The sequence below is a fragment of the Callithrix jacchus genome, chromosome 2 (assembly GCF_049354715.1).
Source record: "Callithrix jacchus isolate 240 chromosome 2, calJac240_pri, whole genome shotgun sequence".
NCBI classification, from domain to species: Eukaryota; Metazoa; Chordata; class Mammalia; order Primates; family Cebidae; genus Callithrix; species Callithrix jacchus.
The window spans coordinates 180,065,654-180,209,832 of NC_133503.1; the positions used below are offsets into that span (position 1 = coordinate 180,065,654).

Sequence of the window (144,179 nt, forward strand, 5' to 3'; positions counted from 1 at the left end):
TATGTTAACTTATCTAAGAATTACTCTGATTGCTAAAATAAAAATTACCAATGATTACTTCTGTGTTTTTAATCTGAAACTTAAAATACAGTGATGACATACTTTATAGTTGATTGGATGTGCTTTTATATATTCTATAACTATTTTATAGTAGAAATGTTAAATGACTATTCATAAAAAGTTAGTGTGTACCCTACCCATTTACATGTAGAATAAAAGTGATAACACTATTTATGATATTCTTTGAAATAATTTTGCCCCTGATGATATACAGCAGATGGACTTACAGAAAAAGGTGAGTGCTCACATGAAGACAAAATTGTGATCATTTTTGACATACTTTTTTAGGGACAGATGATACTAGGGCAACCTTAAATTTCTCTTTGTGTTGCACAGCATATAAAAATCTATAATTTAAAGAATTTAACACACTTAGATTCACCTCAGTGAATAATTAAACATTCTATTAGGTCATCAGTTGATTCTGAACATATCTTAATGAGGAAAACTGGTAATTTGTCACAAACATTATGGTACACCAGATTTTGTTTTTCATAATAATGATTAATTAAACGAAGGTTGTCTTGGGTGAAATAGTATGTAATTCAAGAAAAAAAACATTTATGTTAATAGAAAAAATATTATGCCTGTGTCTATAATGTATGAGGCAAGAGTCAAAGTTAGAAGATCCTGGTTTTTAGATATGATTTATACTAACATGCATTGACATTTAGGTGTAATAATGATGTTAACAAGAATTAAACATTAAATCTAATTTTATCAATTCATCATATATACATTGTTTTCAATATTATTCCTAAATAATGTACTATCACAAAGATACTTTTGTAACCATGCAAGTAAATACATATAAATGGTAACTTTTAAAATATTAAATATGGACAATAAATTAAAGCAGATATGAATGATAACTTTTTAAATGTTAAATATGGACAATAAACTAAAGCAGAAGGTATCCTGCTGCTTTGCCCTGCTGTAGTGGTCTTATAATGCATGCATTTTTCAAATTATTTCACATGGTCAATTTCACAAATGTTTATTATTTGCAAACATACTGATGGTGTGCATTTCATTTTTCCTTTAAGATAAATGAATATTATTAGGTAATAAACACATATTTCAAATAGTGAGAGTCTATTTTTTCTGGGACAAATAGAAAAATGAGGGCAGTTACTTTCATGTCAATTACAGATCATTTCATATACTGGCTGTGCTCTCCACAAATCATTTTATTTTCCACTTATTTTATACATTTTTCAAAATATCACTTCACTTTTAATGTTTTTTGTTAGCTAATTTCATCCTTGAATAATCTAGCCAATCAATATTCCTTAAACCTGCACCATAGAATAAAAAAGATACTAATTTATAATCAAAGAAACAAATCAAATAATTATTTACACATATCTGACGGATATGTGTTTCAATTATATGCAAAAGAAACCACTTCAGTATTTAGTGGCTTTTATGCAACAATGATTTTAAAACTTTTAAGAGTTATGGATGGATAGGAAGTTCTGGTCTGAGACAACTCTGTGAGTTAGTTGTCTAAGATAGCTATGGTGCATGTCTCAGACCTTAGTTGGAATAAATGGAACAACATCGATTGCTATACCTCTATCTCTCTGCTTTCCTTCATGCTCTCTTTTCAAGTGATAGTTTATTCTCATTTTTTGACATGTCTTCAAGCACCTCACTGAGCAAAAAAAAAAAAAAAAAAAAAAAAAAAAGACAAATAAATAAAGCTGAACGACCAACTTCAGATTTAAGAAACAAGGAGATAGTACATTTTTGTCTTGACAGAGGAAATGATAAAATTACATTTAAAGTGAATATTCATGCTAGCATGGGAGGAATTTTTGGCATTTTTCTCAATTTATCAACAGGTCTCTGGACATTAATTGGTTCACTCTAGTGGATACTATCTGTCCCTTAGATACTTCTTTAATGACAAAAGCAATCTTTCCCTTGGCTACCAGAGAACTTATATCAAAAAGCTCAAAAGTTAGCCCCTTCCTAGGAATTGTCTTCATACTAACTGAGTGCCTCTGCTAATATATCTTTTAGTGAAAGTTGCACAAGTAATCTTTGGATGCTGGGCATAAAAGCTCGGCCTCATTGTGATAGCCTGGGTCAACTTTGAAGGTTTACCTCTCTTCATTAGAGTTCAAATTTTCTCTGCTTAAAGAGGCATTTTTTAGACCTCCAAAGGCCTGTTTCTAAGAGCATTTACAATAGACACCATGCAAGCAATTTCCTCAGAGTATGTTTTGTAGAACTCAGTCTAAGACACTAACCCATTAAAAAATGTTCATCTTTATCCAAGAACCACCAAATTCTTTTCCAGTTTGGACACTGGGTTTACAATTCAGTATCTCACAAACTGCATCAGGTCCAGATACAGAAGAAGTTCATTGGCTGTAGGTCCTCAAGACCACTGTTGCTTATTCCAGATAAATAAATGAAAAAAACAGGTTATTTACCCCATAGACCCAACATATGAAGTGAAGCAAAAAAGAAAATAATCAATATGGATACTTGTATTCAAAACAGGAGAATATGAAGCAGTTACAAATTCAAGCTGGATATTTGATCTGTTTCCTGGTAATTGTTTTCCAGTTTATTGTTCTCTTGGTTTTTTAACTTTACCCTTTGATGAAACCTTCTGTCCACTGTAATCACCTTCACTTTTTATACAAATGGACCATGATTGAAGTTAGTAACAGCAATGCAACTTTATCAATCAGATCCCATTTTGCAATTGAAATATTCTCAATTATTTCATCCAAGTGGTGGTTACATACCTATACAACTATAGAAAATAAATAGTGAGTTTTCTATTAACCTCGAATCCACTCCCTGTTTCAAAAGACACATCCAAATATTTTTGTAAAACCGAGTTCACTCTAGCTTAGATCACATGACTAATAGCTACAGGGCAATCCCTTTAAAAGTCTTAAAAGATGTCTGAAATCTTGTCATTTTTCTAGTCTTTCTTAACAGATTTCTGTTATTTTTTCAGGGTGCATTTGGTACACCTGGTTTCTGATATCAAAACCAATAATTTATGCTTTTGTTAAGGTGGAATTCCTACTTGTAGCTATCAATTTATATATTGGTTTCTATTTGTTGTGAAATAAGTGACCTGAAAATCTATTGGCTTATAGTATTTCTCAAGACACTTACGGTTATCTGAGCAGTTCTTCTCATTTAGTCATAGTATTTAGTTCTCATTTAGTTTACAGTATTTCTCAAGACACAGTTATCTGAGCAGTTCTTCTCATTTAGTCATCTGCCAACAATATAGCATTGGTTCACTGGTATGTCTGGAACCTGAGATGAGATGCCTGTGGATGGCTGTCTTATTCTTTATATGGTTACCTAGAAGAAAGCTCCTGGTTTATTTGTATGGTGGCTCAGGACTTACAGTAGCCAGAAATGACAAGTTACGGTGCAAAAGCATGTTTCAAGCCTTCACTTTCCTCACATCTGCTAATGCTGCTAATGGTTCATTCCCCTATGCAAATTACAGGGCAAATCCCAGATTCAAATGGTGGGGAGATAGATCCCACCTCCTGAAGAAAGAAGTAGTAAGTTCACATTCTAACATTTTGTGTATGCAGGAATGGGAGAAACTTTGACCATCTTTTCTATCTACAAAATATGAAGACTTTCCCTTCAGTAGTATTAAATTCTGTATTCCTAATAACAGCATATCCATTTATCAATCAGAAGTTATTTTCTCTTTGCTTACAAGCAGAAAGTATGATGAGATTCTAATGCACTCTTTATTTTAGGAGCTAGAGCCATATTCTGCATGAGCAACATTTAATTCATGATTTGATTTCAAATCTCTCCTCATATTGTATGCCTTATTTCTTTTAATGGCTTCACAATCCTTCAAGGTATTTAGGCTGGAAACTTTCAAGCTATCATTGTGTACCTCATTTAATTTAAGTAATCAGTTCCTAGATAATGCTGATCTAACTCTGCAATATTCCTTTCATTACCCCTTTTCTTCATATTCCCAATGCAAATGCTGTTTTCAGGACTTTGTTATCTCAATACCAGAACTAACAGAACCTCAGCTCTTCTTAAATCTCTCCTGGAGAAAGTGCCATCAAAATCTTTCTAGAGGAACAATATTCAAAGACCTGGGAAAATTTCCAAAGACACATTTAACAATTCAGCAAATATTTTACAACTTCATGCTGATATTCAAGGTCACTAAAAACCAACACAATCTTTTTTTTTTTTTTTTTTTTTTTTTGTTTGTTTTTTTTTTACCTTGCTCTCGATGTTTTGGCTAAATATATCATGGTGATTGCCTCTACTTTCCCCATGCTTCTACATAATTCGTTTCATTTCCATTTCAGCCCTCAACAAACAAATCCAATTTCTGGAAATTGACCTTTTCAGATTTTAAAAATCCCATTGTATTCCCACCACCATCGTAACTGCTATCACAAACAGATGGAAATTACTTCTCCCTCTGAACTTAAAGAGCTATTTAGGACCTTTCTTGAGACATTAGAATTCTCAAGCTAATAATAAAAATACATTTTTGCTTGTCTGGTTGTTCTATGAGGACAGAAATAATGTCTACATCTTTTATATATTCAAAAGTATCTTGTACAGCGCCTTTAAAGATGAACTTAACAAATAATGGCAGGACAGGATTGTTTCATCTACGGAACATTAGATTTTGAAATAAATGTAATGAACTTCATAGCATAATAAAAATAATTTTATGTTTAATTTCTACTGCATTTTTCTAAGTATACTCAGTACTTCTTTTGTCAACTAAATTAGTATACTTACAAGCAACTATAAGCTCTGAAAATTCTTACTCTCAAAATTTATTCTGTGTTTCACACAGCCTTATTCAAACACCTTCAGAATCATCTTTCAAATTATGTAAAATCTCTAAACATGACATCAAGCACATTTCTTGATTAATATCAGACTAACTATATCTACTTATCTCTTTCACATTCTCCATATACCTACCAAAGAAACATTACATGTTTTTGCCTTATTTCTAATATAACGTATTTCCCAGAACACTGCCGGTTGAAATGTGGCATTGTATAGAAACATATATGGTGCATATCATTTTCAAATGTAAAAATATGCTAAGATAATGGCTTTTTTGTTATGCATCATTATATTGCTACGAGTTAAGTACAGAATTTCTATCTTAACAGCATTAAAATAATAATGGTTCAGATTCTGTTAGGATTCTTTAGGGAGCCAAGTATTTCAACATGGTATTCTGTAAATCTAGACTTTGCAATTTGGACTATTTAAACTAAACTTTTTCCATATTATCTAAGAAACTTAAATTTATATTTAATATTCAGCTTACTGATTCTGCAATATTATTACTATGCTTAAAAATACCTATGAATGCTGCTCTTTTCATATACTGCTCTCATACTATCAACCAATAAGGAAAGTGTAATTTTATATTATATAAAATTATTTTATTTAAATACATATCTTTGACATGATAAAAAATCAATCAAACAAAAAAATCACTGTAGTAGAATCAGTTGTTTTATAATATATGCCCAACATTCCTATATTTTATTAAGTAATTACCCCACATAGGTTTCAGAAAATTCTCAGTATATCTGTCTTAAATTATAACTTCTGCTCCACGGTCTTTTATCTTTTTCTAACACTTTGATTATACGTATATCAATCCATTTACTTTTTTTCATATATCTTTTATAGTACTTTTTAAAAATATTTACTTCATAGAAAGTTTTACTCATCTGGATTCTGGCTCAGGAATCCTTTTATAATATGACCAATTTCATGCTCAATCTATTGTGTTTTTAATAGCCATTATTCCATTTCCAATTCTGGTATTTGTATTTGGTTTTTTATTATTTCTGTTCTATGGTAAAATTTTCTCTTCATTCTTTACATTGGGGAACATAGTACTCCCTTTTATTTTTAAATACACATGTGATAACTCTAAAATATTATACATCTTGGATTCTGTTTCTAGTATCTACTTTTTACTTTTTCTCTTGGTCTTCTTTATTTTATGACTAGACATTAATGTTTTAATGTTTACTGTATGAGTCAGGGATCTCTTAAGCAGCAGAGCCAATGAGGTATCTATTTATCTCTCTATCTATGGAGGCAGAGGGAAATAGAGAGAGAAAGGATGGGAGAAGAGAGAGACAAAGGAAGGCGAGAGACTGAGACAAATTTTGAGAAATTTGTTTACCCAATTGTGAGAACTCACAAGTGTGAAATCTGTAAGGTAAGCCTGTAGGCTGGAAATTCAAGTAACAGTTGGTGTTTGCTCTTATGGACTCAGATGAATGAATAAAGTCTACCCACGTTATTCCAACTCATTTGTTTCAAGTCAACTAATTGTAAATGTTAATCACATCTAAAAGTACATTCACAGCAATATGTAGTTGACTAGTATTTGACCAAACAACTGGGCACCATAGTATAGCCAAGTTGGCACATAAAATTAATCATCAGAATTATGAATAAAAAACTATAAAGGATTTCAATGATGCTTTATAATTTTGCAGAGAGAGAGAACGTTATTCTCTGATAGGAATGAAAAATGAGAGCAGACCACATTAATACTGACCTAAGGCATGAGAGTAATCTTTGGAGAGTCTTTAGTACTCTCTGGCTTGATTTTCTGGTATCTTTACACCTATAAGGTATAGAAATAGAAAATATTAATATTGGTTTTAAAATTGAATTTCTTCTTTTTGGCAAGTACTGAATTCCACTTTTTTTCTCTCAGCAATTTGTTCCCTTTTGGTGGAAATTACCAAAAAAGCCCTGTTGCCAGGTTTTAGGGTGCCGGGGAGCACTCAGCTCCCCTGAGAGGATGTTTTTCCAGGCTCTTGGTCTCTCACACACCCAAAAATGGGAGAGGGGACCACGGGGCAGTGGGCTCACAAGTAAATATCAGACCCTAAAGAGTTTCTGCAGCAAGTGATGTTTTTAGGCAGAGAGAAAGAGAGAGAGAAAAAGATGAGAGAGAGAAAGCTTTTACAGGATTGTGGAAGGGGACCCAAGTATGGAATCCAAAGAGGTGTGGAAGAAGGGGACTTTTAACCTGGGAGGCATTCCCCCTTCTCCAAGCCCCCTGGCCAATGAAAGGAGTTTCTTTAAACTTTCACTGGAGTGATTGATCTTTGATTCTTCCCAACCATGTGAAGATTAAAACAAAGACCTTTAAGACCCAAGATGGGGGTGGCAAGGTTATGGAGCTGGGAAGTTCTTGCCTTTGAAATTACGACCGCTATGGACATGGGAGGATAATACATTCCCTCAGGCCTTGTCTCTCTTTTTATATTCTTTCTTCTTGACTTTCAACATGTTTTCTGGTACTATATAAAATATTGCCAAACGGCTCAAGAAGAAAATGGACTAATTCCCCTGCTCATATCTTGGTACTTTCGTTTTCTTTGGGACTTTGGCCCTGAACATATTTTTTTTTTACCTTGGTAGTCACAAATGCCAAAATTTTGTTTTCACATTCCAGTGAAGATCAATGAAATCTCTTCTAACTTCTCAACTTTTGCATATCTCAGCTTCTCACTATATATGCAAAACAGTGATATCCTAAGAAGAAAATAAAAACAGCGGTGTATCAGAATATTGACTCCTTCTTACTAGGTTCCTTTCTGTCTTAGATACGGGATCATAATGACTTGATTGCCACCGGAGCATTCTGAGGAACTTATTTTTCAGTGATGTTACTATTATCATCGTTCTCATTATTTTATCTAGCTTTTCTATGCATTCTGGATAGGACTTCTGTTAAGCCAAAATTACTCCATCATAGCCGAAATTGGAAATCTCTGTGAGTTTTTTGCCACACAAATCAAAGTCGGGGACTACTTCAAGAGGAAGCAAATGGTAAATAGTTCCAATTGAAGCTGAAATGTTAACAAGCTGACCAAAGAATATCCATTAAAAAGTGTCATGGAGGTCATGGTCTTTAAAAAAAACTGATGATGAATTTAAAATGTTGTGGGCCAAAGCCACTTTAAAGTGTTTTGTTGAATATTAAACATTAACTCTTGAATATTTGGAATGTATTTTGCATTCCAGTGACGAAATGAGAGCACGTGCAGAGAATGAGGGTGGCTCTTGTGGACATAAGTACATAAGCAGTTTCTTTGCCTTTCTCTTCTTTACTAATTTCCCCTTAGGGCTTGGTGAGTGATTTAATCTAATAAATGTGTTTGAAAGAGAAAATAAACATGAGCTAACCAATATACAATGCATTTCAGCTGACTACAGTAATTGTAAGGCTACATTGACTATACATGCAGCCCGATTTTGGATAACTGAAAATTTAAAGTGATGTGGGTCTTTGAACCAATAAAGTAAAGTTGTATAGACCACTGTCCTCAGTGTGAGCTGCACCTGGAGTTAAGGTCTTACATAGTCTTCTATTCTGCTTACTCTTTGGTCTTATTTCTCAATTGGTACAGGCTTGAATAAAGACAAGTGCTGCTATTTATTTCTCCTCCTTCAAATTTCAATAACTACATTGGAGATGGTGGCCTGTTAACTCAGGATAGCCAAAAGACTACAGCATTATTTTATGCTGAGAACCAAAAAACCCTGAGAACCAATAAAATCAGATGTGTCTATAGAAATTCCTTCTGTCCTAGAGTGAGTGAAAATATTTTTAAAAAGCATAGTATATTCCGTATTCCCATTAGAATAATTGCCCCTTGATGTAAATGTACTACATCCATTTTTTGAGATAAATTGAAGTATGCTAAATTAACTTGGTTAGGAGTTATAGAAGGGAAGCAGTAGGCTGTATATTGCTTAAGACCTTGTTTGTAAAGCATGAAAATTATGTGAAATTCTAAAACACAACAATCTAAAACTCAGGTTACAGACAATTGTTATTTTCTGATTCAGAGTTTTGAAATTTAGCAATACCATTACGTTTATAAATTCCAGAATGAATTCAAGCAGCCTAATGTGTTTTGGGCATGGCACGTATTATACAGACAGTGTTTTATTATTTTGCACAAGAAACCACTGCAGCTGTCACGTTACTCCAGAACCTGCTCTCCTTTTTAAAGAATTCACGTTCTTTAACCAGACACCATGTTATTTCTACCTCAGGGATACATTGCTCAGAGTCTATGAACGCTTTCTATAAATTTCCCCTATAATAGCAATATTGCCTAAATAACAACAAATGCCAAAAGCACTTTGTAGCTCATGTTCAGTGTTGTTTGGCTAGGTTCCTCAGGCTGTTGACACCACTCTACTGTAATCTATTCAGCCGGAATGATCTTTTTGAATTTACAATCCATCAAGGGTCATGAATCATACTAAACTCCAGCATATGCCACATTTCTAAATGTGCTAGTCCTTGATCTTTTCATGACTCTAAAGCAGTCAGCACTTACCAGCATGGTGGTTTTGCCCAAACCTTTCTCTCTGAAAATATTGATTTAGTTGAATATCTGCCAAGCTCTCTTTTCTCTCTCATTTATCATCTTCTTGGAGTCTCTACCCACATAGTATATAGAAAGATGTCTTCAGTTCTAAAAATGGCACAGAATTATAAAGAAATAATAATGTTAGTAACCTAAATATGTGTTTGTTCATTATATATGCAATAATTTTGGTGCCTAATATAATTACTTGCATGTTAAGTTTTTACTAAATATTTATAGAATAAATTATTAAACAGGCCATCATTAATAAAATATAACATGACCACAATGTGTTTTACTTATTGGTCATAATCAGATAAGGGGAAGAAGATCAAGAAATTACTAGATGATGAACATGAGAAAGGAAAAAATACATTGTAATATGTATTTTCTCTGAAACTCACACATTAAAAAATATATTTAAAACTCTATATTGTTGCATCCAAACTTTGTTTGGTTTCTGTTTTGTTTCTGTGCATTTAAGCACTGATTTTGAGAAGTTTATAAAATGAACTTAGAAAACTTGTTTTTCATCTTAACCACTATTTTATTCTTGATTTTTCCATATGATTTATATTTGAAATATAATTTATGCTTATGAAATATCCATGACAGCAACAAGTTATCTTTGCTAAGAAAGTTAATGGGGTTATTTGTAAATTCACAGAAAGAAAACAGACTACAAATATGAAATTTAAAAAAATGTATTCCTCTCTATACTAAAATATAAAACACACATTTTTCATGAATATTCTTGCACAGATAGTAGGAGTAACAGGGTGTCCATTTAATATAAGCTTTAAATTAATATGAAAGAACATTAGACCCTGAAACACGTGGCCAGTAAAGTTATTCTGATAAATAAAGAGAAGGTGATCAGATGATTTACTCTATATGATCTGCGGGAAAAGGGTTTGGTCCATCAAGAGCTTTATTTTGTTTAACCTACTTTGGTCTAACCCTAGAGTTATGTCAGTACCTCTGATGAAAATTAGGCCAAAAATAGACAAATTAAACTAAATATAAAGATCCAGCACAAAAATTTAGCAGTTTATGAGGGGCTTAAATATACATAGGTCCAAAGGTCATTAACTCTGAAACAGATTTTTTTTTTAATTTTTCATTTGGCAGGGACAGCACTTCTATTTCATATTCTGGGGTAAGAGTGTCTAACAAACAAAAGACACTTTGCCTCTTCATACTGAGTGTTTTATTCTTCCATCGGAGATCATACTTTATGCAACTCTTTGAATTAATCAAGGAAACATTATTGCTACTGGTGCCTAAGTAAGAGCCTTTCGTTGCTCTAAAAGCAATAACTGTTGCTCATAAATGCAGTTTCTTTATGTAAGTAATTTTACCTCCATTGGCTCTATGAATACTTGTGACTAGATCTGCTGCTTGGACATCTAGTTTGCTTCTGATTCATTGCATGAGTAATAACTCAGGCTTTCTAAGCCAGTGGGTAACTAAATTGAATGTATTTTTCTCACTGAATAAATAAGCATAGTATTTTATGCTTTCTCATCATTTATTGCTTTCTTATCCTTGTTTAAATGTATACTAATGTAACTACATTTTTCAAAAACTTTAATTTTCTCCTCAAAGATAAAGAAATGGGTTTGTGAAACTACATAGTGCTTGGAAACTAAATATAATGAATGAATTAAATGTCATAAACATAATCATTAGATGCAGCTTCATAAATAAAGTAACTTCAATTCCAAAATATTTGTATTATTAAATTCATTACTGAGTTTAAATCTAATGCATGATATTAAATACTCTGTTGAGTGGCATCCTTGCTTAAATGGTAATTCATGTTTGATTTTCAAATACAGAAGAATACATTCTAAGAAGATTATACTAATTTTTACATCCACATACATGAATAAGAATGTTTTTTAGTATTAATCTATTATTAAATTTTGTCAAATTATCGTTTATCAATAAAAATAAAATTAACAATATAATAATTGGAATATATTAAACCATCAGTGACTAACAATATTTTTGGACATTTTTCTGTATCTTCTGTCATTACTTGTTCAGATACTATTTTTGTTAATTTGTAGAAATTGTTTTTACTTTAGGAATGCCAATCTCTTATTATAATTATTGCAGATATTTGCTTTCAATCTCATATTTGTACATACCTATGATGTCTACAAATATACACAAACATAAAAATTTATATAGTAAAATCTGTCCATTTTTGTATTTACATCTGTATTGTTTTATTGATTCAAACTCTTTTACCAAACAAGTCACTGTAAATATACAGCATATTTGCATTTTTAAATATCCTCAAGAAATATCTTCAGGATATTTTCTCCTTTTTTACTCTTTATTTTCAGGGTTTCCTGGGAAATTCTTGAAAATTATTCTTCTCTTATAGAATCAAAATAAACTGATCAATATTCATAATAATTTTTTCCAGCTTTATTGACATATTTGAAAAAAATCTGCACATAATTAATGCATAAAATTGATGAGATTGAATGTATGTGTACACTTGTATTACTGTCATCATAATCTAGATGGTAAACCTGTTCATCAATGCCAAAAGTTTCTTATGCTTCTTTGCTTCATGTTTGTGTGTGTGTCTGTGTGCATGTGTGTGCGCGTGTGTGTGTGTTAAGAGGATTTAACATAAGATCTATCTTCTTAAATCCTACAATACTTACTAGAAGAACTATTGTGTACAATAGATGTCTAAAACTTATTCACCTTGTAGAAGTGTAATTTTATTTTATAGCAAAAAGTATTTTTAATTTCAGTTTTTATTCTAGATACAGAGAGTACATGTGCAGGATTGTTACATAGATGTTGCATCCAGGCAGTAAGCATAATACCCAATAGTTTTTCATCCCCATTCCTTCTATCACCCAGCCCCCAGTAGTCTGTAGTGTCTATTTTTCCCATGCTTATGCTCATATGTGCTCAATGTTTAGCTCCCACTTATAAGTGAGAAAATGTGGTATGTGGTTTTCTGTTTCTACATCAATTCACTTAGAATTATGGCTTCCAGCTCCATCCATGTTGTTGCAAAGGACAACATTTTATTCTTTTTTATAGCTTTGTAGTATTTCATAGCATATATATATATACCACATTTTTTTATCCTGTCCAACATTGATGGACATAGGTTCATATGAAACCAAGAAAGAGCATGAATAGTCAAAGGAATCCTAAGAAAAAAGAACCTAGTCAAATGCTTTACAGTTACCTGACTTCAAACTTTACTACAGAGCTACAGTAACCAGAACAGCATGGTACTGGTACAAAAATGGAAAAATAGGCCAAAAGGACAAAATAGAAAACTCAGAAACAAAGCTGCACACCTACAATCCTCTTATGCTTGACTAGACTGACAAAAACAAGCACTGGAGAAAGAACTTTCTTTTTTTTTTTAATTTAATTTAATTTTATTATTTTTTTTGCGACAGAGTTTCGCTCTTGTTACCCAGGCTGGAGTGCAATGGTGCAATCTTGGCTCACCGCAACCTCCGCCTCCTGGGATCAGGCAATTCTCCTGCCTCAGCCTCCTGAGTAGCTGGGATTACAGGCACGCGCCTTTCTATTCAATAAATGATTCTAATATAACTGGATAGCCATATGCAGGAGAATGAAATCAGACCCCTACCTTTCACCATATACAAAAATTAACTGAAGATGGATTAAAGGTTTAAATGTATCAATAAAAAATTAAAGTATAAAAATCCTGGGAGAAAACCTAGAAAATCAGCTTCTCGACATCAGCCTCAGCAAATAATTTTTGGCTAAGTCTCCCAAAAAGAAAACTTCCACAAAAACAAAAATTGGCAAGTGAGACCCAATCAACCAAAATAAATTTTGTACAGAAAAAAAAGCACACACACACATCCCAAAACCATCAAAAGAGGAAATAGACAACCTATATAACATGATAAAATATTTGCAAACTATGAATCCAACTAAGGTCTGCTATCTGGAATCTCTAAGGTACTTAAACAAACCAACATGCAAGAAAAAAAAAACGTCAAAATACGGGCAAAGAACACAAGAGGCCTTTCTCAAAAGAAAACATAAAAGTAGCCAAAAAACATATAAAAAAGTTCCATGTCAGTAATCGTCAGAGAAATGCAAGTTGAAACCACAATGATATAGCATCTAACACCATTAAGAATGACTGTTACTAAAAGTTACAAAACAACAGGTACTGGTGAGGCTGCATACAAAAAGGGGAACAATTATGCACTTTTGGTGGAAATGTAAATTCATTCAACTACTATAAAAAATAGTTACATTTCTCAAAGACCGTGAAACAGCTACCATTCAATCCAGTAATCCCACTATTGGGCATATACCATATACCCCAAGGATAATAGAACATTCTACCAAAAGACACATGCACTCATATATTCATCATTACACTATTAAAAATAGCTTAGGATTGTAACTTTTATATCCACTGAACAAAACATATATCTCCTTCTTTCCCCATTCCCTAGTAACTACAATTCAATTGCCAACTTCTATACATTTGACAATTTGATATGCTTCATGTAAGAAGAATAATGCAGTAGTTGTCCATCTGTGACTGGATTGTTTCATGTAACATAACATCTTCTAAGTTCATCCATGTTGTTGCAAAGAGCACCATTTCTTTCATTTTTGAGGCTGAATCATATTTCGTTCTATATGTACACCAAATTTTATTTCACCTTCCTATGTGCATTTGGGTCATTTCCATATCTTGAATACTATTGAGAAAAATGCTTCGCTGAACATAGGAGTGTGGATATTACTTTCAGATTCTAATTTTAATGCTTTTATACATATACAACCAGAAATCGGACTGCTAGATCATATGGTCATTCTATTTTTAATTTCTGTTGTGGAACTTCCATGCTATTTTCCATACTAGCTGCACTATTTTACATTTTCATCAACAGTGTAAAAGAGTTTTGATTTATCCACAGTGTAGCCAATATATATGAATTATTGATGTTTTAATAATAGCCATCCTAATAGGTGTGAGATAATTCATTGATATCTTGCTTTATATTTCCTTGATGATTAATGATGCTGATATTTCTATATACCTGTTGGCTATTTGTATATCTTCTTTAGAGACATGTCTAGTTAAGTCCTATGACCATTTTTAACAGTTTATTTATTTATTTTTGTTTATTTGCTGTTGAGTTATAGTAGTCTCATATATTTTGGAAATCAACTCTTTTGGATATGTGGTTGCAAATATTTCTCCTGTTTTATTCAGTAAAATAATTTTTAAAAAATTCTATTTACTAATATATTTTATTAGTTTGTAATTTCAAGAGTTGGTAGATTTACTCATATTAATTTCTATTAAGAATCTCAGGCCATGCACAGTGGCCCCCAGCACTTTGGGAGGCAGAGGCTGGCAGACTGCTTGAGCCCAGGATTCTGAGACCAGCCCGGCCAAAATGACAAAACCCCAAATCCATGAAAATATAAAAATTAGTACTGGGGAGGCTGAGGCAAAAGAATAACTTGAACTTGGGAGGTGGAGATTGCTGTGAGCTGAGATTGTGCCACTGCACTCCAGCTTGGTGACAGAGTGACAAAAAAAAAAAAAAAAAATTAGTTGGGCATGGTAGCACATGCCTCTCAGCTACCCTGGAAGCTGAGGTGGGAGTATCACTTGAGCCGGAGAAGTCAAGGCTGCAGTGAGCCTTGACGGCACCACTGTACTCCAGCCTGGGTGACAGAGTGAGACTTTGTCTCAAAAGATAGAAAAGAAAGAAAGAGAGAGAGACAAGGGAAGGAAGGAAGGAAGGAAGGAAGGAAGGAAGGAAGGAAGGAAGGAAGGAAGGAAGGAAGGAAGGAAGGAAGGAAGGAAGGAAGGAAGGGAGAGAGAGAAAGAAAAGAGAGAGAGAGAAAGAAAGAAAAGAAAGAAAGCCTGTAATCCCAGCACTTTGGGAGGCCGAGGCGGGTGGATCACGAGGTCAAGAGATCGAGACCATCCTGGTCAACATGGTGAAACCCCATCTCTACTCAAAATATTAAAAAAAAATTAGCTGGGCATGGTGGTGTGTGCCTGTAATCCCAGCTACTCGGGAGGCTGAGGCAGGAGAATTGCCTGAACCCAGGAGGTGGAGGTTGCAGTGAGCTGAGATCGTGCCATTGCACTCCAGCCTGGGTAATGAGAGCGAAACTCCATCTCAAAAAAAAAAAAAAAAAAAAAAAAAAAGAAAGAAAGAAAGAAAGAAAGAAAATGTTAATCTCCTGTAAGACACAAAGGTCTAGATTGGACAACTGGGAAGAAATTTAGGAACTTTTGAGATACTTTCCACTCGTTTTACTACCAAACAGATAAATAAGCAATCATGTGTCTCTCCAAGATGTCCATTCTTGCCTGGTACGTCATAATGTTATGTCTCAAAGTTGGGTAGCCTTAGAAGCCACTGTAGAGTGAGGACAAAACTGATCCAAAGGATCCCAGTCCAATGCCCTATTGTTTTTATGGGGCTTCAGGATAGAAGAAGAGCGAGATGAAGGTGAAGATTGTGATTTATGCATTCTCTGTTTAGGGTTTCTGAATCAATAGTAATAAAAGTAAAATGTGCAATGTATTTCTATTTTAATTTATAATTTGGGGGTATCCTCAGACAATTTTCTCTACAATTTTTGAATAGTGTTTTTTCATGTGTCTGTTTAAGAGATGTCTTTTTAAAATTTAAGTCTGTAAAACTTTAACAAATTTTAGCAAAGTTTTGATTAAAGTTTAATAATTCCTGGGTTTTTCTTCATCATTAATTTTTTTTACTTCAGTAATATTTATTGACACATCTTGTATGTCAGAAATAATAATAAGCAGAAAAATGTGGCACTAATATCAAAAGAAGCAGTGAGGTTAACAAATAAGACAATAAGAAACTGTACTCTAAGTCTGGAGTCCCCTGCCCCAGACCACAAAGCGGTACCTGTCCATAGCCTGTTAGGAACCAGGCCACACAGCAGGAGGTGAGCGGAGGGTGAGCAAGTCAAGCTGTATCCATATTTACAACCACTCCCAGTCCCTCACATTAACTACCTGAGCTCCGGCTCCTGTCAGGTAAGCAGAGGCACTGGATTCTCATAGGAGTGTGAACCCTATTGTGAACTGCTCATGTGAGGGACACAGGTAGTGGTCTCCTTACGAAAATTTAATGCCTGATGATCTGAGGTGAAAAAGTCTGATCCTAAAACAATCACCCCCAATTCTCCCAGCAGTGGAAAAATTGTCTTCCAGGAAACCTGTCTCTGGTGCCAAAAAGGCTGGGACCATTGATATAAGTAATCAGATCCAAGGGTCTTTTGCTGCAGACAGTTACTGTTTTCTTTTCTGTTGTTTGCTTGTTTTACTTTGTTTAATGCTTAATTTATCAACTGTAAACACATTTACTCTAAACAATAAAAAGTCTACACATGACTAATTTTTTACTTCTCTAAGAATAGTTTTCATAAGTAATTTACATTTTCTTATACTAATTTTACTATTTTAACAAATCATCTTGTCAAAACACCTACATACTTCAAGTAACATAAAATACAGTAAATTATGGAATGAGTATAGAATTGTATTTCTACTCCTACACTATTTGAAGTCATTTCATCATATATTTTATTCATTTGCTTGTTATCTTTATACTTTTTTCACACTTCTCAAATAGTGAGTAATAATTGCAGAGATAGAAAAAAATCCCAGTCTGTCAGGCGTGGTTCATGGCTTGTCAATCAACTTACTTCCAGTTCAAACATGAGTCCTCATTGTTTCTTCTAAGTTCTCTCAGTCTCCATTAGAACATTGTCGTAGGCCACTTTTTACGGTAGAGTTCATTTTTTTTTACATCAAAAGAGCATTGACACCTCATGCATTTCTTTGTAACCTGAAGCTGCTGCTGCTGCTGCTTCTTCTTCTTCTTCTTCTTCTTCTTCTTCTTCTTCTTCTTCTTCTTCTTCTTCTTCTTCTTCTTCTTCTTCTTCCTCTTCTTCTTCTTTTGAAAGAAGGAAAGCAAAGAGAAAGGGGAGAGAGAACAGGAGTCTTGCTCTATTTCCCAGGCTGGAATGCAATCCAAAAATAGGTATCAAAAACCTTCTTTATGCCGATAATCATGCTTAACAGCGGAGACTGGAAGGAATAAGGAAAGAAAATAACAAACAAACAGCCAACAAATATTTCATTTAACCCTGTGAAATGCGATGCAAATGCTGAAGAGTCATTTACTTCCAATTATGTGGTCACTTTCAAAATAGGTGTAATGTGATACTGAGAAAAATGTGTGTTCTGTGTACCTGGGGTGAAGAATTCTATAAATATTCACTGAATTTACTTGTTCCAGTTCTGAGTTCAAATCATAGATGTCCCTGTTAATTTTCTATCTCATTGATCCATCTAATATTAACAATGTGGTGTCAAAGTCTCCTGCTATTATTGTGCGGGAGTCCAAGTCTCTTTATAAGTCATTAAGAACTTGTCTTATGTATCTGGGTGTTCCTATATTGGGTGCATATATATTTATGATCATTGACTCCGGTTGTTGCATTGATCCTTTTACCATTATGTATTGTCCTTCTTTGTTTCTTTAAGTCTTTGTTACTATTAAAGTCTATTTTGTCAGAGACAAAGTTACAACTCCTGTTGTTGTTGTTGTTGTTTTCCTCTCCATTTGTTTGATAAATCTTCCACCAACCCTTTGCGTTGAGTCTTTGTGTGTCCTTGCTTATGAGATGGATCTGGATACAGCGTACTGATGGGTTTTGACTTTTTATTCAATTTGCCTGTCTATGTCTTTGATTGGGTCATTTAATCCATTTAAATTTAGGATTAATATTGATATTTGTGAGTTTAATATTGTCATTTAATGCTCGCTGGCTATTTTGCCCATTACTTGATATAGATTCTTCATTATGGAGACACTCTTCACCTTTTTGTAAGGTTTTGGGATGACTGATACTGGTTGTTCCTTTCTGTGTATAGTGCTTCTTTCAGAAGCTCTTGTAAAGCAGGCCTGGTGGTGATGAAATCTCTGAGGACTTGCTTGTTCATGAAAAATTTTACTTTTCCTTCATTTATGAAGCTAAGTTTGGCTGGATATGAGATTCTGGGTTTAAAATCTTTTCTTTGAGGATATTGAATACTGACCCCCACTCTCTTCTAGTTTGTAGTGTTTCTGCTGAGAGATCTGCTGTGAGTCTGATAGGCTTCCCTTTACGGGTAACCTGACCTTTCTCTCTAGCTGCCCTTAGAATTTTCTCCATTATTTCAACCCTGGTGAATCTAATGATTATGTGTCTTGGGGTTGCTCTACTTAAGGAATATCTTTGTGGTGTTCTCTGTATTACCTAGAGTTGAGTATTGTCCTGTGTTACTAGGTTAGGAAAGTTTTTCTGAATAATATCCTGAAGAATATTTTCCAGCTTGGATTGATTCTCTTCATGAAATTCAGGTACACCTATCAAACTTAAATTAGGTCTTTTCACACAGTCCTGTATTTCTTGGAGACTTTTCTCATTCATTTTTACACTTTCTTCTCTAATCTTGTCTTCTCACTTCATTTTAAGTTGGTCTTCAACCTCTGATATCCTTTCTTCTGCTTGATTAATTCTACTGTTAAAACCTATGCATACTTCTCGGAGTTCTCATATTCTATTATTCAGTTCCATTAATTAACTTATATTCCTCTCTAAATTGTCTATTCTCACTAGGATTTTGTCAACCCTTTTTTCAGGGTTCTTAGTTTCTTAACATTGGACTAGAACATGTTATTTTAACTCACAGAAGTTTCTTATTATCCACCTTCTGAAACTTAATTCTGTTAATGGAATGCACTCATTCTCCATGAGACCTCATTCCCTTGTTGATGAGGAAATGTGATCCCCTGTAAAGGGAGAGGCGTTCTGATTTTGGGTATTCTCAGACTTTTTACGCTGGTTTCTTCCCATCATTGTAAATTTATCATTACCAACTTTTAAATTAGGACTCTGAGTGGATGTCCAACTTGTCGATTTCCAGCACCAGAATCTGAGCAATGCAATGTGCTGGTCAAAACAGCGGCATTAAGATTCATGGTGCTTTTCTGCATGGGAATCTCTGGTCTGGCTTCCTTCTTGAGTCCCTTTTTCAATCAGCTGAATAGGTGACTCTGCCTTGCTGAAGCTCCAAATGTTGACCAAAAGGGGACCTAGTCCCATTTCCTCTGCACCAAGGACTACTGCACCGGGGCACCAGCAAAACTGCTGCACTAGCCACAAGAGTCACACTGGCAACCTGTGGAGCTCCTCTGCTGGGAATCTCCTGGCCTGTGAGCAACAAAAATTCATCCAAAAGTGTGTCGTCCTCTCATTCTCTGCACTTTCACTGGGAGCTACAATCCTGAGCTGCTAGTAGTCAGCCTTCTTGGATCTCTCTCACCTGAAGCTTTTTTTGTGTATCCCCATGTTGCCCAGGTTTAATTTTCTTAATTTCACACGTTGCACTAATTTCCAGAAATACCATGCTTTCCTAGGTGTGTCACATATTACATTTTGGTAGGTGATCCCAAGCTTATGTCACCTTGGAAACCAGACTTGGTGAAAGGAACAGTCGGTTACCTCTCTGACAATAGATCAAGTTGCTATCTTCCAACGGATTTGGGAAGCACTTTTAAACTGACTATCTTATTAAGAAATGGAACTGATAAGCCTTTCTGTTTCTCATAATATTATACTTTATTATTTAGGATGTTTTGGCTTATTCACAGTTCCCAGTGTTTAGCCTTCTTTATTTTTTTCTTGGAAAACAGTTCACAAAATTTAGATTTTATACTGACAAATGCTTAACGTTGTGAGATAATCAGAATCACGAATAAACCTGTAAAATCTAATATAGGCCGGGTGTGGTGGCTGTCACCTATAATTCCAGCACTTTGGATGGCCAAGGGGGACAAATTATCTGAGGTCAGGAGTTCAAGACCAGCCTGGCCACCATGGTGAAACCCCGTTTCTATTTTAAAAATACAAAATTAGCCAGGCATATAAGTGAACATCTGTAATCCCAGCTACTCAGGAAGTGGAAACAGGAGTAACACTTGAATGCAGCAGGGAGAAGTTGCAGTGAACCAGAATTATGCCGTTGCATTCCAGCCTGGGTGACAGAGCAAGACTCTGTCTCAAAAAGCAAACATTTAATAAAATTATTGTTTTAAATAAATTCACTAATAAAGATATATACTACTACTACTAATGTCAACTGTCTTAGTTTTTATACATTTTTCATTTGAAGCTTTTTATGTGAACATACTGATGGGATTTTACAGTATTAACATATGCTAGATATTTCTAATTTTTATTCTATCATGCTGTCCATTATCACTGCCTAGTCAATGGCTTTTCTATTAACATTAGCCTCTTTAACATTTAGGTACATCTCTCTTATTCTTGAAAGCATCTTTGATTTCTGGAGCAAGGTGTTCCAGTAGTGTCTTTATATCTGCTTGAGTACAGTATAGATGCTTGTGAAAGTCCTTGAATTTTATAAAACCACCACAAATGATTCCAGGGCTTATGAGGAAAATGACATTGGCAAAACCTGTGCAGTCATATAAACAAAGCATAGAAACAAAAATAATAATAAGTTTCTTAGAAAATAACTTGGGCAGACCATGCAAGCAGCTCAGGTTTGCCTGAAGGTTGCCCAAGGAAATATTAAACTTATGCAAAAGCAATTGAGGTGAAAGTCTGGCTTGTACAAGGCACTGAATCAATGCAGAAAGTATGGAGCTCAGAACACAAGAGCAAATGAAATCTGCTACCAGCCTAGAACTTTGTATGGATGTGATTCTGGCTCTCCAGAGTGAGTACATTGCACACATAGACTCATTTTCCATTTCTCTAAAGTGGAGCTGAAAAGACTGCTGTGTATAATGCACCCAAGCAAAATGCTTCCTGTGTTTTTTTCTCCTTTTTCTTGTTGTTGAGGGTTTAATTTTTCTCATGCTATTTTGGATCTTCAGAAAATTCAGATATGAATATAAAACACAAATTTTAAATTATAATTTCCCTTCATTAATATTATAAGCAATAATCATTACCAGAAGTATCTTAATACAGAAGAAAAAAAAATATGCTAACATCCTGAAATCAGCTACTCTAAAATAGTTTATGTATTTATTTTTCAATTTGGAAAGAGTATTAAAAATAAAAACTGAAAGCTTATATTTGACGTTTTAAAGGCTAGGAGCTTAGAAAAATGGTTTGAAAGAACACATCTTAAAATGCTGCCATTAATATTTTAACAAAGCACAAAAGGTTTTTTGTTTTTGTTTTTTTGGTTTTGAGTTTACAGTTCACAGCGATACTTCCAATTCTTGTATTTCCAAATGTGTTACTCTTTTACAAATAAAAGCTAGTTAATTTTCTCTATATCATGCTTATTTAGTTTTTAGTTGTTATCTAAATTACTATTATATCTTTTTCTCTTTCATAACTCTCAAAGTTCCTATTAACCAAGCAAAATATCTGTAAGATAGAGAATAAGATCATAAATAATTCTGATAGGCTTGCGAGCATATATGTATGAATGTTCTCTTTTTAAACTAAAGCTAGCTACTTTTAGAAATAAATGCTTATGTAAAATGGAAATGTAAGCTTGTTATCTATTACGACCATTGATTTTGGCAAATGTATACTAAAATTCTTCAAAGGGCTGATGCATTTTTCTCCTTAATAAGAGGTTTAACATCCACATATCAAAATCTCATTAACTTTGTCAATATGACCATGGGTACATCAGTAACAGAGAAACTTTTCTAGAATTTTCTCCTTTGAGTAACATCTTTTATTTTTCTCATTTACGATAGAGTTTATTTTTTATGATTAAATTCATTAAATTAAATAAAGGAATCCAGGAAGTGCTTTTGGCAAAACAAACAACAACCCTTTTATGAGTGGCAGTACCAATATTTGTTAAATGTTAAATTTAATTTCTCAAATATAATTTTTTAATTAATGCTGGAGTTATAAAATGTTAAAATCTCTTCTTATAATTTATAGATATTAAAAATAAATATATTTTTAAATATTTAAATTCTTCAAATACAGTAAAACATTCAAATAAAAGTTTTTAAATCCATGAATAAAATTAATTGAATAATTTTGTCTGTAATACTGCAGGCTTACAGTCTTTTGAAGGACTATTGATACTATATTATTGATAACATTGCAATTAATAACAATTTATCACTGTCCAAAATCAGTACTTATATAGATAACATGAACTCAAAAAAGTCCAAGGCATACATGATATAGTCATTTGTGTGGGAAGCATTATCGTATAATGGTGTGGACATTGGCTTGCAATTGAAAATACCCAGTTTTAATCCAGGTTTGTAACTTAGTATCTCTTTGGGTATGGAAAAGTAAATTATTTATTTACAACAGTGGTAGGAAGAACAACACTCACAAGTTACTTCATCTATAAAACAGAAATAATTATAAGAATACTAACTTAAAAGGTTATTGGAAATAACACATGTACATAATAAACATAAAATGCCTAATAGAGATACCTTGTGCTTTACCTATTGTTACTATGTTAAAAAGAATGGGCAAGACAAGAATGGTTAGAATTTAGCATGAAATGATAGAACATTTTTTCATCTTTTTCTTTAAATCATATTTTAAAACCTGAAAGTAAAGTTTAGAAGAATACTGTAGGATTGCCTATCATGAGATAGAAAGAAAAATCTCCTCTGCTATCTTGATAATAAACTTGAAATAGTTTAATCCACTGGAGATTATTTTAGCTATATAAAGGTTTATCATGCAATAAATCCACTCTTGCTGCTCTGTAGCAATTTGGATGGGGGCAGTATAACTTAAAATAGGTACTCTGCCAATATAGATGACTTTTAAACTTTGTCTTAATATTTTCTAAGATATTTTTCAGATTTTCAGATATTTTTACATTATTGGAAATTCATTTCAGAATTCATTCATATATCTCACGTCTCACACATTTCAGAAAATCTGAAATTTGTATTGATGGAAAAAAAAAACTGTTCTTAGTGAAAAACATCAATCAGCCTTATCTCTATAGGGATCCTCCAAACTCAGGGAGAATTGATAAGTGTTTTTGACTTCGTGATAGACCTGAAAATTGTCACCTAAAATTTTTTTAAAAGCAACACAGTGGGCCAGTGTTGCCAATCTGTTGTATTTAAGCTCGAATTTTCTCAGCACAGTTATTTTTCCAAGTCTGTATGAAAATGCCTTCAGAGAACATCATTTAATTGTGTGCTATGTTCATTGTACTATTTTACTTCAAAATTTTTATACTTAAAACATCCTATGTTTTCTATGAAATTATCATTGAAGATATTACCAATAATGTTGTTCAATGTTTTCTTAAGATTTCATTTTTTTTCAGAGCAGTTTAAGATTCACAACAAAATTAGGATCAGACAGAAATTTCCCATGTAGCCTCTGACCTCATACTTGTATAGCTTGCTCTGATGAGGGATTATGAACATCTCTCACCAGAAGGCATATTTGTTACCATTGATGAACCTACATCACCTACATTGATGAACCTATAATTGATGGACATCCATTGACATATCATAATTATCCAAAGACCATAGTTTACATTAGCATTCACTCTCAATGTTGTACATCCTAGGGGTTTTGACACATGTGTAACGTACATACTCATTTGCAGTATCATGTATAGATGTCATTATAGTAATATATAGAGTCTACACAATGTCTTTAAACTATTTGCTTTGCCTTTTCACCCCTCTCACCTCTCCATCATTTGTTGGCAACCAGCACTCTTCTGCTGGCTTCACAGTTTTGTCTTTTCCAGAATGCTATATAGCTGGAATCTTGTAATATATGAAAGGTTTAGATTGACTTATTTCACTTAGTAATGTGCATTTAAGTTTCCTTCCTGTATTTTCATGTCTTGATAACTCATTTCTTTACTGTTGAATAATATTCCATTTTCTAGATGTACTGCAGTTTTTTTATCCATTCATCCACTGAAGTACATTTTGATTGCTTACAAGCTTTGTTAATTATGAATAAAGCTGCCATAAACATCTGTGTGCAGGTTTGTGTGGAAGTTTCCAGTTCCTTCCGGTAAATATCAAGGACTGTGATTGCTGGATTGTATGGTAAGAGGATGTTTAGTCTTGTAAGAAGTTGCCAAACTGCCTTCTTAAGTGCCATTTTGCATTCCTACCAGCAGTGAATGACAGTTCCTGTTTCTCAACATCACTGTCAGCATTTGGTGCTTTCAGTGTTCTAGATTTTGACCATGCCAATAGATGTATAATAGTATCTTGTTGTTTTTACTTGCCTTTCCTTTATGACATATGATATGGAGCATCTTCTTATATGCTAATTTTCCATTCATGTTTCTTCTTTGATGAAGTGTCTGTTAAGGTTATTGAGCTATTTAATCATTTTTCTTATTATTGAGTTTTAAGAGTTCTTTGCAAATTTTAAATAACTGCCCTTTGTCAGATATATCTTTGCAAACATATTCTTGCAGTCTGTGGAATGTCTTTTCATTCTCTTGACTTTGTTTTTTTGCAGAGTAGAAGTTTTCAATTTTAATGACAGCTGGCTTATTAATGATTGATTTCTTTCATGGATCATGGTTCTGGTGTTCTTCCTAAAATGTCATTGTCATGTTGGTGGCCATCTAGACTTTCTCCTATGTTATCTCTTGGTTTTATAGTTTTGCCTTTTACATTTGGTCCTTTAATTCATGTTGTGTTAATTTTTGTGAAGGGTGTAAGATCTGTGTCTAGACTCGCTTTTATTGCATGTCTAGTTATTCTGGTACCACTTGCTGAAAAGACTATCTTTGCTACATTATATTACCATTGCTTTTTTGTCAAAGATCAGTTGACTATATTTATGCACGCCTATTTGTTGGTTACCTATTCTGTTCCATTGATCTATTTGTCTTCTTTTTGCCAATACCAGACTGTCATGATTACTCTACCCTCAGTAAGTATTATCCAATATATACCTATAATTGGGTATAGACAATCCTTTGGTTTATTCATATCAATCAATATTGTTTTGGCTATTCTGTGTCTCCTGTCCCTCCATATAAACTTTGGAATTAGTTCACTAGTGTCTGCAAAATAAATTACTGGAATGTGATTGGAATTTTATTGACTCTGTAGACAAAATTGGGAAGAACTGACATATTTTCAATATTCATTCTTCTTATTCATGCACATGGGAGTTTTCCATTTATTTGTCTCTTTTCTGTTTAACTCATCAGAATTTTATACTTTTCTGTATAAAGCTTGTGCATATATTGTTTAATTTATACTGAGTATTAGATTTTGGGAGGAGCTAATGTATATTTAATGTTATTGCTGTGTTGTTTTTAATTTCAAATTTAATTATTTGTGGCTGGTTTATAAGAAATCAATTGACATTTGTACATTAGCCTTGTAATCAGAAATCTTGCTATAATTGTTTGCCAGTTCCAGGAGTTATTTGTTGTAGTTGTTGATTCCTTTGGATTTTTTACATAGATAATCTTGCCATCTGTAAACAAAAATAGACCTATTTTTTCCCCAATGTGTACACCTTTTGTTTGTTTTTCTTACTGCATTAGCTAGAACTTCCAGTATGATATTGAAAAGCTGTGGTGAGAAGAAGATAGCCTTGCTTTTCTCTGAATCATAGTAGGAGAACTGCAAGTTTCTCAACATTAAGAACAGAGTTAGCTACAGGGATTCTGTAAATATTCTGTTTCAGACTGAGGAAGTTCTCTATTTCAAGTTTATTGAGAATGATCGGAATTGGGTGTTGTATTTTATGAAGTGCTTTTTCTGCATATAGTGATATGATCATAATTTTGCAAAAATTCATGAAGATAATATGCTACACATTTCCTCCTGAGAAACTAGTGTGTTTTGAAGTATCTATAAAAGTTGCAAACCATATTATATATTACATTTTGCCATGTTTGACAGGTGTGTTAAAGATGATGATTAATTACAACAGGAATATTAACCTGGATGATTTTAAAGTTTGTTCTTGTTATAGTTTATGTTTTCTTCTCATAATTTTACAAGTTTCTATAAGTTTCTTTTGAAAAACTGTAAGATTCAAAAACAGGTAAATGGGACTTTTTAAGATAATCTAGTAATTTTACATTATCAAAAATCCATATTTGATTAATTTTTCTTTCTTTTTTTTTTTTTTTTTAAGGCTGATTCTCTCTCTGTCGCCAGGCTGGAGTGCAGCGGTGTGATCTCTGCTCACTGAAGCCTCCCACTCCCTGATTCAAGCAATTCTCCTGCCTCAGCCTCTCCAGTAGGTGAGATTACAGGCATGTGCCTCCACGCCCAGCTACTTTTTGTATTTTTAATAAAGACAGGGTTTCACCACATTGGCCAGGATGGTCTTGATCTCCTGACTTCATGATCTGCTCACCTTGACTTCCCAAAGTGCTGAGATTATAGGTGTGAGCCACAGCACCAGGCCTCTACTTTTTCTATTTTTATTATGCTGTATCAATAATCATATGAAAAGGTATAAGAATTTATAACTTTATGATCTATTCCAAAAATCGATTGTAAGGCAAGGAGGTTAACAGAAACTTTCAAGAAACAATATTTTCCAATATTATTGCTAGACAAGATTATTCAATTATCTTTTATTTTACAATTTCTATTTGATAATTTTTCTTAATGTCAATAGCAGTCATAACTCTGAGAACCTGAAATTGTAAGCCACTAAATAAATATCTTATTAATTAAATAAAGTTTTACATACCTACTGAAAGCTACCACAATTTATAGACTGATTTTGTTTAAATGTTTTATTTGAAGACTTATATTCTCTTCTTTGCATAATGTAAGCATAAATATAATTTCTTTAGTCAGTTGTGAGATCATAAAATTTCTTCCCAGAAATATTTTTATGACTAATAGCTTCCCATTTATGTGCTCAGAAATCTTATTTTATGCATTTAGCCTCTTTTTTATATCAACTTTTAATATGGTCTTACCTATTTTAAAATAATGAATTCAATTATTTTTCAACATGTATACTCCTCTTTATACCTTTGTCATTGTTTTCTGTTTGAATGCATTTCTTACCTACTACCATTAAACCTCCATTTCTCTTACTGTAATTCCACTAAAATTAATGGTAACAATATTAATTGTTAAAACTAATTTAAAATTTTAAGATAAAATTATAGTTGCCTGTTTAATAGTTTGACATTCAATAAAAGATAAAAATAACATAGTACATATTTGCATTTTTGAGTATATGTGAATGTACAATACTTGTATGACTTTGTGGATATGAGCCTGTGTGTGTGTGTGTGTGTGTGTGTTTGTGTAGGAGAAGGGGAAGGAGAAAAGGAGATGTTAAATGTAATTTTGTAACCTTTTACAGTAAGTTCTTTTTTAAACATTCAAGTGAATATATATGCTTGGAAGTAGTTTGGCTGGGAGCTGTTTGAATTTGAAACTCAACCTTATGCGTATGAAAATCACACGTTGTTTGAGACAAGCTAGGAAAAGTCTAAATAGTAGACAGAGATAACTGTTGAGAGAACTGGAATCCTGAGACTTAATCAAGCATGCCATCCACATTGGAAATTAGTCATCCAAAAGGAAAATTATAAGACAGTATTTTCATGGTTAAAAAATAAATAGAAAGCTTTAAGAATGCAGTGACACTTCAATTGAATGTTCTCCATAATCTATGGCTCTGCTTCACGGATGTGTTTTCCTTTCAATCATCCTCCTTAGCCACCTCTTTTGAGCACATTGATCATGTTAAATTAGTTTTTGGTGTCCTGATAAATTCAATTAGCTAGTATTTTGTTGATGATTTTTGCCTCAATGTACATCAAGAATATTGTTCTGAAATGTGTGTGTGTGTTTGTGTGTGTCTGCAAGCTTTTGATATCATGATGAATCTGGGACTCAGTGAATGAGTTGTGGAGGAGTCCCTCCTCCTCCGTTTGGAGTAGTTCTGTAGAAATGGTACCAGCTCTTCTTTGTACATCTGGTAGAATTCAGCTGTGAATCCATCTGGTTCGGGCTCTTTTGTTGTTGGTGGTGGTGGTAGGCTATTTATTACTGATTCTATTTCAGAGCTTATTATTGGTCATTTCAGGGATTCAAATTCTGCCTGGTTTAGTCTTGGGAGGGTGTATGTTTCTAGGAACTTATTCTTTATCCTATATTTTCTTGTTTCTGTTCATAGACATGGTCTCATTAGGTAGTCTGATTTTTTTTTAAATCTCTATGGTCAGTGGCAACATTCCCTTTGTCACTTCTATTTGTGTTTATTTGGATCTTCTTCTGTATTAGTCTAGGTCTTACTAATTTATTTTCAAAATAACAACTCCTGGATTTGCTGGTCTTTTGAATCTTTTTTCTTATCTCAATCTCCTTCAGCTTAACTTTGATTTTATTTCTTATCTTCTACTAGCTTTGGAGTGAGTTTGCTCTTACTTCTCTAGCTGCTATATTTGTGAGGTCAGGTTGTTAATTTGAAATCTCTCTAACATTTTGCTGTGTGTAGTTAGTGGTAAACATTTCTTTCTCAATACTGCCTTAGTTGTGTCCCAGAAATTCTGTCATGTTGTATCTGTGTTCTCCTTAGTTTCAAATAACTTCTTGGCTTCTGCCTTATTTTCATTATTTAGCCAAAAGTCATTAAGAAGCTGGTTAGTTGATATTCATGTAATTCTATAATTTTGAGCAAAATTCTTTGTCTTGTTTTCTTTTTTAACTTTTTTTTTTTGTGGTGTGAGCCAAGAGATTTGTTTGCTATATTTTTGGTTCCTTTGCATTTGATGAGGATTGTTTTATATTCCATTATGTGGACAATTTTACAGTATGTGCTATGCGGCCATGAGAAGAATGTATGTTCTATTGTTCTGGTTGAAGAGTTCTACAGATATCTATCAAGTCCATTGGTAACAGTGTTGAGTTCAGATCCTCAATATCTTTGTTAATTTTCTGCTTCTTGTTGAATGTAACCTTATACCATTATCTAATGTCCTTCTTTTTCTTTTTTGATCTTTGTTGATTTAAAGTCTCTTTCATCTGAAATTAAGATTGCAACCCCTGCTTTTTCTGTTTTCCATTAGTTCGGCATATTTTGTTCTGTTCCCTTATTATGAGCCTGTGAGTGTTATTGCATGGGAGATGGGCCTCTTGAAAACAACATACCTTTGCTCTTTGTCCAGCTTGCCACTCCGTGCCTTTGAACTGGGGCATTCAGCCCATCTACATTCAAGATTAGTATTAATATGTTTGGATCTGATTCCATTGTTGTGTTGTTAGCTGGCTACTATGCAGACTTTTGTATGGTTGATTTATAGTGTCATTGATCTTTGTACTTAAGTGTGTTTTTGTAGTGGCTGGTGATGGGCTTTCCTTTCCAGAGTTAGTGTTTCTTTCAGGAACTCTTGAAAGGCAGGTCTCACGGCAATAAATTCCCTCAGCATTTGCTTGCCTGAAAAGGAACTTTTTTCTCCTTCACTTAAGAAGTATAATTTAGCCAGTTATACAATTCTTCCTTGAAATGATTTTCTTTAAGAATGTTGATTATATATCCCCAGTCTCTTCTGATTTATAAGGTTTCTTTTGAGGGATTCACTGTTAGTCTGATGGACTTCCCTTTGTAGGCAACCTGTCCTTTCCCTCTAGCTGCCTTTAACGTTTTTGCTTTCATTTCAACCTCGGAAAATCTGCTAATTATGTGTCTTGGAGATGACCTTCTTGTGAAGTATCTTGTGAGGGTTCTTTGCAATTCCTGAATTTGGATGTTGGCCTCTCTAGCTAGGTTAAGAAAGTTCTCATGAATAATATCTCATGAAAATATGTTTGCTTTCATTCTTCTGAGATGTCAGTGAGGTTTAGATTTTAGATTTAGCTTTAAATTTTAGTTTTAGATTTGGTCTCTTTACATGATGCCATATATCTTGGCAGTTTTGTTCATTATTTTTTATTTTTTTCTTTATTCTTGTCTGTTTTATTTCTGAAAGCTAGTTTTCAAGCTCTGAGATTCTTTTCTCATCTTGATCTATTCCACATTTAATATTTGCAATTGCACTGTAAAATTCTAGTGGTGTTATCTTTCTTCACACAGGTCTATCAGACCTGTATCACTCTTTTTTTATACTGGCTATTTTGTCTGTTAGGACTCATATCATTTTATTGTGATTTTTGCCTCCCTTAAATTAGGTTTCAGTGTTCTCCTGAATCTCAATGCTCTTTGCTCATATCCATATTCTGTATTTTATTCCTGTCTATTCAGCCACCTTATTAAGAACCCTGGCTGGACAACTAGTATAGTTTTATGAAGGAAATAAGGCACTCTCACTTTTTGAGTTGTCAGAGTTCTTGCACTTGCTCTTTCTTATCTTTGTGGGCTGATGTTCCTTCAATCTTTGAAGTTGCTATTCTTTGGATGGGCTTTTTACAAATTCTCTTTTATCCTACTTGTTGACCTTGTATATGGAGCACTGGTGAGTACAACAATATGTGTACCTTCTGCATGCTTTCCTGCAGGCAACCATGGCCTCTCAGGGTGGGAGTGAGTTTGTTGTGCTCTGTGCTTAGTTTTGCACCATGAGCAGTGTTGGTACAGGGATGGAGAACCAGTGGGAGTGTGGCTGGCAGGCTCTGTGCTCATCAATACTCTGATGGCAATGGAGGTGCAGTGGGAGTCAAGGGGTGGGGTGCAGTCATGCCATCAGCAGTGGCATGGCAGGGTGTACTTGCACATGCGTGCTGGTAGGGTAAGGGAGAGAAAGTCAACTTGCATACACTGACATGAGCAAATTTATATGGGAGTTGTCGTGGATTAATGCATGCAAGCCAAGTGGGCAAAGTGGCACAGGGTGGCTGCAGAGGGATGAGGGTGATGGCAGGCTGGTGTCCAAGGGGACTGCTCTGCTAGTGCTCTCTGCTAGTCACATGAGGTCTGCCAACATATGAGCTATGATGTGGCACCGAGGAGGTATCCCTCCAGGTACCTGAGGATGCACTGCAAGCAGGTGTTGCCAGTCTGGGGCTTCAGGACACTCCAGCCTACAGACGAGTGCTCATTTTGGACTGGCCTCATCTCAAGGACAAGTACTTGAGTTTTCCTTCCCATGTGTACCATTTATTTAGTCTGAGAAGTGTTCAGTTTGGATTGGCCTCATCTCATGGGCAAGATCACTCTCAAGAGTTCAGGTCCAACACTTTCATTATGGGTAGTCTCCTATGGGAGCAAGTCGTGCCTATGGTGATAGGAGTCCCTGGCTGTGTTCCACTACATACACTCCCACATCAAACTTTCTGGGCTCTGCACTGGCTGGAATTCTGCTCTTACAAGTTGTCTTAGTATCTCTCATTTCAAATTCAAGTGTTCTTGGTGGTCTTGGGGGTTCTCCCCCTTTGATCCAGCATCTGTGTCTTCTCTCCATCCACTCTAAATGCCTTACCTCTGAAGATCTGCTAGAAGTGTGCCAGTCATCCGAGTGTCCTGGTCCCTTGGTGGCATATGTTCATCCTCACAGTATGTAGTCAGTCATCTTGCCACTGTAATCAAAACTAAAAATATTTAAATGTGACTATTATTAACCCCGGTATTCTAGCTTTCAAAAATGACTGATTTATTATAGCCAATTCGTCAAAAATTGATAATTAAACCTTATAGATTTTCAGAGAAAAGTGTATTTGTTATTCTTTTCCTTTTTTAGTAATTGACTTTTGCTTCCCATGTTTAATTTGTGGCATTTATTCAGTTACACTACAGCAAATTGCTATTAAATGCTTTTACATTTTATGAAAATTGCAATAATTGGTCAAGTAAATAAAACAAGGAGGCCAATTAATAAAGCCCTAAAAACATTTGTTGCATTCATATACTAATTTGAAATTATAAATTTTATTTTTTTCATGAAAATTACCATTTAAATATTTTTAAAATTTTCACCATTATACAAATTTTAACATGTAATTTTATTTTATTTAGTCTCGTCATGATTTATTCAATTAAAAAACAGGTGTGCATATTTGAAAGATATGAATAAAATGCTATTTTCTAATAAGAAAAAATAATACTGCTCCTCAAATCCCAAATTAACATTATTTTTATCTTTGTATTGAGTATTTTATTGAGTTCTAATATTTATCTGAATAATATTTAATATACCAGGAATATGTCCTCAAATGTAAGCAGTGTACTAGTTTCAATTGACCATCCTTAAATGGTATTCAAAACACAAAGTGTTTTTTTCCAGAAATGTAAAGAATATTATATTTCTGATCTTGTTTACCATGTCATTCAGCTTCAAAAGTTATAAATTTAGTTTATTTATTTGTTTTTTGGTCTTCAATGTAATCAAGAAAAATATTCCATTTAACATGGTGTAAAACCATTGCTTATAGTAACCAAGTTGTTATCCCAATATTCACTGTAAGCTACAAATAGCTCTGTAAAGAGGCCTACCTTATTTACTTAAGTATTTTAATATGTTACTTTTCTCAGAAAATGTTCTTTCACAAAATTTGTTTTTGATACATATACTCTGTGAGCATGGAAAGTTCTGTAACAAATAGTGTCTTGTCATATGATGTGTATTGATGTAAGCTTATAACATCTACACTAATAAAATTTCCATTGACATTAATAGATGAGCTCCTTATTGGCAGGGTGACTATGAAATAATTTCATCTCCATGAAGGGCAAAGAACAGAAATAAAGAAAACATGGTCACAAGCCCACAAAAACTTCCACTAAGTACTTGGTTACCTATAGCTACAAATGGTCTCAAAATCTAGTTACTATGTTTATCTGAGTTTCTCTCTCATTCAAATCATTAATCTTTTTAACCAAATAAATACACAAATTCTCTGGCCAAATAGCAGTAAGAGTTTTGTTATTACTATTACGTTTTATTTTGTTTTATTTTTGAAAAATGCAGTTCTGTTTACTAATTCATTGTCTAAAAGAAAAAAAAACACATTGAGAAGAAACTTTAATAATACATTTTATCATTTAAAAATTATTATTTTTTTTTTCTAACCATGAATGCAGCATCAGTTTATCTTGGAAATGTCTCCCTTTGGCCTGGAAATAACGATGTGAACACTCTCTTTTGCAAGGCAAGAATGTACTCATTTTAGCAAGAGCCAGTCTATTAGACCATGCTGATGACACCGAAAAAAACCATAAATGTATCCCTCCATGTTACTCCTCACCAAAGACCTTGGCTGTTTCAGGAATGCAATAGTACAAATTTGCCGAGAAGGGCAAGGGTTTCACAGCTACATCTCTTTGTAATGAAATCTTATTGAATAAGAAATTCTTTGAATGAATTGGGTCACAGTGATCAAGGTGAATGAAAGCGAAGGAAAAATGTAGTGCCTGAGAAATAATGCCATGAAGGTGAGAGAGGAGGGAGTCATTAAGTACCTCACTACAGTTGGATGAGCAATGAATAGTGATTATTTGGTCACAGAATGGCCACGCATAGCTCACAGAGCTGTTAGCTACGTATTAAGAAAAAAAAAATGAGTCTCTGCAAACTGTGTGCCCATGTGTGAATCGGAGATACTGAAAAGTAAGACTTGGAGCTAAGCAGTTTTTGATATAAAGCCACCTTCACCAAGTGTGACTTGGGAGTGACCTGCTTTATGTTTTGTAAGCCAGCGTGGTTTGAATAAATGAGTAGCGTATTGTACTATATCTTGAGCCCCACCGTTAGAGACTGATGAGAGCAGAGAGCCGGCTTCTCCTGCAGTGGTTAGTAGAGCCATTTCTTCAAAACGCCTCATACCAGAAAGATGCACCAGGCTGCTGCCTTGAAAAACTTAGTGAGCTGATCCAGAAGGCAGAATCAAGCATCAGGTAGGTCAAAAGGATTATCAGGAGCTGTTTCTGTATGACATGAAAAGTCTGTCTCATCTTCTGTTTCCCATGTACAACTGCAAAACTGTATAAAAACTGAGGGTCTTTCAAATACAGATTTTTAAACTCAAGAAAACATTGAATTTTCAGATAGGAAATACAGTATCTCTTTTGAAAGGAAGGTGTCACTACTTTTTAGACAAAATTTGTGAGATCCAGAATCACAGAACTTAAATATTCATTAATCCAAAATATATAGAACATATACTCTGTGCCAAGAAATATAAATGTGGTTAAATTCAAAAAATTAAAAAAAAATTATATTTGTAGGAAGAAATAAAAAAATTATAAGTCACTTTGATTTTCTGTGAATTTACTATTCACAATCTTTCAATAGCATGTGATTTTAAAAGCTATTATTAACACATCCAGTCTGGTGTTCCAAATAAAGTAGACAAAAACATGCAATTATTTCCACCATAGGCTGCCACTGTAATACTGCTTTTTGTAGAAGAAATTTAACAATGCATATCAAAAGTCTCAAAAATGATTGTGGAATCAGAATCTAAGAATTACTCTTAAAGTAATAATTAAGTGTATGGACAATTATTTACATCTTTATCATTTAAGACATAATAAATGCCTAATAAAAGTTACTGTATAAACTGTTTTGGCAAAAACGTTATAATAATACATATACTAAAATTATATTTGATATTGGCATATGATGGTACATACTAAATTATATCACACAAGTTAAAACACATCATAAAAGAGAAAAGATAATATGATCACATCTACATAAGTTAGTGATTTTAATTTTATTTCTCTTGATATGTTTATTTAAATAACTATATAATTAAAAGTTTGATTGTGTATTAAACATAATTATTCTTAACATCTATCTACAGAGAAAAAGGTATGAATAATGACAAAGTCTCGGAAGGGGATATGATAAATTCCATTGTGTTTGCTAGTGATGTTTAGTGTCCTTAGCATCCAGGCTCTGAAGTCAGGAGTGGTGCAGCAGGTGTGCTGGACAGACAAAGCATAATTGTCACTGAAAAAGAGAAAAAATAATTTTACGATAGAGCTCTAAAGTCAAAATCTTCAAACTAAACATAGTTAATGTACATAATTTTAAAACACATAATTAAATTTTAGCAGCTGTTGTCAAGGAAATAACATTATGCAAGTATTGTGTGGACACTAAACCTTTTCATAAATCTTAAAACATAAAGCGCTTAAAGTGAAACTTGAGTAATTTTTACAAATATAAAATAAAGTGTGTAAGTGAAAAGGTAATCAAATTTGACACTTAAAAATTCCAAACATATTAATTAGTTCTACAAACTAAGAGAAAATAACCATTGTTGAAAATTCAAGCAGAATACATATGAAACTGAAATCAGAGGAATATTCTAATAGTAAAGATTTCAATAATTTGAGTTATATAATAGAAATCAAAATATTTGGTGATACAAAAATGAAGTTTTTATAAGGAAAGAAGGTACCACAATAATTGGTTAGACCCTAGTGCAGTTAGGGGAATAAAAGAAAAATGCACGCATGAAATGAAGAGACATATACAGAAAGTTTCTATAATTCATTTAAAAACACTCAAATAGAACGAAAAAAGAATAACATAATCTGCTTCTCAAGCTATCAAACTTCCAAAAGGAGCATAAACATATAAACAGCAATATTCATTTGAAGTCATGGAGAAGCAAAACAAAAGTGAAAAATATAGATACACACACATATATATGTGTGTATGTATTTATGTGTGTGCATGTGTGTGTATATCACATATATTTTATAGATATATATATTTTATATACAATATATGATACACACGCACAAATATATATATATAAATATATATATATACACATAACACCAATCTAACTGTTTGCAGAAATGTATCATCCAGTGAAGAACTGACTTTTGTGTTACTGGTAGAAACATGAATTGCTGCAACCATTTTGGGAAAACAAAAACAAAAATGCACCACAGCCTTGAAATTCTATTAAAGTAAAAACAAAAACAAACAACAAGGCAGACTAGCTCAGGCCAAAACATTCTACTCTAAGGACTGTATCCTATAGAAATGGAAGTACCAAGTGCTAGGATTAAAATAAATAATAAAAACATTACCTTAATGGAAGCAGGTGGGCAACCCACGGTACAAACATTTACTGAAGGTTGAAAAGATACAGCTTTTAGGTGGAAAAAAAGAAAATTACCTCCCCAAATCAGATCTACAGAGAGATTTTTCTAAATAATATAAAATTATAGCTAGATCACTATACATTATATGTATCGAAATCTCACCAGGCAACCCATAAATATATGTGATTATTTGTAAATTAAAAAATTAAAGCAACAGAAATCTAACTAGAGAAGAATATATCCTAACATTATTTAATGTTAATATTTGAACTGAACCCCTTTACCAAATATCTTAAACTTCTACTGAAATAGTATATTGACAAAACTTCAGTCTTTCATTGGTAACTGGGTATATATCCGTATCCACTGTTCTGCAGTGTTGGCCTGTAGACCACTACACAGCCATTGAAAAATGATGGTTCTTGCCTTATAGACGCATTTCCCAAAGCCTGAGTAAAGGGAATATATTGTGTACCCTCTGGGATTTATTTAGAAATAAGTGAGTAGATTCAACATAATAAATCAACTTCAGCATTCTCGTATCCTCAAACCGGAGGATACTTCCTTCTGTGATACTCTTAGGATGTTCTAGTACCTGAATTTTAATGGAGATTACTTTTGGGTTTAAATTTCAATCAACTGATTATTGTAGCTGCTGCCAGCTGCTAGGTTATAGAGTGAACCCATTTTTTTTTTGTTTATTTAGCATTTTTCTGTCAATATTTTCAGCCTGATCCAACATTACATTCCTTTCACCCTAAGCAGGCACCCATAAGATTGTTTCTCTTGATTATTCTCAGACTTCTGTTAATAATTTGGTCATTATTGGCATGTATGATACCATCTCATGAATTACAATACCTGACTTCCTTTGTGGGTCTCCCAGAAATGTGAGCCTAGTCATGTCTTGAGAGAGTGAGACTGAGGGGTAGTTCTTAATGCGAATCAGCATTGCCATACAAATCAACAGTTTGATCGAGGCTATTATAGGACCATTAAGCAAAGGATTTGTCATTAAAATATGATGCAGATTTTAGAAAGCAACATTTTTTGAGAAGAGTATATCCATCTGACATGACTTATCCAGAGTAAAAGAAACAAACAATACATAGATTATTTAGTAAAACTACCATGTAACAAATGCACAGAAAAGTGTATGCAACTCAACAAACAAATTCAAACAGTGACTAACTCTGAGAGCAAGAACATGTGTGCAACCACAGAGAGTTCTTCGGGTAGCTTCAACGACACAGATAATGGTTTTCTTCCTTTATTTATATTCTAAGTGTGTAGATATTCACTGTAGTAATAGAATGCATCATGGCTATTTAATTTAGCTTTACACATAAAAATAATAATCTGTATGCATCACTATTCAATTTGAGAAATAAACATGCAAACATATGAAATATGTCTCTCTTTTTCATCTATGATTTAATGAGCAATCTGTAATAAATATCTCATAGAAGACACACACCAAATGAAACTGATTTTTTCTTTATTTTGACTTGTCCAAATTGTTGCAAAACACTTTCTCATTGTAAAACAAATCAAATAAGTAAAATGTAAGGTAAAATTATATGACTACTAGAAATAAAGCAGATCTAATTATTTAATTTCTGGAAGAATAAGTTAGATATGTAAGAAAACGCGAATAACATGTACCCGATTGGTTAGGTATTATGGTTAGGGCAAAGAAAAGTAAACAAGCATAACTCCAGTCTAATCAGGAATAAAGCACCAGACAACGCTCAACAGACGAGCATTCTACAAAGCACCTGACCAATCTGTTTCAAAACTGTCAAAGTGAACAAAAGTGAGAAAAATCTGAGAAACTATCAAGAGGAGAGGAGCCTAATGAGACAGGACAACTCAAAAAAATGTCATACCCTAGAGAGAATCCTGGAGCAGAAAAGGACTAAAGGTAAAAACCAAAGAAACCTGAATAAAATGTGGTTAGTCAATAATAAATGTTAACTTTTGTTCATTAATTAGAATGAATATACCATGATGATGTAAGATGTTAATAATAGAGGAAAAAAGGTAAGGAATTGAGTATATTAGAATAGTCTGTACTTGCTTCACAGTTATTCTGTAAATCAAAAACAATTCTAAAAAATAAAATTTACTTAAAATTTTTATTAAGAAGTAACTCAAAACATTGTCATGGAAGTAATATGGTCATTCGGCTATATGATTCAAGTGATTAAAATTTCAATATGCCTATATAGCTTTAGGAGAAAATATACCCAATGTTATCATTTAATGCATTTTGTTTAATATTAGTAAAAATTGTTATTTCTAAGAAAACTATTACCCATAGAATTTTAAGAGATGAATTAATAAAATTCCAGGACTACTAATTTTTGTTGAAAATACTATTTAGAATACGAAGTTTTTTCAGGGGGGGAATAAATATATATATATATATATATTTATTTATTATATATATATAGTAAATGTGGTAGAGGAATGGACCAGTAGGTGCTATTTATGTTTTTACCTACTCAATTCAACATAAATTGACTATTTTTAATTCAGCAATTCAACATAAGTAGGAGAATAATTAGAACATTTCTTCTAATCAGAAATCTTATACAGATTACAATATTTACAGTAAAATTAGAGGCATCTTAAACACATTAGTAACAGCATAAAGATATTTTCAGATTATAATATCATTATTAACATCTTTGAAACAATTAGTAAGTTATTTAATGTGCTAAAGTATTTCTTCACTATCCATCAGCAAATAACATTGTCTTCTGTGGTGAACATCCAAAATATTAAACCTAGTATAAAATATTAATGTTTAAAGAGAAGGAATATAACTATTGATTTTTATAAAGATGAAATCATTACTGTGTTATTTCATATAATGTAGTAATAATGAATATCAAGATATTCAACTCAATTTTTTATTAACTCTCCACTTCTTATTAAAATAGAATTTTTTATTCAAAGATTTTATCATATTTATTCTGGTGTCTTAAATGTCCCTGAGTCCATTAGAAAACTCTCTTTTTTAATTTGCTCAAAAGGAACATCATCCTGTGTCCTTGAAGTAAAAATCACACTGCTGTTGCATCCTGATAACTATGGTTTGGGCTTGTACTGGGGCAATGATATGTAAATGATGTGTTGTTTCAAAGTGTCTGCAAAGCATTTTGGAGAAAGATAAGCTGGAAGTCAAAGGTTAAATATGAAATTGAACCGAATGATCTCAGAGAAAACTGAAGCGCTGACAACCCAATCCTTGGGTTGACCTCAGCAACCTAGGCAGCCTGCAGCCCTATAATGATCTAAGCAAATTAAAAAGAGATAAAAATGTGCTGACATTTTAGCAATAAGCTCTTAAGCAAAATCATATGAAGTAGTGCATCTTATAAAAGAATCCTGAGATATATAATATCTTTATATGTGGGTTAAACTCATGGATATTCCCTGCATTTGCCTGTGGATTAGGTAACCGATGTTTTAAATCATTGCCAGATAAAACAATAGTTGTCCATGTGTTAGTGTATGTTTTTGTGGGGATCTCTCTATGTATCTTACACAAATACGTATTATACTCAGATATGCAATTTCTTAGATAATAAGAAAAATTCTCTATAAAGTAAAAAGTTATGAAAAAATAATATGTAATTGTGTATATACGTGCATATTAACAAGGGTACACGTCATTTCCCAAAACCTGAATAATCATAGCAGAATTTCTAAAACTAGATTTCTAATGATTAAAAATATGTACTCCTGGCTTCCAGGGAATTTACATTTATTTGCATGAAGTCAATTGACAAACAAACAGTTACTTACAAGGTGCACTTAGGACATCATAGACCACTGTATGAAGGTAATCCATATATGGAAAATAGTCTGGAAGCTGAATTACACCCTACTTCCTGGTTCTTTTACCTCCAGATAAGGGAACATGAAGGAGGCACAGTGTAATGTTACACAAATTATATCAAACCTGGCATATGGAGAAGTGTTCCAGAACCCCTTGAAACAAAAGAATTAATATATAAACGGAAGGACATACTTTAGCACACTTTAACTATTTATGGTGAATCCTTTCCCACCATCTATAGAAGCCTATGCATATAAAGTGGTATTTTTCTGAGAGTAGAAGAAAACTGCACTATCAGCTGAGAAAATAAAGATGTTAAGAATAGAACTTGTTAAAAAAAAAAAAAAAGGAAGAAAGAAAACAGAAAATGTGAGGCGTGTGAGATCTTTGGGTCCAAAGGAATGGATGAAACAGAGGGCATACTGAATTCACTGTAATAGTACTGAGATTTTGCTGAGAGTGAATACAAGCACAATTGAATCCTCTGCGTTTCCTAATTGAGCTATGATTTGGGAGAGAAATTAATTATTTGTACCTATAGCTTAGATGGATTGATGCATTTCTCATTTGTAACATTTTCAAAAACTTATAGTTATGTTAAAATAAATTGTTTCCAATTTTGCTGATTCTATACAATTTATACAATTCAAATTAAATATGTGGATATTCTATGTCCTTTTTGGAGCTTTTGTCTTTGATATTTCTTTCATACTGCAACTCCTCTCTAACGGGAATATAACAATTTTCTGCTGTTCTCCAAGGTGGCTGTTTCCACTATTTATCAATTGAGTCCTTAATTCAAAATCTTACAAATGGCCAACAGGTGTATGAAAAAATGCTCAATATCTCTAATCGGCAATGCAATGAAAATTAAAACTACAATGAGATATCACCTCAAATCTGTTAGGGTCACAATTTTTTTTTATTATTATACTTTAAGTTCTGGGATACATGGGCAGATGATGTTACATAGGTATACACATGCTATGGTGGTTTGCTGCATCCATTCCCCCATCACCTACATTAGGTATTTCTCCTAATGTTATCCTTCCCAATCCTCCAACCCTCTGCTGTCCCTCCCCAGCCCCTACATTCCCCCAACAGTCCCCAGTGTGTCATGTTCCCCTCCCTGTGTCCATGTGTTCTCATTGTTAAATACTCACTTATGAGTGAGAATATGAGGTGTTTGGTTTTCTGTTCTTGTGTCTGTTTGCTTAGTATGATGGTTTCCAGCTTCATCCATGTTCCTGCAAAGGACATGAACTCATCCTTTTTTATAGCTGCATAGTATTTCATGATATATATGCATCACATTTTCTTTATTCAGTCTATTCATGATGGGCATCTGGGTTGTTTCCAAGTCTTTGCTATTGTACACAATGCCACAATGAACATACCTGTGCATGTGTCTTTATAATAGAATAATTTATAATACTTTGGGTATATACTCAGTAATAGGATTTCTGGGTCAAATGGTATTTCTAGTTCTAGATCCTTGAGGAATTGCCACACCATCTTCCACCATAGTTGAACTAACTTTCTCTCCCACAAACAATGTAAAAGTGTTCCTACTTTTTCACATCGTCTCCAGCATCTGTTGTCTCCAGATTTTTTAATGATCACCATTCTAACTGGTGTGAGATGGTGTCTCAATGTGGTTTTGATTTGCATTTCTCTAATGACTGGTAATGATAAGTACATTTTCATACGTTTGGTGGCTGCATAAATGTCTTCTTTTGAAAATTGTCTTTTCATATCTTTTGCCCACTTTTAGTTGGAGTTGTTTTTTTTCTTCTTGTAAATTTATTTTAGTTGTTTCTAGATTCTGGATATTAACCCTTTGTCTGATGAGTAAATTGCAAATATTTTTTCCCATTTTGTTGGTTGCCAGTTCACTCTAATGATTGTTTCTTTCGCTATGTGGTAGCTTTTAAATTTAATTAGATCACATTTGTCTATTTTAGCTGTTGTTGCCATTGCTTTTGGTGTTTTAGTCATGGAGTCCCTGCCTATGCCTATGTCTTGAATGGTTTTGCCTAGGTTTTCTTCTAGAGTTTTTATGTTAGTTCTTATGGTTAAGTCTTTAATCCATCTGGAGTTAATTTTGCATAAGGTGTCAGGAAGGGGTCTAGTTTCTGCTTTCTGCACATGGCTAGCCAGTTTCTCCAATACCATTTATTAAACAGGGAATCCTTTCCCCATTGATTGTTTTTGTCAGGTTTGTCAAAGATCAGATGGTTGTAGATATATGGCATTACTTATGAGGCCTCTGCTCTCTGTTCTGTTCTATATCTCTCTTTTGGTACCAGTACTATGCTGTTTTGATTACTATAGCCTTGTAGTGTAGTTTGAAGTCATGTAGGATGATGCCTCCAGCTTTGTGCTTTTTGCTTAGGAGTGTCTTGGCTATGTGGGATCTTTTCTGGTTTCACATTAAGTTTAAGGCAGTTTTTCCAGTTCTGAGAAGAAGGTCAATGGTAGCTTGATGGGGTTAGCATAGAATCTCTAAATTACTTTGGGTGGTACGGCCATTTTCACGATAGTGATTCTTCCTAACCATGAGCATGGAATGTTTTTGTATCTGTTTTTGTCCTGTCTTATTTCGTTGAGCAGTGGTTTGTAGTTCTCCTTGAAGAGGTCCTTCATGTTTCTTGTTATTTGTATCCTTAGGTATCTTAATCCCTTTTAGCAATTGTGAAAGGGAGTTTGCTCATGATTTGGTTCTCTGTTTGTCTGTTATTGATGCACAGGAATGCTTGTGATTTTTGCACATTGATTTTTGTATCCTGACACTTTGCTGAAGTTGCTCATCAGCTTAAGGAGATTTGGGGCATAGACAATGGGGTCTTCTAAATATACAATCATGTCTTCTGCCAATAGATACAGTTTGATTTCCTCTTTTCCTAATTGAATACCCTTTATTTCTTTTTCTTGCTTGATTGTTCTGGCTAGAATTACCACTACTATGTTGAATAGGAGTGGTGAGAGAGGGCACCCTTGTCTAGTGCCAGTTTTCAGAAGGAATGCTTCCATTTTTTGTCCTTTCAGTATGATACTGGCTTTGGGTTTGTCATAAATAACTTTTATTATTTTGAGATAGGTTCCACTGATGCCTACTTTATTGAGCATTTTTAGCATAAAGAGCTGTTGAATTTTGTCGAAGGCCTTCCCTGCATCTATTGAGATAATCATGTCAGTTTTGTCTGTGGTTCTGTTTATATGATGAATTATATTTATAGATTTGGGTATGTTGAACACACCTTGCATCCCTGGTATGAAGCCTATTTTATCATGATGGATAAGCTATTTGATGTGCTGTTGCATTTAGGTTTCCAGTTTTATTGAAGATTTTCACATAAATATTCATCATCAATATTGGCCTGAAATTTTCTTTTTTAGTTGCGTCTCTGCCAGGTTTCTGTATCAGGATGATATTGGTCTCATAAAATGAGTTAGGAAATATTCCCTCTTTTTGTATTGTTTGGAATAGTTTCAGAAGAAATGAAGCCATCTCCTCTTTGTACAACTGGTAGAATTTGGCTGTGAACCCATCTGGACCAGGACTTTTTTGTGTTGGTAGGCTATTAATTGCTGCCTCAACTTCAGACATTGTTATTGGTCTATTTAGGGATTCAGCTTCTTCCTGCTTTAGTCTTGGGAGTGTATAAGTGTTCAGGAATTTATCCATTTCTTCCAGATTTACTGATTTATGTGAACAGAGTTGTTTGTAGGAATCTCTGATGGTAGTTTGTATTTCTGAGAAGTCAGTGGTGATCTCCCCTTTATCATTTTTTATTGCATCTATTCTATTCTTCTCTCTTTTCTCTTTTATTAGTCTGGCTAGCAGTCTTATTTTGTCAATCTTATCTAAAAAACCAGCTCCTGGATTCATTGATTTTTTGAAAGGTTTTTGGTGTCTGTCTCCTTCAGTTCTGCTCTGATCTTAGTTATTTCTTGTCTTCTGCTAGTTTTGAATTTGTTTGATCTTGCTTCTCTAGTTCTTTTAATTATGACAGTAGAATATTGATTTTAGATCTTTCCTCACTTCTCATGTGGGCACTGAGTGCTATATATTTCCCTCTGGACACTGCTTTAAATATGTCCCAGAGATTCTGGTACATTGTGTCTTCATTCTCATTGGTTTCCAAGAACATCTTTATTTCTGCCTTCCTTTCATTATTTATCCCATAGTTATTCATGAGCAGGTTATTTAGTTTCCATTTAATTGTGCAGTTTTGGGTGAGTTTCTTAATCCTGAGTTCTAATTTGATTGCACTGTGATCTTAGAGACTGTTATGATATCCAATCTTTTGCATTTGCTAAGGAGTGGTTTACTTCCAATTAGGTGGTCAGTTTTAGAGTACATGAGATGTGGTGCTGAGAAGAATGTATATTTCTGTGGATTTGGGATGGATAGTTCTGTAGGTGTCTCTTGTGTCCCCATGGTCCAGATCTGAGTACAAGTCTTGGATATCCTTTTTAATGTTCTGTCTTTTTGATCTGTCTAATATTCACACTAGAGTGTTAAAGTCTCCCATTGTTATTGTGTTGGAGTCTAAGTTCTTTGTAGGTTATTAAAAACTTGCTTTAAGTATCTGGGTGCTACTGTATTGAGTGCATATATATTTAGGATAGTTAGCTTTTCTTTCTGCATTGATCCCTTTACCATTATATAATGCCCCGCTTTGTTTCTTTTGACTTTTATTGGTTTAAAGTCCATTTTATCAGAAACTTGGATTGCAACTCTTGCTTTATTTTTGCTCTCCATTTGCTTGGTAAACCTTCCTCCATCTCTTTATTTTGAGTCTGTGGGTGTCTTTGCATGTGAGATGGGTCTCCTGAACACAGAACACTGATGGCTCTCGACTCTTTATCCAATTTGCCAGTCTGTGTCTTTTGATTGGAACATTTAGCCCATTTACATTTAAGTTGAATATTGTTATATGTAAATCCTATCCTGCCATTTTGATACTAGATGGTTGTTTTGCCGGTTAGTTGATGATTTTCTTTATTGTGTCAATTGTCTTTACCATTTGGTATGTTTTTGCAGTAGCTGGTACTGGTTGTTCCTTTCCATGTTTAGTGCTTCCTTCAGGAACTCTTATAAGGCAGACCTCGTGGTGAGAAAATCTCTCAGCAATTGCTTGTCTGTAAAGGATCTTATTTCTCATTCACTTATGAAGCTTAGTTTGGCTGGATATGATATTCTGGGTTGAAAGTTCTTTTCCTTAAGGATGTTGACTACTGGCCCCCATTCTCTTCCAGACTTAGGGTTTCTGTGGAGAGATCCACTGTGAGTCTGATGGGCTTCCATTTGTGGGAAACTCAACCTTTCTCTCTGGCTGCCCTTAGCATTCTTTCTTTCATTTCAACCCTGGTGAATCTGATGATTATGTGCCTTGGCGTTGCTCTTCCTGAGGCATATCTTTGCGGTGTTCTCTTTATTTCCAGGATTTGATTATTAGTCTGCCTTGCTTGGTTGGGAAAGTTCTCTTGGATAATATCCTGAAGAGTGTTTTCCAGCTTGGATTCATTCTCTCCATCATATTCAGGTACACCGTTCAAGAGTAGATTGGGTCTTTTCACATAATCCCATATTGCTTGGAGGCTTTGTTCATTTTTTTTCACTCTTTTTCTCTAATCTTGCCTTCTTGCTTTATTTCATTGAGTTGATCTTCAATCTCTGATATCCTTTCTTCTGATTGATCGATTTGGCTATTGAAACTTGTGTATGGTGTGTTTTTCAGCTCCATCAAGTCGTTTATGTTCTTCTCTAAGCTGGTTATTTTAGTGAGTATTTTAGCTAACCTTCTTCCAAGGTTCTTAGTTTTTTTGCATTGTGTTGGAACATGCCTTTAGCTCAGAGAAGTTTGTTATTACGCACCTTCTGAAGCCTGCTTCTTTCAATTCATCAAACTCATTCTCCATCTAGTTGTGTTCCCTTGCTGGTGAGAAGTTGTGATCCCTTGGAGGAGGAGAGGCATTCTGGTTTTTGGTGATTTCAGCCTTTTTGCACAGGTTTTGTCTCATCCTAGTGGATTTATCTACCTTTGGTCTTTGAAGTTGGTGGCTTTCAGATGGAGTCTCTGAGTAGACATTTTTTCTGTTGATGTTGAAGCTATTTTTGTTTTATTGTTTTCCTTCTATCAGTCAGGCCCCTCTCCTGCAGGACTGCTGGAGGTCCACTCCAGACTCTGCTTGCCTGGGAGTCACCAAGGGAGATGCAGAACAGCAAGGATTACTGCCTGTTCCTTCCTCTGGTAGCTTCACCCCAGAGGGGTACCCACCAGATGTCAGCCAGTGCTCTCCTGTACGAGACATCTCTTTGGCTATACGGGGGTCAGGGAGCCTCTTGAGGAGGCAGTCTGACCCTTATCAGAGCTCAAGTGCTGCGCTGAGAGCTCTTCAGAGGTGTTGGGCAGGGATGTTTAAGTTAGCTGCAGCAGATCTCACAACCGCCACTTTTCCCAAATACTCTGTCCTGGGAAGGTGGGGTTTATTTATAAGTCCCTGACAGGCTGCTGCCTTTTTTCAGATATACCTTGCCCAGCAAGGAGAAAGTCTAGTCACAGTTTGCCTGCAGAGGCGTTGCTGAGCTACTGCTGCCTCTGCCCAGCTGCTGTGTAAACTTCCTTGTGCTTTTGTTTACACAGGCAAGGTTAGAACTTCCTTGGTAAAGGTGGATGCCCCTCCCCCCAGAGAGCTCCACTCTTCCAGGTCAAGCTCAAACCGCTGTGCTGGCTGCAAAAATCTCAAGCCAGTGAGTTTCAGTTTGCTGGTCTTTGTGGGGGTGGGACCCACTGAACTAGATCACTTGGCTCCCTGCCTTCAGGCCCCTTTTTTTCAGGGGAATGCGTAGTTCTGTCTCACAGGTGTTCCAGCTGCCAGTTAAAACAGGCTCCCAGTTTTGTGCTGGAAACCTGTGGAGCTGGTGTAGTTGCCCTTGAAGGAAATCTCCTGGTCTGTGGCTGTAAAGACCATTGGAAAAGTGCAGTATCTGAGCCAGAATGCTGGAGTGTCTGGAAATTAGACATTTAGAGGTTTATATAGATATATACACTTAAATACAGAAATGGATTCGTATAAATATAAATAAATGTACATGATGTATATGAAAGAGAAAGAAAAATGTCAGAAATAAAATGGAGAGAATTGTTAGTACGCCAAGAAAAGGATATGCTTTTTACCCTGTCTTCCCTACCATATGGTACCTTTGCCCTTTCCTTTTCATAAGATGGAGTTTCAGTCTTGTTGCCCAGGCTGGACTGCCATAGTATGAGCTCCACTCACCACGACATCTGCCTCCCAGTTTCAACCGATTCTCCTGCCTTAACCTCCTGAGTAGCTGGGATTACAGACATGTGCCACCACACCTGGCTATTTTGTATTTTTAGTAGAGACAGGGTTTCTCCATGTTGGTCAGGTTGGTCTCGAACACCTGACCTTGGGTGATCCACTCAACTCAGCTTCCCAAAGTGCTGGGATTACAGGTGTGAACCACCACTCCCAGCTAATTTGTTTCTGTTTAATAAGATGTTTTATAAAGGGAATGGAGTGAACAAGCATTACAACATTGCAACAGAGAATTGAAGCAGGGGAGAAACCTGTAGTGTGAATATTTGGGGCAAGGTTGTGAGTCCTCCATGAGCTTTGAGTATACTTGGGTTTGCATCACTTTGCTACAAAAGTTGATTGCTAGAGAGGAATTTCCAGCAGCATGGAACATTAGGGCTGGGCCACCTACCAAGGCAGCTGAGAGGCAGTTTGGAAAAATGTACCAGAAAGCATCTCTCACGTCAGGGAACTAGAAAGTGTTGAAGCTTCTTTAGGATTCCTGTAGAACCCACTCATAGGAAGGATGTAAGTGCCCCAAAGTAAATAGCAGGCATCTATACATTTAGCCTGTAGCTAATCTCGAAGGCCAAAACTCAACTGGAGAAAAGGAAACCAAAAGACAATGGCAAAATGTTAGAAGAAGATTTAGCAACACACACACACACACACACACACACACACACACACACACCTGTATTTGTTGAGGTTCTCCAGAGGTACAGAACCAATAGAATATATGTATATACAAAAGGGAGTTTATTAGGGAGAATAGTCTCACATGGTTGCAAGACAAAGTCTCACAATAGACCATCTGCAAGCTGAAGAAAGAGAGAAGCCAGTAGTATTGAGACCAAATCTGAAAGCCTGAAAACCAGGAAAACTGACAGTGCAGCCTTCAGTCTGTGGTAGAAGGCCAGAGAGCCCGGGGGAAAGCACTCATGTAAGTCCCAAGGTCCAAAGGCCAAAGAGTCTGGAGTCTGATGTCCAAGGTCAGCAGGAGCAAAAGCAAGCATCAGGCACAGAAAGAAGAAAGAGACAGCCAGAAGACTTAGCAAAGTGATCCCACCTTTCTCCACCTGCTTGTTCTAGCAATGCTGGCAGCTGATTGGATGCCATCCACCAACACTGAGGTTGAGTCTTCCCCTCCCAGTACACCAACTCAAATGTCAATGTCCTCTGGCAACATCCTCATAAACATACCCAGAAAAAATGTGTTACAGGCCATCTGGATATCTACAGTTCAATGAAGTTGACACCTAATATTATTCATCACAAAACCCATGTGTCATGCACATACATACACATCACCACAAAAAAAAAAAAAAAAAAAAACTAGGTATATTATCTAAAGTTCAACTGAGTGGAGAAAAACTGAGCGTAAGTAATTGCTTCTTTTAGGTAGCAAATGGAATTAGAATTTATGAGTAATCATTATGTCTCCACATTTTAAAATCTGTTCAAACTCTGAAGAGCTGGTTTATAGAAGTTGTGATGAATGGAGATGAAATGAGACCACTTCATCATCTTTTCTAAATACAGACAAAACCAGCTCACTGTGCAAACCACAATAGCTAAGCAATCCCCCGCTCCACTAATGAGACTGCTGCTCATTTACCCATTATAGCTTTAGTTTATCTTTATTTCGTAGCGGCAGTGTTCTTAGAAACTCTGTCATTGCTCTTTGTAAACTTACTAGTTAACTGGTTGTGTCTCCATAGAGAGTGAGAAAACGTCTAGGTTTTATGTAGTATTTCTACATCATTCTTTGCCATACAATTCAGTGAGAGCCACTGTTTTCACACTCTTGCTTCAACCACTCATGTCTCCTGAAATCCATGTCTCCCCAGCCTCCTAGTAAACTTGAAATACCTCACTTCTAATAATTACATTTCACAAAGTTGGTTAGTCAAATAACGTTTGGAATAAATAAGTGGATAGTGAGGTAGGAGAAAACAAGAAGCCCAAAGATTTCATGTGCCAGATTGGAAAAAATCAGTTTCTGACTTAAAAATAAAGTCAATTATTTTCTGAGAGTTGTTTATTGTTCAATTACTTGGAAGTTCTGAAGAATTTTAGATTGTGTTGGTTATGGAACTGGAGGTAGGGAGTACTGGAGTCAGTTTGTTTAAGAGAGTTGAGGAGAAGAGTTGCGGGCTGACATATTGCAAGAGTCACAGTGGGAAATGTTTAGTCTTTTAGGATCTTTCACAGTAGATAAGCTACAAGGCTAAACTGTACCTATTGCTATCAGTGTCTCTCTCTGGCCCTTTCTAAAGCAGCGCTTGAGGTATGATGGCTTGGTTTTCTTTTGACTTCTTTCTTGCTTTTAGTTGATGATCTTCTAAAGGCAAAGTGAGTAACACAAATAAACACTGCTATAAAGCTGTCCCATAATTTATCTCTTGTCTGTAACCCTAGCAGGAAGTCATTCTTGTGATCATTTCTTCCATGTTGGGACACAACCATCTTCTGTCTCCTTAAATGTCTCTGATATTTTATTGTTTGTTTGTTTGTTTGTTTGTTTTGTGCTCAACAAGCGTCTCTGTTATGACATCCTCAGAGCCAGAGTCGGCAGTAGAAGCCGGCTAAGGATGTCTTCTTTTCTCATTGTCAACTCTTAAAAGTTAAAATTTTGAGTAAATATTTATTAAAAAGTTTAATCTCTCTGTTTCTTTTCTTTCTTTTTTTAGTACAGATTTAGAAAATTACATAAACTTCAGAAATGTTGGTGTCCGTTGATTCCCAAATCTTTAAAAGCTTGATATATGATTTTCTATTTTGTTTATAATGTTGAGTGGGGATTTGTAGACTTTTTCTTGAGCTCCTGCTGCAAAGAAAATAGAACATAATCTAGATGCTCCGTTCATCCTGTTAGTTATAGAACCATTATGCCTTAGTTACATCATATACCTTTTTAAAACTATGTAAATACTTTAAAAACTCTGATTTCTTTGAAATAGTATAATCAGATACATTCTCTATTTATTATATACATAGTTAAATACTCTATCTTCTCACAAACACACAAACACACACAAAACTGCTTATGTAAAGGTAAAAGAAATATTTCAATAATGTACTCAATAATAAATATTAAAGTAAATATCTAAATACAATTGCAAAAAAAAAGCAAAACCAAAATGTGATTATACTAGTCATATTATCCCTGTACACCACAATCAAATAAAATAGGTTAGTTTTAAAGCAGATACACACAGTCCAAGCAACTCAGTTTTTCCAATTTTACTAATATTGGATTTCAGGAACATAGTTTGATATTACAAAGCTGCATACTTTGATTAGTAATTTATAAAGCAAAAACGTTAGTTTTTACCTCTTGAACATACAGTTACAGAAACATGACTCATTTCTAGTTTCAATTCAATACTATAATTTATCCTTTGCCAAAGATTTCTCATTTGTTTCTCAGCGGTGTAAGGTATTCATTTTAATTTAGAAGTTGTTGAGGGCCTAATTATTTTTCTTCTTCTCTTTTGTAAAGCATAAAATATCACCTAAATATCCTAGGCAACATAGCAAAACCTCATCTCTACAAAAAAAAAAAAAAAAAAATTAAAAATTAGTGAGGCATGGGCGCATGCTGCTAGTCCCAGCTACTCAGGAGGCTGAGATGGAAGAGTTGCCTGAGCCAGGAAGGCCAAGGCTGCAGTGAGCTGTGATCCCTGCTGCACTCCAGCCTGGGTGATAGAGTGATACCCTGTCTCTCAGAAAAATTATTTGAAAATTGCCTTGAAAATTTGAGTTGAAAATGTTGGTATCTTAACAGGTATGAAATATAAATAGTGGCAGTATGTTGAAACATTTCAAAGAAACTCAGAAATATCACTTTCATTTTTTAATACATGAACTCTAAATATAATCTTGTCATATAGTTATTTGCACCTATATAAATAGCGTAATAAATGATGTTAAGAAACTGTAATCAAATGAAAACAAAATAAAACCTTTGAATTGTATTAATTAGCAGTAATTAATCAAAAAGGACAGTAGACTCTTTAAAAGTATACCTTTATCTGTATCAAATAAAAAATATCACCTCCAAAATATTGAAGATTTTTAAGGACATTAATTATAATGCATTCAAATAGTTCAATAGTTTAAGTTGACCAGATTTATTGCACAGTTTACACAATGGTTTAAAAATTCCCCAAGAATTAAATGCCAAAATATAAAGCCACAAAATTGGTAACATTAATTTTATGTCATACTTCATTCCAAGAGAAAATGGTCTGGTCTCAAGGATAGTTGTTTACAACTTATCCCTTTAATAATAATGTACAAATTTTTGATTTGTGTTTATTTATTTTTAAATGCTAACTTTGTATAGATTCTAGCTTCTGACCTAAATAATTTCCTTCACATAATAAACTTTTATATTAAATAATCCTTTAATTTTCTTTGATTCAGTCAATTATAATAATTTTTCTGGGAGATAGTAGAGTACAACATGCATGAAAATCTTACAGTTAAATGGGATCAAATCAGACAGTATAGATTTTCTAGACCATAAAATCTATAAAAATCAGAAGCAATGGATTTAACTCCCAAACTGTTCATTTAAAGATCTAACTCTTTGTGTCTGACATTAAAACAAATGTTAAATAAACATAACAAAGGCTTTTTTTAGGAACAGTGTTATACTTCTTATAGTACTTAATGTAGTAATCTTCTACTGGTAGTTGGATTATTCTTTTAATCACCGCATATTAACATTTAAATCATATACTTAATTGGTCCTATTTAGCTTTGTTTCATCTTATTAGTTACAAGATGATACTTAGTGAATAACCTAAACCATGGTTTAAATTTATTTTTACAAAATCACTTGAGACATTATAGTTTTACTTGTGTAAAGTACATTAAAAGAGACATTTTCTATGTGACCTATTTGGAAATTATTTTGTTAGAAAAATAATCATGTAAGTTCCAGATAGAGACATTGTACTCTTCAAATTGTGAGAGTAGTAACAGACAGCAATATTCTAAATTACACTTCTATACACATTTCCTATTTGACAATCCTACAGCCATTAAATTAGCTAATCATCTTTCTGGGGTGAGAATTTCATGCTTCAAATATGGGTTGATTAAAGATTAGTGTTCCTGGTAGTTGGTCACCTGCTTCATCATTAGACTTGAAGAGCTGAGGCTCCCAGGATAAGTAAACACTGCAAAGCATTCTGAACATTTAAATGCATGGTTTGTTTTTCTGTGCTCCCTGTGTTTGAGATTGCTCAAGATGTTTATGTGTTTTTTTCCCATTTGCATCATTCTCATATACTTTACTTAGAACAGATAGAAAAAATATAATCAAAGCTATTTTTGACTAAATTTTCATTTAAAATTAGACTTTAGAATAGAGGTGTTTTTTTTACTTGTACTTTCAATAGTAAATATATTTTAAAATTGTGTTTACAAGTTGGATAATCAAATATATTGCACTTCAGGTATAAACAAATTACTTTTCTTGAAATTAACTTGAGAAATCTTCTACTTGCACTTTTTTCTTATTAACTATTAAAAAACAAAAACAAAACTTACAAATCTTTGAAAGCCATACACTAAAGCCTTTAGGAAAGAATGTACCAAGCATAACTATTTTTTTTCCTATTACTGACTTTTGTATAGTTATATAATTTTACAATTTTCTTAAGAAATCAGATCATAATTGCATGCATTTGGGGTGTATAACTTGCTATTTTGATACACAAATACATTGTGCAGTGATTATCATAACCTAATAAACATACCTATCATCTCACATAGTTACCTTTTTTGTGTGGGCAATGAGAATACTTAAGATCTAACCTTAACAAATTACAAATATGCAATATGCTATTATTAACTATAATCATCAGGCCGACATTAGGTCTCCAGTACATATTTATCTTATGCTGAATATCTGTACCTTTTGTCCAACATCTTTGTTTCCCCCCAAGCCCTCCGTCTCTGGCAACTGTCATTCTATTCTTCTTTATTATGAGTTCAACTTTTTCTTTAAGATTCCACATAAGTGAGATTATGCAATATATGTCTTTCTGTGTCTGGCTTATTTCACTTGACATAATCTCCTCAAGTTTCAGCCATGTGCTTGCAAATGGTAGGGTTTTCATCTTTTTATGGCTCAATGGTATTTCATAGTGTAAGTATATCAATAATTTCTTTATCTACTCATCTGTTGATAGATATTTAGGTTGTTTCTGTATCTTGGCTATTTAAATAATGCTCCCACAGGAATTCATATGTCCCTACAAGATGTGGTTCAATTTTCCTTTGCATACACACCTAAAAGTAAGATAGCTGTATCATATGGAAAATCTATTTTTAACCTTTTGGGGAATACCCATACTGTTTTCCATCATGGCAGTTTCACCGTACAGTCAGCCTGTGAAAGACTTTCCTTTTCTTTCATTCTTAGCAACACTTATCTTTTAAGTTTTGCAAAACAGCCATTCTAACAGGTGCTAGGTAGTATTTCATTGTGGTTTTAGTTTGCATTTCCCTGATGATTTGTAAAGTTGAGTATTATTTCATATACCTGATGGGCATGTGTATGTCTTTGGGACAATGTCTATTAAGATTTTTTGCCCCAGATTAATTTCAGATATTAAATTACTTACTGGACATATGGTTTATAAATATTTTTCCCATTTCTCAGATTGTCTATTCATTTTGTTGATTTTTGTTTTATTGCCGGTGTTTTTTAGGTCAAATCTAAAATATCATTGCTAAGGCCAATGTCAAGGAGATTATCTCCTACATTTTCATCTAGGAGTATTATGGTTTCAGATTTTATATTTAAGTCTTTAATCCATTTTAAATTGTTTTTTATGTATGATGTAAGAGAAGGGTTTGATTTCATTTTTTTTCTTTTTGCATGTGGATATCCAGTTTTGCCAACCTATTTATTAAAGAGTCCATCACTTCCCCATTGTGTATTTTTGGTTCATTTGTTTAAAAATTAATTATTAACCACATGTGTGTGGGTCTATTTCTGACTCTCCATTTTCTTCAGTTGTTCCAAGTGAACTTTATAGTGATGCACAGTAACGTTAAAAAAGAGAAATATCCCTAGTATATAATCTAACATTATGTCTCAAGAAACTGGAGAAAGAGGAATAAACAAAGCCCAATGTTAGTAGAAGAAAAACGTTAACAATGATCCAAGCAGGAATAAAAAATGTAGAGTCTAGAAAAAACAAAGAAATAGTGACTAGATAGTAAATGGAGTAGAGACTAGAAAAAAAAAATCAAATAAATAAAGAAATGGTTTTTAAAAAGATAAAATTGAGAAAAGTTTTAATTTTTATTAAAAATAAAATTAAAGAAATCTCAAATTAACAAAATTAGAGAATAAAGAGGAAACAGTATGCCTGACACCACATGTATTAGTCTGTTTTCATGCAGCTGAAAAAGACATACCAGAGACTGGTAAGAAAATAGAGGTTAAATGGATTTATACTTCCACATGGCTGTGAGGCTTCATAATTGTGGTACAAGGCAAGAAGGAACAAATCAGATCTAACACAGATGGCTGCAGCAAAAAGAAAGAGATAACTCGTGCAGGGAAAATTCTCTTTATAAAACCATCATATCGTGTGAGAGTTATTCACTGTATTGAGAACAGCAGGGGAAAGACTTGCTCCCATGATTCTATTACCAGGCTCTTCCCACATGTGAAAATTAAAGACGAGATTTGGGTGGGGACACAGCCATATCATATCACCAAAAATATGCAAAAATAAGAGACTACTGTAAACAATTATAGGCCACCAAATTGGATAACTTAAAAAAATTGGATACGTTCGTAGAAACATACAACCTGAATAATGAAAATCTGGGCAGAGCAACAACAAGTAGGGAGAGTGAATCACTAATAAAAATCCTACATCAAAGTAAAGTGTAGGACCTAATACTTTCATGGTTAAATTCTATGAAACCTTTAAAGAAGAAAGAATGAAAATCCTCTCAAACTTTTCAAAAAAAAAAAATAAGAAGAAATGTTTCCATACTGATTTTATGAGGTCTTCATTTCCCTGATACCAAAGCTTGACTAAGACACTAGAAGAAAAGAAAATTAGATAGCAATTTTCTTTTAAATGTATGTGTAAAAATTCTCAAGAAAATACTAGCAATCTGAATTTAGCAGCACATTAAAAGGATCACATCATGATTAAATGGGATTTAATGCTGGAATAAAAAAATGATTCAATGTATGCAAATCTATAAATGTAATGAACCACATTGACAGAACCAAATGATCATCTAAACAGATGCAGAATAGGCATTTGAGAAAACTCTAAACACTTTTGGGATAAGAAACTCCCAACTATAAATCATATAAGGAATGTACTTCATTAAAATAAAAGTTACATATGACAAAACATCAGGACTGTTCACAATAATGCAGATATAAAAACAACCTAAACATCTTACCATATATTAAAAAATAAGAAATGAGGTATATACATATATGACAGAATATTATTCACCATTTAGAAGAAGAAAATTTTGCAATATGGAAAGACATGAATGAACCTTGAGGTCCTTAAGAAATAATGTGAAATAACCCAGTCACAGAAGGACAAATACTACACAATTCCACTTAAATAAGTAAGTATCCAAAATAGCCAAATTCATAGAATCATAGAGTGGGACGTTGGTTGCCCAGGGATGGGTGGATGCAGAAATGAACTATAATCAAAGGTCATAAATTTTCAGTTAAGTAAGATGAATGAGTTCTAGAGATCTGTCCTACAACACTGTACCTGTAGTCAACAGTACAGCATTATAGACTTTAAAATTTGTTAAGAGGGTAGACCTCATGGTAAGTGTTCTTGACACAATAAAATAAAATTAAAATTAAAGAAATGGTACCATGTTACCATGATTTGCAAATGGAATCAGATATAAGAAAAAAAATCTTGGGTAGTCACTTTTTTTTTTTTTAACAAAAAAATCTATTGATATCATTCAACTGTGTTTCTAAAACCAAGACACATACACATTATTTTATTGGAATTCTCTAGGGTATTTTATTTTCATTTTAATTCCCTGAATAGAATTTCATTAATATGCTCATAGTTTCAAGACTTTAATATATATGTCATTAATCATTTTCAAAGTACTATTGGCTTATTTCTAAATTGCCAGCTGATCTAAGACAACATTAGATGCTACAATATTACTATGCATCTTAAGCTTCTCCAAAATTAGATAAGTTGAAAATGTCAGCATCCCAGCAAGAAACAGATGTCACATTGAAAAAGGGAATAGTTGAAGATAGTTAATGAAAGCATTCTATGCTGGATATGAGAAGGTTTAAAAAATAGAATTAGTTTATTTATCGAATTTGCCAGTCTGTGTCTTTCAATTGGTGCATTTAGCCCATTTACATTTAGGGTTAATATTGTTATGTGTAAATTTAATACTGCCATTTTGATGCTAACTGGCTGTTTTGCCCATTAGTTGATGCAGATTCTTCATTTTGTTAATGCTTTTAGCATTTGGTATGTTTTTGGAATGGCTGGTACTGGTTGTTCCTTTCTATGCATAGTGCCTTTTTCAGGAGCTCTTGTAAAGCAGGCCTGGTGGTGACAAAATCTCTGAGTACTTGCGTGTTTGCAAAGGATTTTATTTTTCCTTCACTTATGAAGCTCAGTTTGGCTGGATATGAAATTCTTGGTTGAAAGTTCTTTTCTTTAAGGATGTTGAATATTGGCCCCACTCTCTTCTGGCTTGTAGCATTTCTGCTGAGAGATCTGCTGTGAGTCTGATGGGCTTCCCTTTGTAAGTGACCCGACCTTTCTCTCTGGCTGCCCTTAGTATTTTCTCCTTCATTTCAACCCTGATGAATCTGATGATTATGTGCCTTGGGGTTGCTCTTCTTGTGGAATATCTTTGAGGTGTTCTCTGCATTTCCTGGACTTGACTATTGGCCTGCCTTGCTGGGTTGGGGAAATTTTCCTGAAACCAAAACCCATCAGTATGCTGTATCCAGGAAACCCATCTCACAGGCAAGGATACACAAAGGCTCAAAATAAAGGGATGGAGGAAGATTTACCAAGCAAATGGATAGCAAAAAAAAAAAAAAGAAGGAGTTGCAATTCTCATCTCTGATAAAATAAAGCAACGAAGATCAAACGAGACAAAGAACTTCATTACATAATGGTAAAAGGATCAATACAACAAGAAGAGCTAACAATCCTAAATATATATGGACCCAATACAGGAGCACCCAGATATACAAGGCAAGTTCTTAATGACTTACAAAAAGACTTAGGCTCCCACACAATAATAGTGGGAGACTTTAACACTCCAGTGTCAATATTAGACAGATCAACCAGACAGAAAATCAACAAGGATATCCAGGGCTTGAACTCAGACCTGGAACAAGCAAACCTGATAGACATTTACAGAACTCTCTACCACAAATCCACAGAATATACATTCTTCTCAGCACCACATCACACCTAATCTAAAATTGACCACATAATTGGAAGTAAAGCACTCCTCAGCAAATGCAAAACAACTGAAATCATAACAAACAGTATCTCAGACCATAGCGCAATCAAGCTAGAACTCAGAATTCAGAAACTAACTCAGAACCACACAGCTTCATGGAAACTGAACAACTGGCTCTTGAATGTTGACTGGATAAACAATGAAATGAAGGCGGAAATAAAGAAGTTATTTGAAACCAATGAGAACGAAGACACAACATACCAGAATCACTGGGACACATTTAAAGCAGTCTCCAGAGGAAAATATATAGCAATAAGTGCCCATTTGAGGAGAATGGAGAGATCCAAAATTGACGCCGTATCGTCAAAATTGAAAGAGACAGAGGAGCAAGATCAAAAAACTCAAAACCTAGCAGAAGACAAGAAATAACTAAGATCAGAGCAGAACTGAAGGAGATAGAGACATGAAAAACCCTTCAAAAAATCAATAAATCAAAGAGCTAGTTTTTTTTTAAAAGATCAACAAAATAGACAGACCACTAGCCAGACTGATAAAAAAGAAAAGAGAGAAAAACCAAATAGATGCAATAATAAATGATAAAGGGGAAATCACCACAGATTCCACAGAAATTCAAACCATCATCAGAGAATATTATAAACAACTCTATGCACATAAACTAGTTAACCTGGAAGAAATGGATAAATCCCTGGACACCTGTGTCTTCCCAAGCCTAAACCAGGAGGAAGCTGAAACTATGAATAGACCAATAACAAGGTCAGAAGTCGATGCAGCAATTAAGAGCCTACCACACAAAAAAAGCCCAGGTCCAGATGGGTTCACAGCCAAATTCTACCAGACACACAAAGAGGAGCTGGTACCATTTCTTCTGAAACTATTCCAAATAATCCAAAAAGAGGAAATCCTTCCCAAATCATTTTATAAGACCAACATCATCCTGATACCAAAACCCAGCAGAGACTCAACAAGAAAAGAAAACTTCAGGTCAATATCCATGATGAACATAGATGCAGAATCAAAAACAAAAACCACATGATTATCTCAATTGACACAGAGAAGGCATTCGACAAAATTCAACAGCCCTTTATGCTAAAAACCCTCAATAAACTTGGTATTGACGGAACGTAGCTCAAAGTAATAAAAGCTATTTACGACAAACCAACAGCCAATATCATACTGAATGGGCAAAAACTGGAAGCATTCCCTATGAAATCCAGCACTAGACCAGGATGCCCTCTTTCACAACTCCTATTCAATATAGTACTGGAAGTTCTAGCCAGAGCAATCAGTCAAGAAAAAGAAATGAAGGGTATTCAAATAGGAAAGGTGGAAGCCAAATTGTCTCTATTTGCAGACGACATGATAGTATACCTAGAAGACCCCATCGTCTCAGACCAAAAACAGATGCTGGAGAGGATGTGGAGAAATAGAAACACTTTTACACTGTTGGTGGGAGTATAAATTAGTTCAACCATTGTGGAAGACAATGTGGCGATTCCTCAAGGCCTTAGAAATAGAAATTCCATTTGACCCAGCAATCCCATTACTGGGTATATATCCAAAGGACCACAAATCATTCTACTATAAGGACACATGCAAATGAATGTTCATTGCAGCACTGCTTACAATAGCAAAGACCTGGAACCAACCCAAATGCCCATCAATGATAAACTGGACAAGGAAAATGTGGCACATATACACCATGGAATATTATGCAGCAATCAAAAATGATGAGTTTGTGTCCTTTGTAGGGACATGGATGAATCTGGAGAACATCATTCTCAGCAAACTGACACAAGAACAGAAAATGAAATACCGCATATTCTCACTCATAGGTGGGTGATGAAAAATGAGAACACATGGACACAGGGAGGGAAGTACTACACACTGGGGTCTATTGGGGGGAATAAGGGAGGGACAGCGTTGGTGGGGGAGCTGGGGAGGTATAGCCTGGGGAGAAATACCAAATGTGGGTGAAGGGGAGGAAGGCAGCAGAACACACTGCCATATGTGTACCTATGCAACTATCTTGCATGTTCTGCACACATACCTCAAAACCTAAAATGCAATAAAAAAAAAAAGAAAAGACAATATAAAATCAAGTGAAAAAAAATAGAGTTAGGAAGACTGATATAAGGAAAAAATGTATTACCGTTAACTGAAGGATCAATGTAGAATGAAGTCTTCCACGTTATGCTAGAGCAGAAACTAGAGAGTAAAAAAATAGTCATTATGGTATAAGATTTAGCCAGCAGCCACTAGCAAACCATGGCCTATCAAGGACAGGAACCGAGGTAGCATGTACTCTGCTTTTCTCTACTCTTATATCACATTGGCTTAGAAAGCCACATTAGGCACCTCAGTTGAAGCTGTGCGTAGAAGTCAATCTTCTGAATGTTGATATCAAGGAGGTTTGAAGGTGCATTGATAGTGAAAATAAAGTAGAAACAATCAAACAAAAAAATAGTACTAGTTATATGAATCCCTCAAAAGGTATAGTATAAGCTGTTTGAATATGCAATAGGTAAATAGAATATGATTGTTTAAAAAGGATATGTGAGAAGAATATTAGTAAATTGTAACACTAGTCTTAGCATACCTTAGAGTATAAAAATAAATTTTGTAAAAATAGAAGATACATTAAAATCTAAGTTGTATTTTAAAATATTCTAGTAGAAAAATGTCTAAACTTTAACTGTGAGTTATTTATAGTTTTTTTACTGATTTTTATACTTATAGTAAAATTAATTATTCACTATAAATTTATTTAGCATATTAGTATCTAAGAAATGTGAGGTCCTTGACGAAATTTTTAGGTCTTTTTTTCCTTAATTTCTAGAACTATACAATGGATAAATACAAAATGAAATATTCTGAATACATTTAATTTAACTAAAAAGGCTTGTATTAAAATGAAACACCGCATATTCTCACTCATAGGTGGGTGATGAAAAATGAGAACACATGGACATAGGGAGGGGAGTACTAAACACTGGGGTCTTTTGGGGGGAAAAGGGGAGGGCCAGTGGGAGGGGGAGGTGGGGAGGGATAGCCTGGGGAGAAATGCCAAATGTGGGTGAAGGGGAGAAGAAAAGCAAAGCACACTGCCATGTGTGTACCTACGCAACTGTCTTGCATGCTCTGCTCATGTACCCCAAAACCTATAATCCAATAAAAAATTAAAAAAATAAATAAAAAAATAAAAAAATAAAAAAAATAAAATGTTGTCATACAATATTTAAACTATGATTAACATGGGAAGAGCCAAAACATCATATAAGTTTAATTGTCACAAACTATTTTAATTATAAACTAAATACAAATAGTTTAAATTTCCTGGCCTTCAAATTAAGGAAAAATAACTAAAAGTAATTATATCTCAGTGAGGGCATGGGGAGGGGCCAAGATGGCCAATTAGAAGCAGCAGGGATCAGAGGCTGCCATTAAAAAGAACCATAATAGTGTGTGAATCCTGCACTGGCAACTGAGGTATCCAGGTTCCCTCTTCAAACTGACTAAGCAATATTGTGACCCACAGAGAGAAAGGAAGAGGAGTGTAGTGCAGCAGCCCATCTGAGAGCAACACGGGGTATGGGAGCTTCCACTCCCTAGCCAAGAGAGGCGATGAGTGAGCCTGCTACCCAGCTGGGAAGCCGTGCTTTTTTCACAGAACTGTACAACCCATGGATCAGAAGATTCCACTTGTAAACCCATGCTACCACTGCCGAGGGTCCCAACTTGCCAGCCATCCAGATTCTCAACAGCCTCTCCACTATAATCTGCTTAAGCTTTCCAAGTTCCAGGGAAGGGACGATCAGCACCACAGCTGCGGCTACCTGCTGTTTAAGCACTTCCAGCTCTTTGAGGGAGGGGCAGCAGCAAACACTGGGACTGACAGCTGCCTAACATGCTAAGCTCCCTGGGCAGGGAAAGGATAGCAGTCATCACTATAGCTTCAGGCAGGTCTTTTCTCCTGCTGGATCCAGGGAGGCTGGACGGCTTAGTCCCAAGAGGTGTCCTCCATAGCCCAACATACCAGCTGTGTCAGACTACAGTCAGAGGACTTCAGGCCTGACCCTGACCCACCCCTCCTCACTGGGTAGTGCCTCCCTGCAGGAACTCCAACAACTCCAGCCAGGAGTTCGGCGACAGAACTCTGATCTCCCTGGGCCTGAACCCCAAGGGAGAAGGGTGGCAGACTTAGCCTTTCCTACAGGTAGTTCTGATGAATCCAGGCAGTCTAGACAAGTGGGTTTCCCTCCAGTGAAGCACACTCCTTCTCACGAAATGACAGTCAGAGTGCTTCACTAAATGAGTCCTATTCTTCATGCCACTCAACTGGGTGAGACCCACACGGGTTGTCAAACACCCTATGCAGGAGTGATGCCACTGGCCTCGTGTTGGTATCCCTTGAAGTCAGAGATTCCAGAGGAAGAAGCAGGCACCCATTTTTGCTGTTCTCCAGCCTCCTTAAATGATATCTCTAGGCATGAGAACTAACCAGATAAATAGGGCCTGAAGTGAACACTCAGCAAACCACAGTAGCCCTACAGAAGACGGACCTAACCACTGAAAGGAAAACAAAGAGAAAGCAACATCAGCAGCATCAACAACAACAAAAAGTCCTCAGAGAAACCCATCCAAGAATCGGCAGTCTCAAAGATTAAAACTAAACAAACTCATGAAGATGAGAAAGAATCAATGAAGAAACGCTGAAAACCCAAAATACCGGAGTGCCTTTTCTCCTCTAAATGATTGCAACACTTCTACAGTAAGGGCACAGAACTGGACAAAGGATGAGTTGGATGAACTCACAGAAGTAGGCTTCAGAAGATGGGAAAAAAAAAACTCTGCTGAGTTAAAGGAGCCTGTTCTAACCCAATGCAAAGAAGCTAAGAATCTTGAACCTTGACAAAAGGTTAGAGGAGTTTCTAACTAGAATAACCAGTTTAGAGAGGGACATAAATAACCTGATGGAGCTGAAAAACACACCACAAGAACTTCATGAAACATACACAGGTGTCAATAGCCAAATCAAACAAGCAGATGACAAGATATCAGAGTTTGAAGACCATCTTGCTGAAATAAGGCATGCAGACAAGATTCGAGAGAGAAGAATGAAAAGGAATGAACAAAGACTTCAAGAAATATGGGACTATGGTAAAAAGACTGATCCTGTGATTGATTGGACTACATGAAGGAGACAGGGATAATGGAAACAAGCTGGAAAAGACACTTCAGGATGCAATTCAGGAGAACTTCCCCATCCTACCAAGACAGGCCAACATTCAAATTCAGGAAGTACAGAGAACACCACTAAGATATTCCACAAGAAAATCAATAACAAGACCCATAATCATCAGATCCTCCAAAGTCAAAATGAAGGAAAAAAATGTTAAGGGTAGCCAGAGAGAAAGGCCAGATCACCTACAAAACAAAGGGAAGCCCATCAGACTAACATTGGACCTCTCAGCAGAAATCTTACAAGCCAGAAGAGAGTGAGGGGGTCAACATTCAACATTCTTAAAGAGAAGAATCTTCAACCCAGAATTTCATATCAAGACAAACTAAGCTTCATAAGCAAAGGAGAAATAAAATATTTTCTAGTCAAGCAAATGCTGAGGGATTTCATCACCACCAGGCCAGCCTTGCAAGAGCTCTTAAAGGAAGCACTAAATATGGAAAGAAAAAAGAAAAGTCACTGCAAAATCACACCAAAATATAAAGACCAATGACACTATGAAGTAACTGCATCAGTAAGTGTGCAAAATAACTAGATGGCATCATGATGACAGAATCTAATTCACACATAATAATTCTAACCTTAAATGTAAATGGGCTAAATGCCCCAATTAAAAAATGCAGGTTAAAAAAATGGATAGAGTCAAGACCACAAAATTACATGAAAGTTGAACAAGCTGCTCCTGAATGACTTCTGAGTAAATAAAAAAATTAAGGAAGAAATAAAGAAGTTCTTTGAAATGAATGAGAACAAAGAAAAAATGTACCGGAATCACTGGGACACAGCTAAAGCAGTGTTAAGAGGGAAAGATATAGCACTAAAATACCCACATCAGAAAGACAAAATAATCTCAAATTGACACCCAAACATCACCAGTCAAAGAGCTAGAGAAGTAAGAGAAAACTAATCCAAAGCTAGCAGAAGACAAGAAGTAACTAAAATCAGAGCAGAATTGAAGGGACAGAGACATGAAAACTTTCCCCCCAAAAAATCAATGAATCTAGGAGCTGATTTTTTGAAAAAATAGCAAGATAGACTGCTAGAAGAATAAAGAAAAAAAGAGAAAAATCAAATAGACACAATAATAAATTATAAAGGGGATATCACAACTGACACCGCAGAAATACAAACTACCATCAGAGACTACTATAAATACCCCTAAACGCATATGCTAGAAAATCTAGAAGTAATGGATAAATTCCTGGATGCATACAACCTTCTAAAACTGAAACAGGAAGTAGTCAAAATCCCAAAAAGACCAATACAAGCTCTGAAACTGAGGCAGTAATTAATAGCCTACCAACCAAAAAAAAGAAAAAAGAACAAAAAAAAAAGCCCAGGACCAGATGGACTTATAGCCAAACACTACCAGAGGTACAAAGAGGAGCTACTTTTATTCCTTCTGAAACTATTTCAAACAATTGAAAAGGAGGTACTCCTCCCCAACTCATTTTATAAAGCCAGCATTCTCCTGATACCAAAACTTGAAAGAAACACAATAAAAAAAAAAAAAGAAAGAAAACTTCAGGCCAATATTCCTGATGAACATCGATGCGAAAATCCTCAATGAAATACTAGCAAATCAAATACAACAGCACCTCAAAACACTTTTCCACCACAATCAAGTTGGCTTCATCCCTGGGATGCAAGTTTGGCTCAACATATGTAAATCAACAAATGTAATCCATTCCATAAACTAAACCGAAGGCAAAAATGACATGATTATCTCAATAGATGCAGAAGGAACCTTCAATAAAATTCAACATCACTTCATGTTAAAAACTCTCAATAAACTATGTATTCATGGAACATATCTCAAAATAATAAGAGCTATTTATGACAAACCCACAACCATCATCAGATTGAAATGGCAAAAGCTGATAGCATCACCTTCAAATACCAGTGCAAGACAAGGATGCCCTCTCTCCCACTGCTATTAAACAAAGTACTGAAAGTTCTGACAAGGGCAATCAGGCAAGAGAGAAAAATAAAGGGTATTTAAATGGGAAAAGAGGAACTCAAATTGTCTCTCTTTGCAGATGACATGATTCTGTATTTAGAATACCCCATCGTTTCAGCCCCAAAACTCCTTAAGCTGATGAGCAACTTCAGCAGTCTCAAGATATAAAATCAATGTGCAAGAATTACTAACATTCCTTTACTGGCAATAGACAAACACAGAGTCAACTCATGAATGAACCCCCATTCACAATTGATACAAAGAGAATAAAATACCTAGGAATACAGCTACCAAAAGATGTTAAGGACATCTTCAAAAAGAACTGCATACAGCTGTTCAAGGAAATAAGAGAGGGTATAAACAGAAGGGAAAACACTCCATCTTCATGGATAAGAAGAATCAATATTGTGAAAATGGCCATACCACCCTAAGTGATTTATAGGTTTAATGTTATTCACATCAAACTACTATTGACATGATTGCAAACTATGCTACAAGGCTGTAGTAACCAAATCAGCATGGCACTGGTACAAAAACATAAATACAGACCAATGGGATAGAACAGAGACTCAGAAATGACACCGCACATCTACAACCATCTGATCTGATCTTCAACAAACCCGACAAAAGCAATGGGGAACGGATTTCCTACTCAATAAATGGTGCTGAGAAAACCAGTTAGCCATAGACAGAAAACGGAAACTGAATCCCTTCCTTACACATTATACAAAAATTACCTCAAGATGGATTAAAGACTTAAATGTAAAACCCAAAACCATCAAAACCCTAGAAGAAAAGCCAGGTAATACCATTCAGGACTAGGCATGGGCAAAGAATTCATTACAAAAATACCAAAAGCAAGTGCAACAACAAAAACCAGAGTTAACAAATGAGATCTAATAAAGAGCTTCTGCACAGCAAAAGAAACTATCATCAGAGTGTATAGGCAACCTACAAAATGGGAGATTTTTTTTTGTAATCTACCCATCCAACAAAAGGCCTAATATCCAGAATCTACAAGAAAATTAAACAAATTTACAAGAAACAAAAAACCCCATCAAAAAGTGGGCAAAGGATATGAATATACACTTCTCAAAAGAAGACATTTGAATGTCCAAGAAACATATTAAGAAAAAAAAAGCTCAACATCACTGATCATTAGAGAAATACCAATCAAAATCAAAATTAGATACAATTTCATGCCAGTTAGAATGTTGATAATTAAAAAGTTAAGAAACAATAGATGCTGGCAAGCCTGTGGAGACATAGGAACACTTTTACACTATTGTTGGGAATGTTAACCAGCCGAACATTGTTAAAGACAGTTTGGCAATTCCTCAAGGATCTAGAACCAGAAATACCATTTGACTCAGCAATCCCATTACTGGGTACATACCCAAAAGAATAAAAATCATTCTACTATAAAGGCACATGCACAGGTATGTTTAATGCAGCACTATTTACAATAGCAAAGACATGGAACCAACTCAAATGTCCATCAATGACAGATTGGATAAAGAAAGTGTGGTACTTATACACCATGGAATACTATGCAGCCATAAAAATGAATGAGATCATATCCTTTGCAGGAATATGGATGAAGCTGGAAGCCATCATCCTCTGCAAACTAACACAGGAAGAGAAAACCAAACAAGATATGTTCTCACTTATAATGGGAGTTGAACAATGAGAACACATGGACACAGGGCCAAGTGGAGGGAATTTATAGGACAGGTTAATAAGTGCAGCAAACCACTAAGGCATACATATACCTTTGTAACAAACCTGCACATTCTGCACCAGACCTTAAAGTAAAATAAATAAATATATATATATATATAATAATTTTATCTCAGTATTAAATATATTTTTAATATGTTGTGTATCTGTGTTATTCCTTTTAAAATGTATTCACTCAATTTAAAAAATAGTTTATGCATACTTACTCAAGATGAATTTTTTGATTATAAAAATTATCTTTAACAATCTGTAGCTTACATATATTTAATATTTATTAAAAATAAACCTTTGACACATGCACACATATGTTCATTGCGGCACTGTTTACAATACCAAGGACTTGGAACCAACCCAAGTGCCCATCAGTGATAGACTGGATAAAGAAAATGTGGCATATATACACCATGGAATACTATGCAGTCATAAAAAAGGATGAGTTTATGTCCTTTGTAGGGACATGGATGAAGCTAAAAACCATCATTATCAGCAAACTCACACAAGAACAGAAAACCAAACACTGCATGTTCTCACTCATAAGTGGGTGTTGAACAATGAGAACACATGGACATAGGGAGTTGAACACCACACACAGGGGTCTGTTTGGGGGTGGGGGGCTAGGGGAGGAATAGCAGAGGGTAAGGAGATTGGGGAGGGATAACATTAGGAGAAATGCCTAATGTAGATGACGGGGGATGGAGGAAGCAGTCCACCATGGCATGTGTATACCTATGTAGCAATCCTGCAAGATCTGCACATCTACCCCAGAACTGAAAGTATAATAATAATAATAATAGAAATATTCAGAAAAAGTAAAAATAAATATTTATCTATTTTTTGAGCCTCTAAATTTGTTGCTGCCCTTCATGTAATATTCCCTCAGTCTTCAGAACTCCATTTCACAGTCATAGGGTGGAGAAATTAAGGAAGGAGAAGAGTTTAACAATTCAAGCCATCCTTTGCTTATTCTACTTTTCTCCACCTGCTTATGAATAATTTCTTTCTTATTCACTTTTGAAATATTTGAAATGCAGATGTCTATATTGTACTTTCCTTTTTATATTGGGAAAGCACCCCTCAGGTGTTGCTGGAATATGCCTTCGTGTATGTTATTAAGAAAAGATTATTGAACTTCATTTGCATGTGTGGTGTGAGAAAAATAATAGGTATTTTTTCATTCTAATTAATTTTATCTTAATATGATTACAGAATTGCAATATCCAAGACTTGAATCTAGCATCAGTAAAGTGTTACCAGGTGAGTGAATTATTAAATGCATCAAAGTCATCAAGCCATCATTTACCCATGTGTTTGTCTCTTCAAGGGAAATTTGCTAGCATTAAGAAATTGTGTATATTTTTATGTAAGCACTTTTTCACTGAACCAGCTGCTTAAGAGAAAATTGCTCTCTTTCTTTTTTAAGTGAGAGACAGACCATGAGTTAGATAGGCATTTATTATTTAAGAATAGTATAACTTAATGATAGACCATGAGCAAAGAGTCTATTCAGAGAGAAGAGGGAGGACAAAAAGAGAAATACTTAGAGTTTCTCAGGTGGTTCAATATATATTTTTTAATCTGTAAGGACAAATAACAATAGCTTTGAGAAAATTAAAGGATAAATTACAGCTAGAACAATGGCTAGAAACTTATTAAATAGATTTATTGTGTATTTTCTGGTTTGTATTATTTCTGGTTCACATTATAGCTTTTTCCAATAGAAAACCAAATTTTCCATGAAGTAATAATTTTTCTGAGTAAAAAATATTATGAAATATCTTTTAATTAGTATTACTATTTTAATTATATTGTTTAAGTAAAATGTGTTATTTTGAAATGTAAAGGTAGATGTTTCCTATTTTGAAACCATATCACTTATAATTCAAACTCAGATGTTTCTTATTTTGAAACTATATCATTTGTAATTCAAACTAAACAAAATATGGGACTAAGATTTCAAACAGAAGAGAGTCCTAGATAGATGATGTATTAGTCTCTTCTTATACTTCTAATAAAGACATACCCGAGACTGGGTACTTTATAAAGAAAAGAGGTTTAATTAACTCACAGTTCTACATGTCTGGGGAAGCCTTATAATCATGGCAGAAGGAAGAGAAAAAAAGTCATGTCTTCCAGGGCAGCATGCAAAGAGAGAATGAGAACCAAGAGAAAGGGGAAACCTCTTATAAATCTATCAGCTCTCATGAAACTTATTCACACCATGAGACTGCTACAGAAGAAACCGCCCTATGATTCAATTATCTCCCACCAGACCCCTCCCACAACATGCAGAAATGATGGGAGCTACAATTCAAAATGAGATTTGGTTGGAGACACAGCCAAACCATATCAGATGAGGTCACCATTTTAGAGTTACTTCTTTCCCAATTCAAAAGCAGTAAGATTCTGAGGCATAAACAGATATTTCAGTAGATCCATGAGGGCAAAACAGGAGATCAGGATCCATCAAAGAGGTAGAGCCACGCCACACTTCCTCAACTTGTAGTTGAAAGTCTAATAGGTAATATTCTAGGAGTGAATGTGAACCTGAAATAGAGCATTTTTCCTAGGATAAAAAACAGCAACAACAACAACGTTTCATGAGAATAGAATTTCTGCCTGGCTACAGATGGTCTGGAATTGCTGCTGTAGCTACCTCAGTAACCCTCAAAATAGATGAGTACGTTATTAGGGCATCAAAGTCATCAAGCCATCATTTATCTAGGTGTTTGCCCCTCAACAGAATATCTTTTATTCTCTTAAACATTGTTTAGTACACCAAAGAGTTTTTCCTATTTGATAGATATCTATCAGCATTTATATTAGAAACTAAAACAGAATTTTTAAAAGATAATTAACTTATTTACACATAACAACAAGAAACCCACCACATATTAATACAAATAACATATTTTATTAGGAAAAATATTTTCAAAAAGCACAAGTGAGAAGTACTGCATTGTTTTACATTGGTTGAAATATCTTTAAAGTCTGGTGTAATAGTTGACTGCTAGACTGTATTTTCTCCTTCATTTGACACATTGTGAAAATCACATTTCATGTAGTTTAATAAAAATGACACTGTACACTCATGAGAAAATGAGTGCAAAATGTCAAAATTCATCTTGGTATTACTGTGACAATCATTTGAGGCCAGTGGCCCTCTTGACAGATATCTGCTTCCCCATGGGTTGCCAGACCAAATTTTGAGAGCCCTGCTCTTATTAGCTGCCCGACAATAGCAAACATAGCTCTTCTCTAGAGCAGTGATTATCAATTTTTTTTCATTATCATCATGACAAGAAGCATTTTAAATATACTTTTGCTAATGATACTATCCTCATGAAATTAATAACTAAAAGGAACAATATTTGATTGGGCAATGGTGAACTTTCAAGAACCATAAACCATTTGAATATCTAAGGGATTTTGTTCATCCCCAAGAGATGATACTGCCATACTATGATTGTAAGCTCTGGAGAAAGTCACTGTCATTCAATAATCTCCACATTTTACAAAATTATTGAACACTAACTACTAGATAGATAACTAGTTGATGGATGATAGATGAGATAGATAAATAGATTGACAGATAAAATAGAAATAGATTCACAGAGGATCCAGTTAATGCAATAATGATACTTTAAAAGACACAAATATTAACAATATAGCACCCCATTTATTCAACATTAAATGATATTGTGAACTTTTGTAGAAAGATGAAAACAAATTCAACAAAAGTGAGTTCTATATGTAAATATAATTTAAAGAGTATTTATGTGGAAAATAACCAGCAAATACTTTTAAAAATATGAGAGATGAGGAGGCTACTTCTAAAAAACTTTAAAATTTAAAGTAAGTGTAGATTCACAAGAAGTTGCTAAAAATAGAGATCTCATATGTACTTTTCACCCAGGTTCCCCAAATGGTGACATCTGCATAATTATAAAACAATATAACCAGAATATTCCCACTAGCAGAATACATAGAGTTTATTCAGACTTCATAAATTCACATGTAACACGAATGTGTATATATATAATCCTATGTAATGTGGTTACATAAAAATATGCACCACCACAATCCAAATACAAAGAAATTCCACCAATAGTCTCTCTCTTTCTTTTCTTCTGTTGCCATACTTGTCCTCCGACATCTTTCACCGATGGCAACAACTAATCTTCACAAAAATTTTGTTATTTTGAAAGTGTTATTAAAAGGAATACACAGTATGTATCTTTTAGAAATTGAACTTTTTTCACTGACTATAGTTCTTTTGTGATAACATTCACTTTTTGAAATTTTCGTTTCTCCCCCGGCATTTGTCAAATGATGACACAATATCAAAGGCTGAGAATTAATGTTTTGTCTTGGAAGAGAGCCGAAGAGGGAACAAGTTAGCTAGCAGACTCTTTTGTGGCCTAATGAGGACCAAAGATAGAAATGGACAAAATTGACCCTAGGAAGGACCAGAGCCTGATAAAAAGTAATGAATAACAACCTGCTATGGCTGGCCCTCCCCACAGGGGTGTGGTTAATTATGACGTTCCATGGGATAGGAGGAGAAGCAACTATGTAGGGAGCTACAGATAATTACAGCAAATAACAGGCTGCCCACCATTTAACTGTTCTGAGGAAGCAAGTGTTAGAATTCAGGACTAGCCAGGGGTGGGAAGATGTAGACAATAAATACATAAACATCTTAGTGAAGGCCATAAGAGCTATGCCCTAGGAACAGAGGCAAAACGGAGTTGACAGAAACTTCCCAGAGTTACAATCGATATTTCAATAAATTCTATCCCTAGTTGAATGAAGATAATCAGTCCTTAGTCTGTCTGCATAATAGAAGAAAAAGTCACATTTTCTTCATCCAGTCTACCACTGATGGGCATTGAGTTGATTCCATGTCTTTGCTATTGTGAATACTACTACAATGAACACAGGCATGTATGTATCTTTATAATACAATGATTTATATTCCTTTGAGTATATATTCAGTAATGGGATTGTTGGGTCAAACACTATTTCTGGTTCTAGGTATTTGAGGAATCATCACACTGTCTTCCACAATGGTTGAACTAATTCTTAATCCCACCAACAGTATAAAAGTGTTCCTATTTCTCCACAACCTTACCAGCATCTGTTGTTTCTTGACTTTTTAATAATCGTCGTTCTGACTGGCATGAGATGGTATCTTATTTTGGTTTTGATTTGCATTTCTCTAATGATCAGTGGTGTTGAGCTTTTTTTCATATGTTTGTTGGAGCACCAAGGAATACTATGCAGCCACAAAAAGGAACAAGATCATGTCCTTGGCAGGGACATGGATGGAGCTAGAAGCCATTATCCTCAGCAAACTAATGCAGGAACAGAAAACCAAACAAGGCATGTTCTCACCTTTAATTGGGAGTTGAACAATGTGAACACATAGATACAGGGAGGGGAACAACACACACTGAGACCTGTTGTGGGGGGCAGCAGGAGGGAGAGCATCTGGAAAAATAGCTAATACATACTGGTTCTAATATGGAAGTGGTGGGTTGGTAGATGCAGAAATCACCATGTCACATGTTTACCTATGGAACAAACCTGCATATCCTGCACATGAACTTAAAATTAAATTTAATTTAAGTTTAAATTTAAACTTAAACTCTCCTCATGAAATTAATAACTAAAAGGAACAATATTCCTTTTAGGAACAATAATAACTAAATAACAATAATAAATAAATAACTAAAAGGAACTAAAAGGAAAAATATACCTCCTAACATCCAAACAATAAACACACACTAGGCATACTAAGAGACAGAAATGATGTTACAGAAAAACAATACAATAAAAATAATGCAAGCAGACCTGCAGTTGATGTAAATATGGGAGTTAGCCGATAAAATAATAATGTATTTAATGGGATTCAGTTAGGAGTTGAAATGTTAGCAATAGCTAAAGTGTTTACAATGATAAAATAAAATATATTAATATTTCAATATTATTTAAGTAATCAAATAATAAACATAAACAAGCATAGACAATATGTTGTTTTTAACTACAGTCACTATGACATTCAATGGATGTCCTGAGTGGATATTTAGACTTGACATTAAATAAACAGATCTATATACAAATCAAGATTCTAGACTCAGCACAAAAATGAAAATTGTTAAAATATAAGGGAGTTTTAAAATAAATTATACACAACATAAGACAATAAGCTACTGATAAAGAAAAATACAGACAGCTAAAATGACCAATACCAAAAATTAAATGCAATTTTCCTACAGAGCCTTTAATTTAAAATTTACAGGTAAAGGACAAATTTCTAAAACATCTAGATATAGATAAGCAATACTACTTTTATTTTTCATTTCGCATGTCACTTAAATATGACATTTGCCTTAAATGCCCACTGATATGTATTTAGTTATTGACAAATAAAAATATATGTATATTTCTAGTATATAACATGATGCCCTGATCATTGTAAACATAGTGAAATAACTAAATCAAACTTAACACACTCTTGCATACTTAAAATTTTTGTGGTGAGAACACTTAAAATCTACCCTCTTAGCAATATTCAAGTATATAATAGATTGGTATTTAATATAATCACTATGATGTACACTGGATCTCCTATTGTTGGCCACTGGTATGTATTCTTTTTCCTTTTTTTCTTTTTGTTAAGTTTATCCTACTTGGAGGTCTACAATTGGATGAACTGTTTTCCTGGAGTATGTACCCAGAAGTGGGATTGCTGAGTTGAATGGTAGTTCTATTTAAGTTTTTTGAGAAATCTCTAAACTGCGTTCCTTCTAATTGAAATGTTGTATATCTTTATTTACCTCTATCTACCCTCTAGCCTCTGGTAACCTCCATTATTCTCTGTACATATTTTAAAATATATAATCTCAACAATTATTGTAGATGAAAGGGTGCACATGTGTGTTTGTTACATAGGTAAATTGTGTGGCACTGAGGCTTGTGGTTCGTCCCACTGATCCCGTTACACAGGCAGCAAACAGTTCTCAACAGGTGGTTCTTCTGCCCAGTTCCCTCTTCTCCTCCTTCATCTAGTGATCCCCAGTCTCTATTATTCCCAACCTTTCTTTACTTTCACGTGTATTAAATGTTTTACTCACACTTATAAGTGAGAACGTGGTATCTGTTTTTTTTTTTTTTTTTTTTTAGATGGAGTTTTGTTCTTGTTACCCAGGCTGGAGTGCAATGGCGGGATCTTGGCTCACTGCAACCTCCGCCTCCTCCTTCCCTAGTAGCTGGGATTACAGGCACACCCCACCGTGCCCAGCTATTTTTTTTTATTTTTAGTAGAGACAGGGTTTCACCATGTTGACCAGGATGGTCTCGATCTCTTGACCTCATGATCCACCCGCCTCGGCCTCCCAAAGTGCTGGGATTACAGGCTTGAGCCACCGTGCCCGGCCGGTATTTGGTTTTCTCTTCTTGCAGTAGTTCAGTTAAGATAAGGTCCTCTAGCTTCAACCATGTTGCTGCAAAAAAGGTGACTTTATTTATTTTTATGGCTGCATAGTATTCCATGGTGTATATGTACCAAATTTCTTTTTTATCCAATCCACTGTTCATGGGTACCTAGGTTGATTTTATGTATTTGCTATTGTGAATAGCACTGCAATAAATATGAGAATGTGTGTGTCTTTTGATTAAATGAATTATTTTCCTTTGAGTAGGTACCCAGCAGTGGGATTGCTAAGTTGAACAGTAGTTCTGTTTTAAGTTCTTTGAGAAATCTCTAAACTGCTTTCTACAGTAGATAGAGTAGTTTGTATTTCCACTAACAGTCTACAGTATTCCTTTTTCTTTACAGTTTCACCAACTTTAGTTGTTTTCTTAACTTTTTACATAATTGCCATTCTAATTTGTGTATGATCGTATCTCATTGTGGTTTTAATCTGAATTTCTATGCTGATTAGTGATGTTAAGTATTTTTTAATATGTTTCTTGGCCACTGGTATGTATACTTTTTTTTTTTTAAAGTTTATTCTACTTGGGGGTCTGTTGAGTTACTTGGAGCTGTGTAATAATGATAGTCACCAAATTTGGAAAGGTTTTGACCATTAGTTTCTTTTCAACTTTTATTTTAAGGTCCGGGGTACAAGTGCAGGATGTGTAGATTTGTGACATAGGTGAATGTGTGCCATGGTGGTTTGCTGCACAGATCATCCCATCACGTAGGTATTAAACCCAGCATCTGTTAGCTATTCTTCCTTATGCTCTTCTTCCCCCGCCCCTGACAACAGGTCCCAGTGTGTGTTGTTCCCCTGCATATGTCCATGTGTTCTCATCATTCAGCTCCCACTAACAAATGAGAACATGCACTATTTGGTTTTCTGTTCCTGCACTGTTTAGTTTTCTGAAAATAATGGTTTCCAGCTCCATCCATGTTCCTGAAAATTATATGATCTCATTCCTTTTTATGGCTGCATAGTATTTCGTGGTGCAAATGTATCACATTTTTTTTCTTTTTTTTTTTTAAATTTTACTTTAAGTTCTGGGATACATGTGCAGATCTTGCAGGATTGTTACATCGGTACACAAGTGCCATGGTGGTTTGCTGCATCCAACCCCCTGTCACCTATGTTAGGTATTTCTCCTAATGTTATCCCTCCTCTAGCCCCCATCCCCCAACAGACCCCAGTGTATGATGTTCCCCTCCTTGTGTCCTTGTGCTCTCATTGTTTAACATACACTTATGAGTGAGAATACGTGGTGTTTGGTTTTCTGTTCTTGTGTCAGTTTGCTGAGAGCGATGGTTTCCAGCTTCATCCATGTCCTTGCAAAGGACATGAACTCATCCTTTTTTATGGCCGCATAGTATTCCATGGTGTGTATGTGCCACATTTTTCATTAGATATATGCAAATCAAAACCACATTAAGATAACATCTCACACCAGTTAAAATGGTGATCATTAAAAAATCTGGAGATAACATGCTGGAGAATATGTGGAGAAATAGGAATGTTTTACACTGTTGGTGGGATTGAAAATTAGTTAAACCATTGTGGAAGACAGTGTGGAGATTCCTCAAGGATCTAGAAATAGAAATACCATTTGACCCAGCAATCACATTCCTGGATATATACCCAAAGCATTACAAATCAATCTATTATAAAGACACATGCACATGTATGTTCATTGCAGCATTGTTTACAATAGCAAAGACTTGGAACCAACCCAAATGCCCAGGAAAGATAAACTGGATAAAGAAAATGTGGTATGTATTCTTTTAAGAAATCTCTGTTCACATCCTTTGCCCATTTTTAATTGAATTTTTTATTGTTTGCTTATTTATTTGTTTAGTTTCCTGATGGATTCTGGATATTAAACCTTTGTTAGTTGATGCATAGTTCTACGCATACTGTCTCCCATTCCACAGACTGTGTACTTACTCTCTTGGTAATTTATTTTGCTGTGCAGAAGCTCTTAAGTTGAATTAGGTCCCAATTCTCAATTTTTGTTTTTTGTTGCAATTGTTTCTAGGGACTTAGCCCTAAATTATTTGCCAAAGGCAATGCTTAGAGGATATTTTCTAGATTTTCTCCTATTATTTTTGTAGTTTGAGATTTCACATCTAAATCATTAATTCATCTTTTAGTTAATTTTCACATATGATTAGAGGTAGGGGTCCAGTTTTGAATCTAACTTTTCTAGATTTCACATATGAATAAAATCATGGGTTATTTGTACATCTGTGCCTGGATTATTTTGCTTAATACAACGTTCTCCAGATCCATCCATATTGTTGCAAATAGCAAAACTTTTTCCTTTTCATTGTGTGCATGTGTGTGTATACATATATACACCCAATTTCCCTTATTTATTCTTTCAATGATGGACACTTGGTTGGTTCCAAGAGTCCATATTTTGGCTATCATGAATAACACCACATTAAAAAAAATTTGGCTGTTATGAATAACACCACATTATAAAAAAATTCTAAAGCAGTGGCAACCCAAATGTGGCCAAATAAAAGTGACACGTATGCATCCTTACCTCAGTGGTCTTGAGGACACTCACTAGATCTAACCGTTCTTTCTACTTTAAAATATTGTCTTCCCTTTGTTTTCATAATACCTCATTTCCTTGCTTCCTCTTCTTAGTTTTTTTTTTTTGCAAGGCATCTGTCTTGATTCAATTTGTAGAGGCAGAAATTTCTCCAGATTTATCTGTTTCCTACACATTTTTCTTAGCAGATCTTAGTCTATCAATATGTATATGAATCTCAGTTTTCATCTGTGTTTCAGGCTTGCTTTTCTGCATTTCATACACATGTATCTAATTTCCACCTTCACTATATGGGAGTAAATATGTTACAGGATCTCAGTATAAACCTGTTTATAATTGAACACGTCGTCTTCCTTCCCCAAACCTGTTGTTCACTCCTTTGTCTCCCCCACCGTATCACTGATCCACGGAGGTGCTGAAAGCAATATCTACTATCCCCTTTTACCCTCATATCTAATCTTCCAACAAAAAAATACTAAAAAATCAATTCTCAAATTGTCAATTGAAATTCTTTACTTGGTTATATTTTTATTAACATGACTCTTGTTCATATTAGCCTTATTTTTCCCCTACATATCTGTAACCATCTTAACAGTACCCCTCATCCACTCTCTGCTTTTTAATTGAATTTATAAATTGACAAGTAAAAATTGTGCATGTTTATTCTATACAAATATCTACTTTATTCTTCCTGATACCCTTGCCACTCTCTGCCATGGTCACCTTTTATTTTAAGTGCAATCACATGCTGTATAAAAACATTTCAATGAACAACAAACCACGTGCTGGACAGTGGTCCCATAAGATAATAATGGAGCTGAAAAATTCTTATCATCTAGTGACATTGTAGCCATTCTTATGTCTCAGTTCAATGCATTACTCACACGGTTGTGGCAATGCAGGTATTAACAAACCCACCACACAGCCAGTTGTATAAAAGTATAGCACATGTAATTGTGTATATTACATAATATTTGATAATGATAATAAAGAACTGTGTTACTGGTTTATATATTTATTATGCCATACTTTCCATCATTATTTTAGAGTAATCTTTGAAAAGTTGTACTTTTCTGCTTATTAAAAAAAACTGTACATCAGCCTCAGGCAGGTCCTTCAGGAGGTATTCCAGAAGAAGGCATTGTTATCATAAAATACGACAGCTGCATGCAAGTTATTGCCCTCGAAGATCTTCCAGTGGGACGAGATGCGGCGGTGGAAGACAGGGATAGTGATAATCCTGAGCCTGATTGGGCTGAGGGAAATTAGTTTTTAACAAAAAAAATTAAATATTAAAAAATATATAAAATGTTCCAAATACAAAAAAGCTTAAATAATAAGGAAATCAAAATAAAATAATTTTGTATACCTGTACAATGTGTGTTAAGATGTGCTATTATGGAAGTGTCAAATGTTAAAAAATAAAAAGTTTCTAAAGATAAAATATTATGGTAAACTAAGATTAATTCATTATTGAAGAAAGAAATATTTCTAAATAAATTTGGTGTTGACTCCATGTACAGTATTTACAAAGTGCACAGTAGTGTCCTGGGCCTTCACATTTACTCGCCACTCACTCACTGTCCCACTCACCGCTACTTCCAGCCCTGCAAGCTTCATTCCTGGTAAGTATCCTATACAGGTGTACTGTGTTTTTTATATTGTATGTTTACTGTTTACTGTACCTTTTCTAGATTTAGATATTTTAAATACATAAATACAATTGTATTAAAATTACCTAGCACAGAAATCTGCTGTACAAATGTGTAGCACAGGAGCAATAGGCGATGCTCTATATCTTAGGTGTATAATAGGCTATCCTATCTAGTTTGTGTAATTATCCTCTATAGTGTTCGCACAGTGACATTGACCAAGAACACATTTATCAGAACATATCCCTGTCATTATGCAATGCATGCCTATAACGCTTGTTATAGAATCCTTAAACATATTATTGTACCATGATTTCTTCCTAAAATATGAAATGGTATTTAATGTCTTCCCTCAATGAAAGATAAAGAATTATACCGAGAAACTAGCTGCCTCCAACTTCTCTTTACAAACTTCGTTGGCAAACCTTTAATTTTAATTCACTCCTTCACTTTTGTTTGATCGCAAAGATTATTAATAAAGTTTTTACTTTTAAAACAAAATCTCTGCTTTATTATCTACAAAATTTAAAACTTACTCTTTGGTGTTCTGTAAAGTAACGTGAAGGCTTACGCTCCCCATTATTTTTCTATCTCCCACTTGCAAATATGTCAACCATACTATTATAATTTCAATGTATATAATAGTTACATTACCTGTATATATATTTACATATATTGTTATTTTTATCCTGAGAATAGAAAATCAATTTAAAAGATTTTATATTGTTTTTAACTTTAAATATTTCGAATTTTAATTTTAATATTATATTTACATCCTGCACAATCAGGGAAATTCAATCAATCGATCTATCATGAAAGCCTTGTATCTGTATCATTTAGAGAGTCTCTTAAGCACTGAGATCTAACAGATTATATTTTCTCACACTTCATTATTTGTTCAAAATAGCTTAATGCTGTTCCCTACTTCCCCATCCACGATTTTTTCTCTTTGCCCCTTTTCCTAATCATTAATAATCATTAAATAATAATGATTACTAAATAATCATTAAGATGCCTAGGATCGTGCAAACTTAAATAAATTCTAGTGATTGTTCCATATGAATCTGCTATTTATGTTTGCTATGTAGCTATCCTTTTATAATTCTTATTGAACTGTTGTGTTGAACTTAGAAACCTTTTTGTCCTTGGCTGAGGATCAGTTATTTGTGTAACTAGAAATAAAAAGTATAAATGATTCTCTTTTTTTCTAAAATAGTATTAATTTTGCATTAACACAATTGTTAATCAAAACAGTTGACATGATTATTAACACAATGTTAATACAAACAAGTAAAATGCTTCTTATTCAATAATCTTATATTTTGTTACCATATTTATAATACCAACAAGCACCAGATTCTCTTAAGGTTTAAAAAAGATATTTGTTGATCTGAAATAACCCAGTGATATATCTGGGTATTTTGTTTTATTCCTATTTTTAAAACTCATGGGCTTATATTATTCTTGATTTTGTGAACTTAGTATATGCACAATCTTATTTTGGCCCCATATTTGAACATTCCTTTGAGATTTCCACACTTGGTATTTTCGCTCAAGTGAAATGTGTTTTTTTCTGTTTTTCTTCCAGCCCTTCTTTTCCTTGTTCTTTAATTTGTTTTTAACAACATCGTATCCTTGGGTTTATTTTACAGTATGTTTTATTTAAAAACATCATGGATGCTACTAAAAATTCTATAACTTCATCAACAATAAAACAGATACCTACTGGGCATGGTGGCTCACGTCTGTAATCCCAACACTTTGGGAGGCTGAGGCAGGTGGATTACCTGAGGTCAGGAGTTTGAGACCAGCTTGGCCAACATGGTGAAACTCCATCTTTATTTAAAATACGAAAATTATCTGGGCGTAGTGGCAGGCACCTGCAGTCCCAGCTACTCTGAAGGCTGAGGCAGGAGAATCACTAGAACCCAGTAGGCAAAGGTTGCAGTAAGCTAAGATTATGCCACTCCACTCCAGCCTGGGTGACAGAGTGATACTAAAAAAAAGAAAGACAAAGAGAGAGAGAGACACACCATGTTTCCATATGGGAAGTCTTAATATTAGAAAGATAGAAATGGCCAGGTGTGGTGGCTCACACCTGTAATCCCAGCTCTTTGAGAGGCCGAAGCAGATGGATCAAGAGGTCATGAGATCAAGACCATTTCACTCAACATGGTGAAAACCTGCCTGCTAAAAGTACAAAAATTAGCTGGGCATGGGTGTGCGCACCTATAATTCCAGCTACTCAGGAGGCTGAAGCAGAAGAATCTCTTGAATCTGGGAGGTGGAGGTTGCAGTGAGCTGAGATCCCACCACTGCACTCCAGCCTGGCGACTGAGTAAGATTAGGTATGAAACAAAACAAAACACAGATAGAAATTTACTCTAAGTTAATGATGAGTTATTCAGTTCCAGTAAATATTTTCACTTTGATTTTAAGAGCTGAGGAAGTTGATTATAAATTTTATTCAGAAGAATTGTTTAAAAGAGTAGTTAGAAAACCCAGAAAGGCAATGTGGGGAAGCCAACCATACCAAGCTTTTAAATATCATATAAAGTCTGTGCAGTTAAAACAGTTTAGTATCAACATGGGAACTGACAGGCATACCAATGAAATAAGATAGAAACCCTAGAATTAGACAAAGTATATTTGGAAATTCAGTATACGCTAATGAGACATTTCAAATCAGTGAGGAAAAGATAATTGATGTTTTGATAACTAGGTAGTTTTAGAAAGAAAAAACTGGATCCATTTCTAATCTCTGATTAATCTCAGATTTCTAATTTCAGATTAATATATAAATATAAATTTTCAGATATGAAGTTATGAAAATGGGTGAATGATGAGTGAATTCTTAGTAATGCATAAGTAGTAAAATTTATCTAATAAATATTTAAAATTTAGTGCAGTAATAGAAAGTATAAATTTGATTATACTAAACATTTCATCTCAAAAACACCATAAATAGATCAGGAAGACAAATGAAAAACTGAAAAATTAAATTGCTACTTCTTTAAAACAAAATGACTGTTAAATGTATAAAGGGCTTCAAAATTAATCAGGAAAAAAGCAACAACATATGATAATAAAAGAGCAAATAATATGAATACTAAATGCCAGAAAAAGAAATGTCAGTGGCCCTTATACATATGACAATATGTTCAACCTCAGTAATTATAAGGGAAAAGCAAACAAACTTCATTTAGCTATCATTCATTATCTTTCAAGCTTTTAAAAGTCTAAAGGTTGAAGTTGTAGATCACAAAGACATTTATATGTCACTATGGAAATGCAAACTGGCATATCACTCTTTAGGGGAGATTTGACAATGTTTATCAAAATTGCATATTCCTTTATCCTTAGAACCAGCAAACCTATTTCAGAATCCTAGAAATCTATTCAAAGGTAAATTGACAAAAAATAGAAAATGACTTATGAACATTCTTTTCAGCATGATTTTAAAAAGCAAAAGACCATAAACAACCTAAATGCTATTTAGGTTGACTGGTTGGATAAATTATGTTGCTTAGGAAACTGGGTAAACAATGAAAAATCAGGAAGTATGCTGCACTGCTGGAAAATGGAACAAACTCTATAATTTACCAAGTAGTTAACTCCAAAATATATTGTTCAATGATGAGTGTAATTTAGATAAAAGTATGTGTACTATTGCAAAAGGAAAATAAATACTGGGGCCCCCAAATCACTAAGCTAAAGGGGAAAGTCAAGCTGGAAACTGCTTAGCACAAGGCTGCCTCCCTTCCTATTCAGTCACCCCTTTGCCCACTGAGATGAATTTGTTATCTCTTTGCCTCATTTAGAGAGGCTAACCAGAAACTCAAAAAGAATGAAACTATTCATATCTTATATACCTATGACTTGGAAGCCCCCTCTCAGCTTTGAATTGTCCTCTTTCCCTCAAGTTGTCTCATCTTTCCAGACTGAGCAAGTGTACATATTATACATATCGACTGATGTCTCATGTCTCCCTAAAATGTGTAAAACCAAGCTGTGCCACCTTGGGCACATGGCATCAGGACCTCCTGTGGCTGTCATGTGTGAACATATAGAACCCTGGCAAAATAAAGTTTTCAAATTAACTGAGACCTGTCTCAGATTTGGGGGTTCACATTTTGGTAACCACAGAGGGATTCTGAATGGGGATACCCCTGACTTGACCAATCTCCTATCAGTGCTTGGTACCAGTATGAGCTAACTGTATGGCTCAAAACTGGGGGAGAATTTGCTGAGGCCTGGGAGCACAGCCTCCAGAGAATCTCTGGTGTCCAAAAATTTGGTTAAGATCTAGAGTGTATTTTACTGTACACCTCCCTTCTTTTTGGAGTTTTACTTGCTTCCAAAAAGGAAGGCAAGATTTCCTGTATCCATCACAATGGAAGGCAAGTATCTCCTTTCTGGAGTTCGAGCTCACTCTTAGCAGGGAAGAAGAGTTTGAGGATTTTTTTCCTTATGATGGGATGATAGAAAGCAGTCTTCAGCCTGAGATCCATCCCTAGGCAAGTAGCTTGGAGTGGGGTTTGGTCTTTGCTAAAGTTTAGCCACCAGCTGGTCTTAATTTCCACTTACATTAGAGCACTCAGTGATCATATTGTTGGGTTTTTGTTGTTGTTTGTTCTGGACTTTCCCCCATCAGATTAGACCAATGTTAACTGACTTGGTCAAATACAAGTGAGAATTCCAAGTTATGGGTAACAAAGCCTCTCTACTTTGGACAAAATTTCTCGCAACAGCAAAAGAGGGAAAAAATGTGCTTAGTTTTTGAGTTTGTTTCCTGTCTTAAAAAAATATATATATTCTTTCATTTACTTTTCTTCCACCCTATACCTCCTACCCCCTTTGCCATCTGCTGTGCCAAAAAATCTAGAGAAGTCTTCTAATGACTTGAACCCCTTTAAATAATTCAGAACAAAGATGCCACTTACCCATTTTGGAGTGTTCCGTTTTCTTTGTGGAATGTCAAGAGTCATGGGCAGATTCCCCTTAGGTCTAAAGCTCTGTTTTCCTGTATTGCATGACCTGGCCTCTTTGGATTTGGGGGGTCACAAAGATTATCTTGTACTGTGAGACAATTTGACCTTAGCATATGTAACCGCAGATAAGAGCTGCAAAGTAGGGGTGGCTGAGCAGGATTCAAAATTAAAATGGTCTAGTCTGTTGTTTTTTCTCTCTCCTAGGAAGCTGTTGTTTAAGAATTCTAATTCCAGTTTGGAGATGCATTCTAAGGGGTCCTCTATAATACTCTTTCTCCTGAAATTAATCTCGATTGGCCTGGCTGTGGCCATTGGTGTGATGAACTGCGCTGTTGTTTTCATAGCTAAATGAGAGACTGAGCTATCTTAGCCCCAAAGAGAAAGGGCATTTAGTCCTCCCAGCCAAAAGGCACCCCTGGGTGACTCGGAGCCTCGTGGAGGTGTCTGGAGGGTTGACCTCCCACAATGTGCAGCAGCCCCACAGGAAAATCTACAACAAAAAATAATTCAAAGCAAATATACAGCAACAACAACAACAGAAAAATAAACACTTGTCCAGGAAATGCATATAAGGGCTGACTAGTCGGTATTTTGAGTCTTCTCTGAGGTCATAGATCTCTGAAGAGAGAAACTGAGACATGTTAGAGGGTGGAAATGAGTCAGTGTTGATACACTGTGGAGTCCTGCCCACAAGCAGCACATATTGATCCACCACACAAAAACCCTAGGCCACTGCTCAGTTCCTCCTTTTAAGAAAATAGTGGGAAACAAATAATCTAAGAACGGGGAGAAAACAAGAGAATGACCCCCTTTCAAGCACTCCATAGGTTTTATGGCAATTCTACTTGCCAGAGTTTACGTAAAATGGAAGTAATATGGTCTTTCTGCATATTTACATTAAAGTAAAAGTCGACCTGCAAACTCTAGACTTCCTAAGTTCTCTCTTTCTCTATTTTTCTTTTTTGCCTATTTTAAACCTGCTGTTATTTTTCTATTAATATTTGTATACAACAGGTTATTTATGCAGCCAGTGAATTTGTATTTATCTCATGACTAAAGCTATACGATAAAAGATTTAGTATCTCTGTGTGTGTGTGTGTGTGTGTGTGTGTGTGTATTTTATGTTCAACTGGCAATTAAATCTATTTTCATTTCCCTCTAGCACATCAGACTTTTTCTCTCTGTACCTTATAATGTAAATTTTGCTTTTTGATTTTCACCTGAGTTATTTTCTTTAAAATACGCATTTAAGGCTATTTAGCTAACAACTGCCTAGGGTAGTAAAACAGGTTATCAAGGCTGAAAGTTTAAGAGAAAAGAGTTTATTATGAATCTATAAGTTGTATTTCTATTGGCTCGCATGCGTAATACATCTGTGTATTTATGTGTTGGGTACACAATGTTTCACTACTAATAAAATGCAATAGAGCTCTAATTAATTGGCCTAAGAAAATAAAAGCACTTAAATGTAATCAGGAAAAGGGAAAAGACTAGTCAAATGCGTTTTCAAGTTAATGTAACTTAAGTAAAATTTTTAATAAATAAGCTAGCTTTAAAATTATGTTAAGTAATGTTAGACTTGTCTTAAAAATTGCCAGCAGACATTGCTGTTTACATTTAATCAAGCAATTTCATGCTTATCCCTGCCAAATAATATAATGTGTCAAAATTTTTTATAGGGTTTACAAAACTATAAACCCAGCCTAAAGCAGAATGATCTTTGCTTGTGCAATATTTAATAAATAAGACATTGATATTGGTTTAACAACAATAGTTACATCTTGAATTCAGTAAGATTAACATAATTTCTAATCTTGTGGCTTCAGGCAGTCTAGTCCACAGTCAGTAAAATTTGTTTTGAGAAGGGCCTATTATCGTCTTTGTTTCAAAGCTAAACTATAAATTAATTTACTCCCAAAGTTAGTTCAGCCTAGGCCCAGGAATGAAGAAGAACAGCCTGGAGGTTAGAAGCAAGATGGAGGGAGTTAGGCAGATCTTTTTCACTGTCTCAGTTACAGTTTTGCAATGGCAGTTTCATAACTTTAAATAATGACTATCAAAGTTTTCAAAATAATGTAGATAAATGATTAAAATAAAATACTTAGATAAATGTAATGTAATAAATACATGTAGAAAAACTCATAATTTAGAATCTAAAGTTATATTAAATTTAATACTAGATATTTCATTATTTTTAATGAAACATATTATATATTATAAATACCCAAAAAATATATTATAAAAATATATTACATACTTTAAATACCCAAGTTATTTTATATATTGTATAAATATATATTTCTAAATATGTATTTAGAAAACATTATTTCTAAAAAAGTGTGTCATTTTTTAAACATTAACCATTTTTTGTCTAATTTATAGCTTATTTAAAGATAGGTAAAAACTAAATAAAAGGAATCAGTAAATAAGAGAGATGTAAAGAAACTTATAAATTAGTTATTTTTTGGTAAGAAATCTTAAAGAGAAATACTTTCATATAAGAATATTATATAGTAGATTTAGTCCTAGAATAAAATGACTGTATTTTTAAGAAAGAGGACAAATACGAAAGTTAAAACATGTTATGAAGGGCCTGTGCAAGTCACAATAAGAAGATTTACATTAAAAAAGAAACCAAAAACTTATGTATAATCTAGTTATTATTAATCAAAGGGAAGTTATAATGTTCTCTCTAGAGATGTAAAATGAAATAAAACACATACACTAAATAATCAAGTAGAACAATGAATTTTTCTTAAGAAAATGATTGGCCAGGCGGGGTGGCTCACGCCTGTAATCCCAGCACTTTGGGAGGCCGAGGCAGGTGGATCACGAGGTCGAGAGATCGAGACTATCCTGGTCAACATGGTGAAACCCCGTCTCTACTAAAAATACAAAAAATTAGCTGGGCATGGTGGTGCGTGTCTGTAATCCCAGCTACTCAGGAGGCTGAGGCAGGAGAATTGTCCGGACCCAGGAAGCGGAGGTTGCAGTGAGCTGAGATTGCGCCATTGCACTCCAGGCTGGGTAACAAGAGAGAAACTCCGTCTCAAAAAAAAAAGAAAAAAGAAAAGAAAAAAGAAAATGATTTACTCTTAATAAATTATAGGCGATATTAATCTTTTTATCCGTGTTTAACTTTTATTACATCATGCCATTTTCAGTTTTTTCTCCCCTTTTAAAGGGCACAAAATGATAATGCTCTTCTTCAACTCATTTTCAGCTCAGGTACCTTTTTCCCCTCAATTTATTCGTTGTGAGCTGATGCTAACACTATTTTCTTAACTGTCCAAAGGAAATGTTTTCTTTAAACATAATATTCTGTTCAGTACAGAAACTCTCTTCTTCTATCTTTTTGTAACTGGCCTAACAGATTTTACATTTTATTGAAACAATTCCTATACCATTATTAAGTTTTGGTTTGCTAAGGGGGAAAGAAAACTGAAATACAAATTTTATTTTACTTAAAGTTATTAAATCTGTGTGTATCTTTCTATATGTGCTTTTAAAGTACTTGTGACATTGAGTTACAGGGTTTTGACTCCTGAGTCTAAAAGAACCCCAAGTCCTGCTACATCATAAATACTGATGGCAGTTAAAGCCCCATCTTCAGACTCACTGGAAACTACCAATCAAAATAAACTGCATTATTGAGACACAGGACCAAAAATTAAAGCAATTCAACAACTCCAGACCCAAGGACTATCATGGCAAAAGTGAGCACGTGAGAGTTGTAAGGGCGGATTTTGAGCAATAAAATAAATTCACTTTCTCTATAAATTAATCATTATTGTCAAAGGACACTGTTGCCAGACCAGCATATGAGCAAAGCCAGCATATGGGCTCCTATGTCAGATTAACAAAGTTTTCTTGAAACATTAACTGACTTCTTAATAAATATTATAAAAGGATTATGAAAGTTATATCTTATGGTCAAGATTAAAATTTTATGGATTGCTTATAAAATTTCTAAAAACAAATTCAGTTGCTTCATGCTGTTTTTATTTGACTAGACTTAACTTCAGAAAATTAATTCTACTCTCTCAAAGAAAGAAGGTTTTTGCCTCTGTAAAAAAAAAAAAAAAACCTTGCATTATCACTTTGGTCAAATGAATAACTTATTTCACAATGATCTGTGATTTCAAGTGTTTTAAACCTTTGATATTTAACAGACTTTCAAAAATTAAATTAAAAATTCTGTCTTTTACTAACCTAATTAATCCTTTAAGATATTAAGTTTCCTAAAGAACAAAAATCAAATAAGCCAAATTATATATGATATAAAATAATCCAAATTATACATATATAGAGGAAACATTGTCAAATAGGAAATAGTGTTTGGTTTTCTTTGGGCTCCGTTTATATAAATGTTATTGATATGTGTTCCAAAATTATGGGAAACTTCGATAATTTCGATAGGACTTAATGTATATTGTACATTATCAGTAATAATTTTAATTGTTAAATTACTGTGTGCAACAGAGACAACAAATTTTCTTGTCAATTGTGTCCTTGATTATGGCTGTCCTGAATCTTTTTCTCACACATGGACAATTGTTTCCTTGTTTTGGTCCTCTTTAGGTGTTGGTTTTATAATCAGCTATAAAACTCCCACAGGTCCTCTTGAATACAAATTTCTGACAACTTTGGAGATTGTAAAATCAAAATATAAGAAAACTTTTAGGACTCATGGAGAACGGAAATGTTCGTAAATATTGGTCAGAACAGGAATTAACTACATGGACTGAACTAATAGGAGACTGAAGTAACCTTGACTTTTTGCTTAAAATGTTGCTGATTCTTTAATTTTTTTTTTCAGAGTCAAACTTTTCTTTTGAGCAACTGACAGCTTTTAACAATTTAGTATACACGTATAGACAAAATTTATAAGGTACTTCTTTTTCTCTAGCTGATTTCTTCAGAATTTGGAAACTGCATATTCTTAGCTTATGGCAATACAGTTATTTGCATAAGTGCAAAAAGAATCTGTTTTCATTTATTACAGGACACAACTGGGCAAACTGGTTATTTTACCAAAGCTTTGACTGGAATATTGTGCTCTCCATTAAGGAATCAAACTTGATTTATGGATCCAATAAAAGCCGCTTGGGAAACGGGCCTCGTAACTTGTCTACACGGTCTCCATACAGGGTAAAGAATTTCACTGACAGGCCCAGAAGCCCCAAGTTTATCTTGGAACCTCAAGAGGAGAAATATTCACCCACCTCACTGATATTTGATGGTACAAATCCATGGCTAGCCTCAGCTTTAAAAATATCCAAGATTTCTTTTATGGAACCAAGTTCCATCAAAGCCATTTTAAAAGCCTATGTAAAAAAATAATTACTCTTGTTACACTGTATACAAAAAATCAGGCCAACTGTAATAAAGCAAATGAGTCTACCATGATTTGTCTTCAGTAAAAATGGTAATGTCATGCTTGAAAGCAAAATAACTTAACCTTATTTGTTCAATAAAATGTTTATGAATGCTGCTACATGTTAGTTACTGTTCTTGAATTAATATTAAAAACATTAGGGTCTGTATAAGACATATAAGCATATATATATATATATAATCAGCTTATATTGGCTTATATAAAATATATAAACCAATGTAAAGTAGATCTTGCTTGACAAAGATGCAACATTTTGACTATAAAGAAGAATAATAACTATAGTAAATATAATAGAATTAAGTATATAATTATTTATTAGTTCACAGTAGCACTTCGATCAATGAAGAGCAATTAGTATAATCCAGATTGAAGAGTCTAGGAAATAATTAGTTTTTGTTATTTAAAGAGACAATATTTTGGGATGCTTTGTCATATCATAACGTTATATATCAATTATATTTTTAGTTGTATTTACTATTAATTCCAAAATAATATTTAAAATAGTGATAATAGTAAGCATATTTCTCTCACTTCTGAAATAAGTGGAAACACTTTCAGTGTTTGGCCATTAAGTACAATTCTAGCTTTGGTATTAAATAATGTAACTTAACCTTATTTGTTCAATAAAATGTTCATGAATACTGCTACATGTTAGTTACTGTTCTTGAATTAGAAAATATTTCAGTATACAACACAGATATCTTAGTTTATCTTAGTTTATACACCATGGCATGTGTATACCTATGTAACAATCCTGCAAGATCTGTACATGTACCAAAGAACTTAGAGTATAATAAATAAAAAAATATATATATAGTTTTTATTGCATTTTACATTCTCAGCAAACTGACACAAGAACAGAAAATCAAACACTGCATGTTCTCATTCATAGGTGGTTGTTGAACAATGAGTTTATGTTTCTTTAAAAGCAGAACCTGAAACAAGAACTTAGTTGCAGATAGTTTGACAAATACTCTGAAGGAGGAGTGACAGAGACGAGTGTTACATAAGTAAGAATGAAAAATACAAGGCTGTGTTATCGAGGTCACTTGTTGTAGGCAATGAGAGCATAATTCTGCCAGAAATCCAAAGGCAGAGGCAAGAGTTTTTCTCCAACGACTTCCATCTTTATTATCTGACAGTTACCTTTGGGGGCATTAACTTTACTATTTGTGGACTGTATTCATGCAGACTATTCTCAGCTTTGGGAATGGTCCTGAGGACAAAAAGCAGGGAAACATTTGTTTCTGTCTTTAAGTAATAAACAGGAGTTTTTGTTCCCCAGTAGCTGTCCACCTCTATTGTTGCTGAAATTGAAAAGGGCCAATGGGATGTGATATTGAGTATCAAGTGTGAGGGCTCTCAGATTTTGATCATGCTACTACAAAGTAAATTCTTCTCTGTCACACGTTTTTAAACTGGTAGCTGGGTCTACGCTCTGAAAATACCAAAATGTTAATTAAGTACACCACAGTAGCTGCTGGTATAGAGTGACCCCAAGGCAGAAATTGATACCCTGCTACCTCCTTTTCTTTACCATGTTTCCATCTCTTCCATGAACTTGGCCACTGTAGCAGCTATTCTGAGTTTTCCATCTTTTGACATAAACCAGGCATGGTTGCCTAGTCTTAGTCAGCTTTTGATGCAATAGTTGCTTATTCAATCTTACTGCCAGGGCCACATGGGTTAAGCTGCTTTGATTTTATAGAATTATAATGAGAGAAAATTGATCATCTTAGTATTTCAAAATAATGATGTATAATTTTGTCTTCCAATGTAGTAACTCATTTATTTGATTCACGTCTATTGCGTAAGAACACTAATACAAAGATTGGTTATTCTTTTTACTGTTTTGGTTTCTCAAACTGTATATGCTAACTACCCACTGTATATTTTGCATCCTAGAGACTGGAACCCACTGCACTGTACTTCCCTGAGCTGCTATCCCTGCTGAAAATTTAGTATATCATTCCATTACCTCATTAGGCTGGCTGATGCTGATAGATATGGTATAAGGTTGGAACGGAAGATCCCATCATTATATGCTTATTGCTATACCTTTTCTATCACAAAATGCATCACTTGGCCTTAAGTGATATTATACAGGACATTACATAAATAAATTAGGCTTTCAGTAAGCCTTCAGATCATAGTATTAGCAAAGGCATTGTGACTAAAACATATATGAGAGTTTGTTTCAGCAAAGATGAATTATGACCCACTTCTATAATTGAAAGTGTCCAGTAACTAATTATTCTAAGTGGTTGCTTGTTCTGATATAGTAATTGGAACATTATCAAAGGCTTAATCCCAGTTTCTACTGACAGGTTGGGCACATAGTTTCAGTTGTCCAGTGGCCAATGTTACGCATGCTCTCAGGCAAGTGTTGAAGCTAAAGAAAACCAAAGATGTGCATAATTTATTTCTACCTTTCTAATTTCATCCACATGTCCCTTCTTTAAACATCTTATCTTTCTGTCTTACTCTATCCAGGTCTGTGTTCAATCAGATCAGCCATTCATCCATATCAAGAATTTAAATATATTGTAATTGCAATAAATTTTCTTCCATATAAATGAAAAGTGAAATGTGATGCTCATAGCTTGGCCCACAAGAAGGATTACCTTTTCACCAAAGTCTTTTAAGGCTAATTCTCTTTATGGTTTTGTGTGCAAATGGTCCAATTATCATCTAGCACTAACATAGTCAATCAATCCATACACAAACCAGGAACAAAACTTTTCCCTAGTTAATCAAAAGGAATTCTCCATGAGGTCATGTTATGTTCAGGGGAAGAGATTACAATGAAACAATGGCTGGAGACATGAGGGTCTAGGCCATGAGTACCTCTGGATATACTTGAGAAGATCAAAAAGGCATTATTTTTATTATGGGATAGACTGATTCTTGGTGCATGATGGAAGTTGTTATTTCATAATCTCTTGATATTCTAAGATCCAGCACCCAGTCTCTACTAAGGTCTTGTAGTACATCAGAAGCACCATTTTATATTACAAGGAGTTATCTGCTGCAGAGAACATAGACTTCACTCAAGAACCCTGATGGTTTGTGCTGCAACTCTTCCAAAGGGGGTTTCTCCCAGGGTCTTGGCTACCATATGTACCTCTAGCATCATACTATATCCTAAAGGAAAGAGCCATTTTTGCTATAGCCTAAACCTGCTGCAAAGCCCTCTTTTTCCAAATGACCCACTTAAAATAATATTTCTTCTAAGCGATCTAATATAAATGTTTAAGCAACATTCCCAAAAGTTATAGATGCTGTCTCCAACATCCAAATATATTTGCAAAATCTTGTATCTTTTTCCTAGTAGTAGGTTATGCAAAGCATATAAGATAACCTTTACCTTAGAATGGATGCCTCCAGAATGGCAGAGATTGTTGGACCCTGAAGTTTTCCTCTCACTTGTGTTAGTGTTGTAGCTTGCTAAGATATTCAGGGCACTTTCCATGTTCTATTCACTAGGTTAAATTAGCACAATGCCATTAATTTATTGAATTATCATAGCATTTCTTGCAATGGAGAGTTGATCAAGGTCTCTGTGGACTATACTCTATCAGAGTGCAGAGGAGTTGACATATACCTAATACCTAGGAGAAAATGTGTGTTCACACACTTTTCCTATGCTCCTGGTAATACTGTCCTTCCACATATACATAAAGTGTTTTTAGAAATCTTTATTATTAATAAAGATATAAAAGAACATATTTTCCAGACTATCACCACATATAAAGTACTAAAATTGATCTGTTCCGATAAAGATCCCAAATCTAGTATAATAGTAGTAAATTAGACTCCTCCTTGGTTAAGTTTACAGTAGTCCACTGTCATCTACCGAATTTTTTTTTTCTTTTTTCCAGGGACCTTACAGATAAATTGAACAAGGGAATAAAGGGAATCACTACCACCACTAATTCATTAGTTGTTTGAAAGTAGTATCAATCTCCGTAATTTAATTCTGAAATTAAATATTGTTTCTGACTTGTTACCCTAGCTAGGAAAGGGTTAGGGGAGTTTCAAGGATTTATATTTGATCATTCTTAATATGCAATACATAGTGACTCCTGTGATTACATATTACTATTACAGAAATCAGGTAACCAGTGTGTAGGCTCTCCGAATAACTAAGTCTATCTATCTCAATTATGCACTCAGCATCTGGGGCAATAACTATGGACTGGAATCTGACTTCAATCATGTGTCTGTTAAGTACTTGTTCTTCATGAGCACTCAATCTAACCCAAGAGGGAATTTGGATATGCTTGTATCTATATAATCTCAGACTTCAAATCCAGCAGCTCTTAAGAGTTCTGTATAGTCTTCTTGGTACTTGTGCTGTTATCGTAGAGTCCTTCTTCAAGGTTGTTATGACTCCACTTCAACAGATGGGCTCTGGTTCTGAGAACCAGCATAGACTGCGTAGATGGGTGAGAGATTGTGATTTTTCATCATAGCAGCTACTGCCAGTCTTCTGCTTGCCAGTTCAGAATTTGTTCTAATTGTAAAACCAGGAACACCATGGTTGGCTATTCATTTCACCCCTGGAAAAATCAGTCTGTTTTGTATTATAAAAAACTCTTAAAGATAAGACATCCTGCCTCTCCCTCTGGCATTACTGATAAATCCAGTTACCATACCCACATTAATTCTAATGACTAGATGTTACCACCTAGTCTGAGATATTTAGAATCATACTGTCCTATTGTCACTTGGCAGACTAGTTTCTTGGCACTTTTTCTTACTAATAAATTTGGCCAAATCATGACAATAGTCATTGAGACATTGGATGTCCTAATCAACAGTGCATGCTGATAGCCTTTGTGAAATGGGGGCAGCATCTCTAACACATCTACTAAGAGCCATATCAGCAGCAACATTTTAAAAATTCCTCCCCTGGGGATCTTGCCTGAACCTTGTTTGAATTTTCAGGAACATGATTATCTGAGCCATACCTCCCACTTCTGGTCAAAAATTCTAAAAATTCGCTCCTACACACTTTTTCTGTGCTCCTGCTAATATGTGTGGAAGTCTTAAGAGAGATAGGAACAAAGTTCAGGAGGACAAGCATCATCTTCTTGTCCTCCTAGGAGGACAGGAACATCTCCCTCAGATTAGTATTTCTAATGTCTCCAGACAATGAGTGGCTACTTTATTTCTATAAGAAGGTAATTATTTTGTTTTTTTTTTTTATTGGGATGTTTTAGGATAACCTGAGAATGAGGGGGTTTTAGTGACTTCTTCAAAACATCCCCTTTCAATGTCTAAGGGAACTACTCCTGCCTAGGAGGCCCCTGGTTTTAAGATAGGAGTCATTTGAGCTTTGCTTACACTTCCTTTTGCAACTTCTGGTCAAACTGCAGGCTTAAAATTAAGTTGCATGTCTGGTTTTAATAATCTGTCTTCTGACTGTAAAAGACAAGGGACTCTGCAAACTGTCATGGAGGGATTCTGCATTCCACCAACAACTTTGAGTTAATAGTTGGCTGATATGAATCTGCCATTTGCTTTCTTCAAGGCTTTTAACGTAAGTTGACAAAAGTTATCTAATTCTACAATATTTATTAGTCCTGCTGCTCTAAAACTGTTGAACTGTTATAGTTTCTAGACCACCCAAAACTTTTCTTCCATATATGAGTCAAAGGACTAAAATGTAGTCTTTGTAATTTTGAAATTATAGAGGAGGCATCACTACTAGCTTACCCATAACAATAAGAACATGCCACCTAACCAGTGAGATCCAGTTTCAGAATTCCATATTGATGATCTCTTTCCTAAGACTAGTTTGTTGTCACTTGTTTTATTTGGATTCCCTGAAAATAATTTATGAGACAAAGACTTCGGTGCATATTTAAGTTCCACATCACCTATTTGTTTGAATTTGGAAAGTGATCCCATATAGGAATGAGAAAACAGAAAAACTGAGAAAAGGAATGATACAAAGCTAATATTAGATTGCATTTTGGAGATTTTTTTGCTTTGTAAAGAATATCTCAATTCTTGGAAAACTATTTGGAAACATAAAAAATGCCCCTAAGAATTGTTCATCCTAAAGAAAAGTCCTGAACCTACATTCACTGGCTCTTGTCCTCTGTTAGTTGAGGATTGCCCTGGAAATCTTAACTTTCCTGTGCTTCTAAACCGTGCTTCAGTGTTGATCAAGAAGGCTCTCTAGACTTTGGAAAAGACTGTGAAATTAAAAAAAAAAAGCAAGAAACTGATGGTAAGAAGTAGAAGTAAAGCAGTGTCATAACGATTGGGCTCACAGGAAGTTGTGCAACGTAGCTGGGGCTCATCCCGGGGCAGTCCTATAGATGTGAGGAGGCACACATAATAACATTTTTGCATGGCAGTTGCAATCCAGAGAGCAATCAATTATGCATCTATCTCTCATTTACTAAAAGTGTATAATTTTTGCTTGAGTATTTTTGCCTTATTTTTTGAATTTGACCAACATTCTTTATCAAAAATGTATGTTTAAGTAATAAGATGACTGTACATTTTTTAAATGAATGCTATGGTGCTTTGAATTACCACAATTACTAATAGCAATATGTCCTGATCAAAATTAAGACAACTAAAGAGTTATGTATCAATGAGTCTATTATAGTGTCATTGTGAAAATATTTTTCAACGAATTCTTCATTAAAATAATTTTGCAACATTTATCAGCACATTCTTGTTTTTTGTTTTATTTTTTGTTGTTGATTTTTGTTACCTTTTTGGTTTCCAAAGCCATAGTTTTGGCTTTGGAAAAGGTAATGCAAACATTTCTTAGGCCGGGCGCAGTGGCTCACGCCTTTAATCCCAGCACTTTGGGAGGCCGAGGCGGGTGGATCATGAGGTCAAGAGATCGAGACCATCCTGGTCAACAAGGTGAAACCCCATCTCTACTAAAAATACAAAAATTAGCTGGGCATGGTGGTGCACGCCTGTAGTCCCACCTACTCGGGAGGCTGAGGCAGGAGAATTGCTTGAACCCAGGAGGCAGAGGTTGTGGTGAGCTGAGATTGTGCCATTGCACTCCAGTCTGGGTAACAAGAGTGAGACTCTGTCTCAGGAAAAAAAAAAAAAAAAAAAAAAAAAAAAAAAAATTCTTATTGATTAAAATGTTAGGTGGTAAAAGTGAATACAATAAAACCCCCCAGGATATCTTCAGTGTCGTTAATCAATATACATCGCTTTCTTATTGCCTTTCTGTATGTTTTGATTCTCTATATTTTTCTTGGTGGCTTTGTCGAAGAAGACTTGGCTGTAAATGCATAGATTTTTGTTTAAGTCCTCTATTCTGTCTCATTGGTCTATGTGTCTGTTTGATGACAGTACCAGCTGTTTTGATTATTATAGATTTGTAGTAAATTTTGATGTTAGTTGGTTTGATGCTACCAGGTTTGTTTCTTTTTCTCAAATTATTTTGGCTATCTGGAGTATTTTGTAATTCCAGATAAATTTTAGAACTTTATTGATAATTTCTGTGAAGAGTATTATTATTTTGATAGATAATATATTGAACCTGTGTATTAATTTAGGTAGTTTTGTTATTTTAACAATATTAACTTTGTTCCATTCTATGAGCATGAAATATCTTTTCTTTTTGTGATTTTTAGTTTATTTCACCAGCATTCTATAGTTTTCTTTGTATAGATTATATGTTTTTGGTTAGATTTATTTGAAGTATTTGCCCCTGGCAATTGAAACTTTATTTTCTGTCTTATAATTACATTTCAAACAATCTACTACTGCTGAAAATCTGCAAAATTAATTTTTTATTTGTTTCTACTAAAAAAAGAGTACTAGAAGGGTAGGTTTTGATCTGTTGCATCCCTCATGCCAGAAACATATGTCTCAACACATAATTTTGAAATGAATGCCTTTTTCTAAAAAGGACCTACTTACCATTTTTTTGTTTGTTTTTCTTCCAACTTTTTAGTTCAGGGGTACATTGCAGGACGTGCAGGTTTGTTACACAGATAAACCTGTTCCATGGTGATTTGCAGCACAGATCATCCCATTACCTAGGTATCAAGCCCAGCATCTATTAGCTATTCTTTTTGACACTCTCCCTCCTCCCAACCCCCACTCTCTGAAGGGCCCCAGTGTGTATTTTTTATCCCTATGTGTTCATGTGTTCTCATTGTTCAGATCCCACTTGTAACTAAGAAAATGCAGTCTTTGGTTTTCTCTTCCTGTGTAAGTTTGCTGAGCATAGTGGTTTCCAACTCCATTAGTGTTAGTACAGAGGACACGATCTTTCCTTTTTATGGCTGCATAGCATGCCATGGTTTATATGTAACACATTTTCTCTATTTACTCTATCACTGATGGGTATATAAATAGGTTTCATGTCTTTGCTATTGTGAATAGTGCTGCAACAACATACACATGCATGTATCTTTATAATAGAATGATTATATTCCCTTGTGTATATACCAGTATCGGGATTGCTGGCTCAAATGGTATTTCTAACTACAGGCCTTTGAGGAATTGCCACACACAATGTCTTTCACAATGGTTAAACGAATATAGATTCTTACAAACAGTATAAGTGGTTTTTTCTTCATAACCTTGCCACCATCTGTTGTTTTTTGACTTTTTAATTGCCATTCTGACTGGTATGAGATGGCATCTCATTGTGGTATTCATTTGCATTTCTCTAGCGAGCAGCGACGTTGAGCTTTTTTTCTTGTTTACTGGCTACATGTATGTCTTATTTTCAGATGTATCTGTTCATGTCCATGCCCACTTTTTAAGAGGGTTGTTTGTTTTTTTCTTGCAAATTCGTTGAAATTCTTTATAGATGCTGCATGTTAAACCTTTGTCAGATGGATAGATGGCAAACATGTTTTTTCCCATTCTGAAGGTTTTTTATTCATTCTCATGATAATTTCTTTTGCTGTGCAGAAGGTCTTTAATTTGATTAGATACCATTGTCAATTTTTGCTTTTATTACAATTGGTTTTTGTGTCTACATCACCAAATCTTTGCCCCTGCCTATGTCCTTAATGATATTGTATAAATTTTCTTCTAGGGTCTTTACAGTTTTGAGTTTTACATTTAAGTCTTTAATAAATCTTGAGTTGACTTTTGCATAAGGTGGAAGAAAAGGGTCCAATTTCTTTTTTCTGCATTTAGCAAGCCAGTTCTCCAGAACTATTTATTTATTTGAGACAGAATCTTGCTTTTTCTCCCAGGTTGGAGTGAAGTGGTGTTATTTCTACTCACTGCCACCTCTGTGTCCTGGGTTCAAGCAATCCCTCTGCCTCAGTTTCCAGAAGCTGGGGTTAGAGGAGCACACCACCATGCCTGGCTAAATTTTTTGTATTTTTAGTAGAGATGGGATTTTGCCATGTTGGTTAGGCAGAATCATTTATTAAATAGGGAATCCTTTCCCCCATTGCATGTTTTTGTCAGGTTTGTTGAAGATCAGATGGTTATAGGTGTGCAATCTTATTTCTGGGCTCTCCTATTTCTGTTTTCTTGATTTATGTGTCTGTTCTTTTACCACTACCATGCTATTTTGGTTACTGTAGCCTTGTAACATAGCTTGAAGTTGGGTAGTAAGTTGCCTCCAGGTTACTCCTTTTGCTTAGGATTGTCTTTGGTTCCATATAAATTTTAAAATATTTTTTTCTAATTTTGTGAAGAATGTTATTGATAGTGTAATCAGAATAGCATTGAATCTATACATTGCTTTGGGCAGTATGACCATTTTCATCATATTCTTTCTATCCATGAGCACAGAATGATTTTCTATTTGTTTGTATCATCTCAAATTTCTTTAAGCAGTGGCTTGTAGTTCTCCTTGAAAACATCCTGCACTTCCCTTGTTAACTGTATTTCTAAGTCTTTATTCTTTTTGCGGCAATTGTGAATGAGAGTTCATTCATGATCTGGCTCTCTGCTTGCCTGTTGTTGAAAACGAGTAAAATATTGAAGGACCATTCAGTTGAAGAGTTCCCAAAAGCTAGTTGGCCATACTTTAAAAAAACAAACAAACATATACTTCCAAAGGAAACATTATAAAATGCATGACATTCAATTAGACACATGACAATGGAAGAGGTAATCTATAATAAGCTCCTTATTTTGTACTTATATAATACAAAATACATCACTTATAGAAGAATACACATTCAACTCAAATTCTGTTGTACTGTATTTTTTGATTAATAATGCTTTTCACTTTAGCAGATTGTTTAATCACTTTTGAAATTTTTTAAGTGTTTCATTGAAAACTGATCACATTTATAAAAATTTAAAAATATATAGTATATTAAGAATGTTCACTGCCCAACAGTATGAAAGTCAGCTGCAATTGTAATTAAAATTTCATAGTTATACTTTTGTTTTAAAAAGATATTGAATGCTAATATTCACATATATTGTAATTTACTAAAAATTTTATACTCTTATCATTTGGGAATCTTATAGAAACTATTATAATAAAACTTAAAATATTCTTTCACAATTGGGAATGAACACTAAGTGGATAAATTGGTATTGAGGCAGGATAGGGAAAAAAGAGAGGTTGCTGTCCTGATAGAATTGCCCTGGATTTATGTCTCCCACATGGCAATGTTTAATAAGACTTCCTCTTAAAAATATTATTCTGGCACTAATCTCTTAAATCTCATTTATACAACAGGGAAAACTGGATGAACATAGAATAAGGATAAATGACAGCTGTTCTGATAATCAACTGGGGAAAGAAAAAAAGATTAAACCTAATTTTCTAACTCCATCTAATTGCAAGTATACTTTTTAAAAGGTGCTTAACTATATCAATATATTGTAATTAGACTAAGAAATGTAGGAGAAAATTAATGACAGAGAATTAATGTATAGAATTTCTGCTTCTTAACTTTGATCATATATAAGTATCACCTGTAAGTTTTCTCTCTCTCTCTCTCACTCTCGCTCTTGCTCTTGCTTTCCGTCTACGAAAGAAGAGTGAAGAAGAGTAACTTAGACTCCAGGGATGAAGTTATTGTTCTTCTAAAAAATCTCTGGAAAATGAATGTAGATGTTCATGTACGCAAGCAAGTCAAAGGAGTTCCTTGTATATTTCTCTCTAACATATAAGTTGATGCCTACAGAGAAAATGAGATTTTTCTATTCAAGCAGGTAGTTTATGTTTGATATTTCAGCTCAATCAATTGTAATTAAATTGAGACTAATTAAAATGGGAAATGAAAAACAAGTGAATTGACAAGGTGAATCATTCCCATAAGATTAAGAAGAAATTTAAAATTAAAAGTAATTTTCTCAGGCAAAGAGAAAATTATCATCATTATAGGTCAATTACCTAAGGCATTCAGGAACACTTTTATTGTAAGAAATAATGAACATGGGCTTCACATTGATAAGATTACAAAAAGGAGGAAAAGTCTAAGAAATTAATTTTACCTTTTCATTCCTCTAATTATGAATATAGTACATGTTTATTAAACAATATCCTATCCTTAGAGAGGTGCCTAAGGCATCTGTAATTGTGGCAGAAGTAAAGAGCTGTTGTTATGAGTTATTTGTAATTGCAAAACACACTTTTAATTTATAGATATTTAGATATGTCTACAACAATCATTTTTCAGTAAATATAAAAGCATGTTGGCTTTGTTTTCCACTGACCTTAAGAGTAAAAACAAGAGTTCTGGTTTTGGGGTTCTCTACATTTGAAAAATTACATGTGGAATTTTTTTAAATGAAAAGAAAAATAGTAAGCAGAGCCATATACATTTGCTAGTTGTATAAAGTGAAATCGGTCAAATATTGCCAATTTTATTTAATTTAACCTAGACTATCAAATCCAATTTGTCTAATCTCCACAAAACGATAACAGGGGCCTTGAAAAGATTTGAATTTTTTCTCAGGTTGACAGTAATTCAATAATAGGCTGGAAATAGAAGCAGGACATTTTTGACTTCTCTTAAAATACTCTTGCTTATTCCACAAAATATCAAGTAAAAACTTATTTATAAATCATATAGTGGAGTGAATACCTATGAGTTTGTGTGCATAAAAATATCCTGGGAATTTCTAGACAGCTAGTCTATTTCTACATCAGGAAAAATTTTTCTTAAGCCTAAAGATATAAATTCAGGTGGGGCCACATTCTTCTTTCCAATCAAGATGATTAAAGAAAAGGCAACTACCTAGGATTTCAAGTCCCATGTCTGGACCCCACTCATCACAGTCCTGCTGAGACTTCGACTGTGACTTTGTCCTGGGTTAGCACAAGACCTTCTAACTTCAGTGACCCTCTCCACCTCTTTCCGGAGCACCTTCAGCAATATTTCTAGAATAAAAATTTGATATCCCCGCCCCCAATACATACACACACTCCCCTTTAGAAACGTTTCTGTGCTGCTGGAAATAATTTCAAATTTACCATCATGGCTTTCAAAGCCTCATTATTATCTTCTTACACTAATCTCAGATTTCTAATTTTTCATTTCCGGATGCTTCCTGCTGCTGTTCCGGTCCCCAAAGACACCACACAGAGTACATCCCATACAGCTACACTGAACTTCTTTTTAGTTTTTCAAAATGTGTGTTTTGCTCTCTCTCTCCTATTCCATAGTTTGCACAATTATTCCTGTTCTCTTTGTACAAAGTGCTTACTTTATCCTCCATACGACATTTGGAGCATTCAACTGTCTGCTAAAATGACACTTACTTCTCATAGCTTCTGCAATTCCTCAGTGAAATCCATGGGCTGTGTTTTCTATTGGTCCTTTAACAAATTGCCACATATTTGGTGGCTCAAAATAATGCAAATGTATAATCTTTCAGTTCTGTAGGTCAAAAGAATGACTGAGTTCTAACTTGGCTAAAATTAGGGTGTCAATAGGGATGTGTTCCTTTCTCAAGGCTGTAGGATAAAATTTGTTTCCTTGGCTTTTTCAGCTTCTAGATACTTCCCTCATTCCTTGGCTTATGGCTCCATTTCATCTTCAAAACCAGCAATGAATGATGGCATTCTCTTCTAATATTGGATGATTCCAGACTGACCCTCCTGCCTCTCTTTTTCATTTATGAGAACCAGTGTGATTACACTGGTCCCACCAAAAAATCAAGGATAATTTTTCTGTTTATAAATCATCTGGTTAGCAAAATTATTTCCATCTGCAAACTTATTTCCCCTCTGTGGTATAAGGTAGCATATTCCTCAGTTTCAGGAATGAGAACACAGATACTTTGCCCACCGCAGGCTGATAACAACACTGCACCTTTGTGACTGCTTACATCTCGGGTATCAGGATCTCCTCCCACTCATGACAAGCCAATTTAGTATTAATCTGACAATGTCATTTATCATTTTAGCCTTTGTTCTTAGTACTTGATGTCTTATATAACATAAGATAACAATAATTAAACATAAGTTGTGATTAAAAAGCTGAGACATACTGGGAATATTCCAGAAAGACATTGAGTTCTTGGAACTGTAACTGAGAGATATATTATTTCCTAGAGAATTTTAGATTCTAGAGTTTTTTCCTGACGTCCTTATTCTATACTAGGGCTAACCTATTTGTTATAATTATTTTGCCTTGTATCCAAATTATTTTATCAAAAACCACGTTGCTTTGAAATATGTTTCTTCTTCACACTCAAGTCCCTTTTTTCTGTTCTTGATTCCCCTTTGCCCTCCATTTTTTGTTCATTTATGGTGTTTCAATAGAGTAGGAACTGAGAGCAAAGTGTAATAAGACAAAGTGATCAGAGCAGGTAAAGAATAAATACAATGGGAAGGAAAGACACTTTGGGGGCCTCTTATAATTACTGTTCTATATTCAAGTGCAGTTTTCCCTCAGAGTCTACGGGTCCCATTATCCACAGATTTACCCAACTATGGATTAAAAATATCTTTTGAAAATACAATAAAAATAATGATACAATAATAAATAATACTAGTGCTTAAAAATACGGTGGATATGGCATTTGCATTGCATTAGATATTATAAATAATCAGATTATTTGAAGAATACAGGAAGATGAGCATTGGTTATATTCAAATGCTGTGCCATTTCATATCAGGGACTTGAGTTTCTGTGGATTTAGATTATCAGTTGGGTTCTGTAACCAATCCTGTGTATATGAAGGGATGACTATATTCTACTTGTGATTTAATTATTTTCAAATTTGTATTGGTATCTCATTTTGCTATAGATATTTTTTATGAAAGTTTTTATAGGCATATATGTGTTGACATTTTTTTCATTAAGGTTATATTTTGCCCAGTATATTAAAAATTCTTTGTATTTTATTTCCTTAATTTAAAATCATACTTATCACTATCATATCCATTACAAAAGCAGAAAGTGTTTCCAGAAGATGACAACGATGAATTTAGATTCGTGCAGTTCATATATAACCTGAACAGAACTGGGTCCACTAATGTAGCTAGACAATAGCAACTGTATTCACTTCTGTTCTATTTTAGTCACTTCTTTTAGGCCATCAAATTTGTTACACATTGTTAATTTAGCTTTAACTTCACCACAAAATAGTATTACCGGAGTAGATGTGGTATAATGTATTTTAAGCTCGACATGTCACTGGGATTGCCTTACTTATACTACCTCACACGTTAACGTTTACTCATTTTATTTGATTTGTACAAATGCTCTTGTGGCCACAGAAAGGCTGGGGAAGAAATGCGATGTATTTGATATCCATTATCTGTACTTGCTGAGATTCAATTATGTGATATTGTAAATTTTGATATATAAATCAATGCCATATAGCTCCAGTTAATGAATAATTATTTAAACTTCAAGAAATACATAAGGCACATCATATGAAACAATAGAAATCATTTTACGATACTGAACATTGTGAAATTCTAATTTTATGGGATTTCACCTTCATTTACATAATTAATGTATTTATTTCCCCCAAAACATATATAATTATTGTGACCAAAGACACAATATCTTAGGAAATTAAAATTTCCCTAGCTAATTTGCCTTATTTCTTATACTAGCTCAGTTAACATTACTATTACTGACATTTTGAAAGTAAATAATCATAGCTTATTGAGATTACACTATAAAAGTTTATACATTAATAAGTGTCTGACTTAGGATTTAGGCCTAGAAATATTTTATTCCATAAATCACGATTAAATCATCCAGCCATAGAGAGCATTTTTACATATCAAGACTTTTTTAGAATAGCAGCTTTTTAAGTAACAATCCTCTTCAAAAAACAAAACAAAAAATATTGGTGTTTTAAGTTACGCAATAACTGACATTTAAGTTTGTTAGATTTTGTTAACAATGTTTGAATTGCCTTGATTCTGAAATTAAGACTCTTATGTAATATGTGTACGTGTGAGAGAGAAAGAAAGTGAAGGAGGTGGTTGGGGGAGGGTTTTATGTGCTTGTGTTCTTTTGCCCTGCGTCCATTTACCTGCTTTGGTAATAACTAGCTTTTTTCAAAAATCATCCCTCGTTGCTCTCATATAAGTAGACCGAATGGGACTGAAGCCAGCTCACCCTTGCTACAAAGATGGGTGCATAGCCTTGCATTGGTCTGTTTTTTTTTAACAACCTAGCCATGGTACTTGGTTTGGAGATGGGTCTGAGACAACACTTAATCAATTGAGAATGATTTGCATGAAATTTAATGTAATTTGGGTAAAAGTATTTTTTATTGTGATTGTAACATGCATAGAATTGAGTTGTGACACCACATAGACAGTGCCTAAGAGTGGATACTACATGGAAGTAGAGGAGGAAAATAAAGCACTGTTTAGTCCTTTGGCTTCAGGCATTTCTGAAGCTAACTACTTTGCTTTTATATTTTCATGTGTCAATAAATTTCTTTATTTGCTTAAGCCATATAATCTGATTTGTCAGAAACTGTTTTATTCTATTGCAGATTTGTTTATTTTATTGCAAATTCTAGCTAGCTTATTCACACAGAAATATATTACAGATTATTAAGTTTTAGAATGTATGGAATAGAGAAGCAAAAACCTTTGCTTCTACCCATCAGGAAAAGTGACTTTACAAAATCACTGCCGAACTTGCGTCCTCCATGGTGAGGTGGACAGTGTACTAGAAACTCCACTGTGGCACCCCCAGAAAAAACATATGTTACTACTGCTCTACTTGAAAAGAGATGGCCTCTTCCCAGATGAATGTTATCTCACATTGCTCAATTCTACATTTACATCTTGTGTGCCTACTCCAAGGATCTTAGCTTTGAGAAAATATTGGAAGTGTTTTTCTTCCCTTTCCAGACTCTATGGCACAAAGAGGCACTACAGAAAATCCTAAAGTTTATTCTGAGTGAAGCAATATGCAGTATTAGCAAAACTGGCAACTGAAAGGATCCTGAATCAGAAAGTAGTGTGATCATCATCATTTTTCCAGCTTACCTTAGTAGCTCAATGTTGCATATTTCAATTCTGCATTGGTGCAGAAAAATCTTAGCATGTATGATGAAGTTGTTACCCAATTTTCAGTAACTTAAGAAAATTGCGACTTTTTTTTTTTTGAGACAATTTTGCTCTTGTTGCCCAGCCAGGAGTGCAATGGCACGATCTTGGCTCAACACAATCCCCGCTTCCCTGGTTCAAGCTATTTTCCTGCCTTGACCTCCCGAATAGCTGGTAACATAGGTGCCCGCTGCCATGCCTGGCTAATTTTTGTATTTTTAGTAGAGATGAGGTTTCATTATGTTGGCAAGGCTAATCTTGAACTCTGGACCTTCAGTTATTCACTTGCCTTGGCCTCCTAAAGGGCTAGGATTACAGGTGTGAAGTATTGTGCCCAACCCAAAGCTTATGACATTTTTTATAATTCATCAGGGATATCTCAAGAGGTAAACAGCTTAAATATTATCTATTGGTGGCTGGGAGCAGTGGCTCATGCCTGTAATCCCAGCACTTTGAAAGAAAAAGGGTGCGGATTACTTGAGGATAGGAGTACGAGACCAGCCTGGCCAACATGGAGAAACCTCTTTTCTACTAAAAGTACAAAATTTAGTTAGGAGTGGTGCACACCTGTAGTCCCAGCTACTTGGGAGGCTGAGGCACAAGAATCACTTGAACCCCAGAGGAAGAGGTTGCAGTGAGCTAAGATTGCACCACTACAATGCAGCCTAGGAGACACAGCAAGACTATCTTTTAAAAAAAATGTCTATTGGCTTGTCTAAGAATGTAGAATCACTAGTGGCTTTATGATTCTTAAAAACACTCTGGAGGAGCCATTCTAGCCTACAGTTTATTCTTTTATCAGGTTACAGGCCCTGAAACAACCAATAATTACCCAGTGTAGACTTAGACAGTCAAGGTTTATGTGCCTTTCTCAACCACAAATTCTCAGAGGAGTAAAGCATGTGGTGTCTCTATTAAATATTACAAAGTGTCAAAATTACAGAGTACAAGCTATGTAAATTGTGAAACATATGCTCTGTTTTTATGTTTTCATTAAAATGATAAAACCAAAATTTCTCACTATGGTATGAAATATAAATACTCACTTGAACTAAGTTGCTAGCACAGTCTGGATAGGAGCTGCTGTGGTGTTCGTGATTGTAGGATGTATTACTTTGTTTTCACACTGCTGATAAAAATGTACCCAAGACAGGGGAATTTACAAAAGAAAGAGGTGTAATGTACTTACAATTCCATGTGGCTGAGAAGACCTCACAATCATTGCAGAAGGCAAAAGGCACATCTCACATGGTGGCAAACAAAAGAGAGCTTGTGTGGGGAACTCTCACTTTTAAAATAATCAGACCTTGTGACACTTATTCACTATCATGAGAACAGAATGGGAAAGACTTGCTGTCATTATTCAATTACCTTCCACTGGGTTCCTCCCATAACACATGGGAATTTAAGTTCAGATTTGGATGGGGACAGAGCCAAAGCATATAATTCCACCCCTGACCCCTCCTAATTATCATGTCCTCATATTTCAAAATCAATAATGCCTTCCCAAAAGTCCTCCAAAGTCTCAACTCATTTCAGCATTAACTCAAAAGTCCATAGTCCAAATTCTCATCTGTGACAAGGCAAGTACCTTCCACCTATGAGCTCGTAAAATCAAAGGCAAGTTAGTTACTTCCTCAATACAATGTGGGTACTGGCACTGGGTAAATACAGCCATTCCAAATGGGAGAAATGGACCAAAATGAAAGGGCTGCAGGCTCCATGCAATTTCAAAATCCAGCTGGGCTGTCAAATCTTAAAGTGTCAAGATGTTATCCTGTGACTTCGTGTCTCACATCCAGGTCATGCTGATGCAAGTGGTGGGCTCCCACAGCCTTATTAACTTCTGCCCTTGTATCCTTGCAGGGAATAGCCTCCCTCCTGGCTGCTTTCACAGGGTTGTGTTGAGTGTCTGCCTCTTCTCCAGGTGCACAGTTAAAGCTGTTAGTGGATCTACAATTCTGGGATCTAGAGGATGATGGCCCTCTTCTTGAAGGTCTACTAGCTAGTGCCCCAGTAGGGACTTTGTGTGGGGGCTCTGATCCACATTTTTGTCTTCACTAACCTAGCAGAGATTCTCCATCAGGGCCCCACATCTGAAGCAAAATTTTGCCTGGACATCCAGTCATTTCCATACATCCTCTGAAATCTAGGCAGAGTTTCCAAACCATGATTCTTGACTTCTGTGCACCTGCAGGCTCAATACCATGAGGAAGCTGCTAAGGCTTGGGGCTTGCACTGTCTGACTCCATGGCCCAGGCTCTACCTTGGCCCCTTTTAGTCATGGCTGGAGAAGCTGGGATACAGGGCACCAAGTCCCTAGGTTGCATATAGCATGGGTACCCTGGGCCTGGCCCACAAAACCATTTATTCCTCCTAGGCCTCCAGGCCTGTGATGGGAGTGGCTGCCATGAAGACCTCTGAGATACCCTGCAGACAATTTCCCCATTGTCTTAAGGATTAACATGCAGCTACTTGTTCCTTATGCAAATTTCTGCTGCTGGCTTGAATTTCATCTCAGAAAATGGAATTTTCTCTTCTATTGCATTGTCAGGCTGCAAATTGTTTGAACTTTTATGCTCTGCTTTCCTTATAAAACCGAATGTGTTTAGCAGCACCCAAATCACATCGTTAAGGCTTTGTTGCTTAGAAATTTCTTCTGTGAGATACCCTAAATCATCTCTCTCCAGTTCAAAGTTCCATAAATCTATAAGGCAGAGGCAAAATGCCACCAGTTTATTTGCTACAACCTAACAAGAGTCACTTTTGCTTCAGTTTCCAACAAGTTCCTCATCTCCATCTGAGACTACGTCACCCTGGATTTCATTGTCTATATTATTATCAGCATTTTGGGCAAAACCACTAAACAAGTCTCTAGGAAGTTTCAAACTTTTCCACATTTTTCTGTCTCCTCTGAGCACTCCAAACTGTTCCAACTTCTTTCTGCTACCTAGTTCCAAAATCACTTCCATATTTTGGGGTATCTTCTCAGCAATACCCCACTCTACTGGTACCAATTTACTGTATTAGTCTGTTTTCATACTGCTGATAAAGACATACTTGAGACTGAGAAAAACAAGAACTTTAAAGGATTTACAGTTCCACATGGCTAAGGAAGCCTTATAATAATAGTGAAAGGCAAGAAGGAGAAAGTCATGTCTCACATGGATGGTGGCAGGCAAAGAGAGGGAGAACTAGTGCAAAGAAACTCCTGTTTATCAGAAATCATGATACTTATTCACTATATCTGGATCAGCACAGGAAAAACTTGTTCCTATGTTTCAATGACTTCCCACCAGGTTCCTTCCACAATATGTGGCAATTCAAAATGATATTTGGGTGGAGGCACATTGAAGCCATATAAGAGGAAAATATGCTTAATCTTATAGTGATACTTCATGACAACCCACAGAAGCGTATTTGTTCTTCCAGTCTGTAAATATTTTAGATCGTCATTCTCAATAAGATAGGGTATATTTCATACTTCTGTTTTTATCAATAGCCAGCCAGTCATCCCTTTCTCATTGTGTCTAATCCATGCTAAAATTAAGAGTGTTACTCTAAACCTATTTCAGGCTTATGGCCTTGACCTTTTTATTTCCTCCGTCTGGAATGTTTGAGTCCAATTCTGCCCATGACTTGAGTTTTTGTTGCTACTGGAATTTTAACTCTAACATTACCTCCTCATCAAAACTTTCCCTAACCACCCAAACAGATTTGACCTCTAGCTCCCAGAAATGAGTGTCTTGCTTTATTTTTTCTATTTTTATCACAATCTGAAATTATAGAATTAATGTGTATTTTAATTGTATATTTTCTCCTCTGACATCAGCACACAATCTAGTTAGGAACAGAACATCATCTTTCTTCAAAACTGTGCTAGTGACTGTATAACAGAACATATATTAAGAGAAATTTGAATAAATATTTGTAGAGTAAGTAATAGAATAATTTCTAAAATGAAAAAATAAAGTTTTAGGACAATGTTTTAAGGGTCTGAATGTAGCCATCTGGAGAATTTTTTAAAAGCTCTAAATATTCTTAATATTTTCCTAATATAGATTATAGAGCCACACCTGTAAAAGCAAGATGCAAAGTTAGCCCTAGATGGCCTATAATTACCTAAATAAATAATGAATACTAAACAATAATAATGACCTAGTTTGTGAACATTTCGCTTATTTCCCTAATGATGCTTCTGCTATTTAACTGAAACTGAGATTATTACATTTAATCACCTACCACTCCAGACATCCTCTATTATGTTATAATTAGAAGTAAAGGACTGATTAGAGAATGTACTCACATCTTTCAGGAGATTTTCTTGTGAGCATATTTGTCCCCATTTGTAGTCCTTTAAAAATACTAATGCAATTTAAAATAGTGTCTATTTTTTACTTATTAGTTAATACAATCTTTTAAAAAAGTGTATAGAGTAGGCCAGGAGCAGTGGCTCATGCCTGTAATTCCAGCGCTTTGGAGGATGAGATAGACAGAACATGATGTCATCAGGAGTTTGAGACCAGCCTGACCAACATGTTAAAACCCCATTTATATACAAATACAAAAAATTATCTGGGCTTGGTGGCATCTGCCTGGGATCTCAGCTACTCAGGAGGCTGAGGCAGAAGAATCACTTAAATCTGAGAGGCGGCAGCTGTAGTGGGCTGAGATCACACCACTGCAATCCAACCTGGGCAACAGAGCGAGACTCCATCTTAAAAAAGAGAAAAAAAGTGTATAGAGTACAACCTAATTTTCCCCTCATACCATATAAATCAAAACAGTTCTGTATTTTTTATAAAATATACTTCTCATCTAGATGAACATTACCTCATTGATAAATTTCTACCTTTTCTACAACTATACCCTTATCCGTCTACAAACATACATACCCATTTCAACATAATCTGTGTCTACTTTTAAATTATTTACATTCATTATTTATTTCATCATAATTTTTTTGGATTTATCTTCCTTTAAGATTTGTCAATCACAATTTATGTCAAGGTATGTTAATTGTTTTATTTTCTTTACAAACATGGCTCTCAAGTTCCCATATTACTTAAAAAAATGTCCATCCTAAAATCAAGCGTTTTTAGGCAATTATTTTAAGAAAAGATATATATTTACTTAAGTAAAATATACAAAAATGTTTTATCTTTTGAATATATAAAACAGATGTTTTTGATATATCTTAGTAGATTTAGAATTCTAAGTACAGAATAGATTGTCACTTATAAGTTTACTGTAATCCAAATATTAGATAATGGTTCATAATGTGTAAGCATAAAAAATGTTTTTCACAACTTGACTTATTAACATACTCTAATTATCTGAGTATATGTATACATATATAAAATGTTATACAACATATATACAAACCTTATAGAAACCAAGTTATTTTTAATAATTGAGTTCAAGTTTTATAATATACTTGAAATATTTAATGTAAAAATATATTTTTTTCTTTCCATTAAAAGGAAGAGTAAGTTTATTAAAATTTAGTTAAGTAAATATTTAACAAGCTGGAAAATTTATACTAGTGAATGGGTTTTGCACACACAAATAATGAATTAGTTACATGCATCTAAAATTTTAATGTTTTAAATTTATTTTACATAAGCAATACATTTTATAATATTTATTTGTTTAATTCATTAACAGCTTGAAGGCATAGAAATGGCATACATGCTTTAAATAAACAATATATTAAATATTCTGCAATAATAACATAATGTTGATTTTCTCATATGTGTCTTGGTTATTTAATCCACTAAGCAAAATGGGATAAAATATTAGGTACCTTTACTTTTGTAGTATTTTAAAAACACAATTAAGTATATGTGGAATAAATTTTCTTTTAAAAATATTGCAACAATTTCTAGCCGCTAAAGGCTTTTGATACTTTTATTCATGCTTGTACCATTTAACATTCATTAATAACATTTGTTCAAATACATTTATTACAGAACTTCTCGATTTGAATCCAGGATCTATGCCAGGTATTGGAATACAATAATGAGCAAGACAGAAGAGTTTGCCTACCCTGTAGGGAGATGACCATCTTTGCATCAGAATAACTGTATGGTAATGTAGACAGGAAGGAAAATGCAAGCATGTCTTGAAAAAAATGACATAATTTATGTGATTTATATATGAAATGGTCAACTCAGTATGATCAATTCTATTTAGAAAGAAATTCACTCAAAAATATGAGAATAGACTTTCAGTCTCACTTCTCTTATACTAGTCTTTGTGTAATCTTGAAAGTGACACAGCCTTTTGTAGTATTTTTCTCAGTTGTGAAATGTGAAAAAAGATTATTCACATATCAAGATTATTATGAGGATTAAGAGAAACAATTTTCATAAAATATTGATCTGCAGAACAGTATTTCAAATAAACACACACATACGTATTTGTAATATAAACAAAAAGGAAAGATAATGTCACTGTAATCTAGGTGATAGAAAACTTATGAAAACACTAAATGATCAATTTGTTGTTAGATTAAAATCTGAGCACTGTATTTATTACAGTACAATTTCTGGTTAATCTTTTTCTTAGAATTTGGAGTTTAATATTTTTATTCTGCACCACAGTGAGGATAAATGAGAAAATGAAATCTCAGGGGAACTTCTTTGATTTCCTGCTTCAGATCTTTTCTCTGTGTTAGGGATCTATATTGCATAGTCTTCTTTTGATCTCTGCCTGAAAAGGCCACTGAAAACAGGTAGAAACTTTGGTATGAAAAGTGCTATATGGACACATACCAAAGTTTAAAAAAGAGTGTAATAAGGATATTCCAGGTATATTACAACTATGTCAAGTTCAATAATTATATTTTTAAAAGACTCATAATAGGTCTCCTTACATATTCATCCTTTCCCATTAAGCATCAGATTATAGTAAATGTATAATTACATACAATTTTGCCCAAAGATTAGAGGTCAAAAGTAGATATAAAAAGCATCTAATAGAGAATATTAGACACCAATATTTTTAAATAGTCTTTAAAGATGATAGAAAAAAATAACGAATTCAGTGTAAAGTGGGTCAAAATTAAAAACAGAAAATTCACAAAAATGGTGCAAATATCCAACTGACATATGAAAAGTCTTTAATTAGGGAAAAGCTTATCAAAAATATTGCAATATCAATGAATAGTTTGGAAAATCAAACAATGTAATCGTATTCAGTGCCTGTTAAAGCAGGACACATAGGAGTCCTCATCTATTACTAGAGGAGCTCTAAGACTCTAGAGTATCCAGAAGTATATTTTTTAATTAAATTAAATGTGCTTATTATATGCTCAAGCAAGTAATATTACTTTTGGAAAATTATTCTGCAGAAATAGATATAACTATATAGAATAAACACACACAGCCACACACACACACACACACACACACACACCACATTTGGTGATAATAAAAACGGAAATTCTCACATACAGGAAGATTATTGAAACACATTATGTAAGGATATAATGAATTAATGTCAGTAAAATATGGGTACATTAAAAAAATAGTTTCTATATGCCTCTTGTTCTAAAAAATAGTTACTACATGCCTCCTGTTTTCAATAGGCCTACTATTTGGGGCCTTGATTATACAATAATGATTAAAATAAGTGGTTGAATTGTGAGGCTGTGCAAATACTGGCTAGTGTGACAGCATGCAGTGTCTCATTGCCACAAGCATAGTGGGGTTCCTGCCTACTCTTAGGCTCTGCTCCAATGCCCTCCACTGGGTGATCATGAGAAAGAATGAGGGAGGGAGAAGGTTGTGAGACCGGAGAAAGTTGCTTCCACAGAGGGGTACTGGAGAAGGGGAGCAGCTGCTACTGAAGAAAGAAGGAGAAAATCTTGTTTACATCATGTTTCTTCCAAGGAGCCAAAGCTTTAAACTGCTGAGACAGGAGCAATGATCTTGTTATTCTGAGAGAACAGGAGAAGATTTACTATAGATGGAGAAAATGGAAAAGAAAAAAGTTCTCTACCCCTGGGAAAGGGGAAAAAATATCTGCCAAGAGAATCAGAAGGCTCTTAGTGATAAGAAAATGGCAGAAACCCACATTGGAGCTTTAGCAACATAGGGTCTGCCTAAGACTGAGACTAAAAGTGAACAGGAGAGAAAATGCACCTTCCTCAACCCAGACCAGGTTAATCATCACTAATTAACAAACAACAGCAATCCATAGCTTTGGGAGGGAAAAAAGAGCACGGAGTGATATCCTCTCTAGGTACAAGCACATAATGAGGACCTGAAGCTAAGCATAGAGCAAGAAAATCCTCTGGAATACCAAACCCCATTTTAAGCATATGCTGACGCTGAAGATATTTGAAGGCAATGATGCAAGGAAGACAATAACAAAATCCCAAACCTGCTCAGCTTCCAACGAGTGGGACAAAATTAGTCATGATAATGGCTGAGGAAGATAACTGGGATTAATATGTTAAAGCTGCTAGAAGGACAACATGCATGAACGCATATGAAATTTCAGAATAGAGATGGAAAGTATAAGGAAAAGAGAAATTGAAATGTGAAATATAAAAATCATGGCAACATTACAGTAAAAAAAGACTACAATCTATCAACACGTAAATCTACAAAACTGGGAATTATCTTCTGTATTCACCCTTACCAATTTAGATCTCAAATCTGTCCAAATGTTGCCGTATATATTACCAAACCTTAGTAACCAGCTACTATTATTTTTTGCCTAAATCAAGAGTCAAGAAACATTTTCTAGAAAGATACATAAAAAACATATTAGGCTTTGAGGGTCATTGGGATCTTCGTGGCAACTATTTAATTTTGCTTAAAAAAGCAGTCATACACAATACATACTGCCAGGTCTGTCCTGCAAACTCTGGCCGAGTGACAGACGCATGGAGTACTGAGACACAGGGGTGCAGTGTAGAGCAGCTAGGAGATTGCTCGCCGAGTGGGCCGTAGTCTCGATAAGCTGGAGCCACTTGTTTTCATTCAGTACAGAAACAATGCCAAAAACTAGGAGTCAACACAATCTGTGGGTACTTAACATTGTTGTCCCCCCCTTGCAGGGAGCAATTTCGCCTGCATAGATGATCAAAGGTCAGTTTCCCATAAACATAAGTAAAGAAGCCTATTTAGATAAATTCCCCTACATTTCTTTGTACCTACATCTTTCCCTCTGCTTCAGGGGCAGAGAACTGCTGTCTTCAGCTTATTCTCCCCTGAAGCTATTCAAAACCTTCTAACGTTTCAAGGTTTGCCATATTCCCCTATAGCTTCTCCTACCACCCTACCCATCTTCCGCAACATACAAAAGTGAGGACGGCTACTTCTATGGTTTGAATGTGTCCTCCAAAAATTCTTATGTTGGAAATTTGGTTGCTATTGGGACAGTTTTAAGAGATGGAGCTTATTGGAGGCTATAAGTTCCTAAGGACCTCATTTTCCTAAATGGACAAATGGCTTTTTTTCAAAACTGGGTCTGCTATCTTGGGAATTCCATCATCTTTTCCTCTCTGCCTCATGTACTCTTGCCCTCTTTCATTCTCTCTCACCTGTCTACTTTCCGCCCTTCCACTATGGGATGACTCTTACCAATAGCCAACATCAAATGAGAAGAAACTCTTGGACTTCCCAGCCCCCAAAAACATTGGCCAAATCAATTCTGGTTTTGTAAATTGACTAGTCTGTAGTGTTCTGTTATAGCTGTAGAAAACAGGCTGAGATGGCTACATTCCAATAAAATATTATTTACACAGTCAGATTTAAGCTACAGATCATCACTAGTGACCCTTGGCCTAAGTTAAAATTTCTTGTAATGTGAACCCCACAGAACTGCAAATCTTTATTTATAAAATATAAATCTGATAATGTCTCTTTCTTGCTTGAAATACATCAGTGATTTTTCATATACACTATAGTGGACAAAATAAAGCCTGTTCTACTTCTGCCTATATCTCCAATTTACTATAATTTTGTATATCACTGTATTAAAGGAATTATCTTTGTACAATTAAATCCAAATGTCTACCTATGCATTCTCTTTCTCAGAAAATTGCTTCCCACATAATATGCATCACAACCTATCACAGTATTATAATTTGTTTATTTCTTTCTATTTTCATTTTCATCATTCTAAGACAAGGTGCAAGAGTGAAGGGATTAGGCCTAACTGTAAACCCATGGCATCTTCAATTTCAAATATGTGCTCACTGAACATTAGCTGAATGCATGAGTGAATTAATGAACTGCATAGAACAAGAGATGACAAGGTGAGTGTCATAATATGCTAAGAATTGACAACTAGATGATAGGACTTCAACTCTCTCACACAAACAAATGTGACTTAGGGTAAAGCTCTCAGAGCTTTCACCAGTTTAGAAAACATTTGCTCTATCCTTGTCACATAATATACATTGTTTCACTTTTTTGAGAAAAAAATATTGGATTAAATTGAAGTGTTAAAATGATGCAGGATTTTAAGCATTTGTTTTTTGATCTGTTGTTTTGTCTCTTTATTTCTCATGTAATTAAGGATTTTAAATACCATTTGGCACAGGATGTCAGAGCACAAGCATGGTGAAGGGAAATCTGTGTCAGGAAGAAGGTGAAAGAGATATGATATTGGTTAAACAAAGAACTGATAAAATAAGAAAATAACTTAAAAAACAAAACAAAATCAGGTGCCAAATTTCTCAAAGCTGGAGAATAGATTAAAAATGTGGAATGGAAATAAACAAGTATGAAGCCTGATGATGAAACTGGACGTATCAGTAATCTTATGGACTCTAAAAAGAAATTAATATACTGTGCATATATATGTATATATATATAGAGAGAGACAGAGAAACAGACAGACAGAGAGAGAGGCCAAACAAGTGGGAGAAGTGATACCCTAATTGCAGTGAGGACACTGAGCCCCCAGAACTAGGTTCTTAATAACATGCTCCATTGAAAAGAATGAGGTCTGACTCTGGGGCTAGAGCAGAAAAATTACAAGATGATCCTGGAATATATATTGTGAAAAATTAAGGTAATGTTTAAAGGATAATAAGGGCATCCTAAAAGATTGAATTGTTGTCCGTTTGAGAATTTAAATAATCAATGAAAAATGGATTATTACTCATTGAATCAAAGAGAAAAACATGAGCCCAAATTTTTATAAATAAATACATGCATATATTGAAATATTAATTAGAAACAATTTCAAAATAAACTCCTCTAAAATATTAAAAATGGTAAATTTATAGAGTTTCTTTATAGCAGAGAAGCCTAGCTAGCTCTACCTTATTCAAGTGATCAGTGTGAATATCATCAGGTCAAAAAAAAAAAAAAAAAGCATCACCTGAGAGTATGTAATGAGAATACAGCATCTCTTTGTGATATTTTCACTAAACATGCATACTTTGAGTCTTACCATGAGAAAAGAGAAGACAAGTACAAATTGAGAGATTTGCTTGTAAAGTAACAGACTTAAAATCATCGAAGTGTCAAGGTCACGTATGTCAAAACAAAAGGTAGAAAACGTCCTACACTTAAAGAGCATAAACAGACATGTCAACTGTATAGAATGTTTCACTGTAAAGTGGATTGTTTTGCCATGAAGGATATTATTAAGACAACTGGGAAACTTGAATATGGTTTAGGGAGTCAATAGCAGTAATATATTAAAATTGGTTTCCCTCCTTCCCTCCTTCCATTCCTTTCCTTTTCTTCTTTTTCTTTCTTTCTCCCTCCTTCCTTCCCTTCCTTCCTTCCTTCCTTCCTTCCTTCCTTCCTTCCTTCCTTCCTTCCTTCCTTCCTTCCTTCCTTCCTTCCTTTCTTTCTTTCTTTCTTTTCTTTCTTTCTTTCTTTCTTTCTTTCTTTCTTTCTTTCTTTCTTTCTTTTTCTTTCTTCTTTCCCTAAATTAGTGATCAATTCAATGTTTTTAAATCACCGAAGTGTATAAAAGCCATAAAATATGAAAAAGCATTAATGAATTTAGAAAAAAATTCTATGGTATAATTTCTTTACAGGGTTTTCATTCAGAAATGATGCAGTGCAAAATGACCTTAATTTGTCTTAGGAGACAGGATGATGGGTCATTTTCCTCATATTGTTTGATACAGGGGAGTTTGGAATGGGGATGGAGGAGATTGTACTCATCCACAATGAAGAACAAATTCTATGGTTTAGCTTTGACTTCGAGCAACATAAAATGGATGTATTAGTTCATTTTCATGCTGTTGATGAAGACATATCCAAGGCTGGGAAGAGAAGGAGGTTTAATCTGACTTACAGCTCCACCTGGCTAGGGAGGCCTCAGAATTATGGCAGGAGGCAAAACGCACTTCTTTCATGGTGGTGGCAAGAGAATAAAATGAGGAATAAGCAAAAGCGGAAAGCCCTGATAAACCCATCAAATCTCTTGAGACTTATTCACTATCAAGGGAATATCATGGGAAAGACCAGACCTCATGATTCAATTACCTCCCCTGGGTCCCTCCCACAACATGTGGGAATTCTGGGAGATACAATTCAAGTTGAGATTTGGGTGGGACACAGCCAAACCATATCAATGGATTTTACCACCTTACACTTTTTACTGCTTATAATTTCCAAATATTTCAATCTTCTTTGTGTTTATTTAATACATATTTGAAGTAAAAAAAAATTGGTAAAACAAATTTATCCAATGTAATTTAAGATATATGTGCTTGGTGCTTTAAAAATTTCAAAAGTGACTATTTTCTTTTCTTTTTCTTTTATTATACTCTAAGTTCTTTGGTACATGTACAGATCTTGCAGGATTGTTACATAGGTATACACATGCCATGGTGGTTTGCTGCATCCATCCCCGCGTCATCTACATTAGGTATTTTTCCTAATGTTATCCCACCCCAATCCCCCCACCTCCTGCTATCCCTCCCCTAGCTCCCTGCCCCCCCAGAACAGGCCCTGGTGTGTGATATTCTTCTACCTGTGTCCGTGTGTTTTCATTGTTCAACCGCTTGTGAGTGAGAACATGCGGTGTTTGGCAAACTGACACAAGAACAGAAAAGTGACTATTTTCAAAAGGCAAGTTTTTATTGCTTCTAAAAGATTGTTCTTACATTACAGTTATCAGATAAAGATAAATACATTCTATTTATATGTTCACATGTCAACATGACTAGTATTACTTAACATTTTGACATCGGATTATATTACTCTGTCAAGGTTAAATCTGTAATAATTTCAATATATTTAGGGGCAATTTTATATGTTCGAAGGAATCATTTTACTTGAAATTTTAAAATGAAGAGGAAAATATGATCCAATATGAAGAAATTTGCTAGGTATTTTGTAATTAATTTGTATTTTGTAATAACTTTCCCAGTACAATCTATATATTCTTTAATTTTGTCTTAAAAGTTATCTGATCATCTAAACCAAAAGCAAAACCAGAAATAAAGATTTTTATAAATTTACAATTTTTTTTCAGAAAATACTAGGGTGTAGGAAATATATCAATATGAAATAACGTATATGAGGCATATAAATGTAAGTGGAGTAGAAAGGAAGAATTGTCACCATTTTGTCTCTTTAAAAAGGCATGGGTTTCAGCCTCCTCTTTCTACTCCTATTATGACCAGGCTTACTTGACCATAAATAGTCACAAGTTTAGCTCAGTCTCTCAGCAGTCCCCATTGGGGCATAAATTGTATAAATGGAAGCCAGGTGTGATGGTTCATTTCTGTAACCTAGTGCTTTGGGTGACTTTTGCAAGAGGATTGCTTGAGGCTAGGAGTTCTAGACCAGCCTGGGAAACATAGTGAGAGCCTATCTCTATAAAACTTACAAAATTAGCTGGACTTGACGATGGCCCACCTGCATTCCTACCTTCTTGGGAGGCTGAAAGGGGAAGATCTCCTGAGCCCAAAAGTTCAAGCCTGCAGGGAGCTTTGATTTTGCTACCACACTCCAGCCTGCGTAACAAAGCAAGACTCTGTCTCCAAGAAAATAATAATGTAATTAGATATATAATCTTATCTGCATATCCTTACCTGTAAATTTGCCAATATCATCATTACTTGAGTCATTTATAAAGGTGACTTGATTTGGTTCTGTGTCCCCACCACAATCTCATCTCAAATTATAATCCCCATGTATTGAGAGAGGGACCTGGTGGTAACTGACTGGATCATGGAGGCAGTTTCCCCCATGACGTTCTCCTAATAGTGAGTGAGTTCCATGAAATCTGATGGTTTAAAAGTGGCACTTCCGTCTTTGCTCTCTTTCCTACTGCCATATAAGATGTGTCTTTCTTCCCCTTTAACTTCCACCATGACTGTAAGTTGTCTGAGGCCTCCCCAGCCATGTGGATCAGTGAGTTAATTAAACCTCTTTTCTTTATTAATTACCCAGTCTCAGTTGCTCTTTATAGCAGTGTGAAAATGGACTAACACAGGGAATTGGTACTGAAGTTGTGGGGCATTGCAATAAAAATACCTGAAACTGTGGGAGTGGCTTTGGAACTGGGTAACTCGTACAGGTTGGAACAGTTTAGAGGGCTCAGAAAAAGAAAGATGAAGGAAGGTTTGGAACTTCCTAGACACTTGTTGAATGCCTTTGATAAAAATGCTGACAGTGACGTGGATAATAAAGTCCAGGCTTAGGTGGCCTCAGATGGAGATAAATAACTTGTTGGGAAGTAGAGTCCAGCTGATTCTTTGCCTTAGCAAAGAGACTGGCAGAGTTTTGCCCCTTCCCTAGATATCTGAGGAAATTTGAACTTAAGAGATATGATTTAGCATAGCTTACATAAAAAATGTATAAGCAGTGAAGTATTCAGACTGTGACCTGGCATTTTCTAAAAGCATGCAGTCATACACATTTACAAAGAGACTGCTTGAAATTGGGACTTAGGCTTAAAAGGGAAACAGAGCATAAATGTTTGGAAAATTTGCAGCCTAACCATGTGGTAGAAAAGAAAATCCTTTTTCTTGGGAGAAAATTAAGGCTGCAGAAATTTGCATAAATAACAAGAAGCCAGATGTTAATAGTCAAGACAATGGGGAAAATATCTTCATAGTATTTCAGAGATCTTCACAGCAGCTTTTCCAATTACAGGCCCAGAGGCCTAGGAGGAAAAAAAAATGGTTGTATGACCCACGCTCTTGTTGCTCTGTGCAGCCTCGGGACAAGGCACCCTGCATCCCAGCTGCTCCAGCTCTAGTTGTGACCAAAAGGGGCCAAGGTACACCTTGGACTGTTGCTTCAGTGGGTGCAAACCTTGATGGCTTCCATGAGCTGTTGGGCCTGTGAGTGTGCAGAAGACGAGAGTTGATCTTTGGAAGCCTCTGTCTAGATTTCAGAGGATGTATAAAAATTCCTGGGTGTCTAGGCAGAAGTCTTTTGCAGGGACAGAGCCTTCATGGAGAACCTCTACTAGGGCAATGCAGAGAGGAAATGTGGGGTGGGAGTCCCCATAGAGAGTCCTCACTAGAGCACTGCCTAATGAAGCTCTGAGAAGAGGACCACCATCCTCCAGACCTCAGAATAGTAGATCTACTGACAGCTAGCACCATGTGTCTTGAAAAGCTCAATGTCAGCCCGTGAAAGAAGCCATGCTGTTGTATGCTGCAGAGTACAAATAATCTTCTTTGACTTATTTCTCACAGAGACAGAGTTGTCCAAGATATTGGGAGCCCACCTCTCACATCTGTGTCCCCTGGAGTGAGACATAGAGTCAAAGAAAATTGTTTTGGAGCTTTAAGGTTTAATGAATGCCCTGCTGGGTTTTGGACTTCCACAGGGACTATGGACCCTTCGTTTTGGCCAATTTCTTGAATTTGAAACAAGGTAAATTTACTTAATGCCTGTATCCTTATTTTAAATTGAAAGTAACTAACTTGGTTTTGATTTTACAGGCTCATAGGGAGAAGAAAATTGTCTTGTCTCGTATGAGACTTTGGACTTGGACTTTTGAGTTATTCATGGGATGAGTTAAAAATTTGGGGAACTGTTGAGAGGGCATTATGGGTTTTGAAACGTGAAAAGGACATGAAATTTCAGAGGGGCAAGGGGCAGAATTATATGTTTTGGATATGTGTTTCCACCTAAATCTCATCTTGATTTGCAATCTCCACATGTTGAGACCAGGACCTGGTGGAAGGTGATTGGATCATAGGGGCAGTTTCCTCATTTTTCTTGATAGTGAGTGAGTTCTCATGAGGTCTGATGATTTAAAAGTGCATCTTCCCCTTTGCTCTCTCTTCTGCTGCTGTGTAAGATGTGCCTGGCTTCCCCTTCACCTTCTGCCATGATTGTAAGTTTCCTGAGGCATCCCTAGTCTAATTTTTAGAAATTATCCAGTCTCAGATAGTTCTTTATAGCAGTGTGAGAATGGACTATCACAAGAGATTAACAAAAAAGTCAGATTTCTAAAAGAATTGAAAAGTTAAAGCTACATGGATAATATTACATGTATGATATTATACCTCTTAATTAGAGGAGACTGTAGTTAAAGTAACAGTATTTGGGGTCTGTTTGCACAAATTCAGTTTATGTGCTTGGATGTAAGACCCAGGCATCAGTATTATTCTTATTTATTATTGTTATTATTTTACAAAGCTCCAGATAATGCTGAAGTTAGCAGATTTGGGCACCAATGATGTGGAAGAAGCAACAATCTTTTATCAGAGATTTTCAGGGAAAGTGAGGGTCAGTTATTTTTTTTAGAATGTTTTGTGAAAATCTGGTTTTAACAGCAGCACCTGAAATGATATCAGCTGGAAGATTAGGAAAGGGAGAATCAAGTATACTCAATGCCCAATATAGCCTAAACATCAATAGCTTTTTGTGTGTCTGTTTATTTTTTTTCCTTCAAAAGCATTCTCCTACTAAATATCTTTTAAAAAACACTAATTTAACTTTACCCCAAGAGAGTCCCAGAGATGAAAAAAATCTTGCCAAGATCACAGATATAATTTAAAGTGCTCAAAGCATGTTCTGTTGGGAGTTAATCATAAAGTTCTTTTTTAGAATTCTTGCAGTTCAAATTTAGTAATTATAATTACATTAATTATTTCTGACATTGTTTTTAAATTAAGTTCTAATAAATCAAAAAGGATCAAATATTTGAAGAATAGCTGTCTTGGGATTCTCTGAAAATCAGAGCACTTGAAAATATTGGCCACAAGTCAAATGTTATTTATTTAATATCTACTCCACCCTAGTGTGAGCTAGATGAAACTGCAATCACATGATAATGACAGAAAGCCTGTAATTCTAGGAAGTTAGCATTCAAAATTATTATTAAGATTGTTTAGTGCAATCTACTCAAACTATAGCTGGGGTTATACAAGTTAATGCTGTTTTCTGCAAATGCTGAACACGTATGTAGCATTAGTTACACACAGAAATAGGTAAACACTAGAGCACAGTTATACTTTCTAATGGATACCTAGTGTGGCACATGTTATTAACTCCAGAACTTCCATGGACTAGCAATCTGCCAATAATTTTAGTGTAACACACTCACTAAGTATATTTGTATTATCCTACTCAGTGAATTATTAGGGAAGATAAATTCAACCAATTTTTTTTTTACAATATACTGAATTCTGAAAGTTAGTATTCACAGGAACATATATTGATTTTTATTTATTTACTTTTCAAATTTTACTTTAGGTTCTGGGGTACATGTACAGGTTTGTTATATAGGTAAACTCATGTTATATGGGTTTGTTATACACATTAATTTATTACCCAGTTACTAAGCCTAGTACCAAAAACTATTTTTTACTAGCTCTTCTCACTCCTTTTCCTCTCCATTCTCAAGTAGGTCCCAGTGTCTGTTGTTAACTTTTTTGTTTTCATGAGTTCTCATTATTTAGCTCCCACTAATAAGTGAGAACCTGTGGTATTTCATTATCTGTTCCTGTGTTAGTTTGCTTAAAATAATGCCCCTTCAGTCCACCCATGTTCCCACAAAAGACATGATCTCATTTCTTTTTATGACTGTATAGTACTACATGATGTGTATGTACCACATCATGATATGTACCGTTTTCTTTATCCAATTTGTCATTGATGAGCATTTAGCTTGATTTCATGTCAATTCTATTATGAATAGTGCTGCAATGAACATTTTTATGCGTGTGTCCATACAGTAGAATCACTTATATTATTCTGGGTATATACCAATAATGGGATCGCTGGGTCAGTTGATAGTTACATTTTTAGCTCTTTGAGGAATTGCCATGATGCTTTCCACAATGGTTGAAGTAATTAACACTACTACTGAGAGTGTATAAATGTTCCTTTTTCTCTGCAACCTCGACAGCATATGCATATTATTTTTTGACCATTTAGTAATAGGCATTCTAACTGATATAAGATAGTATTTCATTGTTTTTTTGATTTGCATTTATCTAATGGTCAGTGACACTGAGCTATTTTTCATATGATGATTGGCCATATGTATATCTTCTTCCGAAAAGTGTCTATGTCCTTTGCCCAATTTTTAATGGGGTTACATTTTTCCTGTAAATTTGCTTAGTTTCTTATAGATGCTGGATATTAGACCTTTGTCAGATGCATAGTTTGCAAATGTTTTCTCTCATTCTGTAGATTGTGTGTTTATTCTGTTGATAGTTCCTTTTGCTGTGCAGAAACTTAGTTTTATTAGATCCCATTTGTCAGTTTTTGCTTTTCTTGCAATTGTTTTGGTGCCTTTGTCCAGAAAGTTTGTCCATTCCTATGTTCAGAATGGTATTATCTAGGTTGTCTTCCAGGGTTTCTGTAGTTTTCAGTTTTACATTTAAGTCTTTTTAAAATTTTTGTATATGGTGTAAGGGAGGGGTTCCGTCTCAATCTTCTGCATATGGCATCCAGGCATCACAGCACCATTTTTTGAACAGGGAGTCCATTCTCCATTGCTTATTTTTGTCAGGTTTGTGGAAAAGAAAATGGTTGTAGTTGTGTGTCCTTGTTTCTTAGCTCTCTATTCTGTTTCATTGTTCTGTGTGTCTGTTTTGTATCAGTACTGTTTTGATTATCATAGCCCCATAGTACAGTTTAAAGTTGGGTAGTCTGATGTCTTCAGCTTTGTTCTTTTTTTCTTAGTATTCCTTGGCTATTCAAGACTTTTTTTTTTTTGGTTCCATATGAATTTTCTTAGTATTCCTTGGCTGAAGATCTTCTTTTGGTTCCATATGAATTTTTTTTTTCTAGTACTGTGAAGGATATCAGTAGTAGTTTAATAAGAATACCAATGAATCTGTAAACTGTTTCGAGTAGTGTGGCCATTTTAATGATGTTGCTTCCTCATATCCATGAGAATATTTTTTTTTATTTGTTAGTATCATCTCTGATTGCTCTGAGCAGTGTTTTGTAACTTTCGTTGTAGAAACCTTTTACTGCTCTGGTTAGCTGTATTCCTAAGTATCATTTTGTGTGTGTGTGTACGTGTGTGTGTGTGTGTGTGTGGCCATTGTGAATGGGATTGCAGTCTTGACTTAGCTTTCAGCTTGGCTGTTGTGTATAGGAATATTAGTAATTTTTGTAACTTGATTTTGTACTCTAAAATTTTCCTGGTATTGTTTGTCAGACTAAGTAGCTGTGGGGTCAAAACTATAGATTTTCTAAATATAGAATTATCTTTTTTTAAATTTGTTTACTTATTATACTTTAATTTCTGGAGTACATGTGCAAATTGTGCAGATTTGTTACATAGGTATACACATGCCATGGTAGTATTTTGCTGCATCCATTGCCCCATCATCCACATTAGGTGTTTATTCTAATGCTATCCCTCCCCAATGCCCCCACTCCCTGCTATTCCTACTTAGTCCCCTACCTACATCCCAATGTGTGATGTTACCCTCCCTATGTCCATGTGTACTCATTGTTCAACACCTACTTATGAGTAAGAGTATGTGGTATTTGTTTTTCTGTTGTTGTGTCAGTTTGCTGAGAATAATGGTTTTCAGCTTCATCCATGTTCCTGCAAAGGACACAAACTCATTCTTTTTTATGGCTGCATAGTATTCCATGGTGTATTTGTGCCACATTTTCTCTATCCAGTCTATCATTTATGAATATCTGGGTAGTTACCAAGTCTTTGCTATTGTAAACAGTGCCACAATGAACAGACATGTGCATGTGTCTTTGTAGTAGGATGATTTATAAATCCTTTTGGATTATGAATCCAAAGTAATGGGATTGCTGGGTCAAATGCTATTTCTATTTCTAGATGCTTGAGGAATCCCCACACTGTCTTCCACAATAATTGAATTAATTTATACTTCCACAAACAGTGCAAAAGCATTCCTATTTCTCCACATCCTCTCCAGCATCTGTCTCCAGATTTTTTAATGATTGCCATTCTAACTGGTGTGAGGTATCTCAATGTGGTTTTGATTTGCATTTTTTTAATGACCAGTGATGAGCATTTTTTCATATGTATGGGCTGCGTAAATGTCTTCTTTTAAAAAGTGTCTGTTCATATACTTTGCCCACTTTTTGATGGGGTTATTTGTTTTTTTCTTGTAAATCTGTTTAAGTTTTCTTTAGATTCTGAATATTAGCCCTTTGTCTGATAGGTAGATTGCAAACCTTTTTTCCCATTCTGCTGGTTGCCAGTTCACTCTATTAATAGTTTCTTTTGATGTGCAGAAACTCTTAAGTTTAATTAGATTCCACTTGTCTATTTTGGCTTTTGTTGCCATTGCTTTTGGTGTTTTAGTCATGAAGTCCTTGCCCATGCTTATCTTGTCTGCAAACAGGATGATCTTACTTCCCCTCTTTATTTCTTTCTGTGGCCAGGACTGCCAATACTCTGTTGAATAGGAGTGGTGACAGAGGGCATTCTTGTCTTGTGATGGTTTTCAAGAGGAATATTTCCAGCTCTCGCCCATTCAGTATGATGTTGTTTGTGGGTCTGTCATAGATGGCTCTCATTATTTTGAAGTTTGTTCCTTCAATATCTAGTTTATTGACAGTTGTTAACATAAGCAATGTTGTATTTTATTGGAAGCCTTTTGTGCATGTATTGAGATAATCATGTGATTTTTGTCTTTAGTTCTCTTTATGTGCTGAAGCACATTTATTAATTTGCATATATAAAGTCAAATGTGCATTCTGGGGATGCATACTTGATCATGGTGGAGTAGCTTTTGGATGCACTCCTGAATACAATTTCCAATATTTGTTGAGGATTTTTGCATCAAAGTTCATCAAGGATATTGGCCTGAAAATATTCATGTATTGTTGTGTCTCTGCATATTTTGATATCAGCATGATACTGGCCTCATAGAATGAGTTGTGGAGAAGTCTCTTCTCCTCAGAATTTGGCTGTGAATATATCTTGTCCTAAGGTCCTGGGGTGATTTATTTCTTTCTAGTTTTTCTTTTTTTCTTTTTGGTTGCTAGGCTATTTATTACTGACTCAATTTCAGAGCTCATGATTAATCTGCTCAGGAAATTAATGCCTTTCTGGTTCAGTCTTGGGAGCATTTTTGTGTCTAGGAATTTATTCATATCCTTGGGTTTTTCAGGTTGTGTGTGTAGAGGTGTTCATAGTAGCCTGCCTGCCTCCCTTCCTCTTCTTTTCTTTCTTTCTTTTCTTTCTTTCTTTCTTTCTTTCTTTCCTTCTTTCTTTCTTTCTTTCTTTCTTTCTTTCTTTCTTTCTTTCTTTCTTTCTTTCTTTCTTTCTTTCTTTCTTTCTTTCTTTCTCTTTCCTTCCTTCCTCTCTCTCTCTCTCTCTCTCTCTCTCTCTCTCTCTCTCTCTCTCTCTCTCTCCCCCTCTCTCTTTCATCTGAGACAGGGTCTCACTTTGTCACTCAGATTGGAGTGCAGTGGCATGATTGTGATTCAGTGTATTCTCAACCTTGTGGGCCCAAGTGGTCCTCCTACCTGAGCCCCCCAAGCAGCTGAGACTATATGCACACAGCATCATGCCAGCTAATTTTTTTTGCATTTTAATGTAGAGATGGGGTTTTGCCATGTTCCCCAAGGAGGTCTTGAACCCTTAAGCTCAAGTGGTTCACCAACCTTGACCTCCCAAAGTGCTGGGATTACAGGTATGAGCCACTGTCCCAGGCTTATAGTAATTTCTGAAGTTTTTTGTTTTTTTTTATTTCTGTAGGGTCAGTGGTCATATTCCTTTTGTCATTTCTAATTGCATTTATTTAGATCTTCTCTCTTTTCTTTCTTTATTAATCTATCTAGTAGCCTATATGTTATTAATTTTTAAAAAACAATTACCAGATTTCATAATATTTTGAATGTTTTTTTATGTCTCAGTTTCCTTCAGTTCAGTTCTGATTTGAGTTATTTCTAGTCTTCTGCTAGCCTTGGGGTTGCTTTGTACTTGCTTCTCTAATTCTTTCAGTTGTGATTTTAGGTTGCTAATTTAAAATCTTTCTAACTTTTTGATGTGGGGATTTAGGACTGTGAAATTCCCACTTAACACTGCCTTAACTGTGTCCCAGAGATTCTTCCTTCTCACTAGTTTCAAAGAACTTCTTGATTTCTGCCTTAATTTCATTATTTACTTCCAAAGTGATTCAGGAGCATGTTGTTTAATTTTCATGTAATTTTATGGTTTAGGGCAGGTTTTTTTAGTGTTAAATTCTATTTTTCTTGCACTGTAGTCTAAGACTGCATTTGCTGAAACTGTTTTATATCTGACTATGTGGTCAGTGTTAGAGTATGTGCTATGTGTCTGTGAAAGGAATGTATATTCTGTTGTTTTGGGGTGGAGAGTTCTGTATAGATGTCTATCAGATCCATTTGATCCAGTATTGAGTTCAGGTCCTGAATATATTTGTTAATTTTCTTTCTCAATGATCTTTCTAAAAGTGTAAGTGGAGTGTTGACATCTCCCACTAGTATTGTGTGGTAATCTAAGTCTCTCTGTAAGTCTCTAAGAACTCGCTTTATGAATCAGGGTGCGCCTGTGTTGGGTAAACATATATTTTGGATAGTTAGGATTTCTTGTTTAACGAACTCTTTACCATTATGTAATCCCCTTCTTTGTCTTTTTCTATCTTTGCTGGTTTAAAGTCTGTTTTGTCAGAAATGAGGATTGCATACCCTGCTTTTTTTCTGTTTTCCATTTGCTTGGTAGATAATTCCTGTATCCCTTTATATTGAGCCTATAGGTGTCATTGCTGTGATAGCAGTCTTCTGAAAACAGCATATATTTGGTCAGCTTTTTTTTTTTTTTTTTCTAGCTTGTCAATTGTCTTCTAAGTGAGGCATTTAGCCCATTTGCCTTCAAGGTTAGTACTGATATGCGTGGATTTCATGCTGTCATTTTGTTGCTGGCTTGCTGTTATGCTGGCTTGTTTGTGTAGTTGCTTTATGGTATCTTTGGTCTGTGTACTTAAGTGTTTTTGTATTAATTGATAACAATCTTTACTTCCTGTCCTTAGAGCTTTTTTCAAGGTATTTTATAGGTTGAGTCTGGTGGTAAAGAACTCCCTCAACATTCACTTATCTGGAAAGGATTTTATTTCTCTTATGATTAAAATGCTTATTTTGGCTGAATATGAAATTCTTTGTTGAGGATTTTTTTCATTGTGAACGTTGAATATAGGTCCCCTGTTTCTTCTGACCTTATGGTTTCTGCTGATTGGTCTGCTATCCTGATGGTGTTCCCTTTGTAGATGACCTGCTCTTTCTCTTCCATTGCCTATAACGTTCTTCTTCTTTTTTTTTCAGCTGTGAAAAATCTGATGATTATGTGTCTTGGGAATTATCTTCTTGTGTATATCTTGTAGGGGTTCTCTGCATTCCTTGAATTTGACTGTTGGCCTCTTTAGCAATGTTGAGGAAGTTTTCATGGATGATTTCCTGAAATACGTTTTGCAAGCTGTTTGCTTTCTCCTGGGATTTAAATGTATTGTTATTCAAGTATAAATATGGTCAGCGATTCCATATAAATATTTTGAATTTACATATTACAAAAATTATTTTTGAGATTCTTGTATTAAAGAAAAAACAATAAGCATGTATAAACACAGAGTGGTACAGATATGTGGGCAGTACAGACAGGAAAAAACATGACCTAAAACTTATCTCTAACAAGTAAATCAAGACTTGTTAGACAAAGGAGATGGGACACAGTTGCACTTGAAGACTGGAAAGATTACCCATGAAAACCTTTAATTTGAAATATACTAAAGTATTGTAGTTGTTAAGACAGATTTTAAAACTAAATATCTAGATTCACTTTCTGGATCTACAGCTTCCTTATTAAGTTATTAAAGTAGTCTGCCTCTTATTGTATACTTTTTAAAACAGGCATAATTTCATCTACCTCATGGATCTGTGAGGATTAAAGGAGTTTTATATGTAAAGAAAAATAGAACACGGGCTGGAACATCATTTTTTATATTTTACTCATTTATTTTTATTGAATTATAACATATAAAAAGTGTAAAGTTAATTAGGAGCAGTATCAATAAGTTATAACAGCCTGAGTATTGACATTTACCGATGACCTAGTCAGGTCAATAAATAGACTCATGCCAATAACACTTAACTCTCCCTTTTCCTCTTCCCAGCATCTACCTGTTCTTTCTTATCCCAAAGTAAATATTATCTGGACTTCTAATACAATAGACAAGTTTTCCCTGTTTTGAAAACATACTTTTGGAAATATTTAGAATGCATAGGTTTACATATTTGAATTTTTTTTATCTTTTTTTGAAATTTATATGGTTGTGGGTAACTCATTTTTTTATTTTTTACCTAATAGTCTTCCATGATATTAATGTAATGCATTTATTTGTCCATCTTTAATGGAACAAGTGAAATACCTGGTTTACTCTCTTATGGTATTGATTCTTGAATTAAAGTTCTTTAATTTTGAAGAACATTCAAAGTTATGTGGTATAATTTACAATTACCTTCTCTCTATTTGGTCTTGTGGGATTTTGTTTGTTTCTTTAAATTCATCTTTTGTCTCTCAGAATTATGAAATTGTTATTTTTTTGAAGTTTTGTTTGCTTTTTACATTTAGATCTACAATTCACTTAACAATGTTTAGTTTATTTGTGATATAGGAGCTATTTTTTACTAATTTATAGATATATAAATATTTAATTGAAATAACATCATTTTTCAGAAGACTGTCCTTTCCAGGCTACTCTGCAGTGTCACCTGTAATATAAACTGTCTGTACATAAATGTACTCATTTATTTCTGGATTTTTTTGTTCCATAAGTCTATTTGTCTCTTCTTGCCCCAAGACACATGATACTTATGAAATAATAGCAAATACTCAATATTTGCTGTAACACTGTAGCATGTCTTACTATTTGTGAGAGAAAGTAGTCCTTTGGCTTTGTTCTTTTATTTAATACTGTCTTAAATAATCATATTCTTCTATATTGCCTGTAAATTGTAGAACCAGTCACTTTATTTACGCAAAACACACAAAAATAAACAATATAAACTTTGGAAATTTAGGATTTTTTTAATTGCTAGAATAATTTCGTTACAACACTGAGTTTTCATTCACAGATCTGGTAAAGTCTTCTATTATTTTTTTAATCTTGTGATAATTCAAAATTTTCTTTGTAGATATCTTCCATATCTTTTATGACTTTTTTTCCCAGTACTTTAATAATGAAATGAGTGGTATTATTTTTTAAAATTTTATTTTCCAATGCTTTCTTTCCACTCAATGGGAAAAAAAGTCAGTCATCTTTTTGAAGTTATTTATTAACTGAATTTTTTAATTAAATTGTAGATAATTTTGGAGCTATGTTCACAAATGACTAAAAATAATGATAGTTATAGATAGTTACATTTCTTTATCAATCTATCTAACTTTGATTTATTTTTATTTTCTCATTACAAATATTGAGAACATATCTAAAATGTTTAATACTGGTAAAATTCATAGATTGCTAACATTCTTAAAATTTGCTGATTTCAGAGAATAAAAAAATTGTTGACAAAATTGTTTTCTATAGGTCATTAATAGATAACTAGTTAGAAATCAGTTCAGAAAGATCCTTTTGTCTCCGAATGTTCTAATATTTTTTAAAAATTACAAATAGATTTTAACTATCAACATTGTCTGCTTATATTGAAATGATCATAGATATCTGCTTAATAATATTAACTGGGTGAATACATTCTTTTTAGTGGCAGGTCAAAGTTGCACTTTTAGATTAAAATAAAATTGGTCAAGATTTTTTCACAATTTTGTGTATCGTAATAGATTTGCTAATATTTTCTTTGGGATATTTCATCTATCTTTAATAATTAAAGATTGTTAAATCAGTTTTACATTGGTCTTATAAAATAATATCAGTAGCATTTAGTTCAAATTATTTTACTTTTATATGGTGACTAATGTTTTCATGCTTAGGTTATTCATGTGTTTTCCTTAATTTTCAAACACATGGGGATTTAGTTAGTTAGTTAGTTAGTTAGTTTTTGAGAAGGAGTCTTGCTGAGTCACCCAGACTGGAGTTCAGGTGCATGATCTTAGCTCACTACAATCTCCGCCTCCCATGTTTAATCAATTCTTCCCCCTCAGCCTCCCATGTTCCTGGGATTACATCCACCTGCCATCATGTCTGTCTAATTTTTTTATTTTTTTGTAGAGGCAGGATTTCACTATGTTGGCCAGGCTGGTCTTGAACTCCTGACCTCAGGTGATCTGCCTGTCTTGGTCTTCCAAAGTGCTGGGATTACAGATGCAAGCCACCATGCCCGGCCAGGGATTTATTTTTCAGTTAACTTTTTGTCACTTTTCTTCTACCTTAATGCCATATAGAGAGAGATCATAGCACATGTTTTAAAATATTTATAATTAAACGGGGATTACTCTGTGGCCAAGAATATTAAAGTTAAATATTCTGAGTACATTGGAAAAGATGTATTTTTCAGTTGTAGGGTGCATTATTTCATATATGTCAATTTGTATATTAGGCTGTTAAAACCTGTGACTTTTTAATATAATATTGCTGTAACAGTTTTTGAGAAAAGAATGTTAGGAGCTAACTTTTTTGTGCTGGAATATTTATTTTAGTTTTCAAATTTTGTTTTATGTATATTGAGTACATGTGTAAGCAGGGAGAGGCACAGGGTCCTAGCTCCTTCCCAGTGATGGCTAAAGATATAACCCCAGGATGGGAACAGAGCTGCGGGGATGTTCCAGAGATGCTTCCAGTTTTCGGATGGGATGTTTTCTCCGATGTGCCCAGTTCCTTGACCTCTCTTGCCCCAGGAATGGGGAGGGGGGCAGAAAGGCATGGTGAGTTTATTGTTCAAATATTATTGCAGACCCAAACAGTTTAGCAGAGAGCGATTTATTGGGTGAAGGGAGAGAGAAAGAGAGAAGGAGAGAGAGCTCCCTCGCTGTTGTTGGGGGGGGGGGAATCTAAGGGAGGAATCCATCTAAGGAGCAGTGAGTTTTTAACCTTGGAATTATTCCTACCCTATTCATGTTTTCGTCCAATGAGAGGAGTTCTTTCAAACTTCCTCTGGAGTGATTGATTTTTGACTTTGATATCAGATTGGCTACCCAACCCACAATCAGAACCCACTCCTCCCAGAGCTTTCAGCTGGCTTTTTTTTTTTTTTGAGATGAAGTTTCACTCTTGTTACCCAGGCTGGAGTGCAATGGTGGGATCTCGGCTCACCGCAACCTCCGCCTCCTGGGTCCGGGCAATTCTCCTGCCTCAGCCTCCTGAGTAGCTGGGATTACAGGCACGCGCCACCATGCCCAGCTATTTTTTTTGTATTTTTAGTAGAGACGGGGTTTCACCAAGTTGACCAGGACGGTCTCGATCTCTTGACCTCGTGATCCACCTGCCTCAGCCTCCCAAAGTGCTGGGATTACAGGCTTGAGCCATGGCGCCCAGCCTTCAGCTGGCTTTTAGAACACAGAAGCTCACCTGGAATTTCTACCTAGCCTGTAAGGGAAAGTCAGACAATGAACTTTACATTGTGGAATGGGGACATGGATAGAGGCATGACACTGGAAAATTCCTGCCTTTCAATCCACACCCCTTGTGAACCCCATTTTCCTTAACACAGTTCCTCACAAAATTAAATGTTGTATTTCCAGGTAGAATTAAGTTTTGATCGTTAAGATGTAACCTTGATTTTCCTTGATTAAATCTTTCTCTCAAGTCTTCTTCATCGCACTTTCAAGAGTTAACTAGCTTTCATTCGTTCCTACATGCTATATATTTCCATCCTATTTATTTTCCATTTTTCTTATCTTGCAGTAGTTTGTTTCTTATAAATTACAAAGTATTAGTTACTGCTTTATATTCCCTCTGGAAAACTTTTTTGATTGCATTGTAAAATTTACTTAATTGAATGGGTTATAATTACTGATATATTTGTTTAACGTTTGCTTTTTATTTGCCACATCTTTACCATATGCCTTTATTTTCTTATTTTCTTACTCTAATTTCAGTTTTTAAATTGCTATTTACTTCTATATCGTTTTGTAGTTATACACATTATTTTAAGCTTCTTAATTAGATTAATGGTAGATTTTTAATTTGCTTCTGTGATTTTTTTTTCAACTTACTGGGTAATTAAACAACACTACACAATTTCAGTTCGAATTTCCATCCTCCCATTGCATATGGTACTATCATTTTCTATTATATCTCTTTAGCTTTGTATTTATATGCATCTAGTGTGAACCTATATGTATGAGGGTAGTGTTACATGAGTGTCCATTAAAACTCCACAAATCTGTTTTGACAGTAGTATTCACTTGGAAGTAGCACATTTTATAATTTCTGCTGCCCTTTATTTTATCTTGCATCTCAAAACTTCCATATTAAATTATTTTTCTTCTGCCTAAAATATACCATTTAAGGATAGCAATTTGAGGCTAAAAATGAAAAAGTATCTGTTTTTTCTGGTAAATATTTCTTTATGTTTCCTTCATTTTTAAAGCATATTGTCAATAGGTATAGAAATTTAGGTTGATAGTTTATTTCAGTACTTTAAATATTTTATCTACTATCTGTTATGTAATTTTTAATGGCAATAAATAAGCTGACAGAGTCACTTTTTTATCATTTGATGGAAATCTGGCCTGTTCTTCTATAGTTCATGAGTTTGTCTTTGTTTTTTTGAAGTTTTACCAGAGTCAAGATGAGGGTAAGGCAAGTGAGGCATGTAATCTGAAAGTTATAAGAGGGGATTCCTTAAGGCCATGCAAATGGGCACATCTGTTTCTATATGTGAGTATGTATGTGTTGCATATACACACATATATGGTTTAGCTTTATTAGTTTTCAGCAGAAAGATTATTCTGAATCATCTACCCTACCATCGACTGTGGGAACACTCCCATGTGAGACTCCCAAGTAGCGGGTAATACCATATGGTTGAGCTTGATCCCAGACACGGGCCCCCTGTTGGAGGTAGTCGAGCTATGGGGCAGAAGGACTGCAAGAAGGCTTATGTGATATACAAAGAATAACATGAGTTATTACTCTATTGTGCTGAGGTGATGGGAGGCACGGTGTCCACTTTTGGTTCTCACAGTGTCCACTTTTGTTTCTCTATTCATTATAATTTCATCTTAAAGTTATGACTTAAATCTTCAAAGCAAGCTGATAGTAAAAATTGCTTTGTTTATGTCTTTCCTGAACCTGGAAACTTGATGTGGTATTCGCAATACTGCTTGTGACTTAATGATTTATAAAATAGCCTGTGATTTTCTTGTGAAACTCCTGCCCTAGGAAAATTGTTTCTTTTAAACTTCTAAACTTAGATATTGCACCTGGACTCTTGTGACTGATAATTGCACCCCCCGCTTTAACCTGCTTATATATCTCCCTGTTCCCAGCATATTTATCCAAAATATGGTGACTTGTGATTGTATTGTAAAACTTTCTGTTCCCACGAAACACTGATCTCATGACGTAAACACTTCTACTTGTAATGTATATAACCAGGCCCTGAGTTCAATAAAGATGTTGGTGAAGCATCTGACTTCTCAACCCTCCAGACCCCGTCTGTTCTTTCTTCTTCTCTTCCACGCACCACCCCCCCTTTCCAGGTTGGGACCCTCTTGCTAGCCAAGAACCCGCCCAGCAGATGTGCCGGCCCCCACAATCGACAAATTAGATACGGCATAATACTCAAGATTTTTTACATTATCATCTACAGTATTAAGTGTGCTGTTATAGTTATTTTTATTATCATTATATTTATTTTGATAATGCTCAAAGTGAAATTTTCAAGGGTTTGGTTCCATAAAGTGTTATACTTCGGAAGAATGGACCCTTCAAGCAGACATATTATTCATAGGAAACCAGTTGGTGCAAAAATGGTCTGAAACAATTTTAATTTTAGGTGCATAGACAAAGGGCCAACATACAGAAATAAGATTTGTCTGGTTCCTGCAAAGAAATAAAGAAAGTGAAGGAGGGAAATAAAAAAATAAATTGAGTGGTAACTATCATGGGGGTGTTTTGGGGTCCTTGTCAGTTGTTTAAGAGAAAAATGAAAGCAACGTTGAATTCCCTTAAACTCTTATTTTTTAGACAGTGTGGGGACTAGGAATTGTGGCTCTCACCTGACCTTGTCATGATAGGCACTAGTTTTGGTACATCACTTGTATTATTGCTGATGTGCTTTATTTTGATATTTTTCTTTGCTTGACATTCCAAGTTAATCAACCGCGGATCACTGCTTTCCCATTTCCATCACTTATCCCATCATTGCTCTCAAAATCTGACTTGTCCTTGGTGTAATTTCATGCTAATCTGGACACTCTCATTCTATCAGCATTAAGAAGCTTCTGTAATAATTGATTTTATTCTTTGGTCCTAAGTTCCCAAACTGGGCCATTTAATTGTTACCAATTTCCCTTACACTAAATTAAATTAAAATATTTTATTCCTGATTAAATTATTTGATCCTACTATAAACTCATGCTTTACAATTCCCTTACACCATCTCTATTCAAGGTAGTTATGATACTAGAATTGTATTTTAATGAAATCCACATGCTGAAGACATTACAAATAGAGCTGCTCATATCTTCAAAATAAATTATCAGAAATATCTAAATGGAAAACAAAAATAAAAAGGATGGAAGACAAGAAAACAAAAAAAAAGAAATAAAGAATAAACATATCCTGGTGTTACTTTAAAAAATATCTTGGGTCCTATTGCACGCCTAGTTCCTAACAAAGACAAATTTCAGAGAAAATTTATATATCATTGGTCACTCTTTCTCTTTGTCCAGACTCTCTTTCTGGGCTGAACATTTTGCTTTTTCTGTCTCTTGGCATTATTCTGACTCATGCTCTTTTTAGCCATTTCTTTCCCCTGGAAATGTTCTTTTGGTTGGCATTTCAGGATTTCAAAACTGTTAAGTGATCTTAAGTTTACTCTAAGGATACATTTATTTCTCCAGACTCTTTTGTGAAATGAGATCACCACAGCCATATAACTGGATTTGCTTTATCACTCAATCAATACTCCTCTCACAGAGAGGTGGCCTGAGAAATCTCAGAGAAAGCAGGGACTGTAAGGAAAATTAGTTTCAATAGAAATGAAGGCACAAGGGCATAGAGAATCCTTTCTATAGTAATCTAGAGAAGTGAAGAAATACAGGATGAGAATCATTGCACCTACAAAAATTATCTGTTCTCTATTTTTTAAACATCTTTTTTTTTACTCTGTGTATATTTATTTATGGTACATCTATCCAGTTCTGTCCCACTTATTTCTTTTCTACTTTATTTTGCTGTTGTAGTGAAGAGACCATTGATTCCAATTTGCCTCTCTGCCTTAGTTGCATTTTCCTTTCTAGATAAACACCTAAAAGTTAACAGAAGCTTGAAATTAAATTTAAAATATTTAGTATGAATATGTTTACATGTGACTTCCAAATACATGCATGTTTTTATATAATTTTACAATGCTGAATGTTGTGAAAGCATTTTGATTAATTGTATTAATAGTACTATATTATAAATAAGAAAACTTAGATGTTGAGAAAATTACTTATCAGTCAAGAAACTTGAATAAAAACAGGTAAGTTATAAATTAAAGCCCTTTAGTGTAGTTTAGGGATTTTGATTAATTTCTCCAACATTTGTAGTATTCTTATGGTTTCTTCTAAAGGCACAAGAAAAACAGACAAAAATCAAAACCTAATTACTAATCTTATGTCAAACAAAAAGTCTTTGTTTCTCATTAGATCTAGGTTATTATCTTCCAATGTAGCATTTCCTCCAAAAGCACGTATCCATACTCTCATTATTTTATTTTATATTTATTTTTCACAAATTTGACAGTAGCCTTCTACACTGAACTTTAAACTTTAAACACTGAACACAGACATACATAGATGTAAAATTTTAGGTGCATTCTTTGAAAACAAAATGAGGTAAACAAGAACCATAAGAAAAGTTTAAAAATTAACAAAGTAAAAGAGCCATGTCTCAGTGCTTTGAGTGAGTTTGAAATTTTGACTATTTTGTGTTTTAATATTTATTATTTGCTTTGAAATGTAAAATTTTCTGGTTATACACAGTTTAAAATTCAGCCAATTTATTTATAATTTTAATTAACATTTTTGTTAATATTAATATTTGCCTTTGTTAATAGCAAAGGCAAACTCCATTTACAATGATTTCATTGCTTTTTTTATTATTTCATATTTTAAGGTTAGCCACCTATGCCTTCTGGTATAAACTAATTATGTAACCTGTAATGGAAGTTGGAATGAGCATGTATTTGAAACAGAGACTATTGTGATAGTTAACTGTGTGTCAAATTGACTGGGTTAAAGGATGCCAAGATCGATAATAAAACATTATTTTTCTGTCTGTGAAAGTGTTTTTGACAAAAAATGACAGTTGAATCAGTCAATCGAGTAAACAAGATTTGCCCTCACCAATATAGGTATTATCCATACACATGCATTTGTATGTGTGTGTGTAATCTATGTTTAGTTCTCACTCTTCCCAGAGAGAACACAATTAAGTCATGAAAAGAATTTTAAAAGATATGCATCTACAGATATTCCTGAATATACCATTTAATCATAAAATATATTTAATTTCCCAGGAAAGTCTAGGTATATTTTTTTCTACTTTTATTTTAGGTTCAGAGATTGCGTGTGCAGGTTTGTTACATAGTTAGGTTGCATGTTGCTGAGGCTTGATGTGCAATTGATCCTGTCACTAAGGAAGTGAGTATAGTACCTGATAAGTAGCTTTGCCACCCACACCCACCTTCCCTCTTTCCTCCCTCAAGCGGTTCCAAGTATCTGTTGTTTATCTTTCTTCCCATGTGTATTCAAAGTTTAGCTTCCACTTACAAGTGAGAACATGCAGCATTTGGATTTCTGTTTCTGCATTCATTCACTTAAAAGAATGGCCTCCAGCTCTATCCATATTGCTGCCAAGGACATAATTTCATTCTCTTTAATGGCTGCATAGTATTCCACAGTGTATATGTACCATTTTTCTTTATTGAGTCCACCATTAATGGGCATCTTGGTAGATTCCATGACTTTGATATGAGAATAGGACTGCTATGAACATCCTTGTGAGTGTGTCTTTTTGATATAATAATTTATTTTCCTTTAGGTGTAAACTCAATAGTGAGATTCCTGGTTCAAATCATAGATCATAGTCTTATTTTAAGTTTTTTAAGAAATTGCTAAACTGATTCCCACAGTGGTTGAACTAATTTAGATTCCCACCAACAATCTACAAACATGTTCTTTTCTCCACAGCCTCACCAGCATCTTGGTTTCTTTCTTTCTTTTTTTTTTTTTTTTTACTTTTTAATTATACCCATTTTGAGTGGTACTAGACAGTATCCCATGGTGCTTTGATTTACGTTTCTCTAATGATTAGTAATGTTGAGCATTTTTTCATTTGTTGGTTTCATGAATGTCTTCTTTTGAGAAGTGTCTGGTCATGTCCTATGCTTATTTTTTTTTAATGGGGTTGTTTGCTTTTTGCTGGCTGATTTGTTTAAATTCCTCATATATTGTGGAATTAGACCATTGTCAGATATATAGTTTGCAAAACTTTTCTCCCATTCTGTGAGTTGACTGTTTGCTTTGTTGATAGTTCCTTTTGCTTGATCCTCTTCAGTTTAATAAGGACCCACTTTTCAATTTTTGTTTTCATTGCCTTTGCTTTTGGAGTCTCTGTCATGAAATTTTTGCCAGAGCCTGTGCCCAGAATGATATTTCCTAGGTTATCTTCAGGGGCTTTATTATTTTAAATCTTACCTGTAAGCAATAACCCTCTTGAGTTGGTTTAATTATATGGGGTCAGAAAGGAGTCAGTTTCAGTCTTCCACATATGGCTAGTCTAGGCATATTTTAATTAAGTTTATAGTAGATATCATTCATTGTATAAGTATATATTACCAGTAGTAATATTTGTTATTTACTACTCAGATAAATTTTGTTCAAATCTTCTTCAATATGAGAAAAGTAATATTTTTAAATCTTACCACAAACAATGATGACATTTCTCTATGTAGTTTTCTCCTTAATGTAATGTATACCTTTCCATCTGTTTCTAATGTTTAATATTTTTATTTATCATTATTTAGAAAAATAAATTTTGTTACATTCTTGGTGATTGTTTTCTTGGTGGGTTTATTTTTTGTTTTCTTTCCTTTCTTCTTTAATCTCTGTGTTTAACTTAATGAATGATGGCAAGATATGTACTTGTTACAAAGCACTTCATTATTATTCACTTCTTGTGACAAGTGGTACATTATGTAAATTAATGATTGTTTCTACATTTAAATAATTCCATTAGAAGAGATAACATTAATACAATATTAAACTAATTTCAAATGATTGTTTTAAACTGCCTATAAAAAGAACAGTTATTAATTTAAAAATTTATATTTGCCAAAGCAAATTGCTAGTTTTTTCTTGAACCATTCAAATAGATTTGATCCATTTGGTAGGGTTAATTTCAATGAAAGAGGAACCTGGCAATACTGTATAAAGTGTTGCTTTGTGATCCCTATGAAGAAAGAAAAGATCAGGCAGAAAATAACCTTTATTTGAAAGCATTCCTTTTCAAAATCGTTCATTGCAATTTTAATTATTCATTTGCCAGAGAAAAATTCTAGTATTATGGCATTATGTCAAGTTCTATAATTTTAATAAAAAAACTATTTTAGAAATATCTACTATGTATAACTTCGCCCAGTATGGAATCTGGATGACAGAAGATGCATAAACCTTGGCTTGTGGAGAGATTGCAATTGCATAAAACCATGTATTAAGATATTCCATGGATATTTTAAGGGTGTAATTTAAGTTCTAAATGGATAACACAGTATGTGTAACTGCAATTAAAAGAAATAAAAAATCAATCTCTCATCCATTGAGATGAGAGAATTTCAACAGATTAGAGCAAGAGCATAGATAAGCATAAGTTAGAGGAAAATACAGAGCATAGAAGGAAATATTGTCAGTACCTCAATAACCAAGGTAAGGAGATTTAATTTAACCTAATAGGACAATCACTTACACAGTAGGATCAACCATAAAAGAAAGAGCTCCGTATTCAAATCTGTTAGGTAAATGTGGTGGCCAGGTTTATGTGGCAACTTGGCTAAACCATAGTCCCCAGTTATTCACCTACAAACATCCTCTATTGATTGCACTTCACTTCGCTGTGCTTCACAAATACTGCATTTTTTTCATGTTAAAGTTTGCAGCAATTCTACATCAAGAAAGTTTATTGGTGCCATGTTCCCAGTAACATGTTCATTTTGCAGCTGGGTATCACATTTTGGTAATTTCCTGCAATATTTCTCATCGTTCATGATTATTATATCTGTTATGGTGATCCACAATCAACCATCTTCCTTGTTAGTACTGTAATTGCTTTGGACCACCACAAACCAAAACCACATAAAACGGTAACCTAAGGAATAAATGTTCTGTGTGTTCTGTCTGCTTCACTGACTGGTTCCTCCCCATCTCTTTTCCTCTCCTTAAGCCTCCCTATTTTCTGAGACACAACAATATTGAAATTAGACCATTTAATAATATAAAGTAGTCTCTAAATGTTCAAGTGAAAGGAAGGGTTGCAAGTCTCTCACTTTCGACCAAAGGCCAGAAATGATTAAGTGTGGTGAGGGAAGCATGCCAAAAGCCAAGACAGGCCAAAAACTCGGTCTCTTGCACCAGTAAGCCATGTTGTAAATGCAAAGGAAAAATTTTGGAAGGAAGTTAAAGGGCTGCTCCAGTGAACTTTGGAATAATGATAACACCAAAGAGCCTTATGGATGATATGGAGAAAATGTAGTGATCTGGATAGATGATGAAGCCAGCCACAACATTCTTTTAAGCCAAAACCTAACCTAGAGCAAGGCTCTATTCTCTTCAATTCTGTGAAAGCTGAGAGAGGTGAGAAAGCTGCAGAATGAAATTTAAAGCCAGTAGGAGTGAGTTCAAGAGATTTAAGGAAAGAAACCAGCAAGTGTTGATATAGAAGCTACAGCTGGTTATACAGAAGATCTAGCTGAGATAACTGATGAAGGTGGCTACATTCAACAATAGATTTGTATTGTAGATAAAGCAGCCTTCTGTTGGAAGAAGATGTCATCCGGGCTTTGATAGCTAGAGAAAAATAATTGCCTTGTTTCAAAGCTTCAAAGCTCCTGTTAGGGGTTAATGTGGTTAATGCAGCTTGTGGTAAGTTGAAGCCAATGCTCATTCATCTCTCCATTAATCCTAGGGCCCTTAAGAATTACAATTATTCTGCCTGTGCTCTATCAGTGGAACAACAAAGCCTGGAAAATAGCACATCTGGGTTTGTAGCATGGTTTACTGAAGATTTATAACCACTTTTGAGTGTTACTGCTCAGGGAAAAGATTTTTTTCAACATATAACTGCTCGTTGACAATGCACCTAGTGACACAAGAACTCTACAAAGAGATCAATATTGTTTGCATACATAACAAAACTTCCATTCTGCAGCACATGGATCAGGGACTAATTTTGACTTACAAGTGTTATTAATTAAGAAATGTATTTCATAAACCTATAGCTTCCATAAATAGTGATGCCTCTGATGGATCTGTGTTGTGAAACTCTGGTGGAAATTGAAAATCTTGTGGAAAAAAGTCATCATTCTAGATGCTATTAGGAACATTCATGATTTACGGAAAAAGGTGAAAATGTTAATGTTAACAGGAGTTTGGAAAAAGTTTATTCCAAACCCCATGGATTACTCTGAGTGAGTCGAGACTTCACTGTAGAAAATAACTGCAGATATTGTGAAAATAACAAAAAACTCGAATTAGAAGTGGACCCTGAAGATGCGAATAAATTGCTGTCATCTCATGATCAAATTTTAATGGATGAGGAAGTGCTTCTTATGGATGAGCAAAGAAAATGTTTTCTCAAGTTGAAATTCACTCCTAGTGAAGATGCTATGAATGTTGTTGAAATGACAAGTTTTTTAGTATACTACATAAACTTAGTTCATCACCTTCATCTTTTATCTCAGCTAGATTTTCTATATAAGTAGCTGCAGCTTAGTTAACAAGGCAGTAGCAAGATTTGAAAGGACTGACTGCATCCAATTTTGAAAGAAGTTCTATTGTGAGTAAAATGTGATCAAATGCATTGCATGCTACTCATAAATCTTTCATGGAAGGAAGAATCAAATAATGCAACAAACTATATTGCTCTCTTATTTTAAGAAATTTCCACAGCCATCCAAACCTTCAGCAACTACCATCCTGATCTGTCAGTAGCCATCAATGTTGAAGAAAGACCATACATCGGCAAAAAGATTACAACTCACTGAAGATGATAGTTAACATTAAATAGCATGAAGTATTTTAACTAAAGCATGTATATTTGTACACAAAATGCTATTTCACACATAATACATAGAGCATAGTGTAAACATAACTTTTATATGCACTGAAAACAAAAAACTTGTGTCACCTGCTTTATCATGCTATTCACTTTAATGTAGTGATCTGAAACGGAACTCGCAAAATCTCAAAGTTGTCTGTAAACCAATATGCATGTATTGTTGTGAAAATACTTTGTATATGCCATTAACATCTACCATAGTTTGACTTTAAATAAAGGAAACTGGCCGGGCATGGTGGCTCACACCTGTGATCCCAGCACTTTGGGGGACAAGGTGGGTAGATTATGAGGTCAGGAGTTCAAGATCAGCCTGACCAACATAGTGAAACCCAGTCTCTAATAAAATTACAAAAAATTAGCCAGGCATAGTGGTGGGCACCTGTACTCCAAGCTACTTGGGAGGCTGATGCAGGATAATTGCTTGAACCTGGGAGGTGGAGGTTGCACTGAGCCCAAGATTATGCCATTGCAATCTAGCCCAGGCAACAGTGTGAGACTCAGTCTCTAAATAAATAAATAAACAAATAAATAAAATGATCTCCAGTAGTCTTGGTGGGCCTCATCTTATCAGTTAAAAAGCTTAATGG

At 34.6% G+C, this 144,179-nt stretch overlaps 1 long non-coding RNA gene across 1 annotated transcript; it reads left to right on the plus strand.

Annotated features, from left to right (window-relative positions):
* The first annotated feature begins 34,052 nt into the window (after positions 1 to 34,052).
* LOC118151584 (uncharacterized) lies at positions 34,053 to 78,541 on the plus strand. Its single transcript, XR_004739972.2, has 3 exons — positions 34,053 to 34,379; positions 68,388 to 68,435; positions 78,321 to 78,541. It is a non-coding gene; the product is annotated as an uncharacterized LOC118151584 (long non-coding RNA).
* The last annotated feature ends 65,638 nt before the right edge of the window (positions 78,542 to 144,179 follow it).